Genomic DNA, 144179 nt, shown 5'->3' with positions numbered 1-144179 from the left:
AACCTGACTGGAAAAAGAAGCCGATGAAAGTTACGAGTAGAAAGAACATTCGAAATTATTGTGACATAACTATGTTGCTGGCAGAGTCCTAAGTGGTCAGCCACTTCGAGTCAGGTAGGCATGGTGTGTGTGGAGTTCATCTGGAGCCCAACATGGGCTGTCCCAATAGTTTCCCTTTTTGAGAGAGAGAGCACACGCAAGCAAGCAGGGGAGCGGCAGAGGGAGAAGAAGAAAGAGAATCTTAAGCTGGCTCCACGCTTAGCGTGAAGTCCGACACAGGGCTCTATCCCACAACCATAGATCAGGACCTGAGCTGAAATTAAGAGTCAGACACCACCCAGGCACCCTGGCTGTTTTAACTTTTAAAAGGTTTCAGTCATGAAGACAGTGACTTTCCAGCCAAGCTACCATTTCAGTTATTTATTTAGTCTTTTCATTTGAAATGTACTTTACTTCCCTAGGGTTCTTCAGTCCTAGGAGCTCCATGTACATAGCAGTAGTAATTACTCAAATATTTATTGAGCTAATATTATGGAATCATCCAAGGGCTGACCCAAGCCTGTGAGGCCTCAAGATTATTCAATTTGGAGAATCGTTAAGAAAAAGAATAGAAAATTTCCAATACAAAATTAGGTATGAAAGCAGCTTTATTTAGACTAAAAAAGGGGTGCCTGGGTGGCTCAGTCAGTTAAGCTTCCGACTTCAGCTCAGGTCAGGTCATGATCTCACAGTTCTTGAGTTCGAGCCCCGCATCAGGCTCTGAGCTGTCAGCTGGAGCCTACTTCGGATTCTGTGTCTCCCTCTCTCTCTGCCCCTCCCCTGCTCACACTCTGTCTCTCTCTCTCTCAAAAATAAATAAACATTAAAAAAAAAACCTAAAAAAGACATCACAATAAGTTACAAAATTTTAAAAGCTGACAAATGTCACAAATACTACAAAATCCAGAAAAATAATGTATCATTATGTACTAAGGGTGCGGCACACCTCGAAGCCACTTTTTTCCCCTTCATTTTGCCATGTACTATTTGTTCATCACATAATATTAATTTAACATCATTTTCTAGAGAGAGGATAGAGTATAGAAAAATTGGTCTTTCCTCTAGCATGATTGATGTTTATTCTTTATTGCTGATGGTTTAGAAAAGCTCCTCTCAGCCTCACTTCTTGTTGGTAGTGCCCCTGGTGACTTCCTCCGCAGCACTGCTTGCCCAGGGTGAGCGGGCCCCGGAGGACTCCAGCCCTTCCAGCACACTGGGCTGGGCCCTGATGGTCTGTTCAATGGGTCCAGTTCTGCTCCACCTTGGCACCTCTGATGCCCAGCCCCGTCTCACCCCCAGCCATGAGGAGGTCCCGGTGAGCCTCGAAGCCTGGGTCATAGGGGGCCCTGAGTAGGGAGCCAAGCAGTACCTTGTTCATATCCTTCTCCTTGGAGTCAAAGTCAAGGTCAGAAGCTTGATACAGGCCCCAGAAACGAGCTGTCACTAGGGCCGGCTGATGTGGAGGTTGGAAGCCACCCACTGACCATCCCTGCTACCAAATCCTCCATAGGGTATGTAGTGGACCCTCTCACCAACGCTCCCCAACCCTTCCTCCTGGGGCTGGGGATGCGCCTGTGTGGGGAGGGGACAAGGATCAAGAGGGGGTGGGCACAACCCATGCAGGTGAGGTCCCCCGATTAGGAGCAGACTTGAACCAATACTTCTCCATCTTCTTCCGACTGCCGTCAGCATAAAGGCCAACGTCTTCAGCAGGGCTTTGAAGACAGCCCCCATTCCCGTCCTCCTACCCGGTCTGTTTTCCAAGGGGGCGCCCTATACGCCCCCGCACTGCGCACGCGCCTGCGCCCACACACGCCCTGTCTGCATTTCCAGAACGAACTGGTTGTCGTGATTCTCTTCTGCCCCCTGGCTTGGGTGTTGCCATCCTACGGGGCCACCTTCCCTCCCCCGTGCCCACTGTCTCCCCACTCCAGGCCTGGCTCGAGTGACAGAAGCGCTACCACAAAGCCCTCCTGATGCGCCTGAGCAGAGGTGCTCTCTCCTTGGAATAGCAAGACACGGTGTATGTCCTTTTTCAGCCTGGCTGGCCCTCAGCTCTCCAGCAGGGTGAGGGCAGGGACCATGTATTATTCACCTTCGTATTATTCACCTGTGTAGCACGGCGTACTCAATGAACATGTGTTCAGCTAGATAACTCAAGAAACACGAAAGCACTTCAAAAGTTTCCTAGGGTTCCTAAAAGAAAATTAAGGGTCATTCCACCCTCGGGTGCAATGCGACAGGGAGAGAGCAGACGGAAGGAGGGGAGAGCAGGGCTGGAAATGGAGAAGCCCTACAGCTCCGGGCCTAGGCCGGAGGCAGTAAGCTTGAGTCAATGCCAAGACCAGCCCTTGACTTCAGATCCATAGTGCTCTTTTACTCCCCTAAGAACAACCCAGACATGTGTACGTTCTACTTTATTTTTTAGTGCTACAGCCCGCACTGAAAGGACTATGGACCATTACACTAGGCTTAATCATTGTGGCATTTCTAGGATCCAATTCTTGTTTCTTTTTGAAATTTTAATTCATATTCTATTTCCAGGCCTCGGTTTGCAGTCTGTTGGCTTAGTAATAAAGTCACGGCAATGTGGAACGTAAAACGATTTAGAGCAGTCCGTTCCTGGCAACCTCGTGAGACTGAGCGTTGGTTTTGGAGGACACTTAGCCCTTCTGCTTGTTGCTAACAGATTGGGAAATTTTTTAACGAGATGATTTTTATTGCTTTAGGGACGGATCCCACAGCATGTACATATAGTGATAGCACATGTATGATGTTTAGAACATTTTAAAAGTTTTCTTTTAAATGCAAAAGAAACACTGCTTTATAGTCATGTCCAACTTTTTGACTTTTTGAAGTGTTAGCACTAGACGTAAAACTTCAGTGAAAGCTCTTTGCTGGCTGACGTGACTGACATCGGTAAGGACACGGCGCCCATCCTAATTTGACCGTGAGGAAACCGAAACAAGATCAGGCTGGCTGGAGGTCACGGACAGACTTGCTGGAGACTGGACCCAGATGCCCTGACCCCCAGCCCCGGCCTGTGCCGTGAGGGCAGAAAGCAAATTCAGGGCCATATAATCAGCTTTAAACCATTTCAGATTTAGCGCACTTAGGCACTCTTAGTTTCTTTTTCCTTTGTTTTTATTTACCTAAAAAGCGCTTATGGCAGCTACAAAAGAGTCTTCTAAAAACAAAGATAGACTTCTTGAAATTCGTGTAACTGTTAACTTAGCCAACAGCACACAAGTATCTCCCACGGTGGGGGAAATGGTTCATTGGAAGGGAAAACAGTAATTAAGATGGGCTTTAGATAGGGATGTCAGTGTCCATATAATATAAATTCATGGGAATGTCCTGGAAGGTTGCCTTATTCTACTTAGGGAACAATTTGCATACATCTGGTTGTGGTAATTTCTCTACAAGATGTTGTTCACACTCATACTTTCCCTTTTAATTTTGATATAATTATGCGATTCTTCACAGTTCCATAGCTATAATTTACATTTCCGGCCATACTTGGTTGAGATTATGATCTCTCTCAGGGTCGCAAATCTTCCCTGCCCAAATCTAGACTGTTTCAATTTGGCCCACTGAGTTGGCAGAGAAATCTGGGGGGAAGGGGAAGTTTCTTCGGATTTTCCCCAACTCAACCATGCATTATTAACACCCAGTCTCTCTACAAAGAGGGTAGCTTGCTGGGGGTGCAGAGGCTATAGCTGCATTCTGATTCCCCACCTTATCCCGCACTGGAAATGCTCTCAGGGCAGGGACCCTCTTCAGCATGCACAGAGCCCATGAGAAATGCTCTTTCGAACCACAGTTAGCTAGACCCCAACTCAAGTCTCTCGCTCAACAGAGGCGCTAATGAACTGAGTTGGGTCTCAAAAGAAGCATCCACACAAGCAGACTGTGCAGATCGCAGATGCCAGCCTATGGCTCAGCCTCCACCCTTGTGCAGCGCGGTAGCCGATTTGGAGCTCACTGCTCCATCGCCCCCCCAGGCATTTCTCAGAAGTGATGCTGTCTCTCCCTGGCTCGGCGTCCTGAGACCCATTCATGAGAAGAGCGGGTCCTTCCTACATCAGCTTTAGTGAAGCATACATTATAAACAACCAAATGCGTTCATGTTAAGTGACCAGTTTGATGAGTTTGGACGAATTTATACACCAGTTTAACCTCCACCGCAATATCAAGGTATAAAATTTGTGCATCACCCCAGAAAGTTCCCTTGTGTCCCTTCCCACTCAATCTCCAACCTGCACTTCAGCCTCAGGCAACCAGAAATCTGCTTTTTGGCACTATAGGTTGATTGTCTTTTAGAATATCACACAAATGGGATCATTCTTTCTCTGAGCACATTTTTTGAGATGTGCCCATGTTATTGGGTATATCGATAGTTCATTCCATTTTGTTGCTGTATAATATTGTATCACGTTGGTATGTCATAAATAGTTCATCAACTCACCTATTTGGGGTTGTTTACAGTTTGGGGTTACTATGAATGAAGCTGATAGGAACATTCATATGCTAGTCTTTCAAAGACATGTTTTTATTTGGAAGGTGGAGGCAAAAACCTAGGCGTGGAGTTGTCACGTGGTAAGTATTTGTTAGCTTTACGAGAAACTTTTTACAAGAAACAAGAAGCTTTACAAGAAAACATTCTGCTTTTCAGGTGACTGTACCATTCTGCATTCCCATCAGAATGGATGGAATGAGAGTTCCAGTTGTTATACATCCTCACCAACACTTGGCATGGTCAGCCTGTCTTTAACTTCAGCCACTCTAACCTAGGTGTGGCGGCATTGCATTGTGGTTTTAATTTGCTCTTCCCTAATGACTTGAGCATCTTTTCATGTGCCCATTGGGTATCTTCTTCCTTGACTCAATCGCTCTGACTAACCTGATGGCACTAAATTCGATAATCCTACAGCCAAAAACATCCTTGCCGGTTTCTAGTAGGTTGTTACCCTTTCTTCCTTGCCTTAACCCTGGCAGGACATAAGAAAACTGACAGAAGCTCTGATTTGCCTCCTGTCCCAGGGTGAGGTCATCAAAACAGACCTTCAGAAATTCCATATATAGAAAGCTGAGCAGGTAGATTGAACCTGTGGCATTGGAACACTGCTGGGAGAAAGAAGATATAAATCATATGTCTCTCTTTCTCCCTTGCTCTGCTATACTTACAGGAACCCCCCCCCCCCCACACACACACACAGAGACAGAGAGACAGAGAGACAGAAAGAGACAGAGAGAGAGAGAAAGAGAAGAAAGGGAGAGAGAGGAGGGGAGGGAGGGGAAGGACACAGAGGGAAGTAAAGAGGCTGAGATTGAACTTACTCTAGATTGTAGAGTAGTCATTCCATGTGGACCCAAACTTTTCATTTCCAGGATTTTACAAGATTCCTCCTCTGACTCCCTACTCTTGTTGACAATGTAAAACAAACCCACAGTTAGCCTGGGAATTATCTTTATGGAATAAATCAGCATATTGTTTTGAGTTTTTGCACTGCATGTATTAATTTAAAAAGAACACATGTCTTGGTTCAGTAAAAATTTGCAAAAAGCCAGACATCCCATAAAAAGAATTTGTTGGTTGAGATGTTTATCCCTCTAGCCATCTTTTCCCTTTTATGACTACAAAGAATACTTGTGTTTCTTTACTTGTCAGAATCATCTACTCGGGAAGACTTCTGGCAGTGGGCCCAACAGGAAGTCCCACTGCGCTGAAGCAGGGTCTTTATGAGGTCTGCTTCCTTCCCATCCTTTGACTGGTCTGCACATAGGTGTGTTACCACCTTGCCTTTGCCAGAGAGAGCATCTTTCAGCCAGGACGCTCTCCTTGTCCAAGGCACGACTCAGAGAGGCCGGGCCCAGGCTACGCAAGCTCACAGTCTATGCCTCCTCTGTCTTGTTGTGGTGCCTCCACAGTTGTGGGTGTGCCTGGGGAAACCTGGCATGTTACTGCTTCACCAGAACACTGTCTGATGTGGAGGAAGACACTTAGAGGGCCACAGAAATCAGAAGTTTCCAGAGGTAGACTAAGACCTTCCAGTGATCAATGCTTCATTAACCAATCTCCCATCAACTGTGAAGATAATCAATATCCATAATGATGAGCCTAAAGCATTCAAGATCCCCAAGTGCTTTCTGCATTAAAAAAAAAAAAGCTAAATTGCATGTGGTTAATGTTAAAACTTTAAGTAATTTTGCTATAATCTTGTAAACCCATTGGTCTCCAAGCTTTTGTGATTCCATTGATTTTATCAGCTTTTAAAACATCTTCTGAACATCCTGCTCACTGGTACACCAGGGCTTGGAAAAACCATGCTAGGCAAAGAACTTGCATCAAGCTTGGGACTGAAATACATTAATGTGGGTGATTGAGCTCAAGAAGTCTGATCAACGGACATCATGGAGTCTGGCGAGAGGGCTTGTCCCAAGAGCATGCCTGAAGATCCATGGATGATGGCACAAATCCTGAAGGATAAGAGCATTACAGAATATGAGCCAAGAGTTATAAGTCAGATGTTGGAGTTTGCCTTCTGATACATGACCACAATTCTAGATGATGCGTTTACTCAAGCCATGCTAAGAAAGCTACTGTTGATGCAGATGGTGTGCGATTGGCGATCCAGTGCCATGCTGATCAGTCTTTTGCCTCTCCTCCCCCAAGAGATTTTTTATTAGACATGGCAAGGCAAAGAAATCAAAGTCCTTTGCCATTAATCAAGCCATATTCAGGCCCCAGGTTGCCACCTGATATTGCTTGACTGTTCCAAACTATAGACTTAAGCCTTTACAAAAAAAGGCATCTACTTCTGCGGGAAGAATAACAGTTCTGTGGTTATTACTAGCGGACCAAGTACTCCCACGCTTGGCACACCAACCCCACACACCATGTCTGTGTCAACGAAAGTAGGGACTCCAATGTCCCTCACAGGGCAAAGCTTTACAGTACAGAGACCCACTTCACAGCCCCCAACTGCAAAAGCATCAATTCCTGCAACATCCGCGGTTCAGAATGTTCTGATTAATCCATCATTAATCGGTCCAAGAACATTCTTATTAGCACTAACATGGTGTCGTTGCAAAATACCGCCAATGAATCAGCACATGCACTGAAAAGAAAACAAGAAGATGATGACGATGATGATTGTGATAAACTGTGAGAATTTGTAATCTGGCCTTGATGCTTGTAACATGTATACTTGGTCTTGAATCCATTGCACTGAGATTAAACATGCATGCTGGGTGTTTCCAAGTTGTGTTGTAGGAAATGTAAATGGCATTTAATGAGTACAGTTATCCTTTCTGATTGAGATGTGGGATTTTCTTTAGCAGGATTAGTAATGGTTTTTCATCAGCCTTTCAGTATAAAAAATAAAGTCGTCCACCAAATAAATAAATAAATAAATAAAAGTTGGTATCCCCTCCACATATTTATGTCCATGTATTTATAAGCAACAAATGCTAATTACTAAAATATTCATGATAAAACATACACACAGATAGAACATTTCACAGTATAGAATTGCCTCCTTTCTTGATTAAATAAGAAACTCTTGGGGCGCCTGGGTGGCTCAGTGGGTTAAGCGTCCGACTCCAGCTCAGGTCATGATCTCACACTCCATGAGTTCGAGCCCCGCGTCGGGCTCTGTGCTGACAGCTCAGAGCCTGGAGCCTGCTTCAGATTCTGTGTCTCCCTCTCTCTCTTCCCCTCCCCTGCTCATGCTCTGTCTTTCTCTGTCTCAAAAATAAATAAAAACATTTAAAAAATACAATACAATACAATAAATAAAAAAGAAACTCTTAACAAAATAGAAATAAAAAGATACTTTCTTAAAATGATAAAAGATATTTATCTGAGTCCATCATGCTATTAACACAGAATTTAGAAATATTTGTACTGAAGTCAGGAGCAAGACAAGGATGACATTAATCACTACTATTATTTAATATTGTTCTGGAAGTAGCAGCTCTAATTTAAAAAGACAAATAAATGACAGTATCTATTTAGAAATAATATATTAACAGAGTATAATAAATACCGTTATTTATGTAGGTAAATTAATCTGTACACACGAAAACAACTGAGAGAAGTAACTGAAGAACTATTTTCAAAAATAAGAGAGTTTGCTAAGACAGTGTAATAATACATCAGTGTGTAGCAAGCAATAGCTGAATAGATGTAATGGAAGGTAATGCCTTATTTACCACAACCACAATATAGAATCAAATTTCTAGGAATAAATCTAAGAACTGCTTGATAGACAAGCAGAAATCTCAGGGCCCCAACAAGTAGAAAGACATACTCAGACATACTCAGAAGACAGCATCCTAAAGTTATCAAAGTTTCCTCAGTTAATCTACAAATGTAGTGTAATTCTCATTAAAACACCAACAAGATTCTTTTTGTGTCCTAAAATTCAAATGGAAAAACAACAGCAAGAATAGTTATGGAGATTCCGAAGAAGTCAAGTAATGAAGGGCAACCATACCTACCAGACAGGAAAAAAAAAAAAAAAAAAAGTATTATTAAGCTCTAAGAAGTCAACCAGTACCGTGAATGAACAGATGAACTGACCAGTGAAACAGAATGGAATGGCCGGAAGTACACCCAAATACACATGTAAATTTGGTATACGATAAAGAGGGCACGTAAAATGGATTATACAGTACGTGGGCCCTTAGAAGAAAAGGAGAGTGGGAAAAAAATGGACTAGCCTGTAACATTATTAGCCAGCAGGAGGCAGCAGCCTCCTGAGATCGATCCTCCCGAGGCACCATTGTCCACAACCCCGCGTCCAGGCATCACCCGCGGTCCCCCGATCGTTCCATTCCAAGTGTGCCCCACTGTGTCTGCAGCCATACACAGTAACCGCTCACTGGGAGCCCTTGCGCTTTAGCCCGGAATAGCACAGCAGGGAAAGGCATGCCAACCAGGAAGGAATTCAAGGCTTAGAGGAAAAGAAGACAAGGAGAAAGAGGAAAAAGGAGAAAGTGAAGAGCCTAACGGAAGAGCCTTGTTGACGGGCCCAACTTGGGGATAAAGAGGTGCCTATGATAGAGAATCCTGGAGATCTCATCACAGAGAGATCTAAGGTGTCATCTAGGAACACCCATCACCGGCAGGACAGTCTCGCCAGGAGCCCAGAGGCACGGCTCGGCGTGATCTCAGCAAGCCGAGTACGTGTTGTTGGGAATACTTCTTCCAGCTGTGCCAACTCACAGGCTCCCGGTGGGAAGGGCGCGAGATGACAAACGTGGGTACACTTTGCAGACTCCGATCCGAGGCGATTGTTTGCTTTGAGTTGAGCACGCACTCACCTCGCCGTTGTTAACCTTTTGTTTCCAGAGGAGCCACGGACTATGCAGACCCAGCAAGAATCCAGATACCCTCCCCCGAAGGAAGTTAAGGTTGGGAGCCACAGAGTAATCGACACCCTGTCCAAAGGCAGGTCCCGGGGAGGAGCGTTGACCCTGTGAGTGTCCTGCTTTGTTTGCCTTCATCCTGGCAGGCGGCGAGGCGTCTTGCGGGACTTGATGAAAGACACAGAGCTCCAGCCAGAGCAGGCCAGCAGCGAGGCTTTCCTAGATGCGGGGCCAACATCGAAGCTCTCCTGTTCCGCGCTGACATGTGCAACTCTTGAGCAGGTCTGATTACACATGCAGAGACAGACTCTTGGGTTCCTGAGGGGAGAGATCAGACCCAGAGATGTTCCATACCGAGCTGGCAGGGACGCAAAAGCCTGATTGGGAAAGCCATGAGGCCCCCAAATCCACTGTGTGGATGGATGGCCACGGCTGCCTTGGGGGGGTCCTGGTGGCTTCGTTACCTATTTCCAGAGAAAGATTAGGAAGGCGTGCAGAGCACAGGGGAAAATGTGCTGCTTTCTCCCTGGGGTTCATTTGTCTTCCATAAATTGAGGCTTCCAGGGAAAGGTGGCAGGATATAAAATAAGTACTGTGCCCAGAATCGGATTCAGATCCAGATCCGGCACTTGCTCTGTGGACAAAGTTGCACGAGGGACTTAAACTCTGTGGGCCTCATTCATAAAATGGCGCTAAAAGTTCCCGCCATACAAGATTCTGTTAGATTAAATAAATGTACGTAGGGGCGCCCGAGGGGGCTCAGTGGGGTTAAGCACCCGACTCTTGACTTCGGCTCAGGTCATGATCTCACAGTACGTTGAGTTCGAGCCCCGCATCGGGCTTTGCACTGACAGTGCATTCTGCTTGGGATTCTCTGTCCCTCCCTCTCTCTCGCTCTCTCTCTCTCTCTGTCCCTCCCCTGCTTGCTCTCACTCTCTGAAACTAAACTAACTAAATAAATAACCACAAAATAATTGGCCTGTAGAAATGGGACTTTTTAGCCGCTTCCCTTCTGAGGGGATAGAGATTCTCCTGGCTATTTACATCTTCCCTAGATGTTTCCACATTGCTTTTTATCCCCATAAGCCTGTAGTGACACAGAAGTTGCCCACACAAGTGCCTGTTGACTATTCCTCTCGATTCTGGTGGTTGAATAAATATCCACAGAGGCACAGCAATGAGCCCACCGGCCGGAAGCCCAGGGGAAGGGCGCGGTGGCATCCAAGGACTCTCCACGAGTCCTTGCACAGAGGACATCGTCTTGCCCCGTATCCTGTGCGGCACACACACTAGTTGGGGAATCCGTGTCTGTTTTTTGGACCCAATTGGGTCTCGAAAATAGTTCAGAATCCTGGTGAGTCTTTCCTGAATTCACATGGTTTGTTCGACAGCGTTTTCCGTTTCCCATTGGCTCCTGAGAGCCCGAAAGCAAGTCAAGGCAGGAAACCCACAAACTGCTCGTGCAAGATACCGTGTGAAACACTTTCACACTTTGGCTCTTCGACTTCTCCCCACAAGGTCATTATGGCCATTTTACAGGTGATAAAACACAAGCTCCCCGAGGCGAAATCGCTCGGGCAGTGATAGCCTGAGCTGGGGGTCGCATCTGGCGCTTCCAGAAAGAGAAGAGGAGGGAATGAGAATTTTACGGAAAGATTAAATGCCATACTTTGGAGCGTTTTGTAAGCCTGTAGAAGCCTCTGGAACCTGGCAGTTTTGGCTTCGCTTGCAAGTCTGGCGTCCAGGGCGCTGGCTACTTTCCTTCGTTTGCCTCTTCTCTGTTCTCCCTCATCCTCTTCTTTGTTTTCCATTTCTTCCCCCAGTTAGACCTTAGAAGGCATTTACTGGCTCCAGTTAGCCAGCAGAAATCTCCCACGCCCAGAGGGAGGCCTTCGGGTACTTTCTGCTGGAGGGTCTCAGCCTGGACTCAAGGGGAGCCCTTCACAGCGGCGTGCCTTGCATCCAGGGGTGCAGGGAACATCTGGGCTGGGCTGCCGCGATCTGCCAGTCTCTTTCCAAGGCACTTTGGCCTTCCTTCCCTCGGGGTGTTTTTGGTTTTTCCCAACCATCAAATAAACGGAGTGTTCTGTGTTACTGGTTCGGTTATCTTGGTACATGGGAGAAGGAGCCAAGGAGAAAACTGATACTCCGTGTTATGCAAGCTGTTTTCTGGGAAATTCAGAACCGTCTCCTGCGTGGCTCAAGGCTACGGCCCGCTGTCTGCATCCTGCACCGGGGAGCCACCCAGGCGGGCAGGGCAAGGACCACCGTGTTGGGGGGCATGGTCTGCGGCTTCCTTTCATCTTCCTGAGCTGTGGTGCAGCCCACAGAAACCAACATCTTCAGCCTTTGTACACACAGCCACCTAGCAGGCGCTCGGGAAAAGAATCAAAAGGGAAAGTGGCTCGATTGCACCGGGGGCTTCCAAGAAACCCACGGGGTTGGGACTGACAGGTAGACCTTGGACAGGTGGAGGCAGACACTTCGATCTCGCCAGAGCCCCCTCTGGAGTCCCTACCGGAAGACCACATGTCATTTCTTGGCATCTCCTGTGCCAGCCACGCCCTGAGAGGTTCTGCCCCTCTCGGCGCTAAGGGGTGCTCAGGCCCGTGTCCCCTGGAAGCCAAGGGTTTTTGCGCCCAACCTTGATTTGAAATTTTTAAGGGATAATGAAAATACAGTACTGATTTTTTCAAGCAACAATGAAAAGCCAGATGCTATTCAACACCATATATATTTAATTGTAATGCACGTGATTGTCCTGGAAAGGTCAATCTTCATGTTAGGATTGTCCTTTGGGGTTTTAGTCATTTGGAATTGTTCTCATTTTACAAGCGCAAAGACTATTGTCCAGAGAGGCTAACTAACTTGTCCGAGGTCATACAACGAGTGAGCCACAAAATCGCGATTCTAACTCAGAACCGTCCGGTTCCTAAGTCCACAGATGGGCCATGGCTGGAAGTGTGTGCAGCTTTTCCTGAGCATCCCTGGGCATTCCTGTTTTTTCACTGCTTCTCAGAAGCCCTGACTTCCTTTACTTAAGGGGCACGCTCCTTCCTTCCTACACTCCCTGCTCCTCTGATACATCATTTCTGTGTTGATGGAAACATTCACCTTCCCTTTCACCCCTATTGTTAACCAGAAGGCCCTGCCTCCATTCACAGAGGAATTAGGTTTGCAGACGGATGAGGAAGACCCCTCTTCCTCCCTCGCCACAAAATCATCCTTTGAGGCTGAACCGTGTGTTTCCTGAGGGGTCAGGCGGGACAGATATCGGGGAAGGCTGCTGGGCTAGCCCTGCCCTCTCAAGGCCCTAATGTCTCCTGTTCCACCGTCCGCCCCTGGATGCCAAGGACCAGGCCTTGCTGTGAGAATTAGAGGAGGCAAGGAATATAAACATGACCAGCACCGTGTCTGACAAGCACACAGCGATCCCTACTCGCCCCTTCCCCCACTTCCTAGTATCCCCTCCTCTCCTCCAGCTGTCCTGCCATCCTACCCTCCCAGCCGGCTCCCCGCTGTCCCCGCACAATCTTGTCCCAGGCAGGTAAAGACCCAGCAGACCAGCATCAAGGAGCAATTGCAAGTTGGGGGAAGGCCAATGAGGGTTGGGAGGACAGAGAATGACAGAAGGCAAGTTGTGGAAAGATTGAGGACCTAATCTTTCATCACATATGGGTGACTCATGTGCAAGCATGCGTGCATGTATGTGCGTGCACATGTGTGTGTGTGTGTGTGTGTGTAACTCAGGGTAGGGATTTGAATTTGAGACCTTATTCCCTCCATTTTGCATATAAGGGGATGATCACTTAGAGACGTTAACTTGCACAAATTCACACATTTCTACAAACTGGCAGAGATAAGATTTGAACCCCCCAAGTTTTTTAAATGTTTATGTGTTTATTTGGAGAGAGAGAGAGAGAGAGAGAAAGAGTAAGCACGAGTGGGAGGGACAGACAGAAAGGGAGAGAGAGAATCCCAAGCAGGCTCTGGGCTGTCATCGAACCCTAGATTTGATGAAGGCCCTTAGCCCCACATGACACGAACTCTGTGATCCTGGCACAGCATACCCACGTGCCACACACCCCATGACCTGCTGTCTTCTCAGACTTCACTCCTACAACTGTCTCCTTCTGTCCTGCCTCCGCCTCTCCTCCCTCCGTTTTGGACCACTGTGGCCAGCATAGACAATGCCTAAGGATTACCTACTTTGAAAAAAGTTTTCCCTTGACCACATAGCTCCTTGCACACATCCCCGCAGAGAGCCCCAATTTCTCTGATTCTCCTCTCACATCCCTGAAAAAGCAAGCCGTGTAACCAGTCCACTACATTGTTTTCAGATCTCAGATGTTCTCATGGAGTCTTCAAAAGTCCATAGGGCCTCTGCCCTGCCTGACGGGGATGCAATCTCGTTTTTAATTGGGTGGATATCCCACCGTGGTTCAATGTCTAATAGGGCTTCTGGTCACCTCATGATGAACTTGAAACCGAGAAAAAACATGACTCTACATGAACTCCACATACATTTCTTTTTTTTTTTTTAATGTTTATTTATTTCTGAGAGAGAGAGAGAGAGAGAGAGAGCATGAGCGGGGGAGGGGCAGAGAGAGAGGGAGACTCAGAATCTGAAACAGGCTCCGGGCTCTGAGCTGTCAGCACAGAGCCCCATGCGAGGCTCGAACTCACAAACCATGAGATGATGACTTGAACCGAAGTTGGTCGCTCAACCGACTGAGCCACCTAGGCTCCCCCACATACATTTCTTAAAGTAAGATCAAAGGACCATTTCTCTACATGGCTCTGAGTGATTACTGTAACCTCCTCACCTACTGTATTGGTATAATAACATGTTGTTCTATTGAATTATTGTGATTTATGTTGTTATCCATAGGATCTACATAAATAAAAAAAAAAAATCAGGCAATTAATATAAAAAGACCTTAAAAGTCAGGAGCCTTCTGAAAGCAAGCTGCTATTTAAAAGACATGAGTCCAAGAAACTGAAATGTAGGGGCACCTGGGTGGCCTAGTTTGTTGAGCATCTGACTTCTGCTCAGGTCATGATCTCACAGTTTGTGAGTTCGAGCCCCGTGTCGGGCTGTGCACTGAGAGCATGGAGCCTGCTCGGATCCCCTGTCTCCCTCTCTCTCTGACCCTCTCCTGCTCCCCCCCCCACCCCGTCCCTCCCCCTCCCTCCCTCGCAGGCCTGAGCCTGCGTAGGTGCTCTCTGTCAAAAATAAATAGACGTTAAAAAAAAGAAAGTGAAATGTATTCTTAATTAATCCTTGGAGATTATGCCTAAAATCATTATTTAGGGTCTCCTCCCCATGTGCCCCAACAGGAGCATCACAATTTGAAATTGAATCGTAACTCTTAACCCGAGTCTAGCTTCCCGGCCATGAGAGAGATTCACCAAACCTCACAACTCAAGGTGGACAACTCCCAGTGGCCGATGCCTAAGTATCAGAAGGGGACGAGAGAGCAGAGCAGCATCCAAAGAAGGCTCATGGGTAATCCTGTGCTTTTGCGAATCTTCCACCTGGAAGAATAACCTGGAAAGTGTCACGAAGGGCACGTTATTCTTAAGTGCCAAGATCGGAGATGCAGAGAGGAGGAGCATGTTGCAACGCAGCCTCCTCGTGGGGCTGGCTGAGCCCCGGGGAGTGAGCCTCTTCAGGAAAGACATCCCCAGCCCCCGTGACGGTGACAAGGATTAAGACTTCCTTTAGGGCATGAAACCTCATTAGCTCAGGCTTCATCAATCTGGAATTTATGCAATTAGACCGAGTCTGGTTTGATGTTTATCTTTGATTTGCCAACTCTTTCTTCAGGGTCACGCAGATTCACAGCAAAAACAAATTGCCAAGGGAGTGTTGGGGGATACGGCTGACCCTTCACAGTCAGGTGGGATGTGTCTGGAGGTGTTTGTGAATGGCAGCAGAGTTTCACGTGCCCTCTGTACCATGCAGTCGAGTGGAAATGAAAATTTTGAGTGACCTTTGTATTCTTAATGATTCTCCATAGGCGTTTATGAACCTGCCCCAGGATCCTTCTTTGTCTGACGGCTTCTCTGTCTTAATGTCATCACCAGCAGCTGCTGTTTCTCCTGGGGCCATTTTCTTTTTTTTTTTAACGTTTTTATTTATTTTTGAGACAGAGAGAGACAGAGCATGAACGGGGGAGGGGCAGAGAGAGAGGGAGACACAGAATCGGAAGCAGGCTCCAGGCTCCGAGCTGTCAGCCCAGAGCCTGACGCGGGGCTCGAACTCACGGAGCGCGAGATCGTGACCTGGCTGAAGTCGGATGCTTAACCGACTGCGCCACCCAGGCACCCTTGGGGCCATTTTCTACAAACTTTTGCTCTCAATCAGTTCCCAAGGATCACAGGGACGCTGAAGTCAAGTAGAAAATGTTAATGCTACGTGGACATGAGCAGGTGGGCAGCGGGCCGGGTTCACTAGCTGACGGAGGCACTCCCATCCTGTGGCCTCACTGGCCATGGGATTCAAATTTGTGCTTCAGAAAAATCACCATACGGAATGGATCCTCAGTCACTAAGTCCATGACTGCCAAGTCTATAAATGTCAAGGCTTTTTGTAATACAAAGTAGTGGCTCGTAAACCCAGTGGTTAGATATTTTTGAATGTTTATTTTTGAGAGAGAGAGAGAGAGGGCTCGCATGCTCACAAGCGGGGGAGAGGCAGAGAGACAGGGAGGCGCAGAATCCGAAGCAGTTTCCAGACTCTGAGCCGTTGGCTCAGAGCCCGACAGGGGGCTCGAACCCACGAACACGAAGATAATGACCTGACCCAGAGTCAGATGCTCAACCAACTGGGTCAGCCAGGCGCCTGCAGTTGTTATATCTCAATTCACTGGGAGATTGAAAGTAATTTGCTCATGAAAAGTGCCAACAAGCACAAATAAGGTCCCTTAAAAATAAATCTGTGAGAGCAGTTGATTTAAGATTAGTGCCATAATAATATAACTTGCTCGCTTGAATTTCGATATGCTTTTTTGAGCGAGAGAAACAATAGTGCCTTCCAAACACAACAGCCCTAAGACCACACAGCCCACAGGTGGCTGTTACTGACATGTCATTAACAGCTGGGCATCTCAGTACTATTAGCCGAATGCCCTGGGCCATTTTGAAGGTGTCACGGGAACGTCAAACACGCGCACGACGTCTACCACATGTGCCGGAGCAGGAGAAAGTTTCAGACATGCCGCTGAAGAACCAGCACAAGCTGTTTCCAGGGGTTCCACGACGAGCTATTTATTTATCCACAGACGCGTGAAATAGCATGTTAAACGTCAGCCCCATCTCGTCCCTACGATGGTTCCCCAATAGCATCCACACACCCACCCCCACTCCATCTGGATTAGCACCACCCCTAAGCACATCACCCTCATTCATCCCACAGGTATTTGTTGCACACACATGAGACGCCAGCCCCGTCCCCAGCCCTGGAGAGCCAGCAGGGAACGAGACAGGCCCTTCCATACCTCAGGGCCTCATCCAGAATCTTCTCATCCCCCTTCCCCAGCACCGTGTCTTTCTGGTCAACCCAAAGCATCTCTCTGGGCCCAGTGCAGGTGGCACCTCCTCTGCGGAGCCATTTCTAACCCTCATTTCCCCACATTCCCTGGGAGAACTAGGTAGTTTCTAACCTTTATTCCAGGAGTGCTTCGTGCAAAATTGCTGTCGCATCCAGCCCACTGTGTTTGGGGTGCTTGAGTGTGTTTCCTCGAGCAGGGAGAATGAACACCACTGAATCAGGAAATGTGCTTGTTTTTACAATAGTTTTCTTTTATAACAAAATCTAACAGCGCTTAACAATGCTTTAGAAGCATCAATCGGATGTGAATAAATGATGGCCTGGCTGATCTAAATGTGTATACAATTACGCAGGATTTACTGTGCTCAGCCTATAAGAACGTAAGAGAGTTGCCCCAAAACGCACTTCAGAGAGTCCCCTGTGACTATATAAGAGGAAGAATTTCATTTATTTCATTGGTTGCATTGTCTTAGGCTCTGTGTCATAATTGTGAAGGGCCCCCTCTCAAATGATATAAACTTACAGAAACCAAATGGTTTGGGAAGAGGGAAATCATTGCTTTTCGATTCTGTTTTAGTGATGCTGGTACACTGCATGGGTCTGAATTTTGCCTGAACGTAGCTGTTGTGAAAAATGCCTTTGACCTGTTTCTGTTCCCTAATGACCTCATTTGGGGAGTTGGCTCTGTGGGTTCATGTCTGTCTGTGAAAGCAGCATCAGCCTGCCGGGGCTCTGGCGGAGCCCAGGACAATTCAAGTCACAGGTGAAAATGGTGCCCGGGGAAGTGTTTTGTCAACCACAAAGAGCTTGAGAAGCAAGAGAAGGTTATTATCAATATTCGTCGGTGCCTCGAGACGTTGATGGTCCGGACCAGGATCGGCAACCTTTTTCTGTAAAGGGCCACAGAGTAAATATTTCAGGCCTTGCAGGCCACCTGGTCACACTGTGTCACTTCTGCCGCCGTAGCAGGAAAACATAGACAGAAAGTAAATACATGAATGTGGTTGTATTCCAGCATAACTTTGTTTACGGGTATGGAAATGAGTTTCATAAAAATGTTCATGTGTCGCTAAATATTATTCTTCTTTTGATAGTTGCCAACGTTTAAAAGTGTAGAAACCAGCCGTAGTTCACAAGCTGGAGGAAAGAAGCCATGGGCCAGGTTTGGTCCATGGGCCATGGTCTGCTGACCTCTGGTGTAAAACACAGAAGACTCATCTATCTAGATGGCTGGTGGCCGGGGCGGGGGGGGGGGGCATTGTGGCTAGCTGAACGATAGTCGATGAAGCACTCCAGAAATATTCAAACTGCATTAGTGGCACGACAGAACTACACCAGCTCTTAGAAATGTAATTTTCTGTGGAAATAACTGTTCTCCCCATATGCCTTGTTTCTTTGACCTGGGTTTATTTTCCACTGGGAGTATTGGGTTCTCCACCTGTGAGCGAAGGCCACGTTGGTCATGAGTCAGCACCTATGGGCTCAGGGGAGAGGGTAAATGGGCCCAGGTGGAGAATCTCAGATACCCGAAAAATCACATTCAATCACTCATCATCCTACAATATAGCTCTCTAGGTCAAGACGTCTTTGTTCCACAGAAGGAAGCAGCATCAGAAGATTCTCCAGGGATTGCAATTCCCACACAGAGGTGGAGAATTCAAGAAAAACAGCTGTTCAAGTGCTGTTAGTTTCCACCTGCTTTTCTCAGCTCTGTGTAAGCAGAGGACATCAGGACCAGAAGTCTTTGTTTCTGCAGGTGGAAGACTCATCCCGAGGCCAAGGTGAGGGAGATGTAAAGGCAGAACTCCAAAGCCATGGGAACTATCGTTGTTAATGTCCTTGTTTGGAATTAACCTTCCCACCAGGTTATTTCCTTATACAGGTCCTCTCCTCTAGTTATCTCAAGGTGTTGAGTGTTCTGAGCCTCCGAAGTGCAGTAATGGGCAGTTTTCTGTTTCAGACCCACCTCCTCCAAGAAGTCTTCCTTGATTTCCTACCCTGAACTGAAAAATATAAATCTCTCCTTCCTTTGAATTCCCGCAGTACTTTATCTGTATCTATCTCAAGGCTTTTGACCCATATCTTTTCATGCTGTATTTATCTTCAGACCCACTTGCTGAAAGAGGCACGTTCTCTGAATCCTCCTTGTGCAACACGTATTTCTTATCATGGTACCTTACTCCGAGTAGACACTAAGTAGACAGCTATCGCTTGAATTAAAAAAAATCCAATATACTGACAAACTGATTCATCTATAGCAGCACTGTCCAATAGAACTTTCTGCTAGGATGGAAGTGTTTTATACCTGTACTATCCATAAGAGTAGCCACTAGCCACTCGTGGCTATGGAACACCCAAAATACGGCCAGTATGACTGAGGAGATGACCTTTAATTTTTTCAATCTTAATCACTTTAAATTTATTTATTTATTTATTTATTTATTTGAGGTTGGGGGGCGGGCAGAGGGAGAGAGAGAGGATCTTAAGAAGGCTCCACACCCAGCATGGTGCCCGTTGTGGGGCTCGATCTCACAACCATAAGATCATGACCTGAGCCCAAATCAAGAGTCAGACACTTAACCCACTGAGCCACCCAGGTGCCCCTTAATTAGTTCAAATCTAAATAGCCATGTGTGACGAATGCCTATCTTATTAGACAGCACAGGCCTATAGGACAATAATGAACTCATTTTGTGTGTGAATGGATTGTTTATTTAGGCAATAATCAGATCACACAAATGTTGTGTAGAAAACCTTAGCGGGATGGTTGGATATTTCGCTTTCCGAGCAACATAGAGATGCCCGTTCTTATATTCTGTGGAGCGAGGTCCATTAGAGACAGACAAGAAACCACAAACAAGATGGAAAGGTTAAATTTACATTATATTAACAGGAGGTATGTGCTATGAAAAAGAAAAAAAGAAACAGAAAAAGCAGAGTAAGAGAAAGTGAGCTGAGAGTGTCTGGGAGGAGGTCAAGGTAGGCTTCATTTAGAAGCTGAGGTCTGAGCTCAGGCTAGAGGGAGGGACAGCGGGCAGGCTGGGCAAAGAAAATGACAAAGGAGCTGAACTCTGTAGGGCCAAGTAACAGCTCGAGATCATGGGCTGGACCCCTTACGACACGGTCACAAAGAAAATGAGGCTGTGGGGGCAGGGAGGAGGGAGAACGGTTTTTATTGTGTTTTGTTAACAAAGCCTTGATAGAAGTTTCCAGAACGATCTCTTGAAGTTAAAAATTAAAACTAAGTGGCAAACTGGCTCACTCCACTTTTAAGCACAATGAGTTTCTGGAAACCACACTGGAAAACACAACAGTGAAAAAATCAACTTTATTCTTCCCCCTCTTTGTCCAGCCTGCGTTTCCCCACTTTTTTCCTCAATGTCCATGCCAAGCGCTGAGAAAGCAGAGTGCCAACTGGATTTGCTCAGAGGCTGTGGAAATGGCAGAAGCAGAGTCTTAAAATGATGATTGCTGGGAAGGGCAGTGGGAAGAACCGGAGTGCACTCCTGGCCCACTGACGAGGCAGAGAAAAGTGAGGGGGGGCTGGTGAGTACGAGAGGAGGCATCAGAAGGGCCAGCACAGAACCTGCCAGACCCAAGGCGACACCAGCAGCTTTCTCTAAGTGTGGGGACGGAACTGTGTGACGCTCTCAAAGCTGGGTGTGACCTGAACTCAGAGCTGAGTGATACAGCAGTAGAGCGAGTCACAAAAGAAAGCAATGCCAGACACGCAATACAATTCCGGGGATGCGAGGTCCTGGACACCGTAACCCCAGGCTGCTCCGTCTTCCAAGCAAACACACTGACGTTAGAGTGGCAATCCTTTTCAGCCACAGATAGTAAACGTTTCACTCGAGGGCCAGCGGGAGAGTCTGCGAAATATTCCAGAAGAAGATCCATTAAGCGCTCCAAAGAATTCATCTGAAATCTTTTGCTGCCTGTGAAGTTAAAAAATCCACAGGCTATTTTAAGTTGTATTTTTCAAAGCATCGTTGTCAAGAATGTTAGCGCCAACATAACTTACGTACATAGAGAGCCTGATCGCTGGTAATTCTCCAGGAATTGGAATTGTTTCAGCGCTCCCAGGGGAATATGATCACGCATGAACTGGGAGTCAAAAGCAGGAAACCGTCTGGACCATAGTGATACCATGCGACAAAACCAAAAGCCAAAGCTAATTAAGGGCTTGCCAGCAACATCTGTCATTGGGTGTATTAAAATTATTTTATTTCAGACTGTGGGCTATGACTCATTAGTGACCATAGAATCAATTTAATGAGTTGTAACCAGCTTTTTTTTTTTTAATTAATTTATTGTCTGAAAACTCAGTGCTATTTCCTTCACATAAGGTGGGAGGAAGAGGATGCTTGTCCTTAATTCTCCTCCCTCATGCCACCTCCTTCAGAAAAGCTTCCCTGACTGCTCATTCTAGATTTCCCCACTACACATATGCACACACACACACACACACACACCACCTGTTTATTTTCTTTACAGCACGACAGCACTTACTATTAACTGGAATCTTCTTTCTTTTCTTAATTTATACGGAAATTTATAAATATTTTATTTATTTAAAATACAATGTTATTTTATTTCTTTCTCCACACCCACTCCACTAGAACATCATCTCCAAGAGCTCAGAGCCAGGTATCTTTCTCACCGTTATATCCCCAGTGCCCAGAACAGTGCCTGCCACCTAGTAGGTGCTCAATTAACACTTAAGGCATTGAATTTAAATTGCGACGAGTGGCAGGTTCCAACCCATGGCTGTTAGCTGCTCTTGTTCATTCCGGATGCTGGTGTACTACCTCCCTGTTCTGCTCTGAGGACCTGGTACCACCCTTTTTCCTCAGCCTACAGGGACTCAACACAGGCCATGACCCTGGTTCACACACCTGGACTTGACCTTCTTCATTCAGTGCTTCTACATCTGCCAGCAGCCGCTGTGCTATCTGCCAACCTCGATTCAGCTTCGTTTAAGCTCATTTGGACCAACTCTCCTCTACAAATATTCTTCAGTCTATTGTAATGTACAGTTTTATAAATTTTAACACACCGATGGATCTGTATAACTATTGCCCACAATCAGAAACCACCCCGCAAAATTCCATCGAAGCTCTGTAGTCACAGCCTCCCTTCACTCCTAACCCTTGGCAACCACGATCTGCTCGCCAACACTTTAATTTTGCCTTTTTGAGACTGTCACATCCCTGGATTCATGCAGTATACAACCATTTGAGGATGGCTTCTTTTACTCAGTGGTACGCCCTTGAAATTCATCCAAGAGGCTGCACAGAGCAGTTGAGCTCACAGCTTTTTATTGCTGAGGGTCAAGTCCTTTGTACGGAGGAACCAAGGTTTGTTTAGCCAACACCTGACGCAACACACTTAGGTCATCTCCAGTCTTTGGTGATTATGAATAAAGCTGCTGTAAATATTAATGTAAAGCTTTTATGTGCACAAATTTTCACTTCTCTAGCATAAATACCTAGCTGTGAGATTGCTGAATCACACTGTACCGTTTTGGACTCCCCACCAGCAGTGTTTGAAAGTTCTAGTAGCTTTACATTATCTCTAGCACTTGCTATCATTAGGTGTTTGGATTTTAATTTAGCCTCTATCATAGGTGTGTGGAGGTATCTCATTACGGTGCTTTTTTTTTTTAATTTTTTTTTTAACGTTTATTTATTTTTGAGACAGAGAGAGACAGAGCATGAACGGGGGAGGGTCAGAGAGAGAGGGAGACACAGAATCGGAAACAGGCTCCAGGCTCTGAGCCATCAGCCCAGAGCCTGACGCGGGGCTCGAACTCACGGACCGCGAGATCATGACTTGAGCCAAAGTCGGACGCTCAACCGACTGAGCCACCCAGGCGCCCCACGGTGCATTTTTAATGAAAACTAATGAAACAGATTTGGAAATAGATGGCGTCTATTTCCAAAACAATGGCGAAAATACTATTTTTCTATAAGTATGTAAGCTCATAATTACATACATAGGTACGTACTAAGTCATAATGCAAAATAGTCCTACTGTGGATTATGGTAAAAAATGTTTGAAAGCCATTGTTCACTCCACAGGATGAAGACCCAGCGTTGGCATTTCTGTTTGTTTCAGAGTGAGTTAGACAGAACCTAAAAACCTTAAATAAGCTTAACACTGAAGCAAGGAGAAGAAACTGAGATCAGATTTCAAGGGCACCGACTGAAAATGGAGTCTCAGGAAAGATGAAGGTATAGTGCTGAGAAGCAGATTTAATAGAATTCACTCCTTTGTTCATTCATAATTTGTATGAAAACTATTCAAAAACAAAGTTGTTGACGCCTGGTACCTGCTTTTAATGAATGTAACACCTGAGAGAGGAGATGTGGCTATAAATGCAAATATATCTACAGGACATATTGAAAAATGAGTGCAGACATCTCTTAATAAAATCGATTTAATGCATTATACCTCCCTAAATGGTATATTTCGTGTAAAAAAGAACGAGGTCATTCCATGTGTTGGTGGGGACGTAGGTTTAAGAGGACCGTCAGGCACAGCTGACGGGAATGTGGCTCGTTGGCATTCTGGAGAGTGTGCTTACAATCCTTAAATTACGTAGACACAGACTTGCTGACCTAACAATTCCAATCATGGGCGTAATGTGTATTGCACATTTTTCACGGGTCCGCAAGGGGACATATACGAAAATGTTCCTTGCAGCATTATTTGGGGACACATGAAGTTGGAGGCCATTTGGGTGCCCATCCCCAAGACTTGGATAGAAAAAATGTGATGGATGAATCCCTAGGGGCAGTAGGCAGTGGTTAGAAGCCATGGGATTAGACAATATTGAAAATATTGTACTTAGAAGACTAAGCAACAGGATGAGATCTAGAGAGCACCCACACAAATTAAAACCACACGTATATAAAACAATAATCCAAATTTTGCTGGAACACATGCAAACAAAAAGTACCCACCCAGCGCCAAGAGAGGGAGACAAACAAAAGTAAGCAGATGGGAATAAAAAACAGAATTAAGAATTTTTTGAAGAGCCTGGAAGATTTTTCAGGCCGGTGGAGTCCAGGTGAAAGGATCTCAGTGGCTGTTGGGTCTGTGCTATTATATTGTGCAATTTGTGTAATACTGTGCTGTTTATGTAGTATAATATTTATTTAGTTAGTGACTTTATTTAACCTCTCTATCACCTAAAGGAATCTTAAGTGGTCCAATGCCAGTCCCAGGAGCTCCAGGAAGTGATTTTCAAAGGCGGGCTTTCCGTCAACATGCCTGTCTCATTCATGCCTTGGTTTTGCACTCCCTCTGGCTAATTTTCTGTGTTTACCCTACCCAAGTTAGCCGAGAGCAGGAGAGGTTCCGATTGGTCACATGAACCAATATCCAGGGTGGTGCACCCCAATCAAAGAGAGTTCTTGAATCAGGCCACTTCATGGGCAACTGGTCCAACCTACGGATGGCCTTTGGTTCAGGCAAGGATCCCTGGCCCGAACAGATTATAGGACTGAGGTTTTAGGCTTATAAAACCAAGCATGAGCTTCCTTCCTTCCTCCCTCCCTTCCTCCCTCTCTCCCTCCCTCCCTTCTTTCTTTCTTGTTTGTGAGGAACAGTTTGAGGATGCTCTTCTCAGAAGAGAAGAGTATTGGGCATCTTCCTGGCAGTTCCCAATGCCAGTTCCACCCTGACTATAGTGTGGAATGTGCCCTAGACAAAGGATGTGGGCCGCTGTGACACCCAAGCATCGCAGGACTGAAAAACAGACCAGACTGTCCACCCAAGCACAGCCACACAGGGAGGTGACACCTTACAGCATGAAGACAACAGGCTTTGGAGTCCGCTCATCTCTGGGGGGCATCCAGACCCTGCCATTCCTGAAGATACACTTTTGACAAGTTGCATGACTGCCTCTTGCAGAGAACTATTGCGCGATAATGCTTAGCATGGTGATTCGAAGATAGTACGTGCTTGGCATGTCCTAGTTCCATTTCTTCCCCTCATACCTGACACATGTTGAGGAGTGTTCCTGAAGACCACACAGCCTGTGTAAGTGTATTGGGAGCCGCAGACATAAGCTGGTGTTTGCCGATAGCTTGCCCGTATCTATTTAAACTACATTTTCTCCAATCTTCCCCATTAAAAATAATTGCTTCAGAATGTGTTCTTTTTTTTTTTTCTTCCCTTCTCTGTGGATCATAACTAGCAGGTCAAAGCTGGAAAGCAGAGAGCATGTGAGTCACTGAGGTGAGGTAAGAGATTGTTAACAGCCAAATTTCTGTAGTGCTTGTGCAAAAAAAAAAAAAATGGTCTGGCTTCAAGGCTATAGAAATAACCTCTATGAGTTTGCAACCATCAGGCCTGTCTTATGTCTAAAGCCAAATGCATTTCCCACCCTGCACTCCAGTCTTTTAGTTTAGTGGATTGACTGGAGAGAATTCAAGTCTGCTGGACACTTTTGCAAACACCTGACCCCAATTACAATTTTGTTAAGATTTCACTTGGGGGAAAATTCAGTTCATTTGTCCTAAACCTTTATGACCATTTTGAAGATACTGCGTTAGCACATCTGGAAAGCAAGTGAGTTTTCTCCTAAACCAATGTATACCCTTCAGTGGCTGAAGCGATACTGTTAAGCCAAAGTATCAATGACATTGTGTGTGGTTTCGCTTCACTATTTCTTTTCCTGTATTCACAGTAATGGGAGCTTAGGTCTGGGAGAAGTAAGAGGCCTTGGTACTGCACCCCCTGCCGTCTTGTGAGGGTTCACAGCAGAGGCCCTGTGACGTCACATCTTATACCCGGTATAAAGGGCAGCAGAAAATATTTCCACATAGTATGTGACACAATGCTCTCATCCACCCTATTTTTACTGGACCTGAGATGTATTTGTTAGTGAAGGCACATGTGCCTTCAAAATGAATGAATGAATGTGTATCAACCGAATTAAAAAGAAAACCCTTCGGGGCACCTGGGTGTCCCGGTCGGTTGAGCGTCGACTTGGGCTCAGGTCATGATCTCGCATTTGTGGGTTCAAGCCCTGCGACAGGCTCTGTGCTGACAGCTTGGGAGCCTGGAGCCTGCTTTGGACTCTGTGTCTCCCTCCCTCTCCGCCCCTCCCCTGCTCGTGCTTTCTCTGTCTCTCAAAAAATAAAATAAAACGTTAAAAAAAATTTTTTTAATTAAAAATTAACTCCCACTTTGCTAGGTGTTTGCTGTTGAATTGAATTTTAACTTCTGTGTTGGGTCTCATAAATTCAGAAACATAGAGATCAGGAATTTGGTAGGAAACTGAACGCTGGAAGCCTATTTAAAAAAAAAAAGCAAGCAGCCTATTACGTAATATGGGCAGATAAAATGTTCACAATGCAACACTTTAATTCAAACACAAGTAGTAGTTGGAATGGATACATTAGGCTATATTTGCTACAACATAAAGTAAAACTTCATAACAAGATTATGAAAGTGATTTTTATTATTGGACAATGGTGTCCTGTTATAGACAGTTACAGGTACAGAATGCTTTTAATTGGGCATATCAAACAGCAAAAGATACATATGAATGCTGTGTCCCCAAAATGGATTTCACTTACAACTATGTGTTATAGTTGCTCTGTACATATTAAAAGCATAAGTGATGAAGTAGAAAAATAAGAAATGATTAAATAAAAAGCTATCATAGAGTTATAAACATCTACTAAAGTATCACACTGTGTATCATAGCTAAGAACATACAAATTAATATAAATGCTATGCAACTATTTGATCTAATATAGATCTAATAAGGAAATGTTAAGGCCATAGTAACACTTCACAGGTGAAGGCTAAGTTCTGAGACATGAGAGCTTTCAGGAAAAAAAAAAAAAAAAAGCTTTCCGATAACCCACAAGACAAACCTGAGACATCTTTCTGTTTGGAGAAAAAGCAATTTTCTTACAAAGTCAAAGCTTCATATATAAAGGAAGCATTTAATAAACAATATACTTTATTACAATAACCTGGAGCAGATATTCTGACTACAATAGTGACCAGCAAATAGATTCCTTCTCCGGGAGAAATAAAATAAGGTTTTCTGATTAAGCCAGTAGCCTCATTATCGTAGTCTCCAAGTGTGGTTATTTTTGCTTATTTTTGGTTTTGCTTTCCTTCCTTTAACGAGGTTATAAAATATACAATCAACTAGGCTGTATTAAATAAGCCAGGTAACCTCCAAGAGCCCACCTTACTTCCTCGTATATAAGCTGGGCTTTTCCCTTGCCAAAATTGTTGGATGAACTGAGCCTACACACACAAAACAAGATTATAGCACATCTGTATTTGGTTGACTTAATGAGGAGTCCAGATCGGCACACGATTGCTTTTGCTACCACACGTCTCACAGTCAGCAGGCTAGGGCAACCTAAAATCATGGTCTCAGCCCTGCTTAGGGCAAGGGGGGTGATGACGTTTTGGAATAGCTGGTGACAAAAAAAAAAACTTAAACACATTGGGTAAGCCTGACCTCTACAGTTGAATTTAGTTGCCTTTAAAAATAACTGGCACAGTTCTCCATATTCAAGAGGCAGCACTATGAGATTTGATTCCATGAAATTTTTGTTAAAATAATTCCAAATCACAAAACAGATCTTCTGTGTTGTAGATTTTTCTTAAAAGTCTACTTGGGATTTAACGTTGGCCCACAAAGTATCTTATTTCTAAATGTTCGTATTTCAACTTTTGTGCCTCAGATTAATTAATGTGGAACGCGTGGGGAAATGCGTAACCATTTTTCTTCCTTTTCATTTCTCGCTCGTTTTTCTCACCACCCCTCCACACGACCGCCAAACACTTCTTCCTTCCTCTTTTACAATTTTGATGAAAAGATTCCAAAGATCTTCATACAACGTAAGAAAAGCAAGCTTTCAGGACACTGCATGTCTCCTCTGAAGTCCACACGCAATGAAAGTTAAAGCTCTAACCTTCACTTTGTACTCCTCCGATCTTCCAGCACTTTTTTTTTTTTTTTCCGTTTTTAGGATCCTTACATAAACAGAACCTATACATTTCGTTCAGGCTTTATGTTTTCACAGTTTCCAAAGTGACCACTCACTGGGTTGACCATCCTGAACAGCCCGCCTGATCTGATCAGCTCCACGGGAACATAATGGAATCTTCAAAACAGCCTCCCAAGACTACCTTCGGATTCTGACTTTCCAAACACAGACATGAATGCTATTACAAAAAAAAAAAAAAAAAAAAAAAAAAAAAAAAATCATTTAAAAGAAAAACTAGGTCTGTTATGATGGGAAGTTTCTCCCTTGGTCTCTAATAAAGAGAACATCCAGATAAGTCACTGCATTTTTCACTATTCATCAGGCAGACACTGGTTAAATTTCTCTGCTTTGCACAGGCTAATAATGGCCGTATTTCCAGTAACTTCGACTGGAACTCAACAATCAGAATGGCTTTACGATTAAATTCAAATTGAAGCATGCCAAGAGTTTAGAATTGTGGCATATTCACTACGTCAATTTCACAAGGCGACTCTGGATTGAGGATATAATTTTAGAAAATATGTTGTAAAATAAGGAACACATCGTACAGACCCAATCCTGAAATTACTCAGTTCTCATTCAAGTTGTGGATCAGAGAACAGACTTTGCTTCAACTTGGTTTTCGTGATGTCGAAACAGGCTTGTTTCCCGTATCTGAGCCAAAATTGGTTGAATTGAACTTTTTGATTGGTCTTTCTTTTGGAAAGACAAACATTATTCAAACTTTACTTAACAAAAATAATACTATTTAATAATACAATAACATACATATTGCTTATGAATAATTATATATGTATTGAATAGTATTTGGTGACTTTATTTTTAAAGTACGAGACTGAATGACATCAGTGCATTATAATCACATCATTTAAAGCTTAGCTGGGCTGGTAAATCTTTTGTTGTTGATTTGTTTTTGTTTTTGTTTGTTTGTTGGTTGGTTGGTTTTTGTTTGTTTTGCTCATAACTGAAATTCTGTACTTTGGCCACCAACAGAGGTATGACTTCGGCTTGGAATTTTTTACAGTTGAACAACTTACACTTTAAAATTCATCGTAAATCACTGAAACTTACTATAATCACTAAATCAGCCACTATTAAATTTCTCTGTAAGCAAATGAGTTTATGACTTTTGCAAAAAAGAAAGCATATCGGTAGGCAAAAAGATAAATCCATCCATAGACGCTAGAGCTTAACTAAACTATTTTTTATTGAAAAGGTGAAGAAAGGAATTTCTGGTCTTTACTTTTCCCTTATCACCCTCAATCACATGGCTTATACTGAAATTATCTGCCTTTGTGTATTCAACAATATATTTTGAAACTTTGCTTAATGTGATTTTCTAAGGACCAGATCTCAGCACACAGAACATCAATCTTGGATCTCACCCACAAAGGCATTTTTACTGAAACACTTCTTCATCAGGTCATTTGTGTCTATTGCTTATGTGTGTTTAAATCCAAAGGATGCTCCCTCAAGAAATTATTGTTACCAGCCCTTGATTTATGCATAAAAATTCTTTGGACCCTTTAATTCTTTGATTCAAAAAATCTTCTAGAAGCTCGTGCGCAGCCCAGTGCTCGTCTGAGCACACATGTGTCAAGCACATCATCTGGGGGTCAGCTGGTCTATGCTCACTTTAGAGGCTAACCGAGAAAGTGACACAGAGGAGCTAGAAAATTCTACTCCCTATCCCCCCAAACCTGAGTACTTCTAACATTCCAGCTTGCTTCTGGCCTCACACTGGCAGTCCTCCTCAGCTTGTAACTTTTGGACAGCACTATCGAGGAGCTCCATGGACTCTCTGAGAGTGACGTTGATTTTAAATGACTTGGGTTTAATGGTCAGACCGTAATCAAAATCCATTTTCGGGGGTTCGTCTGGATTGGCCTTGAAATTGCACTCGTGAGCCAGGATGGAAATGAAAAGAAAGAGCTGCATCTTGGAAAGCTCTTCCCCAATGCACCGCCGTTTGCCTACTGAAAAAATCATCACGCTGCTGGCCAGGTCCTTGTCGATGAAGCCGTCCTTGTCCAAGAACCGGGCTGGATCAAAAGTCCTCTGGTTAGGCCACTTCTCCGGGTCATGATTCACGGACCACTGGTTAACAAAAACCACTGTGTCCTTGGGATGTGGTAGCCCAGGACGGAGGCACTGGTGGCGGTGGCGGTGAGGAATGGTGACGGGCACAAAGCTGGAGAAGCGCATGGCTTCGTAAAGAAAGGCCATGACGTAGGGCAGGTTGGGCTGGTCTTGCAGGCAGGGTAGGCGGTCTCTACCACGACTTGATCCAGTTCTGCCTGGACCCGAGCCTGCACTTCAGGATACCTGTTTGGTTAATGCAGAAGGAGAAAATGAGTGGGGAAAAGTATTCTTCTTTCATCTACAAAGCACATGACCATTTAATTCCACTTTCTTGTCTGAATCAGTGGCTGGAATTAACATTTCCAGACAAACAAACACACAAAAACTAAAATGATGGATGAATTAATAGCTCTATTTCCCATAATAAGCCTCACATGGCTAATGTTCTCTTCCTACTGTAAGTCGAAAAAGTCTAAGTTTTCCTCAGCCTGAAAAAGCTCCAAACAGACAAGGCCAACTTCTCCATGAGGCACAGCAGACCATGCCAAGGACCCACAATACTTTTCAGGAGCCCATGGAAATGTTCTCCTTTCTTTTAAAATCATTAAAAAAAAAAAAACAAAAACATTTAGGTCAAAGAGAATATTTTAATATATAATTTTAATATATTTATCTTTAAACAAACAGTAATAAAATATCATTAAAAGTTTCATGGGGTAATAAATCTACAGTGGCAAAACCACCCAGGACCCATAAAAATAAAAAAGCAGCCCCCCAAATGGGTCCTTCCTCCGCCCAACACACACATCTTCCTTTTAATTCCAGCAGACACACTGCCCTCTCTTCATACAAACTGGTATCCCAACAGATAAAGGTACAGAGCGTCTAAATTTAAAAGAAAATTCACAGCGTTCAAGAGATTATGGTACAAGCTGTAATGCTTATTCACTGTCAGCGATACAAATAGTACTGTCCTTTTGGAAAACAAAATCTTAGCACTAAGCAAGATGCATAGGAGTTAACTCCTCCCCACTCCTTTTTTAAAGCCAATAATCCATGTCCAGAAATGTATGTGCAGGAAACGACAGGTGCAAACATATCTGACTACAACAACAGTCAAAATTTTTAAAAGGCAGTCAACAATGTTAAAAGAAGCGATTATATATAATGGTGTTATTACGGCAAAAATATTAGATAACCGTCAAAAGTCACTACAATAAAGTTTAAAAGATGGGGAAATGTCCATTACAATAAGTGAAAATGCCAGAAGTTAAAAAATAAAGTAAATATTATTGCATCTCTGAAAAATAATTCAAGCATGTATGGGATGAAATTATGGGTGATTTAAAAAACTGCTTCATGAATAGCTTACTTCAGGAGTCTGGAAACTTTTCATAAAGGCCAGATAGTAAATACTTTAGGCTTTGCAGACCAAACCCTCTGTCACAACCAGCCAGCTCTGCCTTGCGCTATGAAGGCGGCCATAGGCATACATAAATGAGTGGGCATGGTTGTATTTCGATAAAAAACTTACATCCAAAATGAGCAGTGTAATTTGCCAATCCCTGTCCTACTGTCTTCGCTAAATTGAAGAAAAATGTATTCACCAGCTACATTGAACTGAAAGTGACTCCAAATTGTTTTATTTACTTTGGCTGCCCAATTCAGTCTCTAATGAAAAAAAAAAAAAAAAAGGCAGTTTCAAAAGATGTTTATGGCGGGTGCAAACGACCCATCGCTCTCATTTTGGGATGTCTTCTTCCTGATCTGTTACGGACTTCTTTTGATTTTGCTCATTGCTCATAGTGTTTCTGGGGACTTAATGCTGAAAAGCAATTTTAAATATACAAAAACTTCAATTTATAAAAGCAGAAGCACAGTCTAAGGACACACAGGTTGCAGGATTCTAATAAGAAAAGAAGTGCTCCTTGCCTTCCATTTCTGGGTTACCAACAAATTCAGCACACACACCCACCCACCACTTCCTTGCACACCAAGAAATGGTACAACCAGGATTTCTGCTCTCTCAAGGCAACCAAAATTTGCCTTTAGTGAGACATCTGCCCCTGGAGCAGAGATGCCCACAAAACCTGGCTGCTCTGTTAAATCTAAATTTCAGATAAACAGTGGCTATCTTTTAGTAGAAGTATTCCAATGTGTAATTTATTTTTAGTTCTACGTCTGGCAAAACCCCATGCCAGCAACCTGTTTTGCTTCCTGCGTGCAGGGCTTCCTTCCCAGAGGTCGGCAACCTTAATCAACGTGGCACTGCCGACCGGCTCGCAAACCAAGCCTGGCCCAGGGACCAGAAAAGTCCGTCCGCGGGCGCCTCCTGATACCGTGTTTGCCTTTCGAGACGCTGCTCTGCGCTCGGTAAAAGTGACTGTTTTCTCCGGTTTTTTACCCAGACACTTCTCACACTGCTAGCGCGGCGTTTTCGTTAACCCAGCGCAACCCGCTAGTTTCTGGCCGCCTTCCTAAAGCTTCCGTGCGGGTTCACGGTTGGCGGGGCCGGCCTCCGAGCACTTCCTCTGCCCGGGAACAAAGCCCGACGCGCGGCTGGCTTGCAGCGCCGGGGCTGGGCGGCCTCGGATCTGCGCCGGTGACAGGCCGAGCCCATCAGGCTCGTGTGTTTATTGAACATATTTGCCCGTTACCCTTTCTTTCGGAAGCGTGCCAATTTTGCCTCTGCTGTGTCGGGGAGGCAGAGATCGGGGCTGATCTGCAGACACTTAAAAGATCCTGCCTTTCGGGGCTCTCACAAATGTGTCCCCACTCGGAGAGGCAGCGGGCGACAAGATCAAAGATGCGGGCCGCGCGCGCGGTCTCAGCCCGCACCTTGCCTTCCCGAGCTGCGCTTTCCGGCCGCGATCTCTGCTTCGAGAGACGGGGACCTGTCGCGAAACCCCAAACCCTGCCCAAACCCTGGGCGTCCGTCGCGACCGCAGCACATTCTAGCCTTTTCCAGGGGAGGAAAGGAAGGCCCGGCCCACGCCTCCTGGAGGTGTTACCTGGTGAAAAGGATGAGCAGCCACTGCAGCGCGGTGGAGAGCGTGTCCTGGCTGGCGCCGAAGATGTCGGTGACAGTGGCCGGCACGTACTCCATGTCCAGCCGCGCGCCGCCGTCGTCCGAGCCCGCCGCCGCCTCCGCAGTCCCCGCGTAGAGGATGAAGGCGTCCCATCATGTCGCGGGGGGCGGCCCGTGCTGGGCGAGGCTTTCTCGGTGCTTCAGGAACTTGTTGAGGACGAAGTTGCTGAATTGTGGTTGAGCTGCTCGAACTCGCGGAAGGCGGTGCGCACGGGTTGGGGAAGCGCTGCAGCCAGGGCAGCACGTCCACCAAGCTGCCCGCGCCCACCGTGCGCCCCGAAATTTGTCGTTGTGGCTGAGCAGCTCGCGGAACCTCCGCGTCGTCGTGGCGGTAGCGGCAGCCGAAGCACACGGCGCTCATGACGTTGGCCACCGCCACCACGGTCAGCGGCCGCGGGTCGACGTAGGCGCCGCCCGCGCTGCCGCGCACAGCAGCAGCTCCACCAGCTCGCGCGCCTCGCCCAGCACGTGGCCCTCGAGGACCGCGCCGTCTGCGCGGCTGGCGCGTGCAGAAGGCTCGCATGGTGCTCTGCGCCGCGCGCCGCTGCGTCTTCCAGCTCTGGGAGTACTGGCCGAAAGCCAGCTGCGGCCGCCCCGACACCACTCGAAAGGAGGCGAAGCGCGGCCGGTCGGCGAAGGCGGCGCCCTGCTGCACCAGCGCCTGGCGGATGGCGCGCTCGCCGTTCAGCACCACCACCGGGCAGTTGCCCAGGCGGATCTGGAAGACGTCGCCCGTAGCGCCGCGCGAGGCGCGCGAACGAGAGGTGCGGCGCCGGGCCCATCGCCGCCGCGTTTTCCGATCAGCGGCCAGGCGAAGGGGCCGGGCGGCGCGGACCCCGGCTGCCGCCGCCGCTGCCTCAGCAGCCACTGGCCCACGTGCACCGCGGCCAGCACCGACAGGAGCAGCAGGAGCGTGGTCTGCTGGGTGGACAGCGCGCTCGGCTGCAGGGGAGCGTCGGGACGAGGCCGGTGGCCATGCTGGAGAGAGAAGGGCGAAGGCGTGACACTCAGGTGTGCAGAGAAAGGAGCGGGCGCCCCACGCCCCTACCCTCTAGGCGTCGGGTTCCCTCGCGCTGTTGGGAAGAGAGGAGGTCCGGCGTGGGGCAGGTCAGGGAGGGCTCACTGGGGAAGCAGCAGAGGACGCGCCTTTCCCGAATCCCAAACCCATTCCCCAAAGGAGAAGGGAAGGAGCGCGTCCTCTCAGTGACCCGGACTGTCCGTCCCCACCCCAACCCCTGCCTCGTAGCGGTTCCGGCAATTCGGGACAACCCGAAGGGCAATCAAGGCGGAGGCGCTCAGTTCCCTTCTCAGTTCCCCCTGAAGCCGGGGGAAGGCGGCTCCGTGGATAGACTGACCTGCGAGGTGGCGCGGTTTCCAGCGGCGCGGGATGGCCGGGTCCGAAATAGGGCTGGAGCCTTCGTGGAGAGCAAGACGTCTCCAGGAAGTCGGAGGCCTCGCCTGGACACCTGCTGCTCTGGGAGCTTGAACACCCACTCTGGAGCCTCTAGGTGTCGTCCGAGCCAGGGGCGCTGGGATTGGGATGAGGACCGAGAAGGGTGCCTCCTTTGCCCAGCCCTGCTGCACCTGGGGCCTCGGCAGAGCTGGGGGTTTTCCCACAGCATGCGCACTTGGACTGGGGTCGATGAGTGGAGTCAACTCCTAGCCTTCACGCCCCCCGCTCGTCTCTGACAGCTGGGGTCGCAGAGGGAGTGGCCCGTTTGCACACAGTCAAGCCAGAGGATCCGAACGCGCCACCCCTCCTATCTGGCTGCTAAGGTCTGTGTGTAGCGGAGTAGAACCTGGTGGGGGGCGGGGCTTACGGGGGGCGGGGCGCCGGGATGGGCCAAGTCCTGGGTCGCCGCGCTCGGGAGGTCACGCGAGGCGCTCGCGGCGCTCCCCGACGGCCTTGGCTTTACGAATTTACCGTCCGCCAGAAAACCAGTCTAATCAGTCCCTCCCGATCGAAGGTGCAGTTTCCCGGAAGCGCGCTGGGGACAGAACCTGCCGGTCGCGCGGCATTTCCATGGGAGCAGGCCTCCCTCCCCGGAGCGCAACGACCCTTCACCCCCACCCCCACCCCCCTCTGGGTGACTGAGCTTGGTTCTCAGGACAAACCCGCTCGGAATCCTCGGGCTCCCGGGCCGGGAGAGGGAACCTGTCAGCTTGGGAACATGGAAAGCCGGGTTGTGGTGGCGGCTTGCCTTACAGCCTCCCTAGTATTTTATTTATTTAACGTTCTTGCAAACAAATCGGCCCCTCGGATGAGGCCCTTTGGCACGCTAAGTTCTCCTTCCACCTCGGGCGGCGAGATCAAGAATCCCTGAAGACGCGGGGCTGCGGCCCCGGGGCCCCGACCGTCCTTAGCACACAAAGGCCAGCGCTGGCGGGACGCAGCTGGCCGCGAGGTTTCCCGCGCAGCAAGCCACCACCCCCACCCCAGGTGGCGCCGCCCACTGCCAGGCTCGGGGCCCAACGCTGGCGGAGTCCGAGCGCCGCCGCTGAGCCAAGCCGGGGCGAACAGGGGGGCGAGGAGCAGAGAGAGGGGAGGAGGGAGAAGGGGGAGGAGGAGCGGGAGGAGCAGATCGCGCGCCTGCGAACTTTATGGGGTTGAAAAGTTTCCTCTGCAGTCGCCTCCCCCTTGCGTGCGGAGCTTTGCCTCGCGTGCGCGGCTCCTGGAAAGTCGTCTCCGGTTCATAATCCCTCGGGCTTCTCACGGCACCTGCCCAGCCGAGGCGGCGGCGGGGGCGGCGGCCAGGGATGGGTGGAGCCGCCACCACCCAGCGCGGCGCACGCACCCCGGCGGGTCAGGCAGAGGCGGACCAGTGCCCCGAGCGCGTGTGAGCGCGAGATGGGACGCCTGCTTCAAAGGGGAAGCCGCAGGCGTTGGGGCCGCGGTTAGCTTCCCCGGCCAGAGGCGGTCCTTGCTTACTGGCTGGTACCGAGCATTTTCAAGACCCTGGAGAGAAAAGGTCTTCTCTGCCAAGCTGGGGAAGGGTGGGACGGCTGGTGTTTAACCAGGTATGAATTGTATCTCCGGGCCTCCGGGATCTTCAAGTGGCCGTGTCAAAGTTGAGTGCTTACCACGTGACACCTCCAGAGCTTTGAGTTTTACGGGTGACGGGAATCTCTGTCGTTCTATTGTGTCTCCGTTTACACATGTGGGGTTCAGAGAGGTTATGTGACTTAACCAAGATCTCACACACGCTGTAAAAATACAATTACAGCCATACAGTATAATCTTAAATGATTCCTGTTTCAAGAAAGTGATTGAAATGCTTGCATGACCCGTGGGATGATTGTCTCCCCTCCCCACCTCTTACCCGCTATCAAGAGGTGAAGCCAGAATGTGAAGCCACCGAGTCCTTTTCCAGATCCATCAATACAAGTTATGTGGAAGGAAATCCTTAGATTAAAAAAAAAAAAAAAAAAAAAAAAGGCACAAATGCCTTTCCTTTCCTGCCTGCCTTTAAAACAAAAAATCATGGGCGCCTGGGTGGCTCAGTCGGTTAAGGCGTCCGACTTCAGCTTCAGGTCACGATCTCGCGGTCCGCGAGTTCGAGCCCCGCTCGGGCTCTGGGCTGATGGCTCAGAGCCTGGAGACTGTTTCCGATTCTGTGTCTCCCTCTCTCTCTGCTCCTCCCCCATTCATGCTGTGTCTCTCTCTGTCTCAAAAATAAATAAACGTTAAAAAAAAATTAAAAAAAAAAAATCAGCCTGGATGGCTCAGTCGGTTGGGCCTCCGACTTTGGCTCAGGTCATGATCTCACCCTTGTGGGTTCCAGCCGGGCATGGGGCTCTGTGCTGGCAGCTCAGAGCCTGGAGCCTGCTTCAGACTGTGTCTCCCTCTCTCTCTTCCCCTCCCCTGCTTGCACTCTGTGTGTGTGTCTCTTCTCTCTCTCTCATCTCTCTCTCTCTCAAAAATAACACTAAAAAAAAAATCAGCTGGAAGAGTTGTTTTAAATGGTTGTTTTTGTTACAAAGTGAGGATTCTGAGGACCACAAAGAAGAAATAGTGTGGTCACCTTTTGCAATTAAATGGATTTTGAATGAGGGAGGCCTATGGACTATGCCTCATAGCTGCCCTTGAAATAAGTGGTTAAATTTTAAAGAAGCATAAAGAGGTGTCTGAAAATCAGGCTTTGTGATAGAGTGAAACCCAACAATAAACTCTCTGACCTGAGAAGAAAACACTTTTTTGTAAAAGCTTCCACTCAGTAGTTTTTGAGAGGTCCTCTGAACAGGACTTCATGCCTATACTGGAGTACTCAGATCCCTGATGAGGTTGTTTTTGAGCAACTGGGTAAGTAAGCATTGGTTTCTCAGAGCTGTGTTGGCCTACACATCCTTGGAAATGAGTTTCATAACCTTATGATGTTCAGCTTTAGCAAGACCCTTGCCTAATAATTCAGTTCTAGACTGCTGAACACATCAATCTCTCAGTAGGCTTTAATTTAGTAGACGGGAATTGTCTATGGGCTAATGCCAATTCTGAGCTATCAACATTCCCGAAAGCCTCTAGCACAGTATCTCTACTGGAAGCAGAGCAAATGCAGGTTGCCTTTAAACCAAGTAAATTACTGTTTTCAAAAGTAGAACACAAGGCTGTTCTGAAGACCGGTTAATAATTCCTGAATAATGCTGTGTAGTTTTTAGATAAACTGGATGTGTGCCTTCTTTTTTAATTTTTTAAATGTTTATTTATTTTTAAGAGAGAGACAGAGTGCAAGCAGGGAGGGGGCAGAGAGAGAGGGAGACACAGAATCTGAAGCAGACTCCAGGCTCTGAGCTGTCAGCACAGAGCCCAATGCGGGGGCTTGAACCCACAGACCGTGAGATCATGCCCTGGGCAGAAGTTGGACACTTAACCAACTGAGCCACCCAGGTGCCCCTAAATGCATGCCTTCTTGCCATAGCAAATAGTTTAAGCAGAGCCTCCAAGCTGTGGTGCCTTGGGCTCAGCTCTTGTTCTAGGACATGCTTTAAAAAAGCAGAAGAACCAGGGTGCCTGGGTGGCTCAGCGAGTTAAGCGTCCCACTCTTGATCTCAGCTCAGATCTTGATCTCAGTGTTGTGAGTTCAAGCACCACATTGGGCTCTGCACTGGGTGGGAAGTACTTACTTACTTACTAAATAAATAAATAAATAAATAAATAACAGAGGAACCAGCTGAGCCAATGCTGTCAAAAAGACAGGTCCTTATCGATCATGACAAACCAGAATGACTGGCTATACTAACACCTTCAGAATTTGCAGGCCTCAGTTTCTCTCTGGCTTTGTGGTATAGAGACCTCTGTTAGAGGACCCAGCTGGTACCTGACAGAGACCTAGGGTAAATCCAAAGTGGCCAGCCCAAGGTAGGGCCCACCCTCTAGTGAGAATCCCCAGCAGGCTCTTTAGTTATCCACACAACTTCTCAACCAAAGCCGGTAGGATTTAAGGCCTGGTATCTCCTTTCAGTCAACAACCAGGGTATGGGAATAGCCCCCGCCCAAATCTCAAACTTGAATTGTTTTGGTGCAAATAACTTTCAAAAAGAACAGCTCAGCTAGAGAGAGTTTAAAGCAGATTGTATTGTATTGATTCCAAAGAACAGAAATCCCGCTTAAGCTTGTTTAAACAGAACAGGAATGTACTGTCTCATGCCCAGGGAAGGGTAACCGTGGTACCTTACAGGATGGAAGGACGTGGGGCTGCTCTCCCCAATCTCTATTTTGCTGGTGTCCAGTTGGCTTTTGTTCTGGAGACTCTTTATGTGCTAGGAAAGCTGGCCATGAGCAGTCCTGGAAGGACTCCAACATGCCCACCCTTGTGGTCAATTGTCTGGGTCTGGTATCAGGAGAAGAGGGATGGGGGAAGAGGGAACATGCTAGGAAGCCAGAGATAAAAGCCCGCCTCAGTCCTCATGTGTCTCGCTTCCATCCATTACTCCCTTATGGGTTGAGGGATACCCCAAACCTATTACCACCACTACCACCATCATCATCATCATCATTTAATCACAAATCAGATAGATGCATTAACCTGGAGCCAATAGCCAGGAAATGATGACCCTTATGTCATCAGGCTAGAAGTTGGTTTTCTATTTTTTTTTTAATTTTTTAAAATGTTTACTGGTAAGAGGGGGGGGGGGGAAGGGGCAGAGAGGGAGAGAGGGAGACACAGAACCCCAAGCAGGCTCCAGGCTCTGAGCGCCCAGCGCGGGGCTTGAACTCATAAACCCCGAGATCATGACCTGAGCCGAAGTCGGACGCTCCACCGACTGAGCCACCCAGGCACCCCAGAGGTTGGTTTTCTTGATGGGGCTTTTTTTCCCTTTAGGAGAATCCCCCGTGTCATTTCGTGCTGAAGCCTGTGCTCTTCCAGCCCCTCCAAGCACACATATACACAGGCCCCGAGAGGAGAGTGGAGTAGAAGAAACGGTCTCTGGCAAGCCTTTGACATGGGGGATGCGCAAGAATCAGTAGTCAGACGCCGTGCTAGCAGGCAGAGAAACAGAGATCGGGAGATGTGCCAGGTGTCCGAGGCAACTGAGAATATGGCAGAGGGAGCAGCAGTAGGAAGCTGACATCACGTGCTGGGAATTGAGAGCATTCTTAGGAGTTCACACCCAAATCCTGTGCCCCACCTGACTTCCTTCTACTACTCCCTTCTTCCTGTAATACACAGGCTAAGAAGCATAGAGCCAAAAAAAAAAAAAAAAAAAAAGAAAAAAAAATCTATCTCATTTCATCGAATCTCCGAAGCTATCATTGGTGGGATGCACTGTTATTTTATGCATTAATATAAAGGCGGGGGCGGCTGCCATTTGTAATGATGGCCACTGATTAATAAGACATACTCTAGTTTCACAGACGTTACAAAAAATTAAGTGTGTTTTAGGATCAACAAAGCCCTGTGCATGCTGGCAATGATTGTCTGGATCCTCTGCCTTTGTATTAAGTAGTAGTGGTCCTCGGAGCTCTTAGAATGAGACAGGTGGGGCCAGGAGTGTTACCTACCAAAACCATCTCCCCTTTCATTTTTTTAAAAATTTGATGTGAACAACTAATGTTTTCTCAATTCCATGTCAGCGGGGAAGAAACTGCTTTGGAAGATTTTGCTGATTTTATTGGCCTAAACAAACCGAAGAAAACAGTGCAGCTTAAGGCCAGTTTGTTAGCCCTCCTCCCCTTCCAAATGGAGCGCCCCACTAAGCTCTTTCCCTATAGTCTGGTATCAGTGACAGCCACAAAGCTACCCTGTATTGTTCCCCGAGTTCCCAACCAAATACTTTCATGTGTGTTTAGAATAAAGGGGCATCAGTGTTTGCAACTTAGTCTCAAACAAGTCAGGCAAAAAGATGGGTGGGGGATGGTGTGGGGCGGGGGGAGAGAGAGAGAGAATGGAAAATGATAAAGCAAACATGGTAAAATGTCCCTAATTGGAGAATTTGGGTAAATGAGAGTTCCTTGTGATGTTCTTGCCACATGTCTGTAAATTTGAAATAGTATCAAAATTAAAAGACACTCAAGAAAAAGTTAAAAGTTACTAAGAATAAAAACTAGGAGCATGGGAAAGAAATATCTTTGTAACCTTACGCTCTTACATGTCTTCTCAGTTTTTATTGAGAGTCTCTTATAAGAAAGGACAGTGAAAATAACCCGGGACTGATGAGTCCTGCAGAGTCCTTCATCTGATACGGTTTTCTTGGAGTCCAGGGGCTAAGAAAAAATCTGTGCTCCACGGGAATGGTTTTCCTCAGCGCTATCTGATTTGACCCTTCCCTTCTTTGCTGCCCTCACTCTTTGAATGCTCTAAGTGTATCCGGGCCTATGATCTCCTCCAATTCTTTTTGAAGATAAAAGGAACATAATATGTAAACAGCTCCTGCCCTTGGTTGCACTGTGTTCTTGTTTTCAGGAGACAATCCACTTAAGATTTCCTGCACTGCATAAAAGTAGCCAAGGGTGCAGTTCTCAGATTGCTTCTTCATGCTTCCTATGGTTTCCTTCCTTCTCCGCCATCTTTGTTCCCCTTGCTCTTCATTTTTCCTTCTTTATTCTCTCCCGTTCTCCTTCCTTCCCCCTTTCCTTGGCTCCACTCTTATCCCACTTCTCCTGCATTCCCTCTGAGACCTCCATTCTTCCCTCAAGCTACCACCATCTCCTTCGTCCCCCTCTCTCCCCACCTCCTACTGCTCTTTTCTCTCTCACGGGACAATAAAGAGTGAGAAGCAGAGGAGAGAAGAGGAGTGAAGAGAGCAAGAAAAGGGGTCAGAGAGATAGAACAACTAAGAAAAGACAAAGGAGCAAAATATCCAATGCCGGGGCTAACAGATAACCTCGGCGATCAGTTAGTATGGGCTCCCACCCAACGGGACTTTCCTGCTCAGTGTTTGTGGGGTGAAGCAGCCTCTAACTCAGGACCGTGATGACTTCAGAGGAAGGGAAGGGACGCCAAGGTCTGGGGTTGCTTCTGTACATTTGTACCCTGAGTTTTGACTATCACCCCATCCAGTTCCTGAAACTCACCCTTTTGACAGTAGAACTAAGCCTGCTGTCCACTACCTTCCTTGGTCAACAGAAAACACTTAAAATTTCCTAACCCTTTGATCGGGCAGAGAAAATCAGTAGGCAGATGAAGGATACGGTTTTTTCATCTTTGTTTCCTAAAAAAATGAATATTTACCAGGTTACCAAGAAAATGCATAAGGCAGCAGCAAGTAAAGTACAACAAACAAACAGGCAAACAGAAATGTGGCAGTGGGGTTCAGCTAACTGACAACATCTAGCCATAGGCATGCTGACTGGTACAGCTTCCCAATCTGGAATAGATTCTTGGTTGAGGATCCAGATCCCAGTCTTCTTTTACTCCATTCACCTCTTAGTTTTTAGGGTTAGATCTGTATCCCTCACATGTTCTCTTCTCTTTCCACAAAGGAACAAAAATTCAGGTCAAGAACTGTAGTCACATCCAGGCTGAAGAAAATAATTGGTAGATAAATAACTCAAGTGGTTATTCCTCCCCTACACATTGCCAAAAGGGAACACGAGGGTTGGATAATTGTACGTTGGCTTGTTGACCATTGACCCCCAACAGGATTTTCCCATTCTACCAAGGAAGTGGTCATTTCTCAGCTGTCGCCTGTTTCTGTGGTTGGACTGCTCTGGTTAGAAAGCTCTCGATGTTGAAAGTTTCTTCCCAGTGTTACGAAAGAATGTGGAGTGAACGTTGTTGTCTTCTGCTGAACTTAGAGCTACCCTTTGGAGAGACATAAACCAAAACTAATTTCCCTTTCACACGACAGCCCTTCACATGTTTGAAGATGGCTATTGTGCTGCCTCTGAAACATCCCTCCACCAACTATGAAACACCCCAGTCGCCTCCATCATCCTTGGAATAACTCGGTTTCTAGAACTTTATCCAGCTTATCTCTGCCTTCTAGACAATGCAGGTTTTCAATATGCCTAGGTATGTCCCTGCAGCTGAACACGATACTGCCAAAGGTGACAGCCTGTCTAGCACAAGGGGACGCAGTTACTTCCCACCAGACACACAGTGTTTCTTTCAAAACAAACTAAGGTTTGGGGACTGTTTTAAAAATCTGCATCCCACTGTTATGCCCATACTAAGACTTATGATCAAGCAAAGTCTTCATCTTTTATTTTAAGATTTGATTCTATTCTGAGTCTTTAATTGCATTTATGCAATTGATTTTTTAAAAAAACTAAAAGTGAGATTTGCATTCATTCCTATTAAATGCATCTTAGGGCTTTCACACAGTGTTCCAGTTCATGGAGGCCATGCTGAACTCTCACTGACCCTGGGGGCCAGAGACTAGGAGCAGATATAGGGATCTATATGCTATATTTTTATTTGATATGTATATATATGTAAAGTATATTTTCTGTTTTGGTCAGATAGAAGTTCTTAAAACACACACACGTAGTACATAAGTACATTCTTGCTGCAAATGATTTAATCAGAATATAAGAACGTGCAGGAAGATGGGAAAGCCCACACTCCCACCCCTTCTCAGATGGAACCACGGGAACCGTGTGCCTTCTGTTTCTGTATGTGCATGTGTTCGTACCTATGTGTGAATTTGAATACAAAGGAGATCATAGGATTACTGTTCTGTGGCTTTTTTCCCCCACCTAATATTGTCTTGGTGGCCACAACAGACAGTCTAGATCTACCTGATGCTTTTAAACTATTGTATAGTATTGGGGCCCCTGGGTGGCTCAGTCGGTTAAGCATCTGACTTCGGCTCAGGTCATGATCTCACGGTTCGTGGGTTTGAGCACCAGTTCGTGGGTTCGAGCCCCGTGTCGGGCTCTGTGCTGACAGCTCGGAGCCCGGAGCCTGCTTCGGATTCTGTGTCTCCCTCTCTCTCTGCCCCTCCCCCACTCACGCTGTGTCTCTGTCTCTCTCTCAAAAATAAATCAATGTTAAATAAAATAAAAATATAAAGAGCTATTGTTTTAATTTAGCTTTGCAAATGTAGGAAGAGAACAAACAAAACAAAACTACTATACTTGTCTTTCAGCCCTATTCCTGATTTTAAAGCATACGCATGCTTGCATGCAGATGTCACCTCTTCTTGACCGATGAGGGAAATCCCCAGATTAAAGTCCGTGAAACGTCAGAGGTGGGGAACATTCTGGATCTCCACATCCCTACGGAAGACATCACAGAAGCCAGTGTGGGAGAGTGACCTTGGTGTGCCTTGATGTCCCCTCTGAGATGATGACAATTCTTCACAGGCCCCTGGGCACAGGCCCCAAATGCCTTCCGGGTTGTCCTAATCCTCCCAGAGATTAAAAGCAGTAAAGCCTGGGGCGCCTGGGTGGCTCAGTCGGTTGGGTGTCCGACTTTGGCTCAGGTCATGATCTCATGATTCATGGGTTCCAGCCCCGCATGGGGCCCTGTGCTGACAACTCAGTGCCTGGAGCCTGCTTTGGAGTCTGTGTCTCCCCCTCTCTCTGCCCCTTCCTGCTCATGCTCTGTCCTCTCTCTCTCAGAAATTAATAAACATTAAAAAATATATATATTATATATATTTATTTACATATATTACTATATTATAATATATTTATATATATTATATTATAATTTATAATATATAATATATATATATATATATCTATCTTATATATTGTTTATCTCTTCTCTTCTCTCTTGTTTCTCTCTATCTCTTCTCCTCTCTCTCTTCCTTCTCTCTTCTCTTCTCCTCTCTCTTCTCTTCCTTCTCTTCCTTCTCCTCTTCTCTCTTGTTTCTCTCTTCTGTCTTTCTCTCTCTCTTTCTACCCTCTCTTATATATAAAAGCAGTAAAGCCTGCATGCCACCACTATTAGGAGTTTGGCTCCTGGGCCAGGCACTCTTGGGTGTGAGGCCAGGCTTTCTTATCTATAAGCAGTGACCTCGGCCAGGGTATTTAACTCTTCGGAGCCCACATCTCCACGTTGCGCAAGAGAGAGAACACTATCCCAGCCACAGAGGGTACTTGTGAAGAGTCAAGGAGATATTGTGAGGACACCAGTCAGCGTGGCTGATGGTACAGTGAACTGTCAAGAGCCATTACTATTACTGCTGCTGTTGTCGTTTACTCCTAGTCCTAGCAAGCCGTTACTCCTTTCCAGTAAAATCTGAGTCATGCAAGGACTTGGAGCTCGCAGGGATAAAGATGTGGTCTTCTTTTTTTTTTTTTTTAACTTTTTTTTTTTTTTTTTACATTTTATTTATTTTGAGAGACAGGGAGAGACAGAGCACAAGTGGGGAGGGGCAGAGAAAGAAGGAGACACAGAATCCAAAGCAGGCTCCAAGCTCTGAGCTGTCAGAACAGAGCCCGGCGCGGGGCTCGAACCCACGAAACGACCTGAGCCGAAGTCGGATGCTCAACCGACTGAGCCACCCAGGCGCCCCAAGACGTGGTCTTCTTGGTTCAGTGTGATGGCTCCCAGGGCGACACGCCCTTACCTACCTGCAAGCCTCTGAAAGCCTAGGGTGACGTGAGTCACCTGCTCCTTGTGTTTCTGAGGCAGCTCGTTGAGTGGCTACCAGCACCTTCCCAGAGCCGGCCGGGGTCAGAATCTGGCTCCGGTTGCTGCAGATCACTGCTCCGGGCCCAGGTGACGCTCGGGAAAACTGGAAATGATGCCAGTACCCGTCGTTCACAGAGTTGTGGCGAGGACTCAAGGAGCTGACACTGTCCGAGCCCCTGCAGGGGCTCAAGTGTCCTTTTTCTGTCGGAGGCCATTCGCTGCGGCCTCTAGAAGGCCTTTAGAAGGCTGACCTCAGAGCCATCTGCTTTTGGCAGAAAGGCTCAGCACCAATAGCCAGTTGGCATTTTCCTCCAGCTCGCGGGTGGTAGCCGAGCAGTAGTCTCTCCCTCACCTCGCGTCACCCCGCCTTGGACGTGCTCCACTTCAGGACCCCAGTGCAGAGGCAGGTCTTTACGCAGGCAGAGGCCACATTCCCAAAAGATTCTGGGCAAGGCCATGTTTTTTTGTTTTTTGGTTTTTTTTCCTCTAAGCTCGGCTTTGGGCCAGTCCCACCATGGCTTCTGTGAATATTTTGCAGCCCTGCGGTGATGAGGCTCCGGGAGAACACTCACGCAATTCCCTGCCAAGGGAAGTTGAGAAAGCACCAGTCCACGTGGTACAAGTGGGAGAGAACTCCAGGGACCTCCCAGCGATTTGTGCAAATGAGACCATGCCATCTAGCTTCCCAGAAGCTCCGGCCCTCTGTTCCGACGTTACAGGTGTGGCTCAAAGCGGGCCGTGGCCCCAGACCTGCAGCCCCGGGCACAGCCAACAACTACACTGAAGAGGCTGAGGCCACCCCAGGAGCCAGAACCAGAAGGCAGGGCGGGGAGGCTCTCAGCATCCCCCTTTTTAAAGACCAGGGGGTGGGAAATTGTCCAGAATGCTCCCCCATCCAGATTGCAAAGTTAAAGTCAATAGTGTGTACTTTAGTGGTGACTAACCTCCAATTTTCCTCTTCCCATTGTGCTGAGTCAGTCCCTGGCGACCTGTTCACTTTAAGAGTTTGGATGCAGAAGGAAGGAGGGGCCCATCCGTTTCTGGGCTTTGAAAGCATGGCATTCTAGTTTGTTCAGGTGTGGCCGGGGCTTCTCATCACTGACTGTGCTGTCTGGGTCCTTGCTGTCTGTTCATTATTTCAGGGTCTTGACGCTGTAAGAATGTGACCGAGCCCTGAGTTTCCAGGCTCCCCCCCCCCCCCCCCCCGCCAAAGGAATACCTGGGGCTATGGAGTAAGATAGAAATCTACCTCCCCAGCCAGGACACATGAGGCATCCAGACTACCAGGAGCCCTCATTTCTGTTCTCTTTCACTGCTGGGCCCTGAGCACCATACCCAAGGCAGAGCAGAGAGGTAGAAACCCAATTACACATACCATTTAGTGGAACAAGGAAGAAACACACCAACTGGGAGTGCCACTGTGTCCGGCTCAGGAGGATGATCCTCCTCTCTGTTTCAGTCATAAAGTGAGAGCCTGTGGTTTATGCCCCTCTATTCTCTCGGGGTGCCTAACACCACAGAGCGAGTTGGACAGAGAAAGAAAGGGAGCTAATCTTCCCCCCCCGCCGGTGCCAGGAACTTTTTTCTCTGCTTTACATCTACTGTTTCATTTACTTCTCCTCATCCTCCTGAAAGTATTGCTGCTTTTAGCTTACGTTACATATCAGGTGATTAAGGTTCAGAGGCAGTGAACTGTTTGCCCACCGTCACACAGATTGCAAGAGAGGGGGCAGAGATTTGAACTCAGGGCCGCAGGCTGCAAAGCTCATCCATACCCCAGCAGTAAAGATGCACTAACTTTCGCCTATCGTCCGGAATCTTACAGAAGCCCCTCCCTCCTAACTGTATGCTGAGTACAGACTTTTCTGCCCTATTATGGCTGCTGAGGGCCTGGGTGACGCCAAGCCTCTCCACCCACCCCCATCCTGCCAGGAGAGCTGACTCCCTTCGGGGGGGGGGGGGGCAGATCCCCAGCAGGCAAACTATCTTGGTTCCAGTGAGGGATGCGATTCAAACCCTGTCCCTCTCCTCCCAGTGGAGACTACCCCTGGTGTCTGCCCTGCACAATTTAACCTCTGTAATTTACAGTCTGGTCTTGGGAGAGCTTAGAAACTTTTCCTTTAAAACAGTGGCTGGAACATGCAGAGAGCTGGAGTGAAGATTCCACATGGGTTTCATGACTAGATCTACTACACTCGAATCCATTATATTGAAATTACTATAAAATTCACACTATTCCAAATCCCCAGAAATGATGGTTTTATTTAGAAGTCAGTCAGCAAAGGGATGATTTCATAGATCCCAGTGCCAAAATCTGAGCTCAGTGCTTCTCAAATGTTTTGCTTTCAGGACCTCTTCATACTCTAAAAAATTACTGTAGAAACCAAAGAGCTATTGTTCGATCTAAGTTACATCTACCAATATTTACAGTTTTAGAAATGAAAGTGCAACAAAACTTAAAATATTTATTCACTGGAAAAGAATAAACCCAATACATTTATGTTAACATAAATAACATTTTTAGGGAAAATAACTTTATTTTCCAAAACCAAAAAGATTAGCAAGGGTGGCATTGTTTTACATTTTTAAAAATTTCCTTTATTTCTGACTTAACAGAAGATAGATGAATACTCATATCTGATCCTGCCTTCAGTCTGTTGTGATCCCAAATGTGATGCAGCCCCTGAAAGGACCGTGACAGAAGGAGAGGGAAAAAAAGGCAAAGAGTATCCTATGACCATAGTTGTAAACTTGTGGATCCTCAGACGGGGTCTCAGGGACCACCCACCCTCCCAAGGAGTCCCAGGACCACACTCTGAGAACCACTGTCTAAGCTTAAAAGTGTGATTTTTCTTTGTTCTTTAAATTTTTTAATGTTTATTTATTTTTGAGAGACAGAGACAGAGCATGAGTGGGGGAGGGACAGAGAGAGAGGGAGAACAGAATCCAAAGCAGGCTCCAGGCTCTGAGCCGTCAGCACAGAGCCCGACGCGGGGCTCGAACTCACGGACTGCGAGATCATGACCTGAGCTGAAGTCGGATGCTTAACTGACTGAGCCACCCAGGTGCCCCAAAAGTGTGATTCTTCTTTTGAGTGTCTCCCCACCCAAGCAATATCGAAGCGACCATGGCCTTGATAGAGGAAGTTGGTGGGAATAGGGGTCAATTTCAGAGGCAGCAATGACCCAGCTACTGGTTTGAGGAGGAAAATCTTGGAGACAACAACCGTGTTCAGCCAGGCTGTACCTGGCTGGAAGTACCATCCATCCCCAGGGGTCTGGCTGGGACGATGCACCTTAACCACCAAGTGGGGCCAGGAAGAAGAGATAGAGTGATCCCCCAATCTCTGCTGCCAGAGCCCAGGTGATGTCTGAATGAGGCACTAGGAGATCATAGCAGAAGTGGGGGGGCGGGGGGCGGATCCTGTTCAGTTGTGGGACCGCGAGGGCCTCAGAGCCACAACCTGAAATGCAGCAGCTATTTGGATAGTGGACCTGCCAATCATAACAATGGCAACAATAATAATATACTACTAATAATGTAGAGCTACCATTTATTGAGCACTTTGAGCCAGGCAGTATGCCAAGGACTTGACAGAAATCATTTCATTAATCCCTCACAACCAACCCTTTCAGGTAACTATTAACCATAATCCCTTTTTGACAGACAGAGGAAGCAAGGCCGGAGGAATTAGAGTTATCAGCCAAAGGTCACACAGCTCCTGCGGTAGCTGAGCCAAAATTTGAATTCAGGTCTACCAGACCAGAAACTCTCTCCCAGCGCCCAGCCACACCAAGTGGGCAACCTCTTGATGGAGAACAATCAAAGTTTCCAGCTCTAACCACCCTCTCGGAGGCCCCAGAGCCGAACTGTATTGGGGTCATCAAAGACTGAGGAAGGTGACGAGCCAAGGTGACAGCTCTGGGCGTATGGCCCCTTGCTTTCAGGGCCCTCCAATGACCCTCCTCCAACCCAACTCTGCCCCCCCGCCCCCATAAGCCATCCTGCCATTGTTGCCACCAGCGGGACAAGTGTGGGAATTGGCACTCCCACCCGAACCCTCCTCCGGAAGGTCTATGAAAACTAAACCCCTTCAAAGCTCTGCCTTGCAGTCCTTCAGAGCCCTGCTCCCCAGCAGACATCTGGCACGAGGCCACCTCCACAGCCCGCCCCTTCTGAGCTCAGCCTCCCAGAGGTGTGAACTTCTCATAAACAAGCTCTATCTCCTATTCCCTGCAAAAATAAACAGGAAGATTGTATGAGAATTCTCTTCCAAGGCATCCTCCCTTCTCCCTAATCAGAGGCTCCGAGGAGTTCTGCTTTGCACGAACTTTTAATACTTTTAATTTGCGTGCAGACAAGCACAAAAGACCCAACCGGATATACCTGTTATTTCCCAATGACCTGAGAGCCCAAGTTTATATTAAGCCTTGGGTTATGGCTTAGCTTGCACGCAAGGTTCCAGGACTCCTGCAGGCAATTGAGAGGTGGTGGTGGAGAGGACAGGAACAACTCTGAAGTGACAGCACATAATTTAATTCCCCCTAAGCTTTCCAGGCATGCAGACTGTTCCTTTTTTGTCAGCATATAACCTAAGTGATTTGTTTTACTCAGGCAAGAAATGTCTAATTTAAACCATATTGCAGCTAAGCCTTCGGTGAAGAAAGAGAGCTCCCTGCAGCTTGGCGTGTGTGGGGAGAAGCCGCACGGCGGCTGAGGCAAAGCAAACCCCTTACAGCCCCTGCATTTCTTACCCGGGTCATGATTGGAGAAGCATGCATTCTTGGGCTCTAATCGCCACGCTCACTCTTCGTTCTCGTGCTTCGTCCCTCGTGAATGGGTTTAATTTCAGTAAGAATGTTTATAGGAGCACGTTGACTCATTGTCCTCAACGTCCTAGGTTTGGGTTCCATCTGAGCCACCGGGGGCTGTGGGACTTCAGGCAAACCTCTTAAACTCCCATCACTGATTTTTCTTCTCTGAAATACAGCCGGGAGCGGTGCAGATTGACACATTTTGGTGGCGAGTAAGCTGGTTTAAGAAGGAAGAGATCTGTGCCCCAACCCTGCTTTACCCCTTACTAGCTGTGGATCAGAGACAAGAAATTTTCTCTGGGCGTCAATTTCCTCCTCTGTAAAATAAGTGAGTTGGATGAGTTGGTCTTCAAAGTTCCTTCAGCTCTAAAAGACTATATATGCCCTAAATCACTTCCAGTTTGATAAAATATCAGTAGCTATTATTACTATATTATTATTATTATCCGTGATTCCCTTCTATAATTCCAAAGAAGTCACTAGCCAGACAAATCTTCTTTTGAAGTTCTTTTCAAAAACTACTTTTATATGCCTAACTTCCATGAAATAAGGAGGATACTAGCCCCCCTAAGCCCTCCATGGTGGGATTTGATGTGAAAGTTCGGTGTCCAACTCATTCCCATCAAATTACTGAATTTCCCCTGTAGCCTCGCCAGGAGGCTAAAAAGGGTCTGTAAATACAGCCTACATTTCAAGGCTGTTCCCTCAGCCAAAATTGCCCCCTCCCTTTCTCTGCTGTGGAAAGCCTCATTCCCTTTGGCTCCTTTCCCCATTATGGAATGAATTGTTTTCTCCTCTTGATCCCTTGAGCACTTTGCACTATTATTTCGTTGACTTCATTCGATCTGGTGTTATTTTTGGTTTCATATCCAATAGATCGCTGCTCAACTAGACCTGGGGAGCAGGGACTTCGTCCTCTGTACAACCCAGCCTCGCTGCCTTCCTTCCCTCTCCCTCCCTCCCCCAGGACCTGGTATACATTCAGTGTTGGTGGAAGAATTAAACTGTTGAGCCCCCGTGGATTTTATCACGATGGGATAAGAATGCTCCGAGGGTTAGAAGTTCACAGCCTGGGCTGAGCCGCACTGATCCCCACCCCCTCAAGGATCACTGATTAGGCTGGTGATCAGAAGGAGGCTGTGGGCTTGGGAGTGAGTGGGTGGTTGGGATCCGAGGAGCATGTGTTGTGGGGTGCAGGAGAAAACTGGCTTTCTGGGGGTGAGCAAAGGTTGGCTTAGCCTCACGTGATAAGAGGGGCTACATATTCCCTTCGCCATAGCCAGGCTTAGAACCAGCTGGTCGGCCCTCCTGTTCAGAATGCTTTGTAAATAGCACCCAACTCAGATTACAGGGGAGCTTTTCTGAAATTTAAAGAACAATTGCTATTCAGTTTTACTTGCCCCAGGCCCTTCCTTCTTGTAGTATATGGTAACTCTCTTATGCACATTTCCATTTGCCCTACTCTTTGTCCAAGGTGGACCCTTGAATGCATTGATGCCTTCCTTGCTTTTGGTGTAAAGACATGTCTGGAGGCATAAAGCCCTGTGTGGGCTTCTCTTTTTCTTGCTGAATGTAAATTCTAATTTAAAACAATTTTTTTTTATTTTGACTAGGCAGAGATTTTGCAGGAAATCTGATTCTCGTTTTAAAAAAAAAATTTTTTTTTTTAACGTTTATTTATTTTTGAGACAGAGAGAGACAGAGCATGAACGGGGGAGGGGCAGAGAGAGAGGGAGACACAGAATCGGAAACAGGCTCCAGGCTCTGAGCTGTCAGCACAGAGCCCGACGCGGGGCTTGAACTCACGGACCGTGAGATCATGACCTGAGCCGAAGTCGGACGCTTAACCGACCAAGCCACCCAGGTGCCCCTGATTCTCATTTTAAAATGAACAAGGGTGGCACCTGGGTGGCTCAGTCGGTTAAGCGTCCGACTTTGGCTCAGGTCATGATCTTGTGGTTTGTGGGTTCGAGCCCCACATGGGGCTCTGTGCTGACCACTCAGAGCCTGGAGCCTGCTTCAGATTCTGTGTCTCTCTCTCTCTCTGCCCCTGCCTGGTGCTCTGTCTCTCTCTCTTTTAAAAATAAAAATAAACATTACAAAAATAAAAATAAAAAATAAAATGAACAAGGATTTGAGGTCAGCCTAGTTAAGACGAGTTTAGACAAGGTGCTTTTAAACACAGTATAGAGAGATAAGGAAGAGCTGTGTTATTGGAAAGGCGAATTACATTCAGCAAAGCCTTTTTCCAATGAAAATGAACAAACAAAAATTTTGTAACGAAGAGTAGCAACCACCCCCCAAAAAGGTTCTGCCGTCCGCCCTTAATTGTTGCCCTCTTGTGGAAGGAGTCATGGGTGCTGCAAACTTTGAACAGTTTCTTCAGAGAAGGAGCACTCTACTTGAAAAGCTGAATATCTTGGTAAAAAATATCGTAAGTAGTGAAATAATTAAGAGCTAAGATAACTGTGTCCTTGGAGTTACCTTTTTCTTAAAATATATGGATTATCTCATGAAGCAGAATCCGTGTGGCTGTTGCATGTAAGTAGCTAACAGCAAAGAAAGTTGGAATTTCATTTCTCCCAGGCTCAAGAAAAGCCAGAGGAGGAACAGAGGTCATTTGTGGTGACCGGGAGAGCACTGGGTTGGGGCTTCAATGGATGTCAGGTTAGTGTCCTTGTGCTTTAATAATTGGGAGAAACGTGACAGCCGCAACTTTATAAAACATTCCCAGAGAGTGGGAGAGCCAGAGAAGGCTGAGACAACTTCCATAAAAGCTTGGGAGGCAGAGCAGATAAAACCTGTGTGCTACCACAAGAGCAGATGGGGAAGCAACATTCCAGAAATGAAGGGGAAATGAATGCAATCTCAGGTCCCAGAGGAGAAAGGCAACTAAAGGCTGACCTTTCCCCTCCCAGCTGGCCTGGAATGCTGGCTCAGAAGAAAAGGAAGGGCTGGGGGTTTCATTTCTTAAGCTGATGTCTCAGCAATGATAGTGAAGTCGGCCCAGCTGGCTTTTGAAGATGAGGAGGGGAGTGAGAAAGGTAACAGTGGCCTGTGGGGAGTGTTGAGGGTGGGTGGGGGGTGGGAAATGGACTTCTGAACCAGCATCTGGCAGCTTGGGTGGAAGGACTCTAAGCATTGAGGTCCACAGACCAAGCAGAGATCTGGAAGGGCAACAAACACAACTTTGGGGGAATGGCAGCAGAGTGGGGAGGGGTTCTCCCTTCTGAATCTGAGGAGGGGATTTCACCCTGAGGACAGCTGAGCAGGAGGGCCAGGATGGCCACCAGCAATGCCAGCAAATGCGTGTGGTATCCACCTGACTTCCAGCAACAATTTCTGCAAAGATTGTGACACCGTGAGCATGTGTCCCTTCACCTCTGCTCTAAAAATGCCATTAGATAAATGCCTGTTTTATCAGCACTATGTGAGATTGGCTTTGTTTGTGGAATTCTGCAAGACAACTTGCAGTCATGGGAACGTCTATGTGACCCAAGGAAAAGCAGGCCCTTCTCTGAGGCCCCAGGGCCCTGGGGTTTGGAACATTTCCTTGGAGATTTTGTGAAGGGTGAAATGGGAGAGAATGTTTACCTTAGAGTAATGTCGGGGAGCAAGAATACCTGTCCTCGCAAAGGTCCTTCCAGCTGGACTAAGAATCAAACTGACATGGATGGATCAATAGGAGAAAACCAAATTTAATAGCACACATACAGGGAATCCACACAGACATGGAAATTCCAAAGACAGTCAGGCCAAATGAGGTCTGTATGCCATCCTGAGGTGAGGAGAAGGGGTAGGAGTCTGGGACTTTGAAGGGAAAAAATGCAGTTGACCGGGCAGTAAGAAAAGGAGCAGGTGTTTGGTACTTAGATGTCTGCCCTGCCCTACAGATGGGTCATGCAGATAAATGTATCTGTGGTAATAACCGTTATTCTGGGAAAGATTTCCAACTTAGATTCTCCTATGCAGCTCAGGGAGGAGCAGGAGTTCCTCTTGACCTAGAGGGTCTCGACTGCTTTCAGCTCAAAACAGTCTTCATACCAAAGTGGCCCATCTTGGGACAGTCTGTCTTTGGCCCTCACAGTTCCGTCCCCTGAAACTTCCTGATGGTTCACACATTAAAAGTTGAGCTGGTAGATTGTTTCGTCTCACCGAACCACTCCCCTGAGTCTTGATAATAGGTCAGCTTAGTTGAACTCATTTCAGAAGGTGGCGTTTCTCCAAGCTAGGCCTATGGTTCAAGTAATCAGGTATTAGATAAGAGGCCTTTCTACGGAAATAAAAGAAAAGCAGCGGTTAATGATTAGATCAGATTATAAACCTGTCTCTGAGTTCTGAGCCAGCCAGCTGACAAGACTTCTAGATGTCAGGCTCCGAGCATCTTCAGACAGAGTGAAGCCAGGCCGTGGCAATGCGACAGATTCTCCTGGTTTGTAGCTCACATGTCTCTAGCAATCTGTTGAGTGGCCCACAGTGCAGTAGGTACAAAGATTGTCTAGACATGAGCCATTGTGGCAATTTCTCTGAAGTTTACACCAAGCCATTTTATATTAAGTTTGCAGGGCTTCAAGGAAGAGGGAAGTTTTAGTTCTCAAATGATTCCAAGTCAGAAAGGTGGGAGAACATTCAAAAACATTAGTTTGGAGAGTTGTAGCCTGGCACTGGAGAACACTAGAAGAAATCAGGATTTAGGCCAGCTAAGAATAAATAGTGTTAAAATTTACTATTTACAAAGGTGTGTTATCGAAACATATTTTCTCTATAATCACCCTCATTTTTACCAACGGTAGCCAGATTAACACTAGTTTGTTTGCAAAATAAGTCTAGTTTCCAAAAAAAAAAAAAAAAAAAAGTGGCCTGATTATTTACACAAGTGTAGCAAGAGCAGTGGTTGACCACATAGGCTTTTAAAACTCTGCTTTGGGGGCGCCTGGGTAGCGCAGTCGGTTAAGCGTCCGACTTCAGCCAGGTCACGATCTCGCGGTCCGTGAGTTCGAGCCCCGCGTCAGGCTCTGGGCTGATGGCTCGGAGCCTGGAGCCTGTTTCCGATTCTGTGTCTCCCTCTCTCTCTGCCCCTCCCCCGTTCATGCTCTGTCTCTCTCTGTCCCAAAAATAAAACTCTGCTTTGCTGGAACTTTTCATAAGGAATCTCTAGAATGAACTTTTAATAGCCTCTTAAGGCCAGAAGTCAAGCCAAATACTTGCCATTTGACTTAATCTGCAATACTTACAGACTTGGGTGAATTCCTCTCTTCTCGAGGTCCCCAGAACATCCTGAGCTTCCTGCACCTGCCAGGGAGTGACCTTCTTTATTCACCTGGTGAGGCTGCTGGGACCTTTGTGAGCAATGCACCAGGCTGATATTTTCCAAGGGGTTTTATTGGCTCCATAAAGTCAGACTTAGTTCCTTAAAGCTGTCTGTTCATATCTGAGTCTATGCACGCCTCTCTCAAATATGACATTCCAGCCAAAGCCTTTGTAATATAACTAAGGCTTCCAATCATGTCCTGTCATAAAGAGAACAGGTTCTTGTTGAACTTAGGCAAATAAATATATTGCCATAAAAATATAAGAATACTCGGGGCGCCTGGGTGGCGCAGTCGGTTGAGCGTCCGACTTCAGCCAGGTCACGATCTTGCGGTCCGTGAGTTCGAGCCCCGCGTCGGACTCTGATGGCTCAGAGCCTGGAGCCTGTTTCCGATTCTGTGTCTCCCTCTCTCTCTGCCCCTCCCCCGTTCATGCTCTGTCTCTCTCTGTCCCAAAAATAAATAAACGTTGAAAAAAAAAATTAAAAAAAAAAAAAAGAATACTCACTGAGAATTTCTGAATTCTGGGGCGTTCGGGTAGGGAGAAAAGATAAATGTTACAATTTATTCACAAAGCTATATTTTATCAAATTGCTATCAACTAGTTAGCCTAAGAGAAGTTTTCTTTAATCTAGAAAAAAATGTATTTTTAAAAACTCAGCAAGGTTTCAAACAAAAAGTCATAAAAATTATAATTAACCTCCTTAGTTTATGCAGTTCTCATGTTATTATTAATTCTTATCCTGCTTGAATCCAGTTTTTTCACTAGTTCTGGATTTTTTTTTTTTTTTTTTTTTTTTTATTTACTTAGTTCAGTTTGATGATCTTGACCATATCAGGAACCTGTACTCAGAGTTCTTTCCATGAATCTCCCTGAAGATGAAGCATGTTTGCAGGAAGCTTTTATAAAATCACCTGAGTAAAAGTATAATTGCCAGTAAATAATAGAAGAATTAAAAATGGCACAGTTAATGATCTGGTTAGACTCATTACAATGCAGTTGACATGGAAATTTGGTTAGCTTTGGGACCCACAACACGTCAAGATAATAACATGCCAGGATGTCAGATTTTTAGGACTTTCATAAAAGTCCTAAACTTTTTAGAACACAGATTTAATAATAATGATAAAAAGAACACTGATTTTCATAGTTTACCCGCATAAATATCATCTAAGAGGCTTTAATATCACTGATTGGACAATGCTACCCATGTAACTTAGCACACCATATAAGCCTTATTAGTTTAATTTCTTGCAAACCTTTTTTGGAAATGTTCTAAGGGCCCCCTGTTCAGTTAGACTGTGGTCAAAAACTTGATTTTAGAATTTGATTTTGGGAAGTATATAAAAATTGATTAAATAGGATCACAAATCATTACGAAAGAATACCTAATGATACAAATAGCCAAAATGACAACATAAGATTTCACAGGCAAGGTTACACAGTCGTAAGCAAAACATAGCTCTTTTAATAAAGACTCAGTTTTCTTAACTAATCAAAGGCCTGATAAACATAGGAAATTATTTTGGCAAAAGAGAATTATTGTTTTTTACGCAGATAACTTAAAAGCTAAAGAAAAACTTTTGTTTACAGTTTCTCATTAAGAGCAGACCAATAGTTTAAGGAAATTTAGTCCTTTTTCACAAAGAGAAAACAAAATTTTAATTTTGCCTCAGTGTGTTTTTGATATTAAAATAAATTTACTTACTTAATTTATCTTGATCTTAGCCAGGACTGACCACACATAAAATTTCTTCCCAAAGATTCTTTGTCCAAAAACCTTCTGCAACTTTCTTTTTTGCATTCAGCTGTTGCCCCAAGCTTTCCAGCTTTAAATAACTAAGTCTCACTTTAGGACAAAATTATTTTGTTTTCCCTCAACAAAGATGTGTTCTTTTTCCTCAGACTTTTTCTTACCAAAAACACATATCTTACTTTCCTTGCATACAGGGTTGTTTCCCTTAATTCCAGTCATCTTAATTACATTCATTAGAATTCTTCATGCTTAGAAACCTTAATTTTTAGTGAAAACTAAATAATAAGAAGTTGCAAATTGTCTGCTGTACCATAATTCTTTAGATTGGCAAATGTATGAATATATTTCATAATTTCTAAAAAAACATGTGTTTTTCCATAGTATTATCTTTCAATAAAGCATAAAGCATGTTTATTAACAGATCCAAATTTATTATTAGTTTTTCTGTAATAAAACAAAAGCAGATAAGTTATATTCAGTATAAAATGTTCATTATGTTATCTTATTTGGAGATGATCTAGATAATCAATGGATTTAAACTTACTCATGGTTCAACCTAGCAAAATTTTAAAGTTTTAGGTTACCAAAGATTTTGGAAGCTATTTAAAAGTTTATCTACAAACTTTTTTGTTTATCTTACTGACATCTATTTAATTTACTTGCTCCTAAGGATTATGCCTAGACTACCCACAAAACTTCATGAAGCATTAGACAAAGTCAGCCATTATTCTAAGGTTTTGTTTTGTTTTGTTTTTTTCCCCTGACAAATTTGGCAAGAGAGAGATAACCTGAACGTCTCTGACTTTTAGTCAACACACGCAGAATACAAGTTTTCTATTTAATGCTGATAACTCCAAAGATCTATTTTAATTAAACCAACAACCTTCAACCTGCTTTCTTTTCAGATATTTTTCCCAAATCATATGAACCTGAAAAACATTTAGATTAGTTTCTAACTTTCTGAGTTTTAGAATGCCCAATCCTTACAAGTACGTGCCTTCAAACCAGCTAAAATACACCTCTTTTACAAATTAATTTTAGCAATACCACCCGGAGATAGAGAAAATATTTCACCTTTACAACATATGTGGATGCAAAAATACAAAGACAAGGTACAAACAAAATCTTTCCCAGCTTTTGCTTTTTTTTTACTAATATTTGTGTAGCCGACATTATAGACTCAATTTCTAAATACTTCTCCCCTCCCTCCCACGAGAAACTTCTTGAAGTTTGCATTTCAAGGAATGGCTCTTAGGTTCTAGAGAAGAAGGGGTAGAAGGGAGGGAGTTTACATCACAAAGACACAGAGAAAACACCCAAATTTTTTTCCAAGGTGGATATTTAGAACCTATCTGCCTGTTCTCAGATGTGATAGTTGGGACATTAGGATCCTTTTAGCAGTTTGGATTTTAAAAGGGCCTCTTCCCTGCCACCACCCTGCCTTTTTTCCTTCAATCTCAGGAGACTGTGGGCTGTATGTATATTTCAAAGGTATGATAAGATTTATCATTTCAAGGGATAGAGAAAGAATGTAAAAAAATATGTTTTTCCCTTGAGTTTCAGGGTGATTTCTATTTAAAAATTACATTTTTTCCCCTTAAAATACAGGACCATTTTGTTTCAGTATCGTGGTCTTTTATAATATTCACAAACATTCTGAGAGGAATAGGTGAGTTTTGGAGATGGGTAAAGATAGGTGGACTTTGACTTGCTTCTAAATTTCATTTCTGGTTTCGTAGAGATTTGTAAAATAAAAACAGTTGTCCCTAATTCCCCAAAGACCTAGATCACAGCCTGAATATCAAAGGACTGACCCACCTTTTAAACTAAATTTGTTTCTCTCAGCGAGATTTTTAACCAAAATGGGAACCAAAAGATTTATGCCTTTGTAAAGTCTGTATAAAGCATTTTAACAAAGGCCTTTTTTCTGGGTAAGCCTTTTTTCTGGCTTCTATTAGCCCTTGATTAGTGACTTTTTGCAGATTATTTCTAGAAGGGCTTGTGAGAAATTTTGGTCCTCTGTTTCCTCTGTGAAGAGAAGGTTGTGAACATAGTCAAATAGTCTTTGTGATTTCCCTCTAAATTTGGTTGTTTTCGGAAAGTAGAGGGAAAGGGCTTTACAGTTTAAAAAATCCCCCGCTGTTCAGGGGACATGAATTCTTTTGCAGTAGGCCCTCTCAGATACAACAGCAAAGGACATTGTATAGAAATGCCCAAAGCAGGTAGAGCCTGACTCCAGAGTCCTGGAAGGTAGGGAGCCTCACTGCCAGTCTCTCGGGCTTTTGCTACATTTGTTTTTCTAGCTTTCAACATTTACATGAGCAACCTGTGTTTTTAGAACCTGGAGGTGAGGGCGGAGTGTTCTCTGTAGCTCTTATAGGGACAGGGAAATTAAAATAGGCAGATGAACCTGGATTTTAAGAAGAGAAATATATGTTGGATATGGACATTTATTTTTAAGTCTTATTCTAATTTCTACTTTTTTATTTTGTCAAAGGAGTCCTTCAGACTGGTTATTGTACTAATAAGACAATTGAGAGACCTTCATTTTATATATATATATATATATTAATATATATATATATTTATATATATATATTTATATACACACACACACACACACATACACACACATACACATATAGGTATATATATAATTTAAATCTAGCCAATTTAAAGGATCCATTGTCTGGCCATTGATGAGTAGGATCTATTAAAAGTTACTCAAACCAATAAGCCTTCTAATGGCTTCACCGAAGATGCAGGAAGTGTCTGCAGAGGGCATAGATGGTGCAGCCCCCATGATTCAAAAAGTTTACTCCTGCAATTAGTCTAGGAAAGCAAAAGCTTTCGTCGCGTAGGCGGGAAGGATGGTGTAGTAATAACAGTGTCTCCAGTCTCCCACAAAGTCGTGGGATGCCTCCAGCCATCGACCTGCTCATCTGTGACACTGATGATTCCAGGCGCTACTGGAATTGGGCTTTCCAGCAAGAACAAGCAATGAAGGGTGAGGTGACAAAGGTTCCTACAGGCTGGGGCTGCTCATGACAAAGTCCCCTGAGAGCTGGAACGGCTGGACAAAGAGAGAGAGGGAGAGAGACTTAGATCCCCAGTCTATTTGACAGGCCGCCAAGGTGCCCCTCCACCATTCTCTGGATGGCGAAGACCAAAGAGAATGTTCTCACTGGCCACAAAGCCAAACTTTTGGGACATAAAACAAGACGAAAGGAAAAATCTTATCCAGTATGTGCCCATTAACAGTTTTTTTCTGAGCCCTGGAGCCAAACTAATACTTACTTAGGAGGGATGTGCCACAGGGTTGGGGGTTTTGTGACATTTCACAGTGTACCTCACTGCATGGAAGTTTTCTTGAGGTTCAGCACTGTGGCTATTTAGGGAATAAAATAATTTATACATGTATAAGCGTATTATTTTTTCTACGTATTTAGTCCAAATGTTTGTTAAGCTAACCTGTTCCAGGGTCAACTTATCCTAACACAGGAGTCTTCTTCAGGTGGTGATTGCTCTAACAGTGTTTCCATGCTCGGCCCCTGCCCGCTGTTTTGTGGCTTTGTGGCTTTGGCTGAGATGTCTCACAGCAAAGTTCGTATGACAAATAATGTAAAAGACACAGGGACAGGAAAACAAAGACCATGTCTGGGAGGGAATGGATCAGCAACCAAAGAGTATTCTGTCAACTTTAACCAAAGAGTCACTTAGCCCAAGGAACTAGTTTTGCAAACATTTTCTCCTGTTAATCTAAAGTTACAAAGAGAGAAAAAGGACTCTCATCTTGTCATTCTCACTTCATCAGACTCCGCAGATAGAGATTCCGGCAGGCTGACGTGGTAAGAAATCTTACCTTCTGCCAGCTGTGTGTCAGATGTCCCAGGAGATTTGAGCTCCAGCAGCGTCAGAGCGACTGGTGTCCAGTGACTTAAAACATCCTTTTGACTATGCCAACTGTCGAGGAGCCAGAATTCCTGTCCCCTCAAAGGCCCTTCTAGCTGGACTAAGAATCAAATCGACATGAGACAGATTAAAGGGAGAAAATCAAATTTAATAGTGTACAAATGGGGAATCCACGTAGTCACAGAAATTCCAAAAACAGTCAGGCAAAAGGAGGTATATATGTCATCCTGAACTCGGGGGAATGGAATAGGGATCTGGGACTTCAAAGGGAAAAAATGCCATTGACAGGGCAGTAAGAAAAAAAAAGCAGATGTTTGGCAGTTAGATTTTTGCCCTGGTATACAGATGGGTCACTCAAATAAACGTTAACTCTGGTAATAACCATTATTCTGGGAAAGACCTCCTCTAATTTAGATTCTTCCATGTAGTTAAGGGAAGGGCAAAACGTTTCTCTGGAGTTCACAGGATCTTGATTACTTTCAGCTCAAAATAGTCTTACTGCCAAAGTGGCCCATCTTGGGGTACCCTCTCCTTGACCCTTGACCCCCTAGCCAAACTCTTGGGACATAAAACAAGACGAAAGGAAAAATCTTACCCAGTATATGCCCATTAACAGTCACAACAGCACCAACCAGTGCCCCAGTGTCCAACAGGCTTAAATCTGCTGGGATAATTAGTCTAAAAAATTCATGAGTCAAGATATCCACACAGTGGACACCACAAAGTCTGAAGAGGACGGAAAGATAAAGCCAGAAAGCTAGTAGACTAAGTGTGTGTACATGCAGAGACTTTCATCACTATGGCTATTTAGGGAATATAATAATTGATGCATATATAAATGTATTATGCTTTCTATGTATTTGGTCCAAATGTTGGTTAAGATGTCTGAAAACAAATCCAGGCCAACCCCTGCCCCACCTTATTTTTATCCTAAAGGCAGTATTATGGGATATCTGAATGATCAGAGAGGAAGATCTTAAATACACAAGGATTTCCCAATTTATCACTACATGCATGATGTAAATAAACCCCTACAGTGCTGATTTGGGTAATGTCCTCTTAACTCTGAATTATAATTTAATTCAGGATGGGGGCCTTAGATTTCAGACATTAGTTGCAGCAAATTGTAGAGAAAAAGCTATGATTCATGACCTAGAAAGAGCAGCAACAGCTTCTAATTTCCACTCATCCTTGGTGTCATGTGATATGTTTCAGAAACTCATTTAAAATCGAGAAAATAAGCCATTTCTAATTGTACTTAAGTAAGGAAATAGTTCACTTCTGACTCTAAGAAGATTAGAGAATCTTTAGAGTGTTTGTTTAGAAACTATGCCAACATTTTTTTCAGAGGTACAAACCTGGTTTTCCCTTTTCCTTAAAAGAAAAAAAAAAAAGGACAAAAAAAAAAAAAAAACAAACCCTTTAATAAAGCCAAATATTAAAAAAAAAAAAAAAGCCTTCACATGCAATTATACCATATAAGGATCACTTCTGCTTTGAGTGTGAGATTTTGCACGTTATGGTATGTAACTTTGGAACAGAGACTTCCTGTCTCTTTCACCATAGTCTTCCCTCAATGCTCAGCACAAAGTAGGTGTTCAATAAATATGTATTGAATGAGTGAATATATGATATGCCATTGATCTGTATTTATTTCTTTTTGAGCTGTCTTTGTCAATTTTTGGTATTGATTTTATGTGATGATTATTGAGACAGAGAAGGGGGTGGGGATACAAGAGGAAGGGTCTCCAGGGCCAAGGACTGAGCCCTGAGGTGCTCCAATCTTCAGAGTTCATGTGGAGGGGGAGATGCCAGCAAAACAATCTAAGCAGGAGAAATGTGCAAGTTAGAAGAGGAACCAGCGGAGTGTATTATCCTAGAAGTTGGGGTGGTTGGGTTTTTCAGGAGAGTGGTTCGCTCTAGACACTGCCTCTGCCACTGGGAATCAGTCAAGACAAGGACCAAAATGTGTCCCTTAGATGTGGCAACATAAAAGGAATCAGTTGGATAAGAACAGGTGGGGTGAGTGGCAGGGCTCACTGGGAGAGTGTGGAGAGTGGATGGACAGTGAGGAATTCGTGGCAAAGAGTGTAGACAACTTGTTCCAGAGGTTTTGCTGGGAAGGGAACCGAAGAGAAATGGGGTGAAGGCTAGAGGGACCATGAAAGGAGTTTTGTCTTATTTTGTTATTTTTGATTTTTGATTTGTCTGTATTTTGAGATGGGGGATGAGAGAGTTCATTTTATACCACTGGCAATCATCCAGGGGAGAGAAGACAGAGAAGATGAGGATGATGATGATGATGATGATGGTGGATGGTGATGATGATGTAAGAAGGAAAGGGGATATCGCAGGACAGAAGTCCTTGAGCAGTTGGACAAATGTGGTTCCAGTGAGGTGTTAACCATGGCTAGCCACGTGGACACTGATACAGTGAAAGAGGAAGGCAGAGACAATGGGGTTCTGGTACATAGTGCACGTGGCAGGGTTGGGGGTGTATTGATTTGAGGGTGGACAGGTAAGAGTGTTGCCCTCTATGCCTTCAATTTTTTTGCGGGGGGGGGGGGACAGGTATGAAAACCAGGATATCAGCTGGGCATGTGGGAGGGGAAGGGATGCAGTAGGGTTAAGAAGAAATGAAACCAATTTAAAGGATTATCTTGAAAAGTAGGAAAGCAAACTATGGAGGAATGTGTGGTAGGATTGCAGTGCTGAGGGTCCATTTGAGTTTTATCGTCACGAATCTGAATGGAGACAGACAGATTTGGGGATTTTCCCAGTACTTGTGGTGGGAATAGAAATTGTTAGCACTCTTATGGAGAGCAGTATCTTTTGACCCATCAATCAGCCTCTAGGAATTCATCCTAAAGATAGTTGGACAAATTTATGAAGATGTATATACAAAGATGTTCAACAAAGTATAATTGATAGAAAATAGTTGGAAAGTACCTAAATATTCAACAATAAGGAATGGGATAAGTGAATTATGAGATATCCATGGGATGTTTTGCAGCTGTTGAAGACTATATGTCTACACTCGTAGGGATGATATGGATGGAGAGCCAAGATATGAGATACTGAGAAAAAAATTGTGGTTTTCAAAGAGGCACATAGAGTAAAAACCCTATTTGTTGAACTCTGATGCACTTGCTACAGCATTTCAGCTGATCCTACAGGGTGTACAGGAGCTGGATGGCCCTTTCCACATGTCTGGAATCAAAGCAAGGGCCCAGAGAAGGAGTGAAACGTCGGTTGAGGCAGAGCTCTTCAATGGAGAGCAGTTCCCAGTGGGGGTGGGGGGGGTGGGGGAGGGGACTCAGCAGTGGACACTCCTACAGTTAGGGGGATGAGTTTCTCTGTCCTGAGGTAACATCTGGGTAGGACACCATAGCATCCATTAGAGACCTGCAATTCTAAGTCTATAGTTGTGGAGATAACGGTAATGTCTGTGGTGTATTCCTCTTCGGACTATTGTGAGGAGCTAATGAGATGACGGATATGGAATTGATCTTTAAACTGTGAAACTATCAACTGCGTTCTTATTTTTAAGTTTATTTATTTTGAGAGAGAGAGAGCGCGAGTGGGAGAGGGGCAGAGAGAGAGGGTGACAGAGGATCCAAAGCGGGCTCTGTGCTGACACAACAAGCCTGATGCAAGGCTCGAACTCACGAACTGTGAGATCATGACCTGAGTCGAAGTCAGATGCTTAACCGACTGAACCACCCAGCTGCCCCCGTGATGTTTAGTTATTCATTATTATCTGTGGCTCTAGCCTGCCTTTCCTCACCTTCCCTAGGCCTGACCAATCACATTTTCCCTTTCTCCTTAGTTTTATTCTTGGGTCACTGACACAGAGAAAAAATAAGAAGAAGAAACAGGGTATAATTCTGAAAAAGAAAAGGTCCTGTGCTTTTCTGCCCAGTTTATGTACAGTCCTTAGTGGTCCTGTCAGGAGCCTGGGCCTTCCTGCTTGTCCAGAGGCAGACCCCCTCTTCCAGGGAGGGACTGAGTAGGGTCAGGAGAATAACCCTGTGAAGGTCTTCTTACTTCGCCTCCGGAGACACGGCCCGTGGATAATCTTGCAAAGATGGGAAAGAAAGGAAAAGTCACTTGAGCCAACCACATTTCACAGTAGCAAGAGGAAGTTGTGAGGGAAAACCAAAGCCGAAGTGAAAATCTGAAGCACGCTTGAAGAGAGGCTACAAATACTTCTTGTGTGGAGAGTCATACAAGGGGAAAGCGGAGAAAATGGAGAATATTTTCTTCAAAATTTTTTTGTGGCGAATTTTGTTTTCCTGCGAAGCTAGTAAATATCTCTTAAAAGAATGTGTGTGGTCACACAAGTTGAAGGGCTGAACGAATTTCCTCCCTGCCTCCAGATGGTTTTAAATGGTAGCAGAGAGGAGGAGGAGGAGCGGTTAAGGCTCCCCACCCACACCACAGGCCTACTGTCCTGGTCCAGCTCTAGAAGGGTGAGTGCTGCTTGTTAGACCCTGTCGGTCAGCCTGCAGGCATTCAAGAATCAGAGGTTTGTGTTTCCCAAAGTGCTCCCCACCCCGCTATCCCCAGCCAGTCAGAAATGCTAACACACAGACATGGGGATTCATGGAAAACAATAGACAACAAGTGAGCAGAGAGAGAGAAAAATCCCATCTGGTCACAGGAGGGAAGAAAAAGGTCTCTCTCCTCAGATACACACACAAGAAAGAGAACACAGCTGCCAGTGAAATGCTGGTGTCATGGGACTTTGGGGGTCATAGAGCCAAGCGCAAAACTAATCATATTTACTTATGCCCTGAGCCAAGGTTATGAGTAAATGTGCTCATCCCGATTGTAGTTAAAGTATCTGGCTGGGTGCATCCAAGCGTGGACTACTAGACCAGCATTGAACATATCATGGGATGGGGCACCTGGGGGACTCAGTTGGTTAAATGTCTAATTCTTGTTTTCCGCTCAGGTCGTGATCTCACAGCCATGAGACTGAACCTGATCTTGGGCTCTGCACTGAGCATGGAGCCCACTTGGGATTTTCTCTCTCCCTCTCTCTCTCTGTCTCTTCCCTACTCGCGTGCTCTCTCTCTCTCTCAAAATAAATAAATAAACACTTAAAAAAATAAATTATGGGAACATGGGGGAACATTCACAATACACCCTTAACTTAAAATGGTTTAATAGTACATCGTTAACATAAACAAACCAGTACGTTGAGTAAGATCCCAATTTCGGAAAACTAAATGAAGAACTCTCCATCTGCCACGTGAAAAGACGAGAGTGCCAGATACAAAATGTTTAAATGTTTCTCTTGGTGACGGGATTGTTTTCTTCTCTGTGCTTTTCTGGGTTTTTGGATCTTTTTTCCTCCAATGATCATGTTTTTACTGTCACCCGAGAAAGAGAGCACGAGTATAGTTTGGGGAGATTCCGTGATTGTGAACACTTCCCAAACATACATTCACATGCACACACAGTATAATATGTGGGGTGTGGGCATGCACATGTGTGCAAGGCACGCACACGGGTGTCCCAAAGCTCTGGGCTACTCCCTTCCATCTCGACCACAATCCTTTTTGTCTCTGGTGAGCTCTCAAACCCCACGTAACCTCAGACCACACTTCTGGAAAGATGATCTCCTAGAACTGAACCCCCAGCCTTCTACCAAGGGTTCCTGGCAGGTGGCCATTCCTAGTTGAACGGTCGTGGGGCCACCAGGGACCCTGCCTTTGGTCTCCACCGTCACACTATGGGATGGGGGAAGGAGGAAGAGGAGAGGACCACGTTTCGCTGGCCTGCAAGTTTGCTCCTATGCCCTTTAGCAGGAGGGCTCACAGGTGGTGCTGCATTCTGTAGGATTAGAGAAAACACCTCCAGGGAGCAGAACCCTCAAATAGCCGAGCTCCAGGGATCTGAGGGAGACTCTGCCAGACGAGCACCCACAGGCTGTTGGCTCAGCTGAAGGAGGAAAGAGACGAACTGCCTGATGTTCCAGCCTTATGTTCCCATCCTCACTTTCACACGTTCTGGATTTCTTCTGACAGTGACTGCTTCCCGTCCTCACAGGCTAGTGCCGCCTCTTCTAAGCATCTTAAAAGGCAGTTTAAACCGAACAAGGTGGGGCGCCTGGGTGGCGCAGTCGGTTAAGCGTCCGACTTCAGCCAGGTCACGATCTCGCGGTCCGTGAGTTTGAGCCCCGCGTCGGGCTCTGGGCTGATGGCTCAGAGCCTGGAGCCTGTTTCCGATTCTGTGTCTCCCTCTCTCTCTGCCCCTCCCCCGTTCATGCTCTGTCTCTGTCTGTCCCCAAAATAAATAAAAAACGTTGAAAAAAAAAATTAAAAAAAAAAAAAACCGAGCAAGGTATTAGGTGAAGGTTCATATTCTCCTGTGCCCTCTTCCTTTTGTGCCCCATTGGCCCTTCTCCCATCCTATTGTTCTCTTGTCAAAGCCCATAAATCCTTAGCAGCCAGGGCATTGTCTTTGGGGGTTTAACTCTACCACCATCACATACCTGTAAATGATTAACAAGCAGTGTTTGGTTAATAAGTAACATTTGGCTCTGATATTAATAGCAGATTTGAAAAGCTAGACACAGCTGGTGATGATTTAGTGACACCGAGTCACCTTAGTTTTTTATCCATTAGCTTGGAGGAGGGACTAAACACTGCCAGATGTCACCAAGCTAAAAAACAAAACAACACACACACACACACACACACACACACACACACACACACACAGATACAACTGGGTCCTAAGAGAGGACCTTGGAGGTTGCGTGTGTGTGTGCGTACATGCAAAAGAGATTCCTGCTCTTCCCAAATGCCACCCCTGTTGTCATTTCCTGAGACCCGTAGGTCCATCTCATTGATAATGACTCTCCGCAGCTCTTCACATCCCTAGAGCAAGTACATTCTCCTGTCAGGGTTCACTGGTCGGCCATGAGTCAGAAATTAAGAATGCCCTAGGAAAGTTGGGGAGAATTGGTTGTTCAATAGTGAAGCATCAAGCAGCATTCCCAACAGGCCATATTTGTTCAGCCATATTGAAGAGCTTACTCAATGCTAAGTATTTCCAGGGACTGGGGTTACAAGAAAACTCCTGTCTTCCTAGGGCTTTGCTTGTGTGTGAGGGTGCCCTGAACAGGAACTCCATTCTGGTCCGTACAAGATGTTTGACCTTGCTCAGCTGTGGCAGATGGCTCCCCTGTTCAAGCCCTTCCTGGCACAAAGAAAAATATCTTTTTCCTAACTCTTACCCAGTAGGGACTAGAGTTCTTGCTTCAGTCAGAGAAAGGAGGTCCTTTTGTTGGCTTTTTCCAGACCGTAGTCTTGAGTTCAGTCCAACAGGATATCTCTCCTGTCCTCACTGTTTACATAGGAACTTCTTTGGGTCAGGCCAAATTTTCCTTTTCCATCCCTCAACCTGGCTCTTCACACACTCATGGACTGGCTGCTTCTTGAGAAACTCATCTTCTACTTGTCCTGGTGTGATATTGGCTTTGCATCCATCTTTCAAGTTTCTCCCATCATACCCTCCTTATCATAAATGAAGATCCAGAAATGTCTTCATGTGTATTAAATAGGTAACATATAGAGAGGGACTCCTTTCTTCTCAACAAAAATGAAAAGCTATAGGGACGATGTATCTAGTCCATTTTGACTACAAATGCTGACCTTACTGGGGAGTAGGGATGGGGGGGGGGCAGATCCCAGCCCACACCCACTACCTCTTAGGGGGTCCATAGTTTTTCTGTTTGCAATTCAAAGCTCCTGCAAAATGATGACAGTGAATCACTCTCCTCTTTTGAAGACAGAAAGAGACTCCTCTTTAGCAAGATCAGAGTGTTCACAAATTTCTGCCCCAATTCCCCTTTTTCCCCATCTGGACCCATCTCAGCATCTCTAAGGGCGGCTAATCTGCTGCCAGTGGGGCAGCCACTGCCAGGAAAAAACGCCTTCCCTTTTCTCACTCCACTGCTTTCTTCATAGATCAGCCCCCGTCTTCCCTTTCCACATGCTCTCCCTTCCTTCTCTTAGGAAAGAATGTGATATGTGATGGCACGTTGTCAGGCATGGGAGTTCTAATTATAGCTCCATCAGTCTGTGCGTGTTGGGGAACAGAACTCTAGTCAGTAAGAGATGACAACTTTCGCTGTGTAATTTAGTTCTTCATATCACTTCGTCATTCTGACTCCTTCCTATTTAACCAGATGCTTTGTCAGAAACTGCAACTTAACCATTTGAAGGGCTAACAATAAAGGATTAGCAAAACCCTTTGGCATGAACATTTGCCTTTTGATTAACTTTCTCACTCTACTTACCTGAAAACCTGATAAAAGAAAGTAAAAATGGCCCTGATCGGTAAACTGTATCCAGACTGGGACAACTGTAAATACAGACTGGAAGCCATACCTTCGGGTGTCCCTTAGTGGGGTGACTCGTGTAACTGGCAAGATCTCACAGGGACTACAGAAGCTATGCCCATGGAGTATGGGGCTTCTAATCCAGGGTGACTTCCACACCTTTCTGACATAAGTCTCATTTCTTCACACCTGAGTCATCGCCTGGGGGCCAAAGACCTTGGTGGGGATGGCTTTGTGGTCCCGCAGAAGAGCAGAGTCGGTGCCCTGCATTCTGGCCTGTGCCTCCTTCTGAGTCTACTGGTGTCTGTGTGGCAAGGCAGTTTCATAAGTCTGCGTGTTTAGTGGAGACTTAGAAGACCTCCTGGTGGGCATTACAGGTGAGGTCTTGACCTTCACGGGTTTGAACGAGAGCATTTATTTGCTTGTGAAGCTGTCTGCAAGAATCAATAGCCAAGTCATCTTTTTTTTTTTAACAATTGCCAATTTTTCTTTACAAATTAAAAGATAATATTGATGGGACACCTGAGTGGCTCAGTTGGCTAAGTATCCGACTCTTGGTTTGGGCTCAGGTCATGATCTCATGGTTTGTGAGTTCGAGCCCTGTGATGGGCTCTGCGCTGACAGCTCTCCCTCTCTCTCTCTGCTTCTCCCCCAAGCCCCATCTCTCAAAATAAATAAGTAAATATTGGGAAAAAAATATAATACTTTTGTAAACATTGATACATTCCTCTTCAGGACATTACACTAAATGAAAGAAGCCAGTCACAAAAGACTAATACTGTAAGGTTCCACTTATATGAAGTGCATAGAGTAGTTAAATTCATAGATACAGAAAGCAGAAGGTGGTTGTGGAGGGGTGCTGGGGGAGGGGAGAATGGGGACCTGTTTAACGGGTATAGAGTTTTGGTTCTGCAAGATGAAAAGAGCTCTGGAGACTGGTTGCACAACATTGTGAATGTACTTCAAACTACTGAACTGTGTGCTTAGACATGGTCAAGATGGTAAATGTTATGTCACGTGCATTTCACCATTAAAAGAAAAATTTGACCGCATCCTCAGAATATCACACTTAAATCATACTTTCAATGACTGGGCCAATGCTAAATGTTTCCAGATTTTACTATAAGTAGTATAAGAAAAGTTTCGCGTCATTTTCCCAATACTGTCTTCTAATTGAAGTGACATACTTATCATTTGACCCCCTGACAGTTTCAGTGATCAGTCACCACCTCCCAGGTAAATGGTTACCATGCCCCTTGCTAACAGGACACCATCTAGGGGTCAGTTGTGGAACTACAGGCAACCAGGCAGAAGAGGAGTAAGGCCTGCCTACATCTCCCCACCCCGCCAGACTCCACTCCTGGAAGTACCTGGAAAAGAAGCCAGACCTAAGTACCACCCTTTCCCCATCCTCCATCCAGTCAGTATAGTTTCCAAGATCTTGCTGCTATGAAAAAGAAGATCTCCCAATATTTACAGTACTTGAGGTTAGAATAAATAATCTTTTATGGATAGGGTACTAATATCTTGCTAATAAAAGCTTCAGCTCCTAATCCTTTGTTATTCTCTTAAAACAATACAACATCTCCAGTGCAAATAAAGCTAAAAGTTCCTGCATAAATTCTTGTACCTACTTAGGAATGAAACAAAGTAGTTTGGGAGAATGGCCAAATGATTTTGTGTTTGGTAAATTTGCTACAAGCCAGTATTGTATTATGGAATCCCAGGGTCACAGACTTTTAGACCTTAAACAGCTTTAGAGACCAGCTGGGTTAGAGAGCCTCTAGAGACCAGTGATTCTCAACCATTTTAGTGTCACAGACCCCTTTGACACTCTGATACAAAATGAGAGGCTTTTGTCCCATGAGAGGCTATTTTACACAGAACTTTGAATATAACTTTAAAGTGTTTGTGGATGCCCAACCTCCACCCCAAGTTCATGACAGATTGAGAATTCCTGCTGTAGTGCTACCCCATCATTTGGAAGTGGGTTTTCCGAGAAATACTACATGTGAAGAAGCAGCCTAGCAGAGCGGCATTCTGCAATGGAGATGTGGCCCCACACAGAGTGGTGCTGTGTCAGAGCCAGTCCCGGTAAAACCCATTCCATTCCAGGAGGGCACATGTCTTCTGTAGAACAGCAGGCTAAGAGGGTGAAGTCCAAATGGGGGAGCCCGTTCAGATTCCACAGCCAGGAAAAACAAACGTTGTCTTATTGACTGAAGAGGAAGAGGGACAGGAGTAGGTGGCCATCCAGGACGGTTACATGGAGCATGAACAACGAATGACCCATGGGCTGAACAGAGATGACATGTGGGGGAATTTGGCAGCAGCATGGACTGTGAAGACAATCAAAATACAGGAATAGGGGACAAATAATAGTTAAAGTGGCAGAAGGGTACCAAGAGGTGCAGACCAAGAGCAGAGCAGATGCTCCACAGAACTGCAGGAAGAAGTCTGGATTACTTGCCAGACCTCTCCCCAGGGACTTCTACAAAAAAAAATCACTAGGGAGAACTGGAAGAAGACTGGACTTCCAATGAGGTGGGTAGGAATGTTACATCTTGGGTTCTTGCTACAAATGGGATACTTTGATTTACCAGGAAATACATGGTGGGGAAAGAGCCAATGATGATCCATTTTGGCTTAAGTTCCCTGCTGAAATGTGGCAGGAGTCACAATGGCTCCCAGGTGAGCGCTCAGCTGGCATGGACTTTGTAGCATATTACCATAAATCTTTCTGAAGCTCAGTTTCCTCCTCTACAAAGCAGGATCGGGACTTGGTGAACACCAAGTTTCCTTCCAATGTGGAAAACCTTCTGATTCTATTGGAATCAGAATTGGAAGGCCAGGGTTGGGCTGTTTCAGTTCAGCAGATCTAAGTGAGTCATTTCTGAATTGTTTACGTGAGCACTAGCCTCTTCGCTCAAATACTCCCTTGAGGCATAATTTCTTGGATATTTGGGAAAGGGAGGATATAAGAGGCTGGAAGGAAACCTATAAGAGACTAAAAAACATTTCCTGTAACTAAGAGAGAAAGTAAAACTGATGATGGTCAGAACTGGAGTTATATCAGGTTGACGGATTCCAAGAGAATACGCCACCAGGCGTGGGTCTCACTCGATAACAGAGGTGGGACAAGCTTCCAGGGTGACTGATCCAGTGGCTCCAGTCCCTCTTCCACATGATGCACAGCTCTGTGGATGGGGTCATATGGCTGTTGCAGCAGTATGGCCAAGCTTGATGTTTGCATATTTCAGTGTCCAGAGAGAGAGACTCTTCCTTCCTATGACTCTCTCAAGAGTGGGGAATTTGCCAGAAGCCCCAGCCAACCTCTCCCTGAATCTCATGAAACCGCACTGGTTCACATGCCATTCCTGAACCTATCGCTGGCAGGGTTGAGGAGGTTACACTCAGACAATTTAGGCGTCCCCTAAAGGAACAAGGACTACGGTGGGTGAGGGGTGAATACCTGACAAAAAAAAACAAGATTTGTTGGAATGACACAGAACGACGCTGAGCAGGCAAGCATCAGGTTGTGCCTGCCACATGCTGTATTTCAAAAGTCTTACTGTATTCTCCTCTGCAGAATCACTTTTTGAAATACAGTGGGGGTGTGACCATGTTCCCCATTTTACAGATGGAGCAATTAAACTCAAGGTCACGCAGTTGGTTAGAGCTCGGGACAAAAACATCCCTACTCAGAAACCAGAGCTCCTTTATGTACATTCCAAAAAGGTTTAAATTCTTGGTGTATCCTTTCACCCAGAAACTGTACTTCTGGAGATTATTATAAGGAAATTATTATAATTCACCATATGATGAATGGGAATAAAGAGTTAAGAGATAAAGAATATCTATCTATCTATATTTGTGAAAAAGTGGAAACAACCTGAGAGTCCAATAATATGCAATTAGATAAATCAATGACAGTGCATACATAACAAAAGAATATCATGCTGGCTGTTACAATTAAATTGTAGGAGAAAAAGCAGTTGCAATGACCTGGGGAAACATTCACAATATATTATTACTTAAAAAGCAGGCTACAGAACTGTTGTAAAAGAAAATCGTGTCTAGAAAAGTGAAGAGATGTAATCGCCAACATTTTGTAAAGATTGTTTATTTATTTTGAGAAAGAGAAGGAGCAGAGGAGGGGCAGAGAGAGGGGGAGCAAGCGAGAATCCCAAGCAGGCTCTGCACCATCAGCATGGAGCCCAATGTGGGGCTCAAACCCATGAACCAGGGGGTCATGACCCAAGCCTTAACCAGCTGAGCCACCCAGGCACCTCTGTAATTGCCAACATTTTATCCATACTTATCTTTGCACAGTGAATAATAATAGATCATTAATTTCCTGCTTTGTGCTTACCTCTGTTTTCCAAATTTCTTTGGTAAGGATCTAGAACAAAGGATTTCTTCTGTGGGAATATTATAATTAGAAAAAAATGTCTGTTAAGTTTAAAATTTTTTTAAGTGAAATAATTTTCTTTTCACTAGAACACTGATTTTCACTCATTGCTGCCAGGTATCAGAGGGTTCCACAAGGGATTTCTGGAAATTAAGTTGGGGACTAATGACAAGAGCCCTCACAGTGGCCCATGCAACAATTTCCACAGACCTCTCCTCAGTGCCAATGAAATCTTAGGCTAAGAAACATCATTCGGGAGGATTCTAAAATCTCTTGCCCTCAACTGCCTTCAAAATCACTGTATCCATGGCTGATGAGCGAAGCATAATATGCGCTTTGGGGACCATAAGGAGAACAAAAAGGTACAGATTCTCCTTAAGACAACACTTATGATAATAATTATTTCTGCAGTTCTTGGCACACGTTGAATGCCTAATAAATATTGCGTAAATGAAGAGACGCTAGGCCAGGAGAAATTATTTGAAAATATTAAGCAGTGAAATCACTAATTTCTAAATACTCAGCACAATCCCTTCTTCCAATTATATTTAGTAGAGGACAGAATGAGTCTCATGCACTCTGCTTTTTCTGGCCTCATTCCTGGGCCTCCTGACCACCCAAGTATGCAGAGTTCTCCCACATCTATCCCAGTTGTCACAGATGAGAAGCACTTTCTTTTCTGTTGACCTTCTAGCCCCTGGTGATTCTGTCTCCTGATTATGGAAAGTACCCAGGAAACAGCATCACCAAAAAATTCACATTTTCAGCCTGAAAGCAGAACCCCATAGGAAAAACAACAACAACACCACCAACACCAACAAAAGCCTGAAGGAATTTCAGGTCCAAAGTTACTCAGGTCAGAAGCTAAAATGAACTGGCCCACCCCACATTCTTCAAATAGGCAAAGACTAGAGTCTGCCAAATCCTGAGCAAGTATCTTTAAAAAAGAGCCCATCCAAGGGTACCCCAGTGTCCGCTCTGCTTTGAAGACAAACAGCCCCCCATAATTAGAAACAGCCTTAATTACATGCCAGATGTCCATGCGTCCCTTCCAATTATTTTCAGAAACATCATAAAGATCCATTAATGACAGTGTGAAATGCCCTTAAAAAAAAATCTGTTCATCCTTGTGAGTTAAGTCCGATAGGAAAATTGCAACCTGCTTATTCCTGTGAGTTGCGTTTTGTTTTTTGAGTTTTATGATGAGCATGTGTTTGACTTGAACTTTTGTCACCAGAAATACTATCACATATTTGGTTCAGTCACAAAGAGCAGTCTTACAAAAATTTTAACCAAATGTCTTCTATCACACAGACACACACACACACACACCTGAGTATACCCTGAGCACTTCCTAAAAATAAAATGAACAATCAAAAGCTCTTGGAAGCATAGGGTCCATATCACGAAGTGATAGTTCTTCTGAACTCTGCCCTGCTCAAACCACTTGGGAATATACTGTCAAGTTCTAGAAACCACACTTGGCCCATTCAAGAAACCCCAGAAATTGGAATAAACAGCACAATCAGTACGGACTTCAGACTTCTTTAGGGCAGGGTCTGTGTCATGTCCCGTCTGGTACCCAGGGCCACTGGCACAGTGCCTTATACATAGAACATGATCAAAAATGTTTGTTGAGGGACACCTGGCTGGCTCAGCTGGTGGAGCATGCGACTCTCGATCTTAGGGTTGCGAGTTCAAGCCCCACGTTGGGCGTAGAGCTTACTTATAAATAAATAAATAAATAAATAAATAAATAAACAAATAAATAAATAAATAAATAAATATTTGTTGAGTGATGTGTAAGTAATGAATCCATATTTTAAGCATAACCGTCAAGAAGCACATATATTTAAGCTGGAAAATAAAAGATACAGAGGATGTGACAGCTCATTTCAAATACTTGAAGGGTTCTCGTAGAGTACAGAGGAGGGACTTCCTCTCTTTTGTTCTTTGGACCAGAACAAGGGCTACTTAGTGCAAACCACAGGTAGGCAGCATTGATCCAAGTTGTCAGTGTTTTGTGTATCTACCTTGGACAACTGTGGGGTGCTCGGGTATGTTCCAGGTACTCGAGTTTAGTGTGAGTATCACAGAGATTTGGAAGAAGACATTTGGGCTTGTGGACGAATTAATAATTTATTCAAGAGACCTTTAGGGTGCTTGGTGCCAGATGATCCCGAGAGCAAGGTATGTAGCTAACAAAAAGAGGCAGGGCTTCTTCCGTTTCAAAGCCTGCTGTCTATTCAGGAATGCAGATGAATAAACAGGTAATCATAGTACCCTCCGGTGGGTGGGGGGGGGGGGGGAGGGAGGGAGGGCTGTGAAGGAGAAGTCCAGGCACCTATGATGGCCCTTGGGTGCTCAGGAAACCCTGCAGGCTTAGATCAGGTATTAACGCAGTGGAGTGGAGGGCAGAGGGGCAATGATTCAGCATGTGTAAATGCCGCAGGTCCCAGAAAAAGGACACCACGGAGAGCCCTCCACCACCTAAACCCTCAGTCTTGAAACCAACCACATTCGCCACCTTCCAGTTCTGTTCACTCTTGGCCTCCGGGAACCTTTTCAACCTTCTCCTATGTTAATCCCGCAGCTCAGCCCTGATGGCTGAGTTTTTCTTTTCAGGTTCTGATTCTCATTGCTAAGGCTTATTTTGAGACTCAATGTCTATCTCATTCCTGGTCTATCTCAGAGGGAATCAATCAGGCCTCGGGCAGATACACAGCTCTCCAAGTTGAGAGGGAACTTGGGATATCTGATCTCAGCCAAGATGATCACTACACCAGGGCTGGATGTAATATGCTGAAACCAAGAGCCAAGCTTCAAGGGAAGCTACACTCAACCCGACCAGACTGACATCTGAAAAGCAGCAGAGCAATGAAAATGTTCTGGAATTAGATCCTGGTGATGGTTACACAGTCTTGGGAATGTACTAAAAATCACGGAAGCGTACACCTTAAATTGGTGAATTTTATGGCATGTGAATTGTATCTCAATGATAACGATTTTTTAAAAAGCAACAAGAGATGGCCACTGTAGGAGACTGAGCTTAACCTCTAATTAAACTTGTATTTACTGGAAGGGGAAGTATTTGTCTTTAGATGTATTTTTGCCACCTTTAGAAATTCCTGACAACCTATAGCCCTTTTAAGGCATGAAAAAAAATGGATTAGTGCTGACTCTATACACAGTGTATTAATTAATAACTAAATAATTATATGTTGTCAGACTCATGACTTACCCTTTTAAACAAGCTTTGGTATTTGTCATCATGGGCGGCACTGAATTGTAGAAGATCACCTGGGGAGGATCTGAAGCTTCGTGCTGACTTCGCCATTCACCAAGACCTGGCGGGGGGCCAGGTGTCACAGAACCTCTGGGTCTCTTTTTCCTCAGCTCTGCCATGAGGGGTTAGACTCAGTAGGCCCAGTTTGGCTCCAGGATCCTGTGTCTCTCCAACTTGCAAAATCTTCAGAACAACCCTGAAAGGTAAGTAAGCAAAGGTTTTTTGTCCATTTAAAAAACTAAGGACCAGGACTGATTAGTGTTGGAATCAGGACCTGAAGTGAGTTCACCTGAGTTCTAGTCCAATATTTCTTCCAGTGCAAGAGAAATGTGGGCCCTCCATCCCAAGAATTTTCCACCTAAGGTTATTCAGCTGGTGAGGGTTGGAGACAAGATCATAGGCTCTGGAGAGAGAAATCAGGGGAGGCAGAAACATCTGGAAGGGCCAGTGGGACCTGGGTCATGGCCACTGTGGAGGAGGTAAGTCAGGAGAGGTTGTTGGCTGAGGAATTTCATCCCCAAGAGCACCAGGAAAGTGAGAGTTGCTGGGAAGCCCTGAGTTTTCCAACTTGGCAATCGGTACACAACTGAGTTTTTATAGGAAATTGCTCAGTTCTTTGGAAATTTTGTGTGGTATAAAGATGGCCTTGGAATTCTATATATGTGCTTAGCAAGAGACAGAAACATTTTGGAACCCCTGCCTTTGGGAGGTCTGCTTGCATTATTATTATTATAATTACTTTCAGTAGAACTGTATAATATGAAATTCTAGTGCTAAAAGCAGTTTAATTTTCTGATCTTTGTGACTTCTTAATCACAAGTAAAACCCAAGCAGAGGGAAAGTGGAATGCAAAAAGCAGTTTATTCTGAATCAAAAAAATTAGGTCATGGGCTGGCATCCAGCTAACTGTCTGTGTCCTTAGACAATTCCCTTGGTCTCTCAGATCTGCAGCTTCCTTACCTGCAAATAAAGGAATTTGAGGAGATTATCTTTTAAGCCCAGTTCAGCTCTAGAATGCTATGATCAGATACCATATATCTGGTACCTTGACCACATCCTTCCTCCTAAATCTTGGGGATCAGTCTCCTCCAGCCTGTACGTATCACCCTTATTCCTCTTCGCCCTGGGAGGAGAAAGGCCAGCACCGTCTGGTGCCACTTCTAAGAAACAGCTATAGCAGGTGACACCTAGGGTCTCTCCCATGACTGTCTGCACTGCTAAGGCAAGTTACCTCGGAGCAACATATTGAGGTGGACCTTGGCTAGAAAGCCAGTATAGTGCATAGGCTCTGGAGTGAGACAGACCTGGGTTGAATCCTGAATCTGCCACATACTAGTGACCGTGGGCAAGCAAGTTCCTCCCCTGGTATCTACTGAGCACTGCGTGAAGGTAAGCTGTGTAGGCCTCTGTTACGGAGGGACAGAACAACCGTATAAAACCATAGCGAGATGGGAAAGGTCACACAGGCCGGATTTCTAAGAGGAAATGCCATCCCTCTTTTCTCCAACATCTCTGGCAAAGTTGTCACCCAAAGGTAACAGGCCCAGCCAGTCGTGGAGGGGAGGGAAGTGATCTCCATCCAAAAGGAAGAACGTTTGACTTGACATTTGAATGAGTTACTTTAATTCTTATGAAGGAGTGGTGCAAGAGAAAGGCAAAGAAAGCGAGGGGGGTAGATAAGAATCGAAGGAACAAGAAACAATAAGTGGTGAATGAGGTGGATGCTGATAATTTCTGTTTTATGATAAAAGGCATTTCTAAGCGACTTCTAACCATTTTTATCAAGAAGAAGGAATGAATTAAGCTAACTTATGTTCCACTTAGAAATGCATGTGTATTTTCTCTGCGTGTGGAATTTGTTTAAAAATTAGGCATTGCACGTTTTAAAATATATGGATATATTCTGGACACACACAATCCATCTGACATCATCTTTCTTCTTCTCTTCCACGTACCATTGCTTTTCCTGCCAGCTTCGGACTCAGAGCAGATACTACACCTGGTAGTTTGACACCTGGTAGTTTGTCAACCGTTATGGAATAGCCTAGCAACTCAGAGTCTATGACGAGTTCAGGCAGGCCTGCAGCTGCCACACTGTGATGCATTAAAACTACAACAAGTGGCTAAAACATGAGCTCTGGACCCAGATGTCCTTGGCTCAGAGTTTTACTCCATCATTTCCTAGACGTGTGACTACGGCAATGACTTACTTTTTTAAGACTCCGTTTCTACATCTGTAAAGTGAGGCTAATAATAATACTTGTCTTAAAGGGCTGAAGATTGAATGAAATGGTACATGAAAAGCATTAGCCCAATACACACCAATAATGTTCAATACATAGTTAATTACTAGGTTTTTTTTTTTTCTCGGAACCCTGAGATATAGGCTTTTATGATTGGTCCCAAGTTCAAGGATATGGGTAAATGTAAATGTAAGATTGTGGAGGAGATGGGTTTTAAAGGATATATGCCATGACCCCTACTTTATATCCATTTAATACCTACTTTCCACTGGAATCCTAGAAGCCAAAAAAAATTTTTTTTGTAACAATCAGGAACATGATAGAACTATCAAAAGTATATTCATTTAGTCAGGCACATTGTAAAATCACAAGTAATAATTTTATTTGGCCACAATTTAAGAGAGGAAATTTCCTGTAAGAGGAAGTAAATAAAAGCAAACAAAACAAAAAACAAAAAAACCAACCCAACATTGAATGACATCTATGGAAGAACCACTAATCCAATTTTTTTTCAAAACTTTTTCATTGGGGTAAAATATATAATAACGTAAAAGTTACCATCTTAACCATTTAAGCATACAGTTCAGTGGGATTAAGTACATCCCTATTGTCACACAACCATCATCACCATCCATCTCCAGAACTCTTCATCTTACAAAACTGAAACTCTATGCCCATTAAATAATAACCCCCTATAACCCTTCCCCCACCAGCCCCCGGCAACCACCATTCTACGTTCTGTCTCTGTGATTTTGACTAATTTTAGTACCTCATATATATGGAATTAGACACTATTTGTGTTCTTGTGATTGGCTTATTTCATTCAATGCCCTAAAGTTTCAGCCATGTTGTAGCATGCACCAGAATTTCTTTCCTTTGTAAGGCTGAGTAGTATTCCATTATGTGTATATACTACATTTTGCTTACTCACTCGTCCATCGGTGGACACTTGGGTTGCTTCCCATGCAGCTATGAACATGGGTGTACAAATATCTCTTCAAGACTCTACTTCCAATTCTTTTGAGTATGTACCCAGAAGGGGAAATTGCTGGATCGCATGGTAATTCTATTTTTAACTTTTTGAGGAGCCACCATAATGTTTTCTACAGCAGCCAATCCAATTACTATTACCCTGTCCATTTTCACCATGTTTTCACAACACACTCATGAAAAATTAGAGGGATGCCTGGGTGGCTCAGTTGGTTAGGCACCTGACTCTTGATTTGAGCTCAGGTCATGATCTCATGGTTGGTGAGATGGAGCCCCGTGTTGGGCTCTGCACTGACAGTGCAGAGCCTGCTTGGGATTCTCGCTCCCCCTCTCTCTCACTCTGCCCCTCCCTCACTTGTGCTCTCTCTTTCTCCCCCAGAATAAATAAACTTAAAAAATCAATCATTAAAAAAACTTAAAAATTAGAGTCGCCATTTATTATACCAAACAGCGTGCTATCCAAGACGTATCTGAAATAATGGTGCACTGTTTAGACTCGAGTCTTCTTAAGCAGCTTGATACTGCATGGAGTCAAGTGTTCTCTGGGCCAAATCACTTCCCCCCAAACATTGCAATATGCCTAGCCTTCTCATCATATGAGGTTCCCATATGATTTCTCCACCGTTTCTCTAAGATTCAGAATGTTTTTACATATAAGCCTTCATGATCCGACCAAATCACCTGAGAAATAGGCAACAGACAGGTAGTATTATTTTCACATTATGGACTGAGAAACTGAGATCTACAGAAAGGAATAAAGCGGCCACGTTTGGAAAACCGTCTGCAATGCTGTAAAAATGTCTCACCAGACTCTTGACCACATAGATCATGACTTTTATTGCCCTCTCCCTAGACGAGATACGGATTAGTTGGAGAGAGTTGTTTATAGTTTGGCAAGCTACTAAGTAAAAGAACCTAATTTCGATTCTCCATTCTGGTGGGTGGTAGCAATAAAGGGAATTTAGGGAAGAGAAATGCTAAGCATTGGGAGGAAATGTTAGACCTGAAAGTTTTGTTTAGAATCCTACCGGATGGTCCACAGATTTAATTTAGCCAAGCATGGGTGTGGGGTCAGGTGGAGTTGGTTGAATTCCCAAGTCACCATTATGACCCTCAGTTAATGTTACTTCTTACAACCTCCTTTCCACAGTAACAGCTCAGTGAGTTAACCCGTGACTAGGGTGTCACAAAGGAGAGGTCCAGAGGCAGAGGACAGAAAAATAGCTCATTTCTTCCATCTTTCTCAGTGTTTTTTTCCTCCCTCTATGTTGTTCTCATCCATTTTTCACTCCATCCCATTTCCTCTTTCTTCCCTTTCATTTCCTCATTTGGGGACAGTGAGAAGTCACAGTCTTGCTGCCAACAGTTGCGACACTCTCAGGAGTCATGGCAGCCACGAAGCCCGGGTTGGACCCTGCCTAGCAGCCTTGAAGGAGTGTCTGTCTGGAAGAGTGTGGGGGAGGAGGTGGGGGGGAGGAGGTGGGAGGGAGGGCCCCCAGCTGTCATGTAGATCCTTCATTTTAATTTGGCTCACAATGTCTTTTGCCAAAGAACATTTAAAATTTAAGGGTGGAAAAGTCTAATCAGTCAATCTTTTCTTTATTGTTTCCAGGTCTGTGTCTTTCTTAGGAAGACCTTGTCAATACTAAGATTATGTATTTAAACAGATATATCATATTTCTCCCAACAGAAATTTGGGCAAACTGACACACTGGAAACAGGGTTATCTCATAACATTTGCTTGTGTGGATATTGTGCATGTACTTGCACTCTAAGATTTAGTCTCTCCAAAACGTGGCCCGAGTTGTCTTTCCTCGTGGCTCCTTCACTCACTCCCTGCCCTGAACCCCCATCCCAACCATCTCATCTTAGGGTAGGGGAGCATTCAGTTGCTGTGACCAGAAACCCACTGAGACTAACATAAGTAAATGGGAATTTCTTATACATTTGTAAGGGAATATTTTGCAACCTGATTTTGAGAATTCTTCCTGTGGCACTGAAGAGATAGCATCCCCAGGTAGCTACTCTTCCTTCTCCCTTCCTCTCAATTTTCTTTGTCTCTGAACATCTGTTCTGTTCTTCCCTCGAGTCCAGCTTCCTTCATTCATGCATGAGTGAAGATGGCTGCCTGCCTCACACGGGGAGCCACAGTGTCTCATGGGTTCAGCACCTACAGACAACTAACAGTTTCAAGGCTCTTGGTGTCCCAACTCCAAGTTCTACATCAAGAGATCTGATAGGCTCAAGGTGGGTCAGATGTCCACATCTGGTTCAATCACTGATGGCCAGGGGCATCAGCCATGTGGTTGTCCCTTAGGTAAGTCTAGGTAAGCTAGGTAAGCTTCTAGAAGAAGGGAATATGGCAGCGAGGAAATGACTGGTGTAACTAGTCCAGATCCCACATCCATATTACTCTGTGACTTCTGTTCCCTTCAAGTTTGCCCTTGATGTTGTCTCTGATTGGATTTCCTTTCCACCCATGATAGGATTTATACTAGATCCAGGACCTTTTCAGGACAGATTTTAGTCCCATTGACCCAGGACACTCTGACCTACCATTACATCCTCCTGAAAGTTAGGGAGAGGGGGGAAACTCCTGGGATATAGATGGAGGAAGATGAGTAATTCCAGCGGTTCTGGCCATGGGCACCTCTGGTGACTGTCTCACCACCATGCCGGCCACCAATGGGGGTGGGTGTAGGAAGAACGGCTGTTTAGTCCATTTCTGTTTTTTCTTTCTTCTGCATGCTACTCTTGTCACATGGCTGGTGGAGTATGGTGGTGGCAATGAGCAGAAAAAGATGAACTAAGAGTTGCTTCCAGAATTCTCTTCATAGAGTCAATATAGCCTAAATAAATTTTCCTCTGAAAAACCTTTTCCATTTTTTTGCAACCAGACTAAGGATTTGGTTGCAAATCCAAAAGGAAGGAGAGGATATGGTGGACCCTTAATCAGGCACACAGCTTCCATAATGCTCTGTTTCCTTATCTATAAAAGCCTGGTGATAGAGGCTCTTTTGAGATACCACTAACTTCAAAGTAACATTGTTGTATTAGTATTATTTATAACATAAAAATGATTGAATCAATATGCCACTTTTTAGCACACCAAAAAATATTCACTGCTGAGATGCTCTTTGGAAAAAAATCTGAGGGCTACATGTTGAGACGAAATACATATGGAAACTTTGTTAAAATGTGTGTCTCCAGTTTGCCTGTTTTTAACCAACCACCTTCCACCAGAACATTCCTCCAGAGTATAAAATGCTTCGTCAGCAGGAGAGAAAAGCAAATGTGTGTAGTGATTCTCCATATGGAGGCTGTTACATAATCACCACAAAGGCACAGTTGGGTTTGAAAACCTCTTCGCACACCAGTTTTAAGCATTGACCCAGATTCTGTTGCTTACACAGGAACTGGCAGATGACTTTGGAAAAATCAATCATCCTCTGTTAACACATGATTCTTTTGGGAAACTCTGATACGACAATGGCAGTTACCTGCATTTGGATTTGGATTTAGAACCTCAAGGTGTGAGTGTGGTGAATATTCAGGAGCTCAGCAGGGTGTAAGGTTATCTGGTATCTTCTGAGCCAAGGTAGGTGGAAAGGGTTTGCAGTTCTGTCGTTTGGGCTACCTCTGACTGAAGGCACAGGCCTGGTTTGTGGAAGTTCTGAATCACATATGCCCAAACGTAATCCCAGACGCCTCCACGTCAAAGTGATTGTAATAGGCTTAAGTGGATTCATGGCATGTGAAACACAATCATGAAATGCTTATTCTTTTTCTTTTTATGTGAGTGGGCCCCAAAGAGTCAAGATTCCCTACTGTGAGAAACTTTTGTTCTTTTTTTTTAAAATTTAACTTTATTTTTTATTTTTTAAAATTTACATCCAAATTAGTATATAGTGAAGCAATGATTTCAGTAGATTCCTTAATGCCCCTTACCATTTAACCCATCCCCCTTCCCACAATCCCTCCAGTAACCTTCAGTTTGTTCTCCATATTTATGAGTCTGTTCATTTTGTCCCCCTCCCTGTTTTTATATTAGTTTTGCTTCCCTTCCGTTAGGTTCATCTGTTTTGTCTCTTAAAGTCCTCATATGAGTGAAGTCATACAATATTTGTCTTTCTCTGACTTTCACTTAGCATAATACCCTCCAGTTCCATCCATGTAGTTGCAAATGGCAAGATTTCATTCTTTTTGATTGCCGAGTAATACTCCATTGTATATATATACCACATCTTTATCCATTCATCCATCGATGGACATCTGGGCTCTTTCCATACTTTGGCTATTGTTGACAGTGCTGCTATAAACATGGGGGTGCATGTGTCCCTTCGAAACAGCACACCTGTATCCCTTGGATAAATGCCTAGTAGTGCAATTGCTGGGTTGTAGGGTAGTTCTATTTTTAGTTTTTTGAGGAACCTCCATACTGTTTACCAGAGTGGCTGCCCTAGCTTGCATTGCCACCAGCAATGCAAAAGAGATGCTCTTTCTCCGCATCCTCGCCAACATCTGTTGTTGCCTGAGTTGTTAATGTTAGCCATTCTGACAGGTGTAAGGTGGTATCTCATTGTGTTTTGGTTTGTATTTCCCAGATGATGAGTGATGTTGAGCATTTTTTTATGTGTTGGTTGGCCACCTGGATGTCTTCTTTGGAGAAGTGTCTATTCATGTCTTTTGCCCATTTCTTCACTGGATTATTTGTTTTTTGGGTGTTGAGTTTGATAAGTTCTTTATAGATTTTGGATACTAACCCTTTATCTGATATGTCATTTGCAAATATCTTCTCCCATTCTGTCGGTTGCCTTTTAGTTTTGCTGATTGTTTCCTTCGCTGTGCACAAGCATTTTATTTTGATGAGGTCCCAGTAGTTCATTTTTGCTTTTGTTTCCCTTGCTTCTGGAGATGTGTTGAGTAAGAAGTTGCTACAGCCAAGATTAAAGAGGTTTTTGCCTGCTTTCTCCTCGAGGATTTTGATGGCTTCCTGTATTACATTGAGGTATTTCATCCACTTTGAGTTTATTTTTGTGTATAGTGTAAGAAAGTGGTCCAGGTTCATTCTTCTGCATGTCGCTGTCCAGTTTTCCCAGCACCACTTGCTGAAGAGACTGTCTTTATTCCATTGGATATTCTTTCCTGCTTTGTCCAAGATTAGTTGCCCACACATTTGTGGGTCCATTTCTGGGTTCTCTATTCTATTCCATTGATCTGAGTGTCTGTTCTTGTGCCAGTACCATACTGTCTTGATGATTACAGTTTTGTAGTATAGCTTGAAGTCTGGGATTGTGATGCCTCCTGCTTTGGTTTTCTTTTTCAAGATTGCTTTGGCTATTCGGGGTCTTTTCTGGTTCCATACAAATGTTAGGATTATTTGTTCTAGCTCTGTGAAGAATGCTGGTGTTACTTTGATAGGGATCGCGTTGAATACATAGATTGCTTTGGGTAGTATCGACATTTTAACGATATTTGTTCTTCCTATCCAGGAGCATGGAACCTTTTTCCATCTCTTTGTGTCTTATTCAATTTCTTTCATCAGCTTTCTATAGTTTTCAGTGAGAACCTTCTGTTCTAACTGCATGGAATGAGCAAGATGAAGAGCCCAAATCAGTAAAGGCTTGTTACATCTCAGTCGACCACCCTGGTTTTGCTCACCAGAATCCACTGGAGAGATGGCCTACCTTTCCCACCCCTACCAGGAGCATTGGCTGAAAGCAAAGAGAATCCCGGACCCCCAGAAAAAAACTGGTTCTTCTCTGAAGCAGGGGCCACCAAACGGTCTCTGTAAAGGGCCAGATACTAAATAGTTTTGCCTGTGTGAGCCTTCCAGTCTCTGTTACTCAACCTTGCCATTTGCAAGCAGTTATTAGACAAAATATTTATATGAGTGAGCATGATCAGAGCTGGCCTGTGACCCACAGCCTGTAGTTCGCCAGCCCCTACAAGAGACGAACCCTTTAGGAACTAGAGCATTCTACGTGTGAAAAATTGGGTGCGGAAAATAAGGGAAGGCAAACTTCACACAGCTGATGTCATGTGCCTCCTAAATAACCTGTGTCACTGTCGGTCCCCAGGAAGGTCTTGGGCACCAGCCACGTGTTGGCCTTGGGAAGAAAGGGCTATTGGAGTAGGAGTCAGAGGATGAGTACCTTGTCTCCCCACCCCGCCCAGAGCCTCACTCTCCAGACTGGCACAATAGACCACAATCTCCTAAGTTCTCTGACTTGAAGTGTAGGAAACACAGAAGTATAGGAAACCCCTGCCAGGCGGGGGCCCCCGGCTCTGGGGTGGGGCTGACAGCAGCAGTGAGAGTTGGGCACGCACCGTGGATGCTTAGCTTGGGTCTAGTACAGGGGAAAGAGTGCTGAGCGGCACTCAGTCAACAACTCTCAAGTATCACGTCTCTTAATTGTGTTACCGGATGTGTATCATCATCCTTTTTAAATTTTTTTTTTTTCAACGTTTATTTATTTTTGGGACAGAGAGAGACAGAGCATGAACGGGGGAGGGGCAGAGAGAGAGGGAGACACAGAATCGGAAACAGGCTCCAGGCTCTGAGCCATCAGCCCAGAGCCCGACGCGGGGCTCGAACTCACGGACCGCGAGATCGTGACCTGGCTGAAGTCGGACGCTTAACCGACTGCGCCACCCAGGCGCCCCTCATCATCCTTTTTAAAAAGAGAAACAATATGAGCCTCTTCCTGCCAGCTCATACTGTATCAGACAGCAGTCTTCAGAGTAGGATCTTGACATGACCACAGGCCAGCAGCTTTCCGCTTTTGTGTCTCTCCTTCAAACTGCCTGCCTCCGGCTCTGTCCTGCAGGGACCTATGCTCTCCTGACCACTTGTATGGAAGCATATCATCTGCCCGCCTGGCCCCACCAAGGATCCAGGCTGCCTGTCTTTGTTCCTACATGGGTTGGGGGAGCACCCCCTATTTGGGACCTCTCTCCTGGGGCTCACATTCCCACTCAGTTCAGAAAAGCAACAAAGTAGCAAGTGTATGGGCCGGCTTCACATATATCCTTTCAAAGAATGTCCTGGGAGCTTCCACTTTTCAAAACATTTTCAGAAACCTTTCACTGAATCTTTTACATTATTGCCACAGGGAAGCCCCTAAAACTAAGCCTAGGGTTACAAGGAACTTACAGGCTTCTCTCAATGTGTTTCCTTTTCTCAACAGGCTGAAGGAACAGAATCCAGGAAGGCATCACATGAATGATGCCCGGAGATGCAATAAAAAGAGTGAATATCTATAGTATTAGTGGAGAGATTAAAGAGGTTGGGAATTACCCTCTAAGTTCATGTTTTAAAAGCTCATTATTTACTTTGCAAGTACTGTTTGCGCAGAACCCAAGGACAGGAACGCACTGAGCCATCCTTCCTCTGGCTGGCTGCCTTCCTGATGACCGTAAATATAAACCCCAGCAGCAGGGTAGTGCTAAACCGCCCAGTGGAAGCACAAATTGGAAAGTACAAAAAACGAGCTTCTTCAAGCCTCTGACTTCGCCAGGATCATGAATATGTAAGACGCAATGGTTCATTAGCAGACTCCAAGACATCGCAGATGCTGGGCGTGGGCGAGCGCCACTGACGCAAAAGTCAGGGTGTGTGGGACTCTTTGCCAAACTCTGGGGCCCTGTCTCGTTTGTGGCACACATGTTGGGGTCTCCATTAGGGCTGGGCAGAGGCCAGGGAGAACTCAGTGGCTGGGGTTGGGGAGAACAAGACAAAACTGAACGGATGCCTCAGAGTTCAGGATGCAGAGTCGTGTGTTTGAGAAATGTGAGTCTGCCCAGAGTCCTCTCCAGCTGAGGTCCTAGGGTCCCCAAAGAAGCAGGATGATGTCAGCAAAGAGGGGCCAGGAAGGCCAACCTGCCTACAAAACTTAACAGGTTCTCATAGGCCAAAGATCTCAAGGTTTCAGGCAGTGGGGCTAAAGGAAATGCAGTTCAAGACAGCACTGAGCTCAGGTGCCTTGTTCCAGGACCAACATGGGATTTCCCTGAGGTCCTTCAAAAGAGTGCAGTTGACAGGCCTCTTGTGAAGACTTGCCTTTTTTTTTTTTTAAGTTACCTTTTTATTTTTGAGAGAGAGAGAAAACAGAAGTAGAGGAGGGGCAGAGAGAGACAGAGAGAGAGAATCCCAAACAGGCTCCATCAGCACAGAGCACGATGCGGGGCTTAAACTCGCAAACTGTGACATTATGACCTGAGCTGAAGTCTGACGCTTAACTGACTGAGCCACCCAAGTGTCCCAAAGATCCGCCTTTTCATGCATTCTCCGTTCCATTCTCTTCGTTTGTTTTTTTTTTTTTTAACATTTATTTATTTTTGAGAGACAGAGAGCACAAGCAGGGGAGGGGCAGGGAGAGAGGGCGACACAGAATCAGAAGCAGGCTCCAGGCTCTCAGGTGTCAGCACAGAGCCCCACGCGGGTCTCGAACCCATGAACTGCGAGATCATGACCTGAGCCGAAGTCAGACACTTAACCGACTGAGCCACCCAAGTGCCCTATTCTCTTTGTTTTCAAGGCAGCATAGGTTTATAGGTGAACTTGTATAGAAGCACAGCATTTATGCAAGGGAACGTTCATATTCTCTTAGTGTAATATCATCAAGAAGCTAGTAGAAATCAGAGATTACTGGATGGGGATGGGGATGGGGGTGGTGGTGGTGGTTCAGAATATGCCTTTAAAGCTGCCACAGATCTCACACCCAAGAAACATTTGGGAGGCAGAAGGGATCTAGATTCCATAGCTCAGGCTATGCGGTCTTCTTACGAGAAGTCCTATAGCCTTTCCTCCTTCTACTCCCCAAGTTGTGGTACAAGAGTCCCCCCTGCATTGCCCCGGTCCTAATGTAATTTGCGATTAGCCGCAGTGCGATGACATGGCAGTGGGGCTATCAGAAGCCCAGGATATGCTTCTCTCTCATCATGCTGCAGACTTTTGCAGACTGTTGTTACTGGCAGGGATTCCAGAGAGCTCTTCTGCTGGCCTTTCCGATTCTCCAACGAGATCCCTTACTTGGTGGGTCTGAGAAGCAGGTGTCTTCTTTCGGGAATCTTCATTTCTTCAGAGTTGATGGACTAAACTCTCCCATGGAGTTAGTTACAGGCAAATTCACCATTGCACTCACTGTTGTGAATGCCTGTACAGGCAAGTAGCGCAAAAGTAGCCACTCCTCTGGGCTATAGGCTGTTGAAGGACAGAGGTGATGAAGACAAACAATGGACTACCTACCATAAAGTAGCAAAGATACTCTGCCTTGGGGTCAAACACATTTATACTTCAAGCTTGGTACCGTTTCTTTGGAAGTCAACTAGTACTAATGAACATCTCTGCTTCTCAGTTTGCTCATGGAGACAAATAACGCCTCCTTCTGAAGTGAAGCATGACGTCTTACTATAATGTGGCCCAGCAGGCACTGACATAGGAGGTGATCAGTGCAAGGCAGCTGCTGTCCATCTTCTTAAGTTTTCATTCGATTTAAGCACGTTAGCGGGTCTATTCAGCTGTTCTGTGAGCAAAAGATAAGTTGTTTTTCAGGATAGTTTAATTTTCTATATGAAACACTTGGTGTGTGGGAGCCTACCACTTGGGTTTAATTTTCTTGTTTGGGACGAAGCTAAAAACTAAAAAATCAGCTCCCTTTGTTTGTGGCAGAATTTCATTTCCAAATTTGTTTTTAAAATGCTTTGTAACATGGAGATGGCTAAATAGTTTTCCTTGTTTTTTTTTTTTTCTTAAAAATGAATAAAAAATAAAAACCCCCTTTTGGGTTTGAGACGAATCACACTGGAACTTTGGGGAATGTAAGTTATTTTTTCAGAAATGTGGCTTTAGGGTGGGAGGAAGGAAGGGAAAAAAAGGGCTCAGTGAAAATCTATTTGTCCCCTGGTGGTTCCCGGCATGCTGGTGGCTCAGTAACTCACTGACTTATCTCTTCTTAGCTTTTGTGATTCACAGGAGGGAGTCATCCTAAATTATTCTTTACTAGGATTCTGGAGTCCCTTCCTCCCTCCCTCCCTCCCTTCCTTCTTTCCCTCCCTCCCTTCCTTCTTCTTTCTTTCCTCCCTTCCCTTCCCTTCCTTTTCCATCCTCTCCCCTCCCTTCTCCTCACCCCCCTCCTCTCCCCTTCCTCTTTCCTTTCTTGCTTTCTTTTTACAAAATTATGGCCATAGATACCAGCCTATCTGCCCTTTTCTTGCACACTAAACACACATTATGAGAGAAAGTGTTTGGGTTTTGTCCCCTATCTCTACCCCTCTTTACAGCAAAACTCTCTGTCTTAGCTTGGGCTGTAATAAAAAAATTCCATAAACTGGGTGGCTTATCGACAACGGACATTTATTTCTCACAATTCTGGAGGCTGAAAGTCTGAAGCCAGGATGCCAGCCCCATCAGGTTCTGGTGAGGGCACTCTCTCAGGTAGGCTGTAACTAACTGTTGACTTCTGACCTCGCATGGCAGAGAGCAGGGAGAAGAAGCAAGCTCTGTCCCGACTCCTAAGGGCTCTGGTCCTATTCATCAAGGCTTAACCCTCATTGGCCTCATCTAATCCTAACCTCCTAACGGCCCCACTTCCTAATACCATCACATGGGTGGGGGATAGGGTTTCCACATATGCATTTCAGGGGGAAACAGACATTCAGCCCATAACACTCGTATTGTCTATAATTGCTATCTTTAATTCCTGTTCTTCTATACGGGGCTTTGAGGACTGTGGGGAAAGTGTGGTCTTTTCCCACAAGACCTATCTATGTTTATGGTGCTTTCGGCCAAAAGAAGCATGAGGTCCTTGGACATGGGGACCGCTATGTCACAGGGCATGCTCATCTGGGTGACAAGCCTTTAGACTCCCTCAGTTTACTCTTATGGAAGGTGATGATATGCATTTTCAGTTCTCCAAATGTACTGCCACTTGGCTCTAGGCAGTGGCCAATTCACCATCTACACAGCAGAGAGAGCAATCAGAGACAAAAGACTAGGACATCTGCAACTGCCTCATTGCAGGCCCTCCTGGGCCCTGGAGCCTGCACGATTCTTTTGTCCTCCCCGGATCTCCCATCTTCCTGGTATTTGGTCACTACCCTTGCATCTGGCCTATTTCTTATTTAAGTTCTAACAGATCAGCTTCATGTATTTTGAAGCTCTGCTATCAGAAGCATGTACCTATAGAGCTGTTATATCTTCTTGATTAATTGGTTCTTTTATCAATATAAAATGCTCTTGAACACACTCTGATAATACTCCTTGGTTTTACCAAACCTCATCTCAGTAAGATGGCAGAGCTCTGTTTGAGCTGTCCCTCCCTTTACTGCAAACTGCAGACTGCCTCCAGACAGTTAGCGGGGGCAATCAGGGTTCACTTTGTTTGTTCTCCTCCTCTTAATCACTACAAATCATGGGGCGCCTGATGTGTGGCTCAGTTGGTTAAGCGTCCGACTTCAGCTCAGGTCATGATAGCGTGGTTCGTGGGTTCAAGCCCTGCGTCAGGCTCTGTGCTGACAGCTCAGAGCCTGGAGCCTGCTTCAGATTCTGTGTCTCCCTCCTTCTCTGCCCCTCCCTTGCTCTGTCTCTCTCTCAAAAATAAATAAACATTAAAAAAATTAATCACTGCAAATTGTGCTTTCTGTCCAATGTTTGAACTTTGTTTCATGTATTTTGTATACTCCTCCCATATTCTAATAACTAAAGGCTGGGAGTGAACATCTCTGTTTTTCCCTTAACAGGTAAATTAAGCATTTTCATATTTATTGATGTGACCGGTATTTTTGGACCCAATTTTGTCATATCATCTTACATTGTCATTGCTATGAGATTGTGTCATATTTACTGAGTTCATTATTCTATTTGGTGTACTTATTTACTTTTTGGAAAATTTCTTTTGGGATTAAGAAAAATTTTTAATTTTTTCTCTAATGATTACCTCTGTAGTGTTAATTGCTTTTATTTTAAATTTATTCTATTTTTAAATATTAAAAATTTTTATTTTGTTAAAAAATGAAAGCAATTTTTAAAAATTAAAAAACTTTTACTATCTAGTCTGTCAATTTTAAACGGTGTCTTCTGACTCCCACCTATTACTTTTAGGTGTAAAGTCAATAATCTTATTCTACTTTCTTTTCTCACTCCCTTCTCTCATTTTTAAAAATTACATTCTCGGGGCACCTGGGTGGCTCAGTCGGTTGAGCGTCCGACTGCGGCTCAGGTCATGATCTCACAGTCTGTGAGTTCGAGCCCCGCGTCGGGCTCTGTGCTGACGGCTCAGAGCCTGGAGCCTGCTTTGGATTCTGTGTTTCCCTCTCTCTCTGCCCCTCCCCCACTTGCACTCTGTCTCTCTCTAAAAAATGAATAAACGTTAAAATTTTTTTTTTAAAAATTACATTCTTGGGGCACCGGCTGGCTCAGTCTGAAGAGCCTGAGACTCTTGATCTTGGGGTTGTGAGTTTGAGCCTACCATCATGAGTGTGAAGATTACTTAAAAATAGAATCTTTAAAAAAAAATACATTCTTTCTATTCTATCCAAAGATACAGTGTTTATATAACATTTTTATACCTATGTCTTCAATCTTGTATTAGTCCTCACTCTACAACATGTGAACAGCTCACCCTCAGTCCTTTTGCTGAAATGTCCCCAGTAATCTCTTGGCTAAAGGCAGCTCACTCTCTTGTGGACTCCTCAGGAGGGGCACTTGTATTTATTCAGTTTTCCTGAGTTCTGGCATGTTTGACCCATTTGTCTACATCCTTGATACTTGAAGAACAGCGTGGCTGGTTATCAAGTTTCTTGGAAATGCTACGCCATTTTTGTTTTGCTTGATATGTTGTTTTTGACCAGTCTAATTCTCTCCCCCTTCCAGCTATTTCTGTGCTTGTCAGGACCCTCTATGGATTATTTTCTGTCTCCTTAAACCTAAGAAGCTTTGCTAGAATACATCTCTGGGCTGATCATTTCAGGTCAATTTTACCAAGTGGACTTTTTCACTGGTTAGGTTCAGTGTGTGACTTACTTCTGGAAAGTTTTCTTGGACTATGATTTTAAGTATTAGTTCTGTTCCATTGCTTTGATATTCTTGTTCAGGAACTCCAATTGGACATGCCTTGCCTGTCTTTCATTTCATTTGTTTTCCTCTGACCCTTTTTACTTATTTCTTTATCTCACTTTTACTCTCTTGGTTGTTTTCGTGCTTCTCAGTAATGTCTTTTATTAAATCTCTTTAAATGTACTCTTCCTTAGGCTTTATGGTTTAGTTTTCAATTCTAGTAAGATTTGTTTTTTCTTTTTCTTTTATATCTTTCCTATTTCAACAACTGTAATTTCATTTCTTCTGCTTTTCTTTTTTGGTCCATTTGTGTTGTTAGGTTTTATATTTTTTATTCAAAAACATTTAATAACTCCTCTTTAAAGATAATTAATTTTTACTAGACTGTTCTGCTAAAGTTTTCCTCGGTTTCATGGAGGCTTTGGAGTGATATTTTCTTCAGCTGAATTACTTTGGTTTGCATTTTTTTAAAAAAACAACAGTTTGGATATCATCTCTTTTTTCCTGTTTCTGGTCATTTTGTGGAGGGGGTTTCTAGAGTGAAGGCAGCATTTCTTATGGGTTCTGCCCTTTTCTGTTTAGGCTCTTTAATGCAGGGTGTTGATGGTGAGGATGGGAAGAAGGAAAGGGTTTAACGTGTCTTTTTTTCCTTCAGGATCATTCATTTTATCTTATTTCCTTCTTTCCTTTTACTGCTTGTCCCTCAAAGATACCCACAGCCTCTCATCTCTTATCCCCCCCAAGAAGCAATGCCCCTCCAATGCTGATGCTTCTGGTCTCACTCATGGTCATTTCCTTTCCCTGGAGCTGGTGTTGTGAACTACCAAGTTCCAAATCACGTCCAGTATTTTTTAACTTAGTTGGATTTTCTCTTTCTGGGTCTGAGATTGTCTGTGCTTCAGGAAAGTCCTTGATGCCTCTCTGCTTTTTTCAGATAGCCCTTTAATCCCCACTACTCAACTCTTCATGGCCACAGGCTTGAAGCAATGGACACAAGAGAACTCTTGTGGCATTTGGCTCATTTTTGTACTTGCTGATGATTTGAAGCTTATAATATTCTTGGATTCCTTAGTAATGCTGAAGGCATTGTGTATTATTTTTAATTTTCTCTCCTTATTTATTTCGTGGGTTTTGATTTTGTTTTTTGTTTTTGTTTTTGAAGTTGTGTGGGGAGATTCAAAGTGAGGCAGCCACCATTGTTTTTCATACCTGGAAGTCTGTAAGTTTGAAGTTAAGAAGCAAGAAATTAAAAACTTCTGTATTTACAGGTATATTTCCTTTTCTAGTGTTTTTTAAATTTGTGTAAACATGAGTTTATATTTGACATAATTTTTCTTCAGCTTCAAGAACTTTTTTGTGTAAACATTTCTTTTAGTGTATATCTAAGGGTAAGGAAATCTCTCAGGTTTGGTTTGCCTGAAAAGTCATTATTTCACCCTTGTTTTTTAATGATTACATTTTTTTTTTTATTTTAGACAGAGAGAGGTGGGGAGAGAGGCACAGGGGAAAAGCAGGGGAAGGAGAGAGAGAGCAGGGGGAGAGGGAGAGAGAGAGAGAGAGAGAGAGAGAGAGAGAGAAAGAGAGAGGAAAGAGAGAGAGAGAGGGAGAATCTTAACAGGTTGCATGCTTAGCACAGAGCCCAAGTTGGGGCTCAATCCACAACCCTAGGATCATGACCTGAGCCAAAATCAAGAATCAGACACTCAACTGACTGAGCCACTCAGGCACTCCAAAAGATTTTTTTCCTGGGTGTAAAATTCAGAGTTAAGAGTTTTTCTTTTAGCACTTTAAAGATACAATACAGGGGCGCCTGGGTGGCTTGGTTGGTTAAGCGTCCGACTTCGGCTCAGGTCATGATCTCACAGCCCGTGAGTTCGAGCCCCGCGTCGGGCTCTGTGCTGACAGCTCAGAGCCTGGAGCCTGCTTTGGATTCTGTGTCTCCCTCTCTCTCTGCCCCTCCCCTGTTCATCCTCTGTCTCTCTCTGTCTCAAAAATAAATAAACGTTAAAAAAAAATTTTTTTTAAAAAAAAAAAAAAAAAAAAAAAGATACAATACAAATTTTCAGTTAAAAGTCAACAGCTCTGCTCTCAGAGAGCGGGGAGAGTGAAAGGACGCCAGGAAGGAGAGTTGTTGAGCCCGGGAAGACAGAGCTCAGCTCCATGGGGGATCAAAGGTGAGGGTAAGCACCATCTCCCTCTCCCATCCCCCAGCCGAAATTTCAAAGGGAACCAATTCCCATCACCAAACTTTCTTGCACCAGGCAAACACCCAACACTGTGCTTCTGTGGATCCATCCCTCCAATGGGTCTGCCTCCCTCCCAGTGCTGCAGGGCCCCTCCCGAGGGGACCACCAATGGCAAAGTGAGCTGAACCTGCCCCTCCCGCCCCTGTGCACCTTGTGGATCCACCCGGCTAATATGCCAGACCCCACTGAAGCAGCACCACAAGCCTGGCAGTGTGCAAGTATCCCAGACAGTGGCCACATCACTCCACAGTGAGTCCTGCCCCTGGGAGAGGAGAAGATAAGGTACACACTAGTCTGACTGTGGCCCCAGCGGTGGGCTGGGGGCAGACACCAGTCTGACTGCAGCCCCGCCCACCAACATGAGTTACTCCGGACAGCACAAGGGAAGTGCCCTGCAGTTTGGAGCCACCACAGGGACTGCCCAAAATGACGAAACGGAAGAATTCTCCTCAAAAGAAACTCCAGGAAGTAGCAACAGCTAATGAATTGATCAAAAACGATTTAAGCAACAAAAAGGAACAAGGATTTAGAATAATAGTCATAAAATTAATCACTGGGCTTGAAACAAGCATAGAGGACAGCAGAGAATCTACTGCTACAGAGATCAAGGGACTAAGAAATAGTCGTGAGGAGCTAAAAAATGCTATAAATGAGGTGCAAAATAAAATGGAGGCGGCCATAGCACAGATTGAAGAGGCAGAGGAGAGAATAGGTGAATTAGAAGATAAAATTATGGAAAAAGAGGAAGCTGAGAAAAAGAGAGATAAAAAAATCCAGGAGTATGAGAGGAGAATTAGAGAACTAAGTGATGCAATCAAATGAAACAATATCCGTATCATAGGAATTGCAGAAGAAGACAGAGAGAGAGGGGCTGAAGGTGTACTTGAACAAATCATAGCTGAGAACTTCCCTGATCTGGGGAAGGAAAAAGGCACTGAAATCCAAGAGGCACAGAGAACTCCCTTCAGACGTAACTTGAATCAATCTTCTGCATGACATATCATAGTGAAACTGGCAAAATACAAGGAAAAAGAGAAAATTCTGAAAGCAGCTAGGGATAAACAGGCTCTAACTTACAAATGGAGACCCATAAGACTAGTGGCAGACCTATCTACTGAAACTTGGCAGGCCAGAAAGGAATGGCAGGAAATTTCCAATGTGATGAGCAGAAAAAATATGCAGCCGAGTATCCTTTATCCAGCAAGTCTGTCATTCAGAATAGAAGGAGAGATAAAGGTTTTCCCAAACAAACAAAAACTGAAGGAATTCATCACCACTAAACCAGCCCTACAAGAGATCCTAAGGGGGATTCTGTGAGTGAAATGTTGCAAGGACTACAAAGTACCAGAGACATCACTACAAGCACAAAACCTACAGACATCACAATAACTCTAAACCTGTATCTTTCAATAATAACACTGAATGTAAATGGACTAAATCCTCCAACAAAAAGACATAGGGTATCAGAATGGATAAAAAAACCAAGACCCATCTATTTGCTATCTACCAGAGACTCATTTTAGACCTGAGGACACCTTCATATTGAAAGTGAGGGGATGGAGAACCATCTATCATGCTACTGGAAGTCAAAAGAAAGCTGGAGTAGCCATACTTATATCAGACAAACTAGACTTTACATTAAAAGCTGTAACAAGAGATGAAGAGGGCATTATATAATAATTACAGGGTCTATCCATCAGGAAGAGCTAACAATTATAAATGTCTATGTGCTAAATATGGGAGCCCCCAAATATATGAAACAATCACAAACATAAGCATCCTTATTGATAAGAATGTGGTAATTGCAGGGGACTTTAATACCCCACTTACAACAATGGATAGATCATCTAGACACAGGATCAATAAAGAAACAAGGGCCCTGAATGATACATTGGATCAGATGGACTTGGCAGATAATTTAGAACTCTGCATCCCAAAGCAACAGAATATACTTTCTTCTCGAGCGCACATGGAACATTCTCCAAGATAGATCACATACTGAGTCACAAAACAGCCCTTAATAAGTATAAAAGAATTGAGATCAGGGGCCCCTGGGTGGCTCAGTTGGTTGGGCATCCGACTTCGGCTCAGGTCATGATCTCACAGTCTGTGAGTTTGAGCCCCACATCAGGCTCTGTGCTGACATCTCAGAGCCTGGAGCCTGTTTCAGATTCTGTGTCTCCCTCTTTCTCTGACCCTCCCCCATTCATGCTGTGTCTCTCTCTGTCTCAAAAATAAATAAACGTTAAAAATAAAAATAAAAATAAGAGAACTGAGATCATACCATGCACACTTTCAGACCACAATGCTTTGAAACTTGAAATCAACCACAGAAAAAAGTCTGGAAAACCTCCAAAAGCATGGAGGTTAAAGAACACCCTACTAAAGAATGAATGGGTCAACCAGGCAATTAGAGAAGAAATATCACTCTATGTTTTATATGTCTTTTATTCTCTGGCTTCTTTTAAGATATTTAAAAATATTTGCTGTACAACTATTCGATTATGATTTCCTAGATGTGGCTTTCTTTGTTGTTGTTGTTTTTCCAGTCTGTTGTTCATTCAATGAACTTCTTAAATCACTGAGGTGATATTTTTCATCAAATTTGGGAAAAAACGGACTATTATTTCTTTAAGATTTTTTTAAATCTCAATCTCTCTTCTCTTTTTCCTGAACTCCAACTACATTTATGCCTGAGCATTTAATAGTGTTTTACAAATAATAGAGTCTATGTTCTTTTCATTTTCTCCAGCCTTTGTATCCTCTTCTTTTTAGGTCAGATGCTTTCTATTGCTCTGTCTTTAAATTCACTGGCCCTGTCTTTTGCAGTATTCATTCTTCTGTTAAGTCCATTCAGTGAAAATTTTCATTTCAGATACTTTATTTTTCAATTCATTAAGTTCTTTTTAAAATAATTTCTATTTCTCTATAGCAGTCTCCAATCTGTCAACTTATTATGTCTATCTTTTCCTTTAAACCTATAAACATATAATGGCTTTTTTAAAGTCTTTGTTAATTCCAACATCTCTGAATCTGTCCTATTTTCTGTTATTTTTTTTCCTACGTATAGGCCACATTTTCTTACTGCTTTATGTATCTAGTAATTTTTTATTGTGTGCTAATCATTGTAGATACTTGAAATTTTCTTCTCTTAGCCTCCGTGACACAATAATCTTAGGGTTTTTCTCCTACTTCTCTGGTATTCTGTCCATCTTCTTTAAGTCTGTCCTCTTCCTGACCTTTTAATGTTAGAAATCCTCATGTCTGAATCTTATATATTGTCTTTTATCACACTACATTTTCTCCCTAAGCAATCTCATCTGCATCTTCTGCTGTAATTACCACCTATACACTGATGATTCAAAAGCCTATAAATTCAGTTGAGACCTCTCCTCTGAGCTCCAAGCTAACTGCTACTTGTCTTAATGGTACATCAAACTCAATATGTGCAGGGGAGCCTAGGTGGCTCAGTCAGTTAAGCATTGAACCTTGGCTTAGGTCATGATCCTGCAGTTTGTGGGTTCAAGCCCTGTGTCCAGCTCTGTGCTGACAGCTCAGACTCTGGAGCCTGCTTTGGATGCTGTGTGTGTGTCTCTCTCTCTGCCCCTTCCCCACTAACACTCTGTCTCCCTCCCTCTCAAAAATAAATAGACATTTTAAAAAAAACTCAATATGTCCAGAACCAATCTCATGATCTCTCTAGCCTGCCTGTACACACACACACACACACACACACACACACACACACACACACACAGTTTAAAAGAAGACTTCACTGTAACCATCAAGACATATAGTATTGGCACAAAAAACAGACACATAGACCAATGGAACAGAATAGAGAACCCAGAATTGGACCCACAAATGTATGGCCAACCAATCTTTGACAAAGCAGGAAAGAGCATCCAATGGAAAAAAAGACAGTCTCTTTAGAAAATGGTGCTGGGAGAACTGGACAGCAACATGCAGAAGAATGAAACTAGACCACCTTCTTACACCATACACAAAAATAAACTCAAAATGGATGAAAGACCTAAATGTGAGAAAGGAAACCATCAAAACTCTAGAGGAGAAAGCAGGCAACAATCTCCTTGACCTCAGTTGCAGCAATTTCTTACTCAACTCAACACATCTCCAAAGGCAAGGGAATCAAAAGCAAAAATGAACTACTGGGACCTCATCAAGATAAGAACTTCTGCACTGCAAAGGAAACACTCAGCAAAACTAAAAGGCAACGGATGGAATGGGAAAAGATATTTGCAAATGGCATATCGGGTAAAAGGCTAGTATCCAAAATCTATAAAGAACTTACCAAACTCAACACCTGAAAAACCAATAATCCAGTAAAGAAATGGGCAGAAGACATGAATAGACACTTTTCCAAAGAAGACATCCAGATGGCCAACAGACACATGAAAATATGCTCAATGTCACTCATCATCAGGGAAATACAAATCAAAGCCAGACTGAGATACCACCTCACACTGGTCAGAGTGGCTAAAATGAACAAATCAGGAAACTACAGATGCTGATGAGGATGTTGAGAAATGGGAACCCTCTTGCACTGTTGGTGGGAATGCAAACTGGTGCAGCCACTCTGGAAAACAGTGTGGAGGTTCCTCAAGAAAATTAAAAATAGAGCTACCCTATGACCCAGCAATAGCAGTACTAGGAATTTACCCAAGGGATACAGGAGTGCTGATGCGTAGGGGCACTGTACCCTAATGTTTACAGCAGCACTCTCAACAATAGCCAAGTTACGGAAAGGGCCTAAATGTCCATCAACTGATAAATGGATAAAGAAGATGTAGTTTATATACTTAATGGAATACTACTTGGCAATGAGGAAGAATGAAATCATGCCATTTGTAGTAACATGGATGGAACTGGAAGGTATTATGCTGAGTGGAACAAGTCAGTCAGAGAAGGGCAGATATCATATGTTTTCACTCACATGTGGATCTTGAGAAACTGAACAGAAGACCATGGGGGAAGGGAAGGGGGAAAAATAGATACAAAAAGAGACAGAGGGAAGCAAACCACAAGAGACTATTAAATACAGAGAACAAACTAAGGGTGGATGGGAGGCTGGGGGAGAGGGAAAATGGGTGATGGGCATTGAGGAAGGCACTTGCTGGGATGAGCACCAGGTGTTGTATGCAAGCCAATTTGACGATAAATTATATTCATAAAAAAATAAAAAATAAAAAAATAAAAGAAGGCTTTGATTGTTTTTCATTTCTTTTTTAGGATAGAAATAAAAATTATTAAGATGGACTGGCTCCCGTTTGACTCCTCTTAATACGGCTTCTTCTCCCTATGCCTCTCTGTCATCCTAGTCCTGTGTTTGCCTGTTAGCTTTCATCCTGCCTCTGGTCTTTGTCTATACTCTTCCTTCTGTATGAAATGCTTTCCTCTCTTCATCATACGGTTAACACCCTCTCCTACACCAGATTAGAACTCAACTGTCCTTTTCTGGAGGAAACCTTGCCTGACCCCCCTTGACGAAATCCAACCCACTCTTCTAGGTTCACATTGGCACAATGTACTTCTCATATATTGTGTATGCTCATGCATTGTGTATTGCTTATAACAGTTGTAATTTTATACTGGTGTTCATGACTACTTCATTCATGTGTGACACCTCTACTGAATTTTGGACCCCATGAAATTGAAAGTTGTCTGTGTTTACTCACTCTTATATGTTAAGCATCAAGCATAGTATAGATGTTCAATAAATATTTATGGGACAAGCGAATAAATGAATCAAAATGCTCTTCCATTGTTCTTTTTTTAGAATCATGCTTAGATCTGTCTCTGCCTTTTTAAGAAATGTTCTAAGCAGGGGAGGATGCTGAGGGACTGGTCAAACAGCAGGAAAATCAAGTAACATGGAAACAAAATAAGTTGGTCCCTTGCAATTCGGCTTCTCAGAAGAATTCTTTGTTTCTTCCTTAAAGATGAAACTGGAATATCAAAATTGATATTTTGGTCCCAGAATGATAAACTTAAAAACCATAATTAAAACATGTCTACTGTTGAGACTGGTGGTACACTTTGTCCTTCTTACCTGTAAGCCTCAAGGAGCCACCCAAATGATTATGTCATCAACGGGATCACAAAGCCCAGGTCTTTACCCACTTTTTTAATGCTTCACTTCTAACATGGGAAGCTACCTTTTCAAGAGATCTCCTGCTACATTGTCAAGCCTCTGACTAGGCTGGGCTATAGTTGCCTTGAGGTAAGAGGGCCAGTGTTTTTAAGGGTAAGATATAGTTTGGGATGGTATTGAAAAGGGTAATCCTGGGGAAGTGAAGGCAATTATTAAGACCAAGTATGAAACAATGCCTGGTAGCCAAAAGTGAGTTCATATCAAAAATTTCTACAGAGAGAGTTATAGCTTCTGAAGTGGGAATGTAATACATGGTCTGGGGATAAAAAAAGAAACAAACTAAACATGAGAGAAAATACAAGGAATGATCCAGAAATTAGAGTAGATAGGGTGCGTGTCAGGGTCAGAAAGGTATCATGGGACAAGTAAGGCCATGGATGTGCTGGTCTGGAACACAAGACAAAATATTACTGGTTAAGTTGGTTTTGTTGACTAGTAAACTAGATGGATTTGAGGCATTTTTATCTGTTCTTGCTCTTCATGTGATATTTTCTTACCCTGATTCTTGCATCACTTTTGTTATCTCAGAAACACACCAGGAGCAAGACAGAACCTCTTAGGTGGTTTATTAGTACTGGGACAAATTGATCCTTCCTTTCACAAAGACATTCATCCCTCAATAAAATAGAACTTTCAGCCAAGTAGTTGGTCCTTAAAAGAAAGAAAAAAGAAAAGAAAAGAAAAGAAAAGAAAAAGCATGAACTCCGTCCCTTTTTTGACTAAATACTGAGAACCAACTTGTCTATTTCTAAGTAGAAACTTTCTCTCTTTATACATGTTAAATGTATATTTTTTCTTAAAAAAAAAAAAAGCCATTTGGCCCCTTGATTCCTGAGTTCTTGATAGAAAAACAAAATGGTCAATAGCTCATTTCAACATCCACATTTAGCTGAAAAGCTTTTGGTGATTCAACCCCACAGATGTAGGTAAAAGTTTCCAGAGAGCAAGTGGGAGTCATGAGTTTACCAAAACTCTGTGAACACATTCTTTTTAAGGCTTGAAAAATCCCAAGGCTTGCCCTTGTTTTAGGAAGAATAACTACCGGAGAAGTTTCAGGCCACTAGAAGATATGGCCCATCATGAGGAGGGCAGGGACAGCTGAGCCCAGGCCACAGTTGGCATGTCACCCGCATCCCACCTCCCTCCTGCCTTGCAGCTCTCCCCAGAGATATCCACTGGGTGGGAAGTCTGTTGCCAGAGAACACAGTCTGATGTTTTCCGTTCCTGATCCAGGAAGTCCCCCTTCCCCTGCCACCCCCACATCCTCAGACTGGAAACAACTTTTAGAGAGGAGAAGGGGAGCAAAGCTGAAAAAGGCAAATATCCCTGGTGGAGTCTGAAGGGAGAGGCCCCTTGTTCAAGGATTTCTCCTCTAGACTTGAAAGGACACTTCAGAGTCATTCATCTTAGTTCTGATCTTTCTCAGTATGTAAGAAGCCACTAAGAAAATTTACCCTGGGAAGAAAAATTCCTGAAGCTGAGTTAGACACAGATAGCTGTTACCACATGATCTGGCATTTAGTTACCTCTGACTTTGTGTCTTCCCACTCCCCTCTGTGTTGGACTGGGCTGCAGCCACTCAGACCTCCGTGCTCATTCTCAAACAGCTAAACATGCTCCTCACTCACGGCCTCTGCCCACCCTGGTCTTGCTCCCACAGATCTGTATGGCCTGCTCTCTCACTTCATCCAGGGCTCTGCTCAAATGTCATTCTGGCAGACACATCTTTCCTGGCCATCCTGCTCATACCCTTATTCTATTTTATTTTCTTTCATAGCACTATTTTTTTACCACTTGATGCATTTTATGGTCATGTTTGTTTGCAATACAGCTCACTTGACTAAGATCCATAGAGAAGAGACCTATCTGCTATACCCACAGTACACAGTGGGTGCTCAGTAAATATTTGAGGAAGGAAGGAAGGAAGGAAGGAAGGAAGGAAGGAAGGAAGGAAGGAAGGAAGGAAATAAGGGAGGGAGGGAGGGAGGGAGGATTGTAGGGAGGGATGGGAGGGGGAAAACAGAAGAATGGAGGGAGTTGGGAGACAGGAGGAAGAAGGGGATGAGATGAGAGGTGAACAGAGAGCTAAATGGGGTCTCTGAAAGTAGACATGGGAGGCACCCAAAGAAACATTCCTACTTCATCCATTCCCTGTGCCTGGGATAATCCATTCTGAGTGGTAAAGAAATATCTTGACTTCATGTTAAATGAACTATTGGTCATATTATTGTCTTCCATCCCCCAAACCCATGTTAGCCTCTGTGTTAGTGCCTATTCTTTTGTTCTGCCATGTTAACCCTAACTAGTCCCAAGCCCTTTCAGAAAGGTAGCCCTGCCCTGATCCTCAGTCTGATGGCTGGAGACCCTCTGCCTTGCCTTACAGAAGTCTGCCCTCCTCCGTTGTCCCCATCCCAGCCTAGCAGCACCCTGTGCTACCTGAAACACTTTCCCAATGTCAGTTGATGGGAACCCCACTGACTCCTGTCTGCTACACAGAGCCAACCCCAGCTGCCACAGTGATTTTCAGTCTTGTGCTGGATTCCAAACCTCTTCTCTTGCCCACCTTTGGTAGTGCAGAGTAGACCATCTTTCTCTGTACCCAAGACATCATTAAAAGTTCTAGAAAAGAGAATTTAAAAAGAAAACAATTAAAAAGTGAGATGGCATATATGGATATATACATATATGTATCATATATATATATGATACATATATGTATATATCAGAAGGCCTTTGGCCTAATAACATGTCACATCAAGGCAAATGACCAAAAAAGTAAAATTTCCCAACTTACCTCCCTGAAGTGGACTCATCTGCGGAGATATGGGCCTGGATGGGGTTCTAATTACTTCCTGCCCTTTAATTAGAAGGGCCTGTCAAATCCAGAGTTGACCCAGTGGATCAGTATACAGGTCTAAGCTGAGGTGGCAAATGGTGATTCCCTCTGAGATGCCAAAAAAAACCTGGGCTCCCCTAGGTAAGCCATGCCTGGCCTTGGCTTTTTGGAGGTCCTGCATGACCAGCAAGTCCTCCCTGATCTGTGCAGGCCCTTGTCCCTGACACAAACCCCCAACATTGACCTAGAACCAGTGCCAGGTGGCTTCGGCCTGGAGTTTTTCTCAGCTAGACTCACTATCCTGGGAGTTTCCCAGAAAGTCCTTGTCCTTCCACAGCCATCTCTCAGTGCAGTGAGATTGTTTGTGGGAGAAAGTTGATGGATGAAGGGTGATGTCACAAGCTGCAGCCAGGCTGTTTTTCTTGAAGGCTGCCCACACAGTACTATAATCATGCAAACTTAAATTCAGGAAATAAAATGGAACACAGATAGTTTGTCATCCTTGTTAGCAATGGAATTGATGAATGAAAGGTCCAATCATCCAAAAGTCCCTGAATTGGGTCTTCTTGTTCAAGAAGACAACAACAAAAATTGGCTTTTAAGTTGCAAAGTAGACAAACTGAACAATAAATAGTTGTTGAAATAGTTGTTTGAGCTTCATCTCCCATTCTTGCTCCTGATCTGTGGTTTCCTAACCACAGCATGCAGAGCAAGTGGAAACAAACTACTCAAATTCCGAATTATTAAAAACTGGATAAGCAGATTGAACAACTGAGAGAAGCCATATTTTCATAGTTTCCTGGGTGATTATTAAATACGATAGAACATTGTCTACTTTGTTATAGATTAGACACCCAGTCTCACTTCCAAGAAAGGCTTCAGGTGAGCAAATGGCTGCCCTCAATTTTTCACTTTCCTTTTCTATGGCCCACCTAGGAGAGACCGAGGAGTTGAACTAGTCAGGAAGTTCAGCAGTTCTCAGGACATACTACAGACAAAAAGATGTAGTTTAAAAAAAAAAAAAAACTGCTTTCTGGGGTGCCTGGGTGGCTCCGTTGGTTAAGCACCAGGTCATGCTCAGGTCATGATCTCGCAGTTCATCAGTTAGAGCCTTACGTCAGGCTCTGTATTGACAGCTCGAAGCCTGGAGCCTGTTTTGGATTCTGTGTCTCCCTTGCTCTCTCTCTCTCTCTCTCTGCCCCTCCCCTGATCTCTCTCTCTCTCTCTCTCTCTCTCTCTCTCTCTCTCTCTCTCTCTCTCTCTCAAAAATAAAATAAACATTAAAAATCTTTTTTAAAAAACTACTGCTTTGGGGACAAATGTATGACCTGGCTGGAAAAAGGCCTTCTTAACCATTGGATTCTAAAGAATCCAGCAAAACTGAAGGTAACAGACAGGTACAAAATTCTAAACAAAAAGATGAGTTGATATCATAAGACCCAGACAAATCAGGAAAGAATGGTGGGCAGTGGCTGTCAGACCAAACACATCAATGACATCCTAACATAGATAGGCAGGTCTGAACTAGTGATACAGCAAAGTTATAATTCTGATCCAAGTATGGGGGCTGGTTCCCTCTGCCCTCCTTCTGTACAATCTGCTGTATAGACATGATTTGTTTGGTAGAGCTGTCATTTATAGTACCCTTGGCAGACTCCTCCTAAGTGTTAGAATTCTTGGGTTTGGCTTCTCTTTTTATCTCTTCTCTTTCTACCCTTCCTACCTAGATCATTCTGATGGCTTTAAATAGCATCTCAAATCTCAAGCCTCAGGTCTGAGCTCCAGTATCCACTATCCATCACCACTTGGATGTCCCATGGACACTGTTAACATGAAATGCACAAATCTTTCACTTGCTTCCTTCTAAAATATCTTTGTCCTCTTCCTATATGCCCCAGCTCAATAAATGGCATGCCCACTCATCCATTTCTCAACCCAGAAATGGGATCACATCCGACCCAAGTTCGGTCAATTCTACTTCCAAAATAGGTCTCAAAATTATCCATTTCATCCCATCCTTGCTGGCACTTTCCTAGTACAAGTCACCATAATCTTTTGCCTAAAATAATAACCAGTCTCCTTATATCCACTCTTGCTCCTTCAAATTCGTCCAGAGTTACTTCATCCATCAAAAGATGGAGGATTGTGTCATTCTCTTTCAGTATATTCCCACTGAATTCAGGAGAGTCTAGTCTTCTTCCTGTGGCCTAAATACTCCAAGATGTTGCTTTTGTTTATCTTTTGCCTTGTCTCATGCCCACATTCCCTTCTGCCAGTTTCAATGGTCTTAAACATGACAAGGTCTGTTTGTTTTTTAGCTCACTTGTTTATAATATTCTTTTTCCATAAAACTGTTATTCATTTTGTCATTACTCTAAATCCTGTCCCTTAAAAGTGTCCTGCAGTAGGTATGCAATAAAAATGTATTAAACAAATGTTGATGGATGCTGGAAGTCAGAGAAAAGAGCCACCTTGCATCAACTTGAATGGTTCCAGTAGTTGTTTGACTTTTGAAGAAGGAAGTATGCCAAACTATCTCCTCAATCAAAATATGCTTTTCCTGGGGTGCCTGGGTGGTTCAGTCAGTTAGGCCTCCAACTTTGGCTCAGGTCATGATCACAGGAATCGTGAATTTGAGCCCCACATTGGGCTCTGTGCTGACAGCACGGAGCCTGGAGCCCCCTTCGAGTTCTGTGTCTCCCTCTCTCTCTGCCCCTCCCCTGCTCACACTCTGTCTCTCTCTCTCTCAAAAATAAATAAACTTTTAAAAAAATACGCTTGTCCTGTTTTCCTTTCTCTCAAGGTCTGACTTAGCAATACTGGTGAATTTAATAACTATTTGTTCTGGTCACTTACTATGAAACAAACTACCCTCTCAACATAATGGCTTAAGATGACAATCATCCATGTTATTATGTTCAGATATCTTGTGGGTCAGGTATATTTAATCAGGACACAGTAGCGGTGCCTTATCTCTGCTGCACAATGCTGGAACTTCAGCTGGAAAGATTCAGAGGCTGACAGCTACCTGATAGCTGGAAATTTAAACCATCAGGTAGCTCCTTCGCTCACATGTCTGGTTGCTAAGCTGAAAGAACTCAAAGATCAGACTGGTGACTAAATACCTTCTCATGGCCTGTCTACATGGCTTGGCTTGCTCACAGCATCATGGCCTCAGAGGTCCAAGAGCTAATGTTCCAGCAAACAAAGAAAGGAGGGCTTATCACTTTTTGTGATCCAGCTTCCTAGGTCAAATAGTATAGTGTCACTTTCACTCTACTCTGCTGTTTAAACAATCACAAGCTCACTCAAATCCAAAGGAAAGGAAAGTAGACTCTCTTGAGGAGTAAGGGACAAGGGCACCCTTTGGAAGAGAATGTGAGATGGGAGACATTGGCCATCTTTGGCAAATACCATCTACCACCTGTCACATGTTAAAGTACAGATGAAGAAGTGCTGTCTGCTCTACTCCCTTCCTTAGCTCACCCTACCTTCCTGCGTTCCTAGTCCTAATTATTTATAACACGTGGTCAACATAACGAGAACATTTTGCATCCCAAAAGAGTGAATCCCCTGGTGGGCTTTTCAAACCACGCTAGAGGAAATAAAGGAAAAGACTTGTAGCTCTAAGGTAGATGCCCTTAGATCTTACCCTTACACCAGGTAGAGGCCCTACAGATCTTGAACTCCAAGATTTCCAGAGACCACATGTCTGCTGATATCAAAGGGTCAAGTTTATATTCTTCACACATACATGTTGAGCATATACACCTGATCCTCATTACTCATGGGTTCTACCTTTGCAAATTTGCCTACTCACTAAAATTTATTTGTAACCCCTAAATTAATATTCACAATACTTTCACAGTCACCTACAGACAGGTGCAGAGCAACAAGAAATTTGAGTTGCCCCATGGGCTCATTAACAGCTGGGTCACACAAGACACTGCTTTGCCTCCTTCAGTGTTTGCATTCTCCCACACTGTACACAAGTGACCTTTTGTGGTCAGTGTAATACCATGTCTTTCACACTGGGAGTGTGGTGCTGACGCATGGTTAATTGGTCCTAAGCACAATAAGGCTGTAACGTGCCTTACATTGAAAATACATGTGTCAGGCAGCTTTATTCAGGCATGAGTTAGAATGCTGCTGGCTGTGAGCTCAATGCTGATGAATCCATGATGTATGGTAATTAAGGTGTCTTTAATATGTGTCTTTTACACACGTAAAACAAGGTTATGTACACACGTAAAACAAGGTTATGTACACACGTAAAACAAGGTTATGTACACACGTAAAACAAGGTCATTTGACAAAAATGTTGAGACCAGAGGCTCTTAGGAACCTAATTTTGTGTTTCTCCTAAGAGCAATTGTTTTGTATCTGCTAATTCAGTGTTTGCAGAGACTTTATGGACCATAACTACAATGAGTAATGAGAATCAACTGTAATATATATCAGGACTGTTGTAAGCCCTAGAGATGAAATAGTGAACAAAAAAACACAAAAATCCCTGCACTTATGGAATTTACATTCTAGAGGAGAGAAGAAGACATAAAGGAAAAAATGATACAGTATGTTAGAAGGTGATAACCATTAAGGAAAAAATAAAGCAAGGGATGGGAGATGGGGAGCTTCCAGGGTGGACTTGTTTTTTTTTTGTTGTTGATACTGTTGTATTCTGTTTCATTTTGTTTTGTTTTTTCAAAACAGAATGATGAAGGTAGACCTGAAGAAGATTCAGATGACATTTGAGCACACGAAAGAGGTATGAGGAAGCAGGTTAAGCAACCTCTGGGAGGAAAGTAGAACGAACAGACAGTACCCAGGGTGGTAATATACCTGACATGTCCAAACCAGAATGGGGCTCATGTGCCTGGAATGGAGCAAGCAAGAGATGAGGTCACACAGGTAAGAAAGTTCAGCGCAATGGGGCCTCCTAGCCCATTGTAATGATTGGAGTTTTCAATCTGAGTGAGAAACTGTCAGTAGCCTTGGTGGAAATAAGAGCATGATCAGAAGAATGTTGCAAAGATCTAGACTTGAAGGATGGTTACGGTCAGTTATGAAAAGTGATCAGAATCCAGATATATTCTGAAGGCGGAGCCAACAAGATTTGCTGCTGCATTAGATGTGAGGTTGGGAAAGAAATAGTGAAATCAAACATAACTCCAAGGTTTTTGGCCTGAGAAGTTGCAAGGATGATGTTGCCATTAACTGAGATGGAAAAAAACAAAACTGTAGATGAAACAGGTGTGAGAGAGAATATCAGGGTTTCGAGTGTACCCATTTTAAGTTGAGGTATCCAATTAGATTTCCAAGAAGAGATATAGCATAGATAACTGGGTGTTCAGGGCTAGAATCAGAGAAACCCACACTGGTAATATACCTTTTGAAGTCCTCAGTGTATAGATGGGATTTAGAGACGTGAAACAAATGAGACCACCAAAGAATGAGTGCAGGTTGGGAAGAAAGAAAGGGTCCTCGATTGAAATCCCAGGTCACTCCATTTTAAGAGATCAGAGTGACAAGGAATGAGCAGAGAAGTTTGAGAAGCAAGGTCTCCTAGAAGCTGACTGAAGACAGTGCTACCCAAAACAGAGAGTGATAAATGGTGCCATCACGTCCAGAAGTCAGATAGAATGAGGACTGAGAAGTGACCATTGGACCAGCAACATAACAGTGATATGCTGGTTAAATGCTTCACAACAGGCTCTTGGGAGGGACAGAAATCCCTAATCTGTAGTTTGTCAGTTTCCATACTGAAAATACTCCTACCATGGCTGATTTCAAGCTATTAATGTGAGGTCACTGAACGCAGCTTTTAGAAGAGATGTGCACAATTGACTCTAAAGAGGCAGTACCAGCTGGCACTGGCACACCTCTGAATGCTAATGGTATTCATTGCCTCCGAAGGCTTTGGCTTTGGCTTCCAAGGGGGAACTGCCTGGTCAAGTGTACTTGGCATGGCTGAACTGCATCACCTAGACAGAGCCAGCCAACATTTATCTTATCAATCAACGATCATTTATTGAGGACAGCTAAAGGACCTCACTGGAGGTACTAGGACCCAGAGCAGGATATCATGGTCCCTGAAGCCTAGACTCATGCTAACCTTTAAAAGAGAGAGCATTCCAACAATGAAAAAGTGTAAGGCACATCCCCTAAGCCCACAAAAAGTGCAGAGTGGAGTTACACAGCCCCAAGACAAGGAACACCATGGACTGCCAGCAGCCACCAGAAGCCAGGAGAGAGGTGTGGAATAGATTCTTTCTCAGAACCTCCAAAAGGAACCAACCCTGCCAGGCCCTTGATTTTGTACTTCTGGTCTCCAGAAATTTTGTTGATGTAAGTTGCGGTAATTTGTTATGACAGCCCTAGGAAATGAATACAGATTGTTAGGATGACAGCATTTCTCACAGAAACATGAGAGAAAAGGAGAGGAAAAAAAGAAGATTAAGAAGTATGGTCCCTGAAGCCGAGTGAAAACAGCATTCCCAGGAAGAAGGAATGATCCCTGCCCTGCTGCCCGTAACAAGTTCTGATCCTGACCTGCTCATCATGGATGAGCTTCAAAGCTGTAAAGTAACCTCCCCAGTGGCCCTTGGTAGTGCCTACCCCTTCCCCCTAGTTCTGTCTTCACATGTAGGCATCAGACAAAATTCACTGCTTTAACAGAATAATACCATCATGAGCCATTAACACATCAGTTCTGTGGGAAGCAGTTCTCTGGTGATTTAATGTAGAGTGAGAGAAGAGAGAAAGACCCAACAAGAAACTACCTGGGAGTCCTGGGTGCTTGGGAATATTAGCAAGAAATGGAGAGAGGACTACAATGGAGGTGATAAAGAATAAGAATAAATCATGCTCGTGTCCTTATATTTTTGTGTTGGCTGTTCAGGGACCCAAAGTGGTCATTTGATGAATCCCATTTAAAGCCACTTACTAAGGACCTGCTAAGAGCAATACACTCCATTAGGCGGCTAGCAGAGCTGCAAAGATGAATAGATCCATCTAATAGATCCATCTTCAGGGAAGAAGGCTGACTCTCAGAGGAAGGGAACATGTATTGTCGCGAGTGAGCAGAGGGAAGAAAAATGTTACCACACTCCTCAGCTTCTGGGTAATGATGCTCCCGAAAGAGAGCAGAGTTTTTAACATTGAGAGCTCTGTGGAGATCTTCCTTCTCCAGATGGAGGTCACGGACACCATAGCAGACTAAAGCCTTCACGGGAATCTGGCAGCTCAGAGATCTTCCCTTAGGTCTCCTTACCCTCCTACCCATATTCTGAACAAAAGTTCCATGTGAAGGAGTTCAGGTGGAGAACCCACTGGAAGAGTCTTTGTCATTATAAGCAGGAAGAAAATGGCAAATGGGATAATTATTTGTTTAGTTCAGTCCCCTTGGAGTCCTATATTTTGCTCAGCTTTTCATGGTTTGGGGATAAAAGTTGTTTTTAGGCCTAAGGGACTCAGCTAATCGGCCGGTTTCCCAGTTCATCTTTCAGGAGTGGGCACAGCTTTGGGAGACCAGTTTTTACCCTCTGAGCTCTTGCATTCCGTCCCAAATAAATATGTATTAAGAAAATGACGCCAAGTGGAGCAAAGTTCAGGAGTGGGAGGAAAGTTGACATAAAAGCCTCAGCGACAACAGCTGGCCCCAGGAACGAATGACAGAACTGAAGGGGATATTAGTGAGTGGAGCTGAGCCAGTCACATAGCAAAGTTTTGCAGGAAGAAAAAAGGGAACAGGGAATTAATTACAACGAATTCCTCCTAAAACACTGAGAGTTGGAGGCCGCGCATAGGTTATTCAAAGGGTAACTTCGAACGCTGCAAGGTTTCAGAGCACTTCTTACAAAGGAAGCTGCAGGGATCTCTGCCAAGCATATGGAATTTCCAAGTCAAAGTCAAGGGAACCGGCTTCCGAGCCTCCTGGAAGTGGATATGTGGACACAGATGGCAGTTTTGCTTTCAGGTTTAGCGAGGAGTAAACTTCGGCTCCTTTGGTTTTCTTACTCGTCTCTATCCCCTGCTGATATTTCCCTTGGCAGAGAATGATTGCACTGACCAAGCCAAATGCGAGCAATAAAAGCCAGCAATGCTTTCTATTGTATTAACTCCAGCAAGGGGTTAGAAGGCCCCGGGACAAACATGACTGCTGTGATATTGGAGCTTCATGGTCTAAAGGGGCAGACCAGACCCTGGAGAAGTCTAGTGTGTGGGGCAGAGGCTGAGAACGGGGATCGGAGTTGGTGGTCACTCCAACTTTGTTTACTTTTGGTAACTCTTCTCAGAGGATGGTGGGCAGACCAAAAAATCATTCTGGAGAGGAAGCCAAACAAATAAATATTTCAGGAAGGCTGCAAATGAAGAGAGACTTTTCTAATAAAGCTAATTGGACCGTGGAGAGGCTGCCAAATGCTGCTCACTCTGATCTGTTTTGTTGGCAGTGAAAGTAAGTGAAATAATTGCTAGCCCTTTCTTAGAAGTGACCCTTGTTGAAAAAAAAAAAAAATCCTGTGTTTTGCTAAGTGGTCTGTCTCTGAAGAACACTGTGAGTAAAAGAGAAACTCTAGCTGTGACTTTGGCCAAGTCAGGTAGTCATGCAATTCAGGACGGGGCTGGGTCCCAAACATTCCACTTGATGCAGAAAACGAAACAGACCAGGGGGGCCTGGGTGGCTTAGTCGGTTGGGCTTCTAACTTTGGCTCAGGGTCATGATCTCATGGCTCATGAGTTCGATCCCCGTGTCGGGCTCTGTGCTGACAGCTCGGAGCCTGGAGCCTGCTTTGGATTCTGTGTCTCCCTCTCTGTCTCTGCCCTTCTCCCCTTCGCTGTCTCTCTCAAAAGTAAATAAAAACATTAACAATTTTTTAAAAAGAAAAAGAAAACGAAACAGATGAGGGGAGAAGGAATAGTACGATGTTGTTGGTGTTGTTGTTGTTGAATATTCTTTGGGCAGGGCCGCCTGGGTGTCTCAGTTGGTTAAGCATCCCACTCGTTTTCAGCTCAGGTCACGATCTCGCAGTTCATGAGTTTGAGCCTCACATCAGGCTCTGCACTGACAGTTTGGAGCCTGCTTAGGATTCTCTCTCTCCCTCTCTCTCTGCCCCTCCTCTGTTTGCATGTGCTCACTCTCTCTCTCTCTAAATAAATAAATAAATAAACAGTAAAAAATATATTTTAAAATATTAAATTTAAAATTAAAAAAAATTTAATGTTCTTTGGGCAGAAGGTCACCACGCCCTAAACCTGACCTGGAACCGCCCATCACCTCCCAGCTATTTGTACTAAAATTAAGTTGGCCAGAGGGATGAGGTGAAAGGTAAATAAGATTCCTTGTTAGTCCATGGTTTTGAACCCAAAGTATTCTCTTGTGGACACAAAGAGGATGTGGTAGAGTCAAAAGCATTCACTGAACAGTTCCCCTGTTGTTTTAAATCAATTAAAATTGATTTAAATGTGTCTGAGGACACATTTGATGAGATAGCAAACTTGCTTCTTGCCCATCATTGGAAATCAGCGTGACCAGTTCAAACCCCATCCATCCTCTTCTCACCAACCCAATTTCACAACAGGAAATTCGTACCCTTATAGAGACGGTATGGGTTAGCCAAGCAGAAGAAAACCTTTCAGACACAGAATGCAGAGGGCCTCTGTTATTTAATATCTCATGAACTACTCTCCTCATGATCAGAGAGCAGACCCCACTAGCATAAGTCACAGAGGAGCTGAGTTTGCATGGAGTGGAGGGTTGAAGGAAAGGTCTAGAACCAGAGTGTCATGTGGCATGGTCCAACCTAACAGCCTAAGTGAGGAGCCCTGGGAAGCGTGGGGATGGCGTGAGAACAGAGGTAGAGAGAGACAGAGCCTAATTCTTGGGTCAGCCCTGCATGTCAAAATACCCTCTCGTCAGCCAGTTTCTGAGGCTTGGCTTGTCTCCACCTGGAGACATTTCTTTCGTCACTCCTGCTTCCCTCCTGGGAGCATTACTCAAGCTGAGGAAAAGTTTGTGCTGCCTTGAACTTGAAACTAACTTGTGGCACGATCTAGTTACCAACATGGAATGATTTGGGGGGGGCTCTGGGAAAACACTCTACTTCCCAACAGCTTCCACACCTTTGTGCCAAACCGCTTATCATTCCCGTACGGGTCACGTGCCCTTTGCTTTCTTCCGGTGATCTTCTTTATACATGCATCTATCTTTCAACTTCCACTGGTCTAAACGTATGGCAGCATGGTTGAGGGCCTTCTGGTTCCAGAAATTCCCCGGGGGGGCTGCTACAATTTGGATGTGCTGAGGATGTGGAAGTGTAAAGGCATGCTATGCTCTCTTACTGAGAACAGTCTGCTATCAGAAAACACCACTCATTTGCTGTAGACCTGTAAACTGAGGAAGGCGGGCTTTTCTTGACATATTATAAACTGGTCCAAAGCTTCCTGGTTAATTAGGTTTGTTACAAAAATAAGTTAATTGCTGCTCCCGGGATGGCAGCCCCTCATTGCCCTGCTCCTCCCTCCTCTCCAGTTCCTCACCACCACCTCCAACCCCCACCTGGGTTCTGGCCCCCTTTCTCTCTTATTTGGATTACCTACTCAACAGCCTCCAGATTTGTCTGCTACAATCCCATCATTTCAAGGTGGTGCAGTGTACCTATTTACAATGCAAATCTGACCACGTTTCTCTCCCACCTCAGGCCTCCTTCTGCCCCCATGTTTCCTAGAAAAGAACATCTGATGAGGCCTGCAAACCCCTGCCTGACTCTTCAGTGCCACCTGTCACCCTCCTGCTGCCCTTCAGACGAGCAAGATGTCCCTTACTGACACCAAGCTATTTCTCTGACTCTGCTACTGCTGTCACCTGTGCTCCAGGGCCACTTCTGTGCCTCCCTTGGCCAACCGCTATGGGTCAATGAAGACTCAGCCCAGGAGACTGTCCCTCGGCCGAGGCCCCTTCTCCTCCCTAAATACCTTGTATGCTTTCATCACAACACCCCCGTGAGGTATCATTATGAACTGTTCAATGAGTCTCTCCTCATTTCTTGACAGCAGCGAATGGATCTCATTCATTGCAACCCCAACATCTAGGCCAGTGCTTCTCAACTGAGAGGTATTTTTTTCTCCCCAGGGGATATTTGGCAATGTCTGGAGACATTTTTGGTTGTCATAACTGGGTGGGCGGTGCTACTAATACCTAGTGAGTAGTGGCCAGGGGTACTGCTAAACACCTACCAATGCACAGGACAGTCTCCCACAACAAGAAGTTATCAGGCCTCAAAATGTCCATAGAAACCTTGATCTAGAACAAAGCATACATACCTAATGCTGCTTAATGGGAAAAAAAATGTGAATATATGTCACTGAATCAAACTCTGCTCTCAAGCAAGGTCCATGTGATAGTTATTAGGTTGAGAGAAGGAATTCAAATGAATGTACTCCTTCTTTCATGATGATTTAGTTTAAGCCTGATCTCCCATTGTGTTCTGAAAGTTCGGCTCCAGGAAAGATATTTCAGGAATCAACTGAACAAACAAGAATGGTATCTTGGGACAGTTCTCTACTAAGAATTCTTAACCTGGAATAGAATCATAGAATGTCAGAAATAAAAGGGGTTGTAGAAACCACCCAGTTCAACCTACCAATTTTATAGGTGGGGATTCTAGGTCCTACTTGATAAAGGTCACCTTGCTAGGAATGATGGGAGTCTGGGAGCCAGTGGAAGAATGGCCTGTGTTGTGACTTCACCAAAAATAAATATAAGACTGCAGGGCCCATCTATGAGTCTCTAATAGAGACTGGGACCAGGGTGAGGAGGTGGAAAGGGTAGGTGGGGGGGGGGTTAGATTTGCCCCCTTGGAGAGATAAGGACAAGAGAAAAATATAGAGAGCTGGGAAAGAAACTTTATAATATATCTTGGTTTTCTGAACTTCCAGACCTTTCCTCAAAACTCATGCTACTGAATTTGATGTCAGCCTGGTGCCAAAGTCTATACCTTGACACTTCAGATCACACACAATCCAAACCTTTCCACCTGCCAGTGTCTCTCATTGGAAGCAGCATTGATATTCTGGGCAGGACAATTCTTTGTTTCAGGACTGTTTGGGATCCCCAAATGTCTGTTGTATCTCCAACCATGATCATTAGAAGAGAAGCCTAAACATTTCCAAATACCCCCTAGGAATATGGTACTGCTTCTCCTCCCTGACCTTTCAATCAGGAACCATCAGTGACCAGATGGCAGAGTCGCATTTTTATTGAGCAAAGTACATCTTGGTTGGGACAAGAAAGCAATCAGAATAGTAGACTAGAGTGGTCTTAATAACCATCTTCATCAAAATGACCTGTGGAGTCTGCTAAAAATAAGATTCCCACCTCAGGGGATATAATGCAAGAATATATATTTTGAGCAGTTTCACCAGGTGATTCCTATGTACACTAAAAGGTTTGAGAAGCATGTCTTAGCTCTAGCTCTGAACCTTGCCTCCAAGAAGAATCAATGTTTAAAAACACCACTGCTTATATGCCACTCTTAGGGATCCTGAGTTAATTTGACTACACTGGGGCCCTGGCATGAGATGTTTTAAAAGCTCCCAAGATGATTCTGATATTTATCTAGGATTAAGAAACACTATTACTAAGGAGTATTGCAAAATAAGATGTGACCACAAATTCATTTTCCCCTTCTTTCTTCTGAATTAGATACAAATAACTTAAGACTCAACAACTTCTCAACCTTGGTTGCATCCCCCAAGAAGCTTTATAAAATCCTAATGTCCGAACCATACCACATACCATTGAAATAGGAATTTTGGGGGATAGGACTCAGGCATCAGTATGTTTAAGGGTCGGCAGGTGCCTCCAATGTGCAGCCAAGTTTGAGAACCACTGATTCAGAATATTTGCCCGTATTCTCCCATAATCTGCTCTTGGCTTCTTCTATCTCTCCTCCAACCTCCGGGCTTCCAAAGTCTGAGAGAACTTGTGGAGTGGGGGTTAGATGAGACTGGTGAGGGGATAAAGGGCAAGATTTGGCCCATTCTTCTTTCCACTGAATTCCTGGCCATCACTTATCTAGCACTCTGGGAGTAAAGGACAGTGGAGAACCCTCCAGATTTACTGTTATATATTTCCAAGAGGAAGATTCTTGAACAAGCACCAAGCTTGTTTTTTTTTTTTTTATTTTAATCTCTGTTCTTCCCAGAGGTTTCTAAATATCATTGTAGGATAAAGATTTCAGCTTTTATTCCTCCCCAACATTTCATTTATGTGGCACAAACAGGTCAAAGAAGCAATGGAAAGTTGGAAGCCATTCTCTTCTAATTAGCAGAAGTCATAATGGCTGAAATTACTTTAGCAGTAACAGAGCCAGCACAAGCACCTGGAATGTTAATTACTGTCACTGGTAACATGACTGCTTTCATAACTAAGAAGGATTATTAATATGTCACCGCTGCAGTTAGGACTCATAAAAGACTTCCATCCTATGTCTATTTGGGTAATGACCCCCAAATCTGCCTTTGGGTGGATTGGAAGGTCCCATGTGCCCTCCCCCCTTTAAAGAAATGCTAAATCTGACCTCATTGCTAAAGGCAGAAGAGTAACATGAACATAGAGACAGAGATGCCTCCTCTTTGACATGTTTTATAGTCATGTCAAAACAGGGGCTGCCTGTACCCCTCATTCTGCCAACTCCAGCCCAATTTGTTGCTGCTGCTGCCTTGAGATGTAAGGGAAGATTGTTCTTTCTATGCTAGTCAAGGCCCCAAGTGCTCAGAATAAAACTAAGTCTGGAGTGTTCTGGCTCCTAGGGTTAGGTTCTTTCAATACACATACACATGTATGTGTGTGCGTGCACACGCAGTGCACGCGCATGCACACACACACACACACACACAGGTTCTCTCTAAGACATATCATTTGCATTGGGCTGGTGGATCCTGGTGTTGAGTTGGGAATCACTGGTCTACACACTTCTTTCCTCTTACTCAGTAGTCCTTCCCTGCCACATGGTCTCACTTAAGACCAACTCTGATCATCAGATAGTTTAGCAAATCTGAACTGCAAATCCTTCCTCCTCCAGGAGAAACCCTTCTCCTTGCGTAAACTTACATCAGCAAACAAAGATGAGGGTAGGGAGGGAAGAGCACAGGGTGACAACACATAACAACAGGATCTAAATCTAAATCAAAAATGTCCTCTAACAGGTCAATACTTGCCTGAAAACTGCAAACCCCAAAAGGGATCACTCAAGTAATTCTTCCCAGAATTCCAGGCATTTTCTACCCCAAATGACCTCTTACAACTTAACATGGTGGTTACAACTTAACACGTGGTTCCCACCACTTACTATTTATTGAGCATTGTACTAAGCCCTTTACATATGAGATCTTAATCTTCACATGACCCAAGGAGGGAGGCATGACATCACTATCCCCACTTAAGAGGATGAAATGTGCCCAAGTTTACTCAGCCAGGAAGTGTGAGAGTCTGAGTCAAGGTGTGCCTGGATCTGGAAATACACACCATTAACTGCTGTGCTTTATGCATTGGCTCAGCCTGCTACTCTGACTGCCAGTACTGGCCAACCTTGCTTTCTGCCTATCATTCCAGTATGTGTCACATGCCCTTTGCTTTCTTCCTGTGACCCTCTTTAAACACTCATCTATCTCTCAACTTCCATATAGCTGGATGTGTGGCATGGTCTTGCCATTTTTCTGTGCTTTTATCATAGTTTCTGTCATCACATTTGTTGACCTCCTCACTCTTACAGTCTTGGTTTAGTTCTCATTGAGATGGGAGAGGTCTTTATCAACCAGTCTCATGGTTCTTTAACTAGATCCCAGCCATGGCATCCTTGTGTTCTATTCCTTTTACCAGTGCCCTGGTACTATAAACATCTAGAAGCTAATATTCCAGATTTGTTACAGGTACCCACTTTTCTCTTCCCTCTGCTTCCCTGCACTTGTTTTCCCAACCACAAACTTAGAACCAGTTCTCCAGAGGTTGGGTCAGAAGCACTTTTTTGGCACCAAGAACATTAGGAAGTAGTAGGTCTGCCAAACACCTTTATTCTCTCCCACTTCAAGGTGAGTTACTTGTCTGTCCATACTCTTCTTAGACTAACCATCTAAATGTTTTCACTATCAATTGCATTGCACAATTGTGCACTATAGTGTTTTGTACCTTCCCAGTACCCTGATTGTGATTTAGGGAATCATCCTTGCCTGACTTTTAGTGTATATACAATCAATCTATGACCTTGGGGTGGACATATGATCCAGACCTTCCCACTCAGAATATGATCTCTCATTGGCCAAAGGATTGGCTCAATGATGTAGACAAATAAAGCCAGTAAGAATTAAATCTAGACTAGTCTTCAAGCAACTGGAAGAGATTCCAACTCTTTACTTCTGGACTTGTAGTCATGAGGATATAAGCTGAAGTTGTTGGCAGCCACTGGTCCACAAAGAGTAGACAGTCTATGTGAAAAAAGAAGAAAGCAGAGCCAAGAATTGGAGAGTGACTGGGTCCCTATGACATTGTCTGAGGCTTTGAACCCAGCCATAACTCAAGCATAACCATAGACTGTTCAGCTACATAAGAAAATAAATTATCTTTTTGTTTAAGCTGGTTGGGTTGGTTCTCTGTTACCTAAGTGAAAAGGTTCACAAGACAATATTCTTCTCCTGGGTCCACTGAATGATTCCTCATGCAAAAGAATAATCCAGATGCTGTTCTGGGATAGACTAGTACAAAAACATCTCTCTGATAATATACACCCTTATGCCCAGAATCTTGTAGACACATGAGAAATGGCTTTGTAAATAGTAAACCAAGTACTGATGAAGTATAATATTCATATACTTTAGTGTGCATTTGAATTTCTCAGTATGAGAGTTAACTGAGGAAGCACAGAAAACATATAAGGCTCTGGGTACTGATTCCCAGGGTATGCTAGAATGGGGTGTTAAGGGAAGAGGCTAGATTTGGAAAAGATAGAAAGAATCAATATGTATTAAAAATGAACATCTTAATTTTGCCTGAGGCCATGTTTCCATTAACTGGCTTTTGGACCTGAATCAAAAGTAGCAGAATTGAAAACTTAATAAAAACAAAACCCATGGAGAGAGAATTTTTCATAATAGCCCAAGTGAAAGTAATGACATGAGCTAATCCAACTTGAAGTTTTAAACAAAGAAATTACTCCATGCAATGGGACTGTTTCATTTTGTTTCAGAACTAAATACCATGAAGTAGACTGTAGGTCAGGGAACCTGGCCTAAATACACTAGAGGATGGGAGAGATGGAGATTAATTACTCTGCTAGAGGAGACAGGGAAAAGGAACAAGAAGTTCTTCCATGGCAAATGACCATAAAGCTTTTAAAAGAAGTATTCAAATAGCACTTCAACCCATAATGCAAGTTATGAGAAGCTTATTGGGCAAAATGTTGTTGATTTTTAAAATTCACTGAAAAAACAGTCAATTAAATTTTTTATTTTCTTTTTATGATTGATGCACCTGACTTTTCAGGACCAGCACCTATCAATTGGCATTCAGATATTAAGGTCAGTGGGAAGATGAAACATTTAAGCCTTCCTTTAAGGAAGGCAGTCTGCCACATTTTTCATGTCATTGTGCACACAGAAAATGACAATAATTTTATGGCGTAATGTAAAAGGACTCAGTCATTTGAGGAAGAGATTGCTATCCTGGGCCACCCCAGGTCCACCCATATCCCAAAGACAGGAATACCTCTTTTCCACACAAGCAAGCTGGGTCCACCAGTTAGGAAAGTGAGTCAAAGACTCTCTGCAGGGGTAAGCCCACACTGAGGTCACATGGAGAAGAGGACAAGGCACTGAAGTAGAGGGCAAAGACTGGCACTTTGGTTCTAGCTCTGCCAAGTGCAGGACATTGGACAAGGCCCTTAGTCTCAGTGAAACTTACTCTGCTTACACATAAAACAGGTTTAAAGATATCTTACATTCCCTACCTTACAGGGTCACTAGGATCAAGAGTACCATGTTCATGACCGTAACTGGCAAACATGGAGTGCTAGAGAAATGTATGGCATGATGATGATGATGGGTGTGGTAATGATGTTTTCTCCCCACCCCCACCTCCAACTACTCAAGACTTCCAGGAGTCACTTCTCAAGGCTTCCAGGAGTTACACCCGCAATGGACAAGAACTGACACTGAGAAGAACAATAAGCTGCTGAAGAGAATGACTGGGAGCATAGAGTGTGGGAAGCTAGTCTGCAGCTCAGCTTTTGTGTTGGGCCAAAGAGCTAATGGGGTTTTGGCTTCGTGAGCACCTCTGTTGAAACTCCCTGGGGAATTTTGCTTTATGAAATTCCCAGCCACATAGGATCCCACTGGGTTGGTGATTAGGAGCCTGGAGGGCTCTCTTTTCGATGAGAAAATGTGTTTGAAGTCTGCTGGGAAGAGCTGTAGGAGGGAGTTGGGGGGTTCTTCCCTGACTCCCACTGTGCATTGACAGAAGCTGCCCCACCACTGCTTATTGCCAATTCATTTGGTCTCCAGAGCCAAAGAAAATATATTTGAAGTGAACTCTTTGAATTAGACCCATTTTCACTAGGATCCACAGATGGTAAAATATTAATGAACAGGTGGGTTGCGCAATACTTCCAGACTATTTTAGATCGGTTTTTACAGACTAAGTTATTAACACCAGAGGTGCTGACACATATTCCAGTATAGTTAGCCGACCCAGAAGTCATTGATATCAGCACAGAGCAAGTTCAGGACTATCGAACACAAGGTCTACTTTACCAAAAATGGAGTAGTAGATAAAGGGACAGACTGAGATTGCATGCAATTCATCTCTGCAGATAGAGACAGCTAATTTGTAAGGCATTTCCAGCAAAAGCTGTGACAATGGCTACTGTAGAAGTCTCTACCTTTCTTTTCTGCCTGGGAAGGGTATTCTGTGATATTTACTGGAATAAGAAGGGATGGAGGAGGTGGAATAGTTCCTCTGGAAGTCACATCTACAAATGGAACAAATCCTGGAGTCCCTCAAATTTCCATCCATACAGGAAGTTACACAGAAGGAAGTATGGCCTGGCAGCTAAACCATTCCAGTCTTGAAGACACATTATTCAGTAACACTTGTCCAGAGCCTCTCCTCTAGCTCACAGTGCTTCACATGCTCTCCATTACCAAACCTTAAAACTCTTTTCCAGCCCCAAACACTCAGTAACATGTGTGGCCCTTGCTTATATCCTGATTTGAGCAAACCAACTTAATGCAACAGTAGAAAGACAATGAGGGCAAGTTTCATTTGGATGGTGTACAATATGATACCAATAAACTATTTTTAGTTTTGATAGATATGGTGGTTATGTCAGAAAATACCCATATTTGTAGTAATGCACATCTTTTTTAAAGTTTATTTATTTATTTGGAGAGAGACAGAAACAGTGTGAGTGGGGGAGGGGCAGAGATTAAGGGAGAGGGAGAGAGAGAGAGAGAGAGAGAGAGAGAGAGACTATCACACAGGCTCCACACTGCCAGTGCAAACCCTACAGGGGCGGGTGGGCGGGACTTGAACTCATGAAACTGTGAGATATGACCTCAGCCGAAACCAAGAGTAGGACGCTTAACTGACTGAGCCTTCCAGGAGCCTCTGTAGTAATGCACACTTAAATACATAGGTGAAATGACACAATTATGAGATTTGCTTTAATACACTTCAGCCGAAAGAAATGGGAAGGAAGGAAAAAAGTAGAAATGATGCCAAAGAGGGAACATACTGACAATTGTAGAATTTGGGTAACTGATATTTGAAGTTCATTATACTATTTTCTCTAATTTCGTATATGCTTGAAATTTTTCCCAAGACAATTCTTTTACAAAAAGAGAAAGAAGAAAGCAAATACAAATATTCTCAGAACATGATAAGCACAGGCAAAAATAAGTCAGATAAGGGGCGCTTGGGTGGCTCAGTCCGTTAAGTGTCCAACTTTGGCTCCGGGCATGATCTCATGTTTCATGAGTTTGAGCCCCTCATTGGCTCTGTGCTGACAGCTCAGAGCCTGGAGCCTGCTTGGGATTCTGGGCCTCCCCCTCTCTCTGCCCCTCCCATGCTCACACTCTGTCTCTCTCTCTCAAAAATAAACAGTAAAAAAAATTTTTTTTAAATAAGTCAGATAAATCTATATTCAAACAACAATAAAAAGAGATATTTTACAGATAGATAAGTTCATCAAACAAACCTGATGTATTTGAGGACCATTTATGAAATCATGGGTCAACAGGGCACTGTGTGATATATTTCAATACAAAACCCCAAAATTATAAAAACAGGATCATGTGCACAAACATCTTAAGCCTTTATCATTCTTTTTCAGTCTGACTGGCCTAGCCTCACTCATAAAATATTTACTAAATGCATATTCCTTTTAAAATTAGCAATATACTATTGAATTCTTTACTTAAATTTTTAAAGAAAGACTTTTCAAAAACATTCAAATCAAGTCAAAAACAATATGAAGTGAGGTAGGGCTCTGAAGAGAAGGGAAATTGAGTTAAAACTTTTCAAAACGGAATTTAACCTCATATATTTAAAGCGTAGCTTTCTGGCAAGATTCATTGTTTTCCTCCCAAGCCCTCCGGGCTGTGGCTAGCATCTGGAGGAAAGCATTGCTACTCATAAGTGGGGTTTTAAGAAACTGGCATGGATTCTTGGAAGAAGCAGCCATGGGGGGGGGGACTTTTTTGGGGTCCTCAAATAGTTTAAAGACAGCTGACATTACATCTAACTGCTGCTTAAAAGACCAAGTTTCATTTGAGAACATTCAATCAGTTGGAATCGACTACCCCATCTTGTACGAGACAAGGCCAGTGTACAGTCTTGCGTCCCTTGTCCCTTGGAAGCAGACAGCTCAGAAGCAGGGAGGCCACCGGGAAACAGGCTGGGTGAGCAGAATGTTGCTTGAGCCAGAACACTCAGATTTTTTCTGTTTCTCAGGGTCACAGATATTTTTCCAGCTTAGGCTCTTATTTGAGCAAGACCGATATCTTGATCTAGCCAACTGATTTAGTGGAGAGTTAGCTCATATTGGTTTTTAGCATCTTGTTAGCTGAAGGGGAAAAGGAACACTTGAATGTTTCAGTTTTCACCCTGACATGGAGATGTGAACTTGGGCGAATGAGGTTTCTTCCAGCTGCAGAGGTAAGATGAACACACAGGCAGCTTTAGGACCCAGAAGAAAGGGAGGCATCCTGCAGAAAGGTGTGGTTATGGGCTGAGACTTTAGAAGGAGAGAAAAAGAAAACTATCTGAGTTAGACCTTGAAGGACAGGGAGGGTGAATCAAACAGTAGTTATGGCGTAAGCCAGCTCACACAGGCCGTGGTATAGATAGAGAGGGTGTGGGGAAGAGTGCAGAGGTCCATCTGACTATACACAGGGTAAATCGAAGGGAGAAAGAGGATCAGAAGTTTAGACAAGTACTTTATGGAAATCTGGAATGCGGGGATGGGAATATTAGGTGTTAGGTAGCTCCTGGGTGAGGCACTGGGTGTTGTTAGACATGATGGAGCTGCCTTGAAGGTAAATCCAGCCATGGTGAGGAAAATGAACTGGAGTCATCAGAAGACAAATGGTAATAATCACCCCTGTTACTGAGTTTTTCTCTGTGCTACTTTGTATATATAATCTGATTGATTCTCACAGCAAGAGGTATTATCCCAATTTATAGATGAGGAAATTAAGCAACTTGCCCAAAGTCGTGCAGTTGATAAGCAGTGGAGGCAATATGCTTACTTCCTCTAAATCCCTGGACTCTTTCTTAAGGAGGCCAGAAGGGGTAGGAAATGATGAGGGTCCGACTAGGAAGGCGGCAACAATGATGAAAAAGGGAGATCAAATTCTTTTTTTTTTTAATGTTTATTTATTTTTTTGAGGAGAGAGAGCAGAGGAGGGGCGGGGGGGGGGGGGGGATGCGGACAGAAGATCCAAAGCAGACTCTGTGCTGACAGCAGAGAGCCTGATGAGGGGCTTGAACCCACGAACATAAGATCGTGACCTGTGCTGAAGTAGGATGCTTTACCGACTGAGCCACCCAGGAACCCAAAGAGCTCAAACTCTTGAGAAGAAGAACTGAAAGACTTAGCAAACAATTGCCTATGGAGGGCCTTGATGTGGAGCCTGGGTAGAAGGAGAAATGGTACTGTGGCTAAGCTAAATAAAGATACCAGGAGAAAAACCTGGTGTGGGACAAAACATTATTAATCTGCTTTTAGCTATGCTTAGTTTTGAGAATCCATTAGAAACTTCCAGTGAAAATGTCCATCAGGCAGTGAGAAACAGTTTGTCTGCTGAACGGAGGAGATGGAGGTAGAAAGAAAATCTGAGGCATTGCGGGCAACTTGTAAAGCCGTGGAAGGAAACCAGCCAGGTTTTCTGTTTCTTTTCTCTCAACTCAAGGTACAGATGCCTTTTGAGCTTTGTCAGCCACCACCACCCCCAAACCATCTACCCCAATTCAGGAATGAAATGCAGAAACGTAGGACAAAATTTTACACGTGGACACAAGGAATAATTCTCTGACCTTCTGTTGTTGGGTAGAGTTGAGGTGGCTTCAGTAGAAGTGTGAGAATTCTAAGTAAAATGATAAGGGGCAACCCACTCTCTCTACCTGCCCTCCACCAAGATAAAGCCAAGGGCATCCGTCTTTAGACTTCAAGTCCTGGTGCACTGTCCCCAAGAGCCAAGCCACCATGCACGCTGCCCAGCACAGGCTTGAGGGGCTAACACAGGTCAGGGAGGACATGTGCCCTGTTTGGGGATGGGGGAAAGGTGAGGCTCAAAGCTTGTAGGTGATGCATAGCACCCCTGAGATTTTTTCTGAAAATATCCTAAATGACAGAGAGTGTGGTGGAAGGGCAAGATTCCACTGTTGGATTCCCCAGCAGGTTCCACAAATGAACGACAGAGTGTCAGTGGGCGTGAAAGTGAATAAGCACGGAAGGAGTTCGTGCAGTCTCACTTCGGTCAAGCACCAGGGCTATCGCCTCGTCACTCTTTCACTGATGGACATGTTCTCATCTCCATCCACCCTCTCCCTCGCCACTTGCCTCAGGATGTCACATGTTCCGTTGTGAGCACACAGGGGTCACGGTAGGACAACTCTCCCACCATGAACTTGAAATGACAGGAAATCAGATTGCTGGATAAGACCAAACTTGAAAGTCAATGCTGATGAATCAGGGAAGAAATACAGGAGGGAGACCGCCTGAAAGAACAAATGTGTTCCTGGAACAGCAAGACTTGACTGGATTCTGACTGAGAAGATATCTGAAGAAAAAAGGCATCCGTGAGAAGGAGAACCCTGCTCAGCTATGAACAAGGCAATTGCACTTGGTAAATTTTCCTGAGTACCGACTAGGAGCCAGCAGTGAGCTCACATTCTATTGGAGGAAGACAGGAAAATAAACAAATGCACCTATAACCAAATGTCAGGTAGTGATTTGTGTGTCCCAGGTGGAGGATCTGCAGAGCAACGACAGTGGCTGGTGCTTAGTGGCCACAGCAAGATGTGCCCATCGAGTTTGTGGCACGGATTGTGGAGGCATGCCTGGGACCTACAGCCCCAAACCTGGGTCTCCAGCATTCCTGGTGATATTTTGACCTACTAATAGCCCTTCTGTTGATTCCTTCTGTGTGAATTTCATGAAGACACACACAGAGAAAGGAATACATATCAAGAGTACGCAGCTCGATAAATTTTCCAAACTGAGCATACCTATCTAACCAGCACCTGAACCCCTCTCATGCTCCCTTTCAGCTCTTTGTCCACCACAGGTTAACTTACATACTGATGCTAACACCATAGATTTATTTAGCCTGTTTCTGAACTTAATATAAATGGAAATACATACTGTCTGGCTTCTTTCACTCAATATTATGTCTATGTAATACATTCATATTGTTGTACGTATCAGTAGTTGGTTCTTTTTTTCTTCATGGTAATTTCATTGTTTGAGTATATTATGATACATTTATCCGTTCCATTAAATGGACAGGTCATTTCCATTATTCTTTTTTTGTAAGTTTATTTATTTATTTTTAGAGAGAGAGAGCACAGGGAAAGGACAGAGAGAGAGGGAGAGAGAGAATCCCAGCAGGCTCTACACTGTCAGCTTGGAGCCCGACGTAGGGCTTGAATTCACAAATGAAATCACGACCATGAGCCGAAATCAAGAGTTGGATGCTCAACCAACCTGAGCCACCCAGGTGCCCCTATTCTCCTGATAAATTCTTTTTCTGTTTAGAGCTGTTAGAGCTAGTTTCTAATGTTTGCAGCTATGAATCCTGACTGACACATTTTTGTTTTAATTGTAGATTGTTATTGAGTGGGGAAAGTGACTGAAGATTTTCTGTAGAATGTCTGTAGAAATTCTTTCTTTTTTACAATGCTGTGAGACATGGACTTCTTCTTCCTCAGCTATTTGGCAAGGAACACAGCCCACTCTGTCTCAACAGTGAGGTCAAGGGATCAACAGTAACATTCTTCATAGTTAAAACTGGTTCCTGGCCCCTCTTGCACTGTTGGTGGGAATGCAAATTGGTGCAGCCGCTCTGGAAGCAGTGTGGAGGTTCCTCAGAAAATTAAAAATAGACCTACCCTATGACCCAGCAATAGCACTGCTAGGAATTTATCCAAGGGATACAGGAGTACTGATGCATAGGGGCACTTGTACCCCAATGTTCATTAGCAGCACTGTCAACAATAGCCAAATTATGGAAAGAGCCTAAATGTCCATCAACTGATGAATGGATAAAGAAATTGTGGTTTATACACAATGGAATACTACGTGGCAAGGAGAAAAAGTGAAATATGGCCTTTTGTAGCAACGTGGATGGAACTGGAGAGTGTGATGCTAAGTGAAATACGCCATACAGAGAAAGACAGATACCATATGGTTTCACTCTTATGTGGATCCTGAGAAACTTAACAGGAACCCATGGGGGAGGGGAAGAAAAAAAAAAAAAGAGGTTAGAGTGGGAGAGAGCCAAAGCATAAGAGACTCTTAAAAACTGAGAACAAACTGAGGGTTGATGGGGGGTGGGAGGGAGGGGAGGGGGGGTGATGGGTATTGAGGAGGGCATCTTTTGGGATGAGCACTGGGTGTTGTATGGAAACCAATTTGTCAATAAATTTCATATATAAAAAATAAAAAAAAAAAACTGGTTCCTGGCTTAAATACAGTAATTTCTGGAATAGTAGCTATAACTTGGGGTCTCTTTGGTTGCCACAAATTGGTTAGAAGGCTGTCTTTGCAGGGGCCATTGAAATGGCCACTTCTGGGTATGTGCCTCAGCAGTTATAGTGGCTTCCATCTTGATTGTGCAATAGGAGAGGTTTTGAGATTGTGGTTTTGGTTTTCTTCACATCCCCCCTGGCCCCAGCAGCTGCTCTTGGGAACTCTGAAGAGCATTATTAATAGGGTAACACAATCCAGTGAAGAAGAAAATGACAGACTCAATGAAAGGACAGTCATTACCAGTTATTCATCCATCATTGGGATCTTCTCATTTTCCACGCACACAAGAATGCCCCTCAATGTGGGAGTCCACCCTGTCTGAGCAGGGCTGTAGGAGAAAAGAATGGCCCACTCTGCCTTTTCCTCATTTTCCTCTCTGGCCAGTCCATATCAATTGTGGAGGCCATCATTCACAGCCTGATTTTCGAGCAATGAGTTGGGCCAGCCAGTAATTGTTCCCTTTGGTTATTCAACCCAGAGGCTTGTAATCACCATGGCAAGTACTCACTGAGCACTTACTGTCTGTACCGGGTACTGTGCGAGGGACTCCATGTGCATACCTTCTTCATTAAAGGCCAACTTCTCTATCTGTGCTCTGGATACCATCCTTTCATCCTTCCCGAGGCCTCTCCTCCTGCAGTGAACATGAACCTCTCTCTTCTCTACGTAAGCAGTCACTCCCTCTCCCCTGGATCATTTCCACGAGCAGCCATTTCTCCCTCCGGGCACACTTCCATTCCTAAGGTCTTTCACAACACAACTTCCTGAAATAATTATCTATGGTCATAGCCTCGCTTCCTCATCTCCCAGTTTTAGCTCAGCCAACTCCAGCAGACTTTCCTTCTCTCCCTGCCACTGAATCTGCTGACTTCAAGGTCATGAACGACCACCTTTGGCCATCCAAAGGACATCATCACCTCTGTCTTCATCTTACTAACTTCTCAGTAGCGCTTGATCACTTGACCACTCCCTCCTTAAAATCTTCTCTCCCCGTTTCCATGATGCCATTTCTCTTTTCCTCCTTCCTAACCTGCTGCACCACCTCTGACTTTTTGCTGATTTCCCTTTCTCTGTCTAATCACTATGTGTTGGAATGACGAAAGACTCGGTCTGGATCTTCTTATCCTGTCCATCTGTATACCCTTTTCCTAAGTGAGATAATTCTATCTCATGGGGATTTTTTTTTTTTGGTTAAGTTTATTTACTTATTTTGAGAGAGGGAGAGAGGCAGAGAAAGAGGAAGAAAGAGAACCCCAAGCAGGCTCTGCACTGTCAGCTCAGAGATGGACATGGGGCTCAATCTCACAAACCATGAGATCATGATCTGAGCTGAAATCAAGAGTTGGATGCTTAACCTACCTAGCCACCCAGGCACCTCTGATCTCATGTTTTTAAATACCGTCTACATACTGATGATATTCAAATTTAAAATATCCCATCTTGATACCAATGACCCTTCCCCCAAGCTCAAGCCCCTACATCCTACTGTCTGCTCTGGATCCCCAATGTCTAAGAAGCATTTCAAATCTGGTGTAGACAAACAAAGCTCTTGGTTTCCCCATCCCCAGCTTTGCCTCCCACTCTCAATAAACAGCAGGAATACGCACCCTCTTGTTTAAGGCAAACATTTAAAAATTATCTTTAAGTTATCTGTCCCTCATTTTCCCAAGTGAATCACCAGCAAGTTCTGTTGGCAACAGCTTCATATCAACAGTTAATTATGAGTCTTGTATTGCTTTTCGTTTGACCAATTAAAGAAAGTTGGGAAGATGGAGGGAAACACCCATGTTTTCTCATATTCTTCATAATCACCATTTTAATAGCTGTGTGATGTCTCACTGAGTGGACGCATCCTGATTTCCTTCACAGGCCTCTGATGTCACATCTTCACTTCTCATATTTGACTTTCATGAACAATTGTGCACCAAATACCTGCATGCACATACAGGTGTTGTGTTTTTGTTTTTAAAATAGAGAAGCTGATATTTTAGTTCAATATAAGATCACTGAGTGGTTGCCTTAGAGAAGGAACTAATATCTAAACCCTATCCCTCACAATTCAAAATTAGAGAAACCAAGAGTGGAGGAACCGGTGTGACCTCCCAAGGTCCTGTGGCCAAGAAAGGCAAGGAGACCACTGAGGCACAGGCCGTGGGGAAAGGGAGGCTCAGGCTAGTGGTCCAGCTGTAACATGATGGATGCTTGGGTTCCTCATGTAGCTGAGACTGAAGCACCTCTGGGCCCAGCCACCCTGTTCTGGAAAGATGTTGTCATTCTGGGAAGGATGAATGAACAATGACAACACAAGCATTTGAGCTGGAACCTTGGGCGCCAAAATGTTGACACTATTAAAAAGCTCAGCGTTGGGGCGTGGGATTACATTTCAAAGACAGCTCCTGTGGCAAGTGCTGAGGCTAACAGGGACCTCAGTCTGACCTTGGACGTGGATGCCCTGGACCACTTTCAATAGGAGAGCAGGTGGTAATGACAGAAGCCAGAGTAACTGAAGCTGGAGGCTCTGCTGTGGTCTCGTCCATTTCTCTTCTTTTCTGACCCTCTTTGGATTGATGGAAGTGCCTAGTATTCCTGACCAATAAAGCAGACTGTAGGAAGCCTCAAAAAGTCAACATTCGACTTCCTGCTAATAGAGCGTTGGAAGTTTAAGCCCCTAACTAGAAAATGGATATTTGCACCTTCACACTGTTGCTCAGGCTTGCATGTTACATGCAGGATTCTTTCCTGAGGCTATATTCCCGGAAAAAGGATTATTGATTCAAAGGACATGAACATTTTTATGACTCTTGGCCAAAAGTACAATTTTTTTCAAAGGGATGCACTAACATCCACTTTCTATTTCTCCACACCCTCTCCAGAGATGAATAATTAAATGGATTTTTTTTGTGTGTGGTCAAAACCAAGAATTCATTTTTTTTTTGAGAGGGTGGGGAGAAGAGGGGGGAGAGGGGCAGAGGGAGAGGGAGAGAGAGAATCCCAAGCAGGTTCCATGCCCAGTGCAGAGCCTGACGCAGGGCTTCATCTCACAACCGTGAGATCATGACCAGAGCTGAAATCAAGAGTCAGAGGCTCAACTGACTGAGCCACCCAGGTGCCCCAAACCAAGAATTCTTGAGAGGAGCAATCAGTGTGAGAAGCAATGGCCCACAGAGGAGTAAGTGCCCTTGTGAAACACACTCATTGCTACTGGTTCTGAAACGTACGTTCCCAGGCTGCTTCCCACATGCCTCATCCACTCTCTCAGGGCTTCCCTTCTGCGACAGCTGGGTTGGGTTCTCATGCCCTCACCCTCCCTTCTCATGCTCATTAAAGCCAGCATAGGGGCAGCTATGACATCATCCCTTACCTCTTCATGTGGCTCTAAATCAAAGTATTGCCTCTTTTTTTTTTTTATTTTTTTTAATGTTTATCTTTATTTTTGAGACAGAGAGAGACAGAGCATGAGCGGGGAAGAGGCAGAGAGAGAGGGAGGCACAGAATCAGAAGCAGGCTCCAGGCTCTGAGCTGTCAGCACAGAGCCCGACGCAGGGCTCGAACTCATCAACTGCGAGATCGTGACCCGAGCCGAAGTCGGACGCTCAGCCGACTGAGCCACCCAGGTGCCCCAAAGTATCGCCTCTCTTAAGCACATGTGTGTCTCTTAAAGACTGAGGAATGAAAAGCTCTCTGTTAAAGGAACTTTGAGCTTAGATGTCCCAGACTGAGAGTCCATCAAAAGCTGGACCTTTGACTCAACGGGCAAAGGACCTCATCGGGCTGTGATTTGAGAAGCACCAAGAGGCCAGAGCTTCAAAGTTGAGACCAGGAAGATGAAGTTGGATTAGGAGGCTCTAGGTGCACCAGAGGAATGAGGTGGTGGGAACCAAACCTGAGATGAGGAACCCAAAGTGGAAGCCCCCAAGGCTGAAAACATGCTCCACTGATGTCAGCATTTCGCCCAAAGCCGCTCCAAGGTGAGCATAGCTCACTTGAAATAAAAACCTGAAAGTTGTTTTTCACGCCAACAAATAAAGAGCAATTTAATAAATACTCGTCAATTATTTTTTTTATAAAACGCACGTAAAGCATGAATGGTTTTAATCTTTTATAGTCATGACAATAAAAGCTTTTAGTCCTGTTCACGGTTCTATTGTTGCATAAGCCTGGGCAAGCCTTGCAATCCTGCTGGCCTTGACTTTTATTTATGAGCTATAGACAATTACACCCTGCCTAATGGCTTGGGGGGCAGGTGAGGATGAGGAGGGCAAATTGAGTGTTTAAGCTGAAAGTCAGATGTGTTCTTTAGTGGTTGATGCCAAGCATTACCTATGATCAAGGTCTAATCTTGAGGAGTTCAAGATTAAATAACAGGTAGACGTGAATGCCTTGAGCTCGTTGTCTCATGTCACGGATGTGTAGTTAACAGCCTACAGCCCAGGTTTGTAAGATACTAATGGGAATATAACACAAACCCCACAGAGAGTAAAGGACAGAGGAAACTTAAAAATAAGAGGCAGGAAATCAATGATATTTAATTTGGACATGTGCCCCCCAATGCATCTGGAGAAAAATCAACAGAACATAGATATCAATGGAAAACCTAGAGAGATGAGCCATAATTACTCTAAAAAGATACGCAGACAGGAAATTGGATAGGAGGTTAGAATGTTGTTTTAGGCTGCACAGATGGCCTTTTGTGCCTGCAAAGGGAAATTTGTTTATCTCTGAATAAAATGGAATTGTCTATAAAATCAGGCTAAAATTTGCCATAAGCCATTTCTCAACTGCAGGGGTTTCTGTATTCTGTAGGTCAGTCCACGATCCTTGCAGAGACATGGGTGCAGGAAGGGGGTCAGGTTTACGGTCAGACATCTTCGTGGGATCTTTGCCTTTTGTAGCTGTGTGTATTCTAACTTATCAAACCAATGGGTTTCATTCAAGAAAACGGAGAGAAAATATCTCCCGTTCAAGGTTGTTGGAAGGACCACAGATAAAACAAGTTCCTGGCACATGCAAAATAACAAATAAATGTCAGTGAACGGCAGCACCGTGAGGAGAAATGAAAGTGGACTCCTGAGTTTTCAAACTCCACCCATCACAGAGTCTTTCTCTGCCCTACGTGGTCCCACAGTCCAGATCCCTGCACCCGTGCTCCTCACCCGCAGCCAGCAGAAGCTCTAGAATTGTTCAATAGGAGGGGCTGGGAGATGATGGAGACTGGGCCAGCCGCTGGGAGAATGAGTTGGAGCTGAGCTTACGTGGGGGACGTGCTTGCTAGCTGCCCCACTCACCAGCCGCCACCAGCAGCTCCCAATCTGCCTACAGGGTTTCTTAAATGGACTTGACAGGATCAAAATCTAGGCTATTTTCCCCTTTAAACTATCCATTTTTCCAGTGGCAAAGTACAGCACTTTCTTGGTGTCTTCCCTCTACAAATCATGATGGGATACATTTTCAACACAGGCTTTGCCAATTGTTTTTCAAATGTTGTTGCACATAATAATTTTAACCACATGCTTTCTCAACGGCTTTATATACTTGTTCATATGATAGTTTTGGCCACATGCTCTGCCGCATGCTGACTGCTAGTGGTTTGAAGAAAAGCTATTAGAGATGCGGGCCCTTGTACCCCCACCGAGCCACCTGTTGGCACCACCACTATGGTGGCGGTGGAAGTAGTTCCTAGGAGGTAGTTCCTCCTCTGGAGGAAGTAGTTCCTAGGAAAGCAGGAATCCTTTCGGGCAATACCCTTGACTCTGATACCAAGCTTAACAAGGGGATGTGCTGCATTCTCAAAACAGAAATAACAGCTGTGTCCATCAGAACCCTCAGAGACCCTGAGATGTGGGGGACGGGAGCAAGGGTGAGGTAGAGGGAGGCTGGTGGGAAGGTCTTACCTCCCTGACTTTCCCTATCCTCAAGCTCTTTATGCTGAAAACTGCTGATGCCAGACAGACTCTGGATTTGGGTTGGATGTTGATGTGCTGTGCATGAGTCAGGATCTCTAGTCCTCACCCCAAAATGACACCATGTCGAATGGCACTTTGCCCTCTGCCCTCTTAACTTCATTGGTTTCATATAAATGCAGCGTAGCCTCTGGGTCAGAGGACTTTTCAGAAAGGGATGACCAAAAATAAATAAAGCCTCTGTGTGCACAGAGGAAAGGAATGGGTCAGAGCGATAGGCCAAATATTGAACTATGAGAAAAAGCAATTGGAGAAGTAAGAAAAAAATGGAACTCAGAAGTTGTAAGTTATGACTGACTTCTCAAAAGCTGGCAGAACACTTGAAGCCAGAGTAGAGAATGTAAAGAAATTCATAAATGGTCTCTATTTTAGCTAAAGTGAGGAAAAAGCATGAACTTCAAGTGAAAATAATGTTCAGAGATGAACACAGGGCGCATTAAAGATGTGGAGGAAATTAGGAGCAGAGAGATACACGCAAAGAGAGACTAGACGGTATTTTAAGCAGTGGGACTCAAATAAAAGTCCACACACACACAGATAAAACCAAAATATTTAGTGATTTCCTTTTCCTGTGGTCAGCTTTAGAATCTACCCCAAGGCCATTTGCTTTTGTGGTTATTCAGATTTTGTTTCTCTTCTTTCCACCTCCTACTGTCTAGTCCCTAATCCCCAGAGTTTGGGTAGAAGAAGGGAGAGGAAGTGAAATTCAAATCTGTGTTTGGCCTCTGTTCTTGGCCTTTTGGCTGAGAGATGTGAGGGGGAAAGAGGTGTCTGTGGCCAGAGTGTGGTTCCTAGACTGTGTGGGTGCTGTTTGTTTATTTTTGTGTTTAGCTGCTCTACTCATATTGCCCCAGTTTACCACATCAAGAACTGTTTGGGCAGGAAAGAGAAAGACTCAACAAACATTTGTTGAATGGCATGAGTCTGCTTTGCTCCCTCTTCTTTAACCTTCCTCAGCGGAGTTTATCACGTTCCCAGCACAGAACACGTGCTAAAGTCTGATTCAGTCTGTTGCCCATGATGCGCTAATCGCCAGTGGGACACAAAGTGGTCTAAAGTGTGCACCAGCGAAAGATTTTATGTCAACAACAAGGTAAATAAGAGAAAGTCTAAGCTACTCAGGAGCATAAGCTGTTTTCAAATATTTCCATATGTAGTTGCTTGCCAGTGAGAAACATGCTAAATACCAATAGCATTTCTCAATTCATTAAAGCAAACCAGCGGGGCCTCACCCTGGGAGTGCTGAGGACCCTTTCTTAGCCACTAGTTCATGTACATTACATATACATGTTAGTTATAACCATGCATCCTTTCCATAGTTCTCAATATTTCAGATCATTCGCTAACCTGGTCTGCCCTTCAGTCATTCCAAGCAAGGTTTTATCATTACCTACAAAACTATGCAACAAGGCAGGGAGCAGTGTGTTCCTCTAATACTGACTGTTTCTTTCTCCTTGTTTAATCTGGAAAGGACCCTCCCCACCCCACTTCCCCAAAATCAAAATTCTGTCCTTCGAGATGACTTAGGGCTGGATGAAAGATAAAAAGGCAAGGGTCTCTGAGGTCAGTGAGGATTGCAAATTGATTTGGAAGAGGAGAAGAGATCCAAGAAGTTGGAAAGCCTGGCTCAATGTGGGAAGCCTCTTCTCTTAGAACATGGATCCCAATTCTCTTCCAGTTCCATACAAGCTGGGTATAACCAGCAGGAAATTTAAAGTCCCTTTCAGGCTGTAGCCCATGACCTGGGGAGAAGCTCTACTCACCAGCATACATCTGGAAAGGCACCATTTTGCCACATTGGGCTCCCAAAGAGCCCTGCACCTTGGGTGTTTTGAGAGAACCCCAGGTTACATAGGAGAGATACACTTCTTGCCTCCACCATTGATGGTAAGCATTTCTTCAGAGTCATCAAAAGAAGACAGGCTTTTTTTTTCCTTTGAAAACTTGACAGGCAGCAAAGAAAAAAGAAAGACATACAATATTCCAGGAATCCCACATTTTTAGAGCCTTTTCATCTGTGAATCTACTTTCCACTGAGCTCATGTCTACCTTCTGATGGGCTTACCACTCTACCCCAAATTCAAGTCAGTAACTTGTTCAACTTTGACCAAGAGACATTTTTAAGAAAAGTCCCATAAAAGCATAAAATTTTACATATGGCAAAGGCAGTCAATATCTACATAAAACTGATAAACATGCATGATTCCAAGGGAGAAATTTTCCTCTCTGTATTATCTATGATTAAACTTAATATGGTTTATATATCTTTGGTCAATGAATCATCTCCTCTGATTTTCATCCATCCTCTTCACCATTCTGGGAGTATGGGTCATACAGTCTCACCATCAGTAAGTCAGGGATGCAGGTTAGGGCAGCTTTAAAAAGTCAAATTCAGTTATTGGAGCACAAATACATGACTATATGATGACCTTCTGATGGAGGTGGTCATTAGGTCCTGGGCTAAGAAATCCTCAGAGAGAAGAATAAGGGAGCACCAGGTAGGTTCTGGTGTCCCTATATGACTTGACAAAGCAGTGAAGAGTAGATGTGACTTTCATCCATTCATCCCCCATTCTCCCTCCTCAAGCCATTCTTGTCTTCTTCATATATTCTCACCTGGTTCTTCCTGACCCTGAGTCCTAAAAGAAGCCTAATTTCACTTCTAGACCTCCCTCCATGAAAGTAAAGAATCGATACAAACTGGATCTACTTCTCCTTTTAGAAGTTAGAGGGATTTCTAGCTGAAATCCACACCAGATGAGATGGTCTTCACGAATGTTAATTCTTACTTTGAGCACAGAATCAGCACAGAATGGGCCATTGGATATGTAAAAACACCCCCAAGTCACCCAGTGAAATGGACAATACTTAGAGCCATGGATACACTGTCTACATACCACCTTCAAATGAATCTTTATTCATTTGTTTAGTCGACAGCAGGAAGCCAACTGCTTCACTTCGGCCCAGAGTGGGGAATGCTAAGACACTGAACAAACTGCATGCAGTTTTCCAAGCTTCAGTAAATTCGAATTAAAACACTGACTGAAAAAGCCCCCAGTACTTTACATGTTGAGCTGTTGTTGAAACCCTTTTTCACATGTGATGAGCTCAGATGCAGAATGTTTTGACTCAAATTGCATAAAGGCTTGGCAAAGGCTTGTGGGGAGGAGCACCCTGTCACAGAAAGCAAGAGAAAAACAAGGCTGGGGCTCGGCACATTCTCTCAGAGCACACAGGCCACCGTGGGCCAGGGTTTCTGTTATTAAAAAAGCAAATAGAGACTTCTCTCAACACAGCACTAATTCCCAGGTTACAATAAGTCAACAGACACTTTTGTCATGGCTTCCTGTTACAGAGTATCCCAACAAAGTACATCTTTGATGGATTGACATCTGTTCTAAAAGGCAGAACAATTAGACATTAGCCAATATCTGTTTCAGTTATGTTAAAGTCACAAATGTTTAAAACGGCCATCATTTCAGAGTTGACCGCATGCAAGATACATATTGCTTTAATAAGTTTATTTAACATCTGGAAGGGATACACATTTTGCTGGGACACACTGTTCTGAGGAGTTTATAAAGGATGCGGTGCTCACAGAGCCCAGGGTTGTTAGCACTGACTCTGCTAGCACTGGTACTCCCCAGCATAGATGCCTACAGTGTGGATCTAGCTGCAGACTTAGGCTCAGATTTCAGTGTTTCCTGAGAAAAGTCCCTGGGAAGGACTATGAACACAGCTCATGATAAAGTTTTTGCCCTCAAAAGACCGTCATTCTATTCCTGTGTTTCAGTTGAAACTGTAGGAAATCCAGGTTAAAGAGCTAGATGGCTGCAATGAATGGACCACACAGAATGCCATGCTGAGCTATGTACACTTTGTTTTTCCATTAATGGGGAATCCAGTAAAGTTTTAAAAGTTTCTTTGGGTACACGAGTCCAGCAAGAGAGAGGAAGACGAATTCAAGGGAGTAGACAATGTAGGGAGATGTAGGGAGCAATTCAAGGCCTCGAAGTGAATAATGCTGGGAAGAACAGGAAGGAAGGGAAGAAAATAAGAGACACTTCAAAAGAAGAAGTGATAGGGGCACCCGGGTGACTCAGTCAGTTAAGCATCCGACTTCGGTTCAGGTCATGATCTCACAGTTCATGAGGTCAAGCCCAGTATCGGGCTCTGTGCAGATAGCTCAGAGCCTGGAGCCTGCTTCTGATTCTGTGTGTGTCTCTCTCTGCCCCTCCCCTGCTCATGCTCTGTCTCTTTCTCACTCAAATATAAACATTAAAAAAATTTTTTTAAATAAAAAAGAATTGATAGACCCTGATACTGAGCAGAATTCCAAGCAAGAATCTTGAAATTCACCCTAACTGGATCTGCTTAGTCACATGCCCACCCAGAACCAATCACAATGACCGTGGAGTCAAATATGCTGATCGGGGTCACATGCTCCACCCCCAGAATCAGGTTCTGTAGAGACAAATGGATCCCCAAACCGAAACGAGGGCTAATGGGCAAAAACTAAATAGAAGCTGCAGGATTAACCCAAATATCTATTATATATTGTTTGGCTGAATCCTTTCCTCTTTGTTTCTATTTATGACTTTTCTGTTAGATACAATTAAGTGGTTTGCCCAAAAGTTTCAAAAATGTATTATACAGAAATCAGAACCGCTGTACTCACCATAGTGTTGAGAAAAGAGAGCAAGTGTTTAACAAAAACTTTTGAAAGGGTAAGAAGAGTGACTAGAGTGAATAGGTTCAAATTCTAGACAAACGCAACCCAGTCTTTGCCCCTGAAACAGATTTTAGGAGCATCCTCTAAAGCCAGGTGAATTCTGAGGCTGCCGTGTTCTGCATACTTTCTCCCCTGATTCAGTTGTGGGCTGGGCTGGTGGTTGATGGCTCTACAATATGAGGCTACTTGTCACTCTGGAATCAGTGATGAGGGGTGTGACAAGGTTTGGTGTATCTTTGAAAATTACTTAAAAATGACTCCCGGTTTTGATTTTTCTCCCTACACTATTGCATAAGAAAGTCTTTAGCAACCAGTGGTACGTGCTTCTGAGAAGCATTGACCACAAGTGTCTCAGATTCAAAACACATATTACTTTGTGGAAAGAAAGGCACCACCCAACACACAGACCCATCCTAATTTTGAATGGACTTAATTTCTGGATTCTAGACACTGCCTCACAATGCTATTAAAAACAATAAAAGAGTCTCATTAAAACTCCGGAGGCTGAGCCCACGAACAGTGACTAACGGAGTTCCTAAGAGAAAGGTATATGGACAGCATTTCTAAATTTTGAGCTGGCTGAGGCAGATGATCTCACAGAAGGAAGGGTTTTCAAAATATCTGACGCTGACCAATCAGGGCAGACAGCCAACCAACCTCAATGGTCACTGATCTTACATGCTACCTTTCCTCACCCATGGACTGGGCAGACCTAAGAGGGAAACAAACACAAGGCCGTGTTAGAGCAAGAGAAGGCTGCTCTAAATGCGGGAATGGGAAGCCAGCCCATCCCTCCTAATTCAAACTGTTCCAAGGAGAAGACACTGATGAAAAGAAGGAGGGAAAGAAGTTGAAGCAGACATAAGAGGTGGCAGAGATGGACAATGATGAAGCAGAAGTGGGGAAACAGAGGGAGAAGAAATGAACAGAGGAGAGCAGGAAGGGACACGGACATAGAGGAGCAGACGGGGAACAAGGAAGAACAGTGAAGCAGTCCGAGGAAAGGGGAGGCTGAAAATTCAGCCAAGTAGAGGAGGAAAAAGAATGATGATGAAAGGTAAAGCAGAGAAAGAGAGGAGCTAAATCGTGATGAAAAATGGTAACGTTTCATAGTGATTATTGTCGCTCATACCATATAATGCAGGGGTCAGCAAACTTTTTCTATAAAGGGGTAGACAATGAATAGTTAAGCTTTGTGGATGGTACAGTCTTTGTTCAACTCACAACTCCAGTAGCTGGAAAGCAGTCCCAGACAATAAGTAAGCAAATGGGAGTGGCTGTGTTCCAGTGAAACCACAGAAACAGGCATTGGGCTGGATTTGGCCTGTGGATCATAGTTTGCTGACTCCCACGGACGAGGGTGGTTCTGAAATTTCTGGTACCTCCACAGTGCCCAGCATGACACAGGCACAGAAAACTAGAAAATATTAGAACTTCCTGGAACAGCCATTTTACAGCACCCCCCCCCAAAAAAATGGTCAAAATAGCAGCCATTTTCAATGGCTTTTTAATAACTTTTAACCTACAAAATGACAGTTTCCTGTGATTCAACCTCTCTGCTGCTTGATTGGTCATTTGCTCCCTGGCCCGTATGATAACCCCATGGTCTCTCTCTCCCAAATAGATCCCATGACAAGGTACACGGAAGAGAAGCACTAGGTGGCTGATTCAGAGCCATATTCAGTGCTGGCTGTTAAGCTTTCAGATTGGCAGAGTTCTCCATCCCCTATAGGTCATGGCTCCACAGAGTTTCAATCTGGGTCCCAGTACTGCTTCAGACACCAGAACCAAAAAACAAAACAAAACAAAAACCCTTTTTGTCTCTTTAATTTATACCCTCCCCTATTTCCTCCCGTTTGGCTCCTAGAATGCCTCTAACTTAACTGCAGATCTAGGTTCATCTCCAATCACCATTAATTTCCCTAAGGGGCCTATGGTGCTTGGGAACAGCTTCAGTGATGGGAGGTAACAAGGTGTAGCCGAGGGGGTTCCCCTGGGTGTTGGAGCCTGCTTAGCTCTCAAGCTCAGTATCAGAGAGGTAGGGGCTTACTCTGGCCTCAGGCTCAGACTTCTGACAATGACCTCACATTCTCTTGTTTTGTGATTGGGAAGAGCACCTTGCAGCCCCTGACATGGACAATTCTCGCTTGGCCGAGGGTTTCTGTTTGGGGAAGCCAGAGCCACTACTCTATGGCCTCTGAGGCACCATGCAGGTCATGTGAGGTTGATTCTGTGGCTGGTTTTCTTTTGTTTATTTTCATTTGGTACCTAGCACGCTAGCCATCCTTCCAAGTTTGTCTTGGCTCCTGACCTCAACCATTCTTCAGCCACCAGTGGTCCTTCTCCCATCATTTCCCAGGGTAGCACAAGCCACCTTGTGAATTACCAAAGAAATGGCCCAAGGGACATTGTCTTGAAGCCACACGATTGCCTGTAAGTAAAACTTGATGATGCCAAACATTCAGAAAAGGAAAAGGCAGCACGGGTCTAGCTTGACCACCCGATCTGCATTCCAAGGAGAACGAACACTCAGCTCTTGCGGGAAGGGAATCCTAACGTGTTACTCTCCTAGTCAATAAAGTGCAGAAACCCTTCTGTAGGCATTTTGCCTCTGCAGGAAAAAGTCCAGCTTGTATTTAGGAATGAATGAGTGTGCATGGGTGTGTTTGCATGAGCATATTTACTTAAAAACATTTTCTAGTAACTGCTGACAACAGCAACCCTAAGCCACCAGACACGCGGTTCTCCCCATCTTGAAATGGCCTGTTTGCTCCCCAGAGAGGCAGCTGTGATGCTCCAAAGAATCATCCATGGCCTCCCCCGTCTCTGAAATCTACATGCCCTGACCCTTACTCCCCGGCCTCATCTGTCTTCCCAGCCTCTCTGCTCCTGTCACGCAAAGTTACTCAATACCCAGTAGGAACTAACCAGAGCCAAGGCACCATGTTCCCACAGCTCCCATCTTGCCATTCACTTTGTGTGGCTCGGTTCCTCTGCACTGCCACCACAGGGCACAGAAGGGGAGAGAGCTCCACATTTCCATCCCCAGCTTTGGGAACCAGATCATTCCTCCTCCTTTGTCCCGCACCAGTCACTACTGCCTCTGGTTGAACCCCTTCCCCACACCCTGCTATCTGCAGCCCAGCATGTGCTATTTTTTGTAACCAAATCTCATGGCAGGCTGCAGGCAATCCGGTCATATCATCAATAGAGCTTCATCTTTTTCAGTCTACTTAGAGCTCAGGTTTAAATCTACCTAACTAGCTCTTTTATCTGCATTATCTTCCATACTCTTTTTTTTTTTTTTTCTCTTTGAGGTCTTAGTTGATCCCGTTTGAAATGGTGGAAGAAAGAAGCTTTGTTTAAGATAGTCTGATTTACTATATCTTTCTCGTCTCTGTTTCTTCCTTTGTAAAAGGACTACTTCCTTTGTAAAAGTAACTACCCACTTGAGAAGGGCCCGCTGAGCCCATGCATCTGCAGGGAGCGTATACTGTGCCACTATCCATCCAGACCGGAGCGCAGCATCACCTGCAAGCTTTGCGAGGTTGTCTGCCCCGCCCAGGTCATCACCAGAGAGGTCCAGCCTCGGACCACCCGCTATGATAATCCACCCGGCCAAGTGCATCTACTGCGGCTTCTGCCAGGAGGCCTGCCCTGCGGACACCATCGTCAAGAGCCCCAACTTCGAGTTCTCTGCGGAGACGCATAAGGAGCTGCTGTTCAACAAGAAGATGCTCGACAACAGGGACAGGTGGGAGGCTGTGATCATGGCCACATCCAGGCCAACTACTTCTACCGCTGACGCCGCACATCCAGCCGGCCTGCCCACAGCACGAGCTGCCCAATGAAAGAGCTCTGCCTTCTCCCCCTACCACCACCCCTACCCCCCCCCCCAGAAAAAGCATTGCCTCCTTTAGCAGTTGTTTGTTTCCATTGGTGGGGCCATCCTGAGATTTTTTTTCTCTTAAGAAGTGAAAGATTACCTCCCCCTCTCAAGAATGCTAGATAATTCATCAGTGTGAAACACGTTCTGGAGCCAGCTCTCTTGTATTCACTAAACCCTCCTTCCCACCTGATTAATAAATATGACTGCAGATGCCACTGGGTTCCTTCTGTTCTTGGAACAGATCTTACTTTTCCAGGGATGGGGTAGCTGACTCACAGCCCCCTGTGCTGCTTCTCTCCTGCTTGTGATAAAACAAACACAAATCAATAATTGTTTTAATGTTTATTTACTTTTGAGACAGAGAGAGAGAGAGAGAGGGAACAAGCAGGGGAGAGGCAGAGAGAGAGGGAGATAGAATCAAAGCAGGCTCCAGGCTCTCAGCTGTCAGCATAGAGCCTGTCATGCGGCTCGAACCCCCAAAATGTGAGATCGTGACCTTAGCGATCATGACCTGAGTCAAAGTCAGAAGCTCAACCAACTCTGACAGCCAGGTGCCCCACAAATCAATACTCTGAAACACACATGTTCTCAATATTTTTTAAAAGAACACTTACATATACTAATAAACTGTTCGATTACATTCACCTCTCTTTTGTATTAAAACTATGGTTTTTACATGCTTATTGCTCTAGCGTATTATTATGAACACATC

The 144179-nt window shown here is 44.3% G+C and overlaps 2 protein-coding genes and 1 pseudogene across 2 annotated transcripts; 2 read left to right on the top strand and 1 right to left on the bottom strand.

Annotated features, from left to right (window-relative positions):
• The first annotated feature begins 5816 nt into the window (after positions 1-5816).
• Positions 5817-7430, top strand: LOC115509760 (annotated as a pseudogene).
• A 21351-nt stretch (positions 7431-28781) lies between these two features.
• On the bottom strand, positions 28782-34966 carry LOC115510918 (cytochrome P450 1B1). The gene is given in 12 exon segments (XM_030311284.2): positions 28782-30281; positions 30284-30327; positions 33096-33348; positions 33351-33383; positions 33386-33449; positions 33452-33484; positions 33486-33602; positions 33605-33655; positions 33657-33905; positions 33907-33966; positions 33968-34150; positions 34528-34966. Coding segments are annotated over 12 exon segments (1923 nt in total). The 5' UTR covers positions 34795-34966; the 3' UTR covers positions 28782-29712.
• Positions 34967-59991: 25025 nt separating this feature from the next.
• LOC115511280 (NADH-quinone oxidoreductase subunit I-like) lies at positions 59992-143383 on the top strand. Its single transcript, XM_030311815.1, is given in 6 exon segments — positions 59992-60082; positions 64144-64274; positions 67045-67095; positions 142997-143185; positions 143187-143352; positions 143355-143383. Coding segments are annotated over 6 exon segments (657 nt in total).
• The last annotated feature ends 796 nt before the right edge of the window (positions 143384-144179 follow it).

Source organism: Lynx canadensis, chromosome A3 (genome assembly GCF_007474595.2).
Source record: "Lynx canadensis isolate LIC74 chromosome A3, mLynCan4.pri.v2, whole genome shotgun sequence".
Classification (NCBI taxonomy): domain Eukaryota; kingdom Metazoa; phylum Chordata; class Mammalia; order Carnivora; family Felidae; genus Lynx; species Lynx canadensis.
This window is presented reverse-complemented; position numbering and strand designations above follow the sequence as displayed.